This window comes from Melozone crissalis, unplaced genomic scaffold, assembly GCF_028551555.1.
Source record: "Melozone crissalis strain CALT ecotype California unplaced genomic scaffold, PUWL_Pcris_2 ptg000027l_1, whole genome shotgun sequence".
In the NCBI taxonomy this organism is placed as follows: domain Eukaryota; kingdom Metazoa; phylum Chordata; class Aves; order Passeriformes; family Passerellidae; genus Melozone; species Melozone crissalis.
The window spans coordinates 43,639,376-43,783,554 of record NW_026535805.1 but is presented as its reverse complement, the minus strand read 5'-3'; the positions used below and the strand labels follow the sequence as shown (position 1 = coordinate 43,783,554).

Here is a 144,179-nt window from a genome sequence, read left to right as displayed (position 1 = left end):
TGGCTTAAAATGCCATGGACTGCTATTGGCCTGTCAGAAGTTGTTTCTCCAGAGCAACTGGGAGACAGTTTCCTCAGGTCACTTGCTATACTCGCATCTGTCCACACATTCAGCCTCCAGAGACTGTATCAAGACAGCAGTGTACAGACTGCAAATTTAAATTCCTCCTGTGAACCACAAATATCTTGAGAATAATATTTTATCATAAGTAACATTTTATTTCCAAATCTGCAGAGCTCAGAAAATAAAAGCAAATGTCAATACTTGTATTTTGTTTCTTGTTCATAATAGAATTTTAATGGTCTCCTGTGACTCCAAAGGTAAATCCCCCCTTTTTACAAGAGCCTCAAATCTGAGTGTTGTTCTGCTGGGCATCATTAATAGATTCATGTTTTACATCTCTCCTTATTTCAAATGTCAATGAAACAGGGTATTAATGATAAAAAAAAATATTAAAATGGCAGGGAACAGAATTCCCTCAACCCAGCTTGACATTCCCACTTGCTCTGATACTCGTGGATCAAAAGGGAAGTGTCTGTACCTGTCTGCTGCCCAAGAAAGCAAACGCAATTGATTGGCACCTCAAAGAAAGGGACATGCAGATGTGGTGCTCAGTGGTGCACCTGGCAGTGTTAGGCTGACTGCTGAACTTGGTCTCAAAGGTCTTTTCCAGCCTTAATGTTTCTGTGATTCTGTGATAAGTAGTTTGAAGGTCACTGCCCAATGGTAAAATTAGAGGACACTCTAAGCAGCTAAGAAAGGAATTGTTTCCTTCAATGGCAGGAAGGACAAGGTTCATCTGTTCACATCATGACAATATCTTATGTGGCCTGCTCTTCAAGTGTCCTACTGTACTCTGGTCTTCTTACTCTTGGCCCTTGCCTGCTTCTCAATTCTTACCTTTACTTTCCACAGATGTAACTTAATGGTCAGAATTTGGTTCAACCAGATATTTTTAAATAACAAAGTTGCATTACCTGTACATTTACCAGATTTGGCCTATTTTGATGTGGGACTGTGCATTCTGTTTCTATACTTTTTACCATTATCATATTTTAAGGTGAAAAGCAAATTGCAACATTGAAGGCAAAAAGAGGGAAATCTGTCTTGGGAAGACATTTCATACAAAAGATTTCATTCACATGAAAAAACCCACCAACATGCATACACAAGGCTTTTGCAATCAAAGGGAGTTGGATAGGCATACCTGAAGACAAAATAAGAGCTCTTCTATTTATTTGCCAAATGTGGCCAAAAAGAGATGCAGGGCTGAGAATTGGGATCAACTGGTAAGTTTACCACTTTTTAAATGGCAGAACAGAGAATTGAGAAAGCAATACTTTTCTAAATGCTTATTTTAAAACCATTCATTTTACAAAGTATTATACACTAAATACACCATTTTCAAATGTGATTGCCTGAAAATATGAAGAATCTAAATGCCAGCTCAGCTGCCTTTTTGATAAAGGTATTTAAGCTTTCAGTGCTTTACAAATTGTATTAATTGAAAATATGCACACACATGATTTAAATGAAAATATAAAGGGCTGCACTTTCTTTGAAATAGACCAAATGCTACTGTAAGAGGTAATAGATAGGCAAAATCTCATCACTCATTGACACATAGATGTTAAAAATGTTTTTTATATTATTATTTCAGACTTCTCAAGTATTGGAGCTACTTTCCCACATATACGGCTGGGACAGGCTAACTTTGTGTTCTTGTACCCCATTCAGTGTTTACTTGTTTGCTCACCAATTAATCCTTGTTTTGGTCACAAGCAATTGGTGGTCTGGAGTCCTGCAGCATCCATGTGCCAGATCTAAAATGTTTTGATATATTCTGGACATTTCAACATTTGAAAAATGACCTTTCACAGTTGTAGCTCTTCCAATACAAGAGGATGAAAATTGATGTAACAAGGGGAATTATTGCCTGTTGAGATTTTATTGCATTGGAAGAGAGTATGGGCGTCCAGTTATCTGTTTCTGTGACTGCTGCATATGGACAGGGTGACAGGAAGAGGAAGTGAGACCTGAGAGATAACATTCTGCCCTTTTGGCCAAAACCATCCCTGGCTCCCACCCACACCAATATGCCAGACTGCAGGTCCTCTCAAGCCAGTCTCCCCAGACACGAGTTCGTACTATATAACAAAAACACTGCAAGTCTCATTTAATACAACATGCTGCCCATGCCTGATCTAGCATGGAGGTAGAATTACCTTATTAATTACCTTAATAATCTCCCAGTTCTGCCGATGGAAAGCCGTCCCATCACTGGTAGGCAGTGGGAAATAGTTTGGCATGCAGCTGCCTGTGCCTTCTCTACTCCAGGGACAGAGAGAGTGCCCCAGACCCTACTGCCTATCCCAGCCCAACATAACAAAAACCATTTGGTTCAATTCCTTGCAGACAAAGTAAGACTGGTTCAAAAGGACTGTGGAGCCCAACACACCTGTTACTGAAACCCTAAGCACCTTGCAGCACCAGGAGCATGTGTGGTGTCTGAGCATCTTCAGGCATGGTGCACTTTCTGGAAAATGGCACTTGCAGCACTCAGAGAGCCAGTAGCAAGCTTGGGGATGCTTTCCCTCTGTAATTTAAACACATTTTATTTCAATGATGAAGAAATTTAAATAGAAGTCTAGCTAAATTTAGAAATGCACACATACATAGACATGGATAGTCAAAACTATAGACTTTCTACTGTTGTTTCTTTTCTCATCTCTTGTCCCCCTGTTTTTTCTAATTGGAAGTGGACCAAATTGTGCTCACATCTGTGTATGGAGATCAATGCATTCAAGTAAGCTAAAACTCCAAAATGAGGCTGAATTTATGTATTAAACTCAAAGGCAGTTCAGAAATTTGGCACATTGCAAATTGTTTTGCCCCAGCCCTGTTTAGCATCAAGTCTAAGGAAAGCCACAGTGACTTTTTCTAAGGTTATACTTCTGCTTAAAGCTAAACAGGGCCTGTGAAGCAAGCTCAGAATCTTTGTGGTTTACTTTCTTTTATATGGTGAAATAACCATGTAATTATATCGTAATTGCATGACAGTAACCTGAAGTTAGAGAAAAAAGTATTGCTGAATGACTGGCTGCAATTATGCAACCTTACAGAGCTAGTAGAATTTGTTAAGATGGTGTGTCAATCCAGGATTGCTCCTCCCTGGTAGCAGTAAAATTTCCCTAAATTAAACTCCAGGCTTGGAGGGCAGATTGATCATGTATTTATGTTGTAACGATTCCTTAATAATTGCTACATTCACATATGGAAGGTACTGTGCAATCAGTCCTGAAGCCTCAGCAGACAAGACTATTTAAGATTGCTCATATAATAATGTTGTCCTGTAACTGAAACCTAGATTCTCTAAGTTTCTCACAGCTTCTAACATCTACTGTGTGCTTGGAAAGAAGGAGCAACTGATTCCTTCTGCATAAGAACATAATCTTGCTGTGCATAATGAATCAGAAAAAGGCTATGTCCTCCAGTTTGTATTACTTTTTACTGCTTCTTTTGTGTTTTAGTCAAAGATAGCTGAGAGAATGCATGAATTGACAAAATTTCCAAAGTCCATGAGTCTTCATAAAGACGTTCAAAAGAGTATTTCTGTACCCAGTATGACAGGGCAAAGTAATTTTCTAATTTTAAGAAATTAGTGCAAGAAATTAGGAATAGAAACCACAGGATGATGACATGGTACCCACCTCTTCACAGGAGCAGCTTCTCCTCCTTGGTCATCTGCCTCCTGGGCTCTGTTCCCTCACCCCTCCTCACTACATTTCTATCACAGTTAGTGCTACATCTCACACCTGTGTGTGAAGCCAGTTTTTCTGGATCACAGTAGCAGCAGAGGTGGTACCAGAAGGCTGATCCCACTGGAGCTACCCCTCCACAGACCAGCCTGATGGATGCTGCTTTCACACAGCTTGCCCTGCAGAGGTACTTGGATGCCCCACACCACAAGCCCTTCTGTGCAACAGGAGCATTTTGGCACTTTCCAGAGAATTTAGCTTCATTGTGTTTGCCATGCAGACAAGAAACACAAGCCAGAATGCTTTTGCATTTTTTTCTATGACTTCTTTTCCTTAATTTGGCATAAAACCACATTTAGTCTCCTCACTTCTACATATCCAGCCTGAAATTATAAAGCCTACCTCTGTGAGGTATAAGATAAGGCTACAGCAGGAATATAACTTTTCAGTTTGGGCACTCTTTCTGCCAAAATGGCAATATTGCTGACTTCCAACCAGAGAGGAAAGACTTCCAACCATTGTCAAAGCCTGAGCCATCCTTTGTCTGTGTGTGTAGGAATTGTATCTAGTCAAAACCTCACCTGTATTAGAAAACTGATGTTGGAATTATGACCACAACTAGTGGAAACAGTCCCAAAAATCACTGTATTTGCCAGCAAGAAAATTTCCACAGAAGATTTGCATACTGAACACTTAAAAGCCAAATTGCAATTCTAAATGATTGTGAAATTCTTCACATAGTGAAAAGTAATCTTTTTCCTTTAGAAACTATTACTTGCCCCAGAACTTGCTGGTAGCTTGAAAGGCCTGTGAATTGCAAAGCACGACCAGGCTATATCAAGGAAAGAGAAGACATCCTATAGTAAGAGCATGAAATGTTAAAACACTTAGGAGAGCTGTAATCTGGAGACCAGGAAGAAAGACACATCAGTTTTAGAGAGAAGAGAAAAAATTGCAAGGTGAATTTAAAATGTGGGGAAAAGGTAAGAAATTTTGTGGGGGAAAGGATCTAAAAGATTTCAGGCATGGATTTTCCTGGCACAAAAGTTTTCAAATTGCCCAATTTCCTTCTCCTCTGGATCTGCCTTTCTGGCTCAGCATAACTCCTGTGTTCTTCATTTGTTTTCCTGAGTTACTGCTCTCTGTAGAGAACTAAAAAACTCCAAGTTTTATTCCCAACATAATTTTTTCTTTTTGTTTTGTGCCATTAATTTTACTTCTATTTCTCTACCCATGAAACTTCACTGAGAATAATTCCCAGCCTCCCAATTATGTTTCACTGACATTTTTCACATCAAGCTATCTCTCAGAAATCTTTTTCTTCAACTATATGAGGTATATATTTGTAAATAAATGACCTCACAATAATTTTCTAATATTTTTTTCCTTTAGTACATGGCAACATATACCATCTGAAATTTAGGCCAGCATTGCTTTAAGTAGTTATAAAACTATATTTAATAACTGGCTTTTCAATAATAAAGGAAAAATTTCTAAGATAACATTTTACCAAAGAAAGAAGGAACCTATTTCAGGTCTTATAAGAACTCCAACACCAACATATATCACACATTTTGAAATGTTTCTTCTGCAAGCTATTAATAAGGGTGAAGAGAGATTATACATCTCTAAGCATTCTAAAGGTGAAAAAGAATTTTTAGAAGTTGAAACATAGCAGCTACACACAACTTATATGATAAATGCATACCTCTACTTCATGTATAATCATATGAAATAACTTGCAATTGTGTTAATGTGCTGGCGTTCCTTTCTTTTAGCAGGACGAATTAGTATGCATTTATTTAACCTGTCATTACATCATACTGAACATCAGTCACTATGCAATTACAAAGGTAATGGTTACCATGTAGTACTGACAAAGCCACTGTTTGGCTCTTGTAATTGGTAGTCACTAAAATGCATTTTCCATATGATGAATGAAGTAGCCAGCAGAGCAGTCAATGCTGCATGAGATTTGCCAGAACAAAGATTAGTTTTAGAGTCCTGCATGAGCTTGAGCATACAATAGTGTGTCTGTTTCTTGTTTGTTCAGTTCTGTTACAAAACTCTATAGAGTGAGTTCAGCAGGGGAGAGCAGTGAAGGAAAAAAGAGCATACTTGGGGGCAGAGAGGGGAGGAAAGGGGAGGAAAGAAACTCAACGGATGAAATTTGCTATGTGTAAAGGTCAGTCCAAGTCTTAAATCACATTATTTTAATTTAAACCCCTTCTCTTTCTGCAGCAACCTCTGCAGTTCCTTGACAGAGGCAGGGATGCTAGGACCAAAGTGAGCCATTAGTAAGCTGCAGCTGATGCTATGTGCAGTCAGGGTATCTTCCCAGAGCTACACTTATCTCTTTTCCAGACAGATGAAGACAGGCTACCTTTAACCGACAGTTAAACTTGGCTGTCTTCCTCCTGTCACTTCTTATGAATTTGCTCCTGCAAACAGATAAGTCCTCTTGGCATCAGTTACTTGAAGCATTTGTGAGGGCCATGTTCATACCTTTCACACATACAAGTTGACTCATTGGGGTAATATTGTGATGCTGCAGTGAGGGATTTGATCCTTTGTCTTGAATCACATTAGCTTAATTAGTGGAAATTATTGATGATGCATGTTTTGAAGAGTCATTTGTGTCAAATTTCAGAAGTCTTAAGAATCTGATTTTTAATTCTAAGTATGCATTGCAAGCCTAGTTGGATAAGTGTTATTTTTACCTAAAATCTATGGGAGTGAGGCACTTTGTGAACAATCTCCTGCTGCTCTGTGCCCCATTGGGCTCAGCAATTTTGTCACCTGGTGTGTCATTAACAGTGAGGAGCTTGGAGACCTTCCGTGGGGTTCCCCTCAGCAGCCCAACAGAGCAGTTTCATCAAGGCATCAGGATGCTGAAAGTTTTAAAATAGGAGCATGCTGGAAGTGTGGAAGCCGGCATGATAACAAGAGTTCTTTCTGCTCCTGTGCTGCAGTGCTGTAAAAGCCTTCACACTCACCTCAGGGAGAAAAAGGCTGGGAAATGTATTGCAGAGTTGCCTGACAGCATCAGTCGCTTCTCACAGAGACGGGCTGTGAGCCATGGAGGCTGCTTTCCTAATCCTCAAACTTTCCACAGCATAGAACAGAGGACCAGTTCTAGTCCTGAAAGGATCAAAGGGGCAAAGATCAACTTTCCTCTTGCAGCAAGTCAAGCCTTCACTGGCTCTGTCCAACTGCAACCTGAGCTCTGTCCTTCAGGCCCCTGGCCACCCATAGCATCACCACAATTAGGACCAAACCAAGCAACTAGGAAAAGAGAAACACCTCTCATATGTCCTCCTCACAGAGCCGGTGGAAGTGCCTGACTCTACAAGTTCTTTTTAATTGGCCTCTGCTTTCATCTCTCACACTTTGCAGAAAAGCAAAGACTATGAGCAGCTTTGGGGAAGGAGGGAGTTTGGAAGATTAAAACTAAGTGTTTGGATTTTGTCTAGAAGTAGTCCATATGGAAAGGGCTTTTTGAATACATATTCAGTGGCATTTCAGTATTATGCATTAAGGATCCATACTTGCATGCACACTGAAAACAGCATGTCTTTAAACAACACCAAACCTAAACTGTAAGCTATTGGCAGTACCTCTTCTGAGCTATTTGCCTGAATTATTTCTGCAGTAAATCTCTAGAAATGTCCACTTAAACAGTAACAGTCATAAATATCTCATGGAAGCCATAAAATACAACAGAATTTTGGAAGTCATAATTTTAATGGATAAAACTGCGCTATAAAAGAAGGTCCTCTGGGACTGAGGCTAAAGTAAAATTTATCTAAGCGAGCTGTGATGCTAATCCGTCTGCAAGTGATAAATTATCCAATGTCCCAGGTGTGACATAATATCCAAAGGGTGCGTAGTGATTAAGGACACAAAGGTATAGATGTGGCAGGGGTCCAAGAAAGCCCCAAGCAATTAGTGGTGACTGGAAATTGTCAACAATTGCTCTGAATGTTTGATAGTTTCCTCTATGCTCAGGTTTGCCAAGGCACACATTCCCCAGCGTCTGAGGCTGGGTTTTGAGGCATGGTGGCAGGACCTGGCTGGGCACTCATGTAGCTCTGAGTAGGGTACTTGCAGTCTTTTCAACAAGGTACTAAGACACCCTTCCCAGGCTCCTGCTGAAGTCAGAGGGTCAGGCCAACACTTAGGGGAAACAAATCAAAACAAAATAAAAAAAGGAGAATGCTTATTTTAAAACACAATAGCTAGAAATATTTCTGTTTGGTCAGAAACAGAAAAAAACCCACCCTTAAAAAAAAGAAAAACCCTTTCTGTTCTAAAGAAAACAAAAGTAATTCTTGGAAATGCTGAATTGCATTGTGGTATCATTATAAACTACTGTGATTCTGAGAGGTCTTTTGGAGAGGCCAGCAGAGTCCCCATAAATTTACAGCACTAAAATGTTTAGACAGAAGGCAATCAGTGCGTGTTGGACTGGATACCCAAATCAGTCCATATTGTTATACAAAGTGATTATTTTTCAAACAGCAAAAATGGCGAGCTGTTAACGGCAGCAAGAGTGTTTACATAACTCGGTGTCACTGGAGAAATCGGAGACAAACTCCTCAGATTCCCTTATTTGAAGGGAAGATGAACAGGATCCAGATGAACAGCTCACCCAGTGAAACCCCGAGCCCATGCACTGCAGGAGCCCCACTGCTCCCAGAGCAGGCTCCTGCCTGGCCAGGCAGCCTGCATGAAAGCTTCATCTGGCTGATGATACACTCATTTCTGAGAGGTTGACTGGATTACTAACATTATCCAATGGGAGAGGGGGAGCATCAGTTTTTGAGATTGCTTTTGGCAGTCAAGAGTGTGTCATGTGAAGAAGGATGATACTCAGTGAATAAGAAGAAGCCTTGGGTTTGAAACAGATGCTCTGCTTCACACCCAAACCCACAGTGCCGTGCACAGCCAGGTCCCACAACAGCTGTGTGGAGCCTTCCCTGTGTACCACAGCCCACAGGAGCCCACTCACGGACACAGACTGGGAGCAGCACTTCGGTGCTCATCCCTGCTTTTCCCTGGAGCCATTGCCTACTTTTCCCCACTAACTATGGCATGGGAGTGGGACAGCTGCAGCACTGCATGTGTGCATTGGCCCTCGCAAAGCACATTGCAAAGGGGACTGCCTACAAATGGTCCTTACCACTTACACTCCCAAATCTACCTCTTGCTAAGATATATAAGAGCTACCAGCTGTTTCTGGAACATACAAAAAAGGAAAGCTTGAAGAACAGCGCACAGACATAGCATATGTCATTATGAACAGCAACAGAAAGAGATAATGCGCGGGGGCGTATGCGGCCCCAAGTCCGGCTAGCTAGAGGGGAAACGGCCAACGCCTCCGCTGCATCTGAGATCAGCCCCCCTTGGCGTGGTGGCCTCGGGCTGGGCTGAATCGCGGACTGGATTATACGCGCTGGACGAGACGAGGAAAGGGAGTGACCACTCCCTAGGGGTTAACGTCGGTTTATTGAAGGATGGCAGGTACCAACGGAGAGAGGGCACCGCCCAGCAAAATGGCCCCGAACACGGGGGGAGACAGAGTTTTAAAGGGAAGGGGTGGAGAAGGGAGGGAAGCCCAGCTAACCAATAGGAAAACATATAGGGAGGTACATAACATAACTGACATATGAACATATCCAATAAACACAAAGAAAGGGAGGGGCCCCGGGACACCAGCCAACCACAACCCCCAGAGAGAAGAATGCTCTCGAAAGCAGGGAGGAGTGGGGGGTGATTGACTGGGCCCAGGGAGGAGGAAAAACTTACTTATAAGGTAGGATAGGGGAGGGCAAGTTACATAACTTAAGAGATTGACAACCGAGGGGGAAGGGGTAACCATAGCAACTAACTGTAAAAAGCTCTGTGGCGGGAAAACTGAGGAGGACAGAACCATTTTACCCAAAATGGGGGTAGCAGATACATAAAATAGGGGAGGAATTAAATGAACTTAATGAACACACTACAACAAGATAACATTGCTTCACTATATTGGCTAGATGGAGAGCTGCCTCCCAATCCAAACTATGTCACTTTTAACCCCTGTGACAAGGTATTTTTCACCCTTGCTAAAGGATTCAGAAATCCCAGCAGACTTAGGATAACACAGTCATACTGAAAGTCTCATTCAGCCTTTGAGAGTTTCCCTCGTGCTGCCCATCAGACAGTCACACCCCACAGTCTAGCCTCTCCTCTCCTAAATCCCTGGGTCTCTTCAGACCCTGCCTTACCCATGTACAGATGTGCTGACAGTCCAGCCAATGCCTGACTTGCTGAAAATCTGGCAGCATCTATTCTTCATATGCTTCTCCTTTTGCTTTTTACCTGAAATAAATTGGTCCCTATTTACACAGCAGGGTACTATATGTCCAATTGGAAGTGTTTGGAGCTGTTTATCTGCCTTCTACACCTTCTCAAACCAGTAAAATGTTACCTATTGCATTGTTCTGCTCTTACACAAATAAAATTACCCAATGACCTAAAACTGTTAAATTACTTAAAGGTAATTCTCACAAAATGGACTTACCTGTCTGTTTCCTGTCCTCCTGGGCTTTGATATCCTAACTGTTGCTGATTTCCAGTAACTTGATGTGGATTAGTTCACCCCTAGAAAAAATACTAGCATTTGAAAAGTTGTTACCCTGGGCTGCATCAAAGGAGTTATGACCAGCAGTTTGAGAAAGGTTATTCTCGCTCTGCTCTTGTGAGATTCCACCTGGAGTGCTGCATCCAGCTCTGGAGATGCAAACATAAGATCGTGGACCTGTTGGAGCACGTCCAGAGCAGGCCCATGAAGATGATCAGAGGGCTGGAGCACCTCTCCTATGCAGAATGGCTGAGGGAGTTGGGGTTCTTCAGCCAGGGGAGAAAGGCTCCAGGGAGGCCTTGCAGCAGGCTCCCAGTACCTTTAGGGGCCTACAAGAGCTGGAGAGAGAGGGCATGCAGTGATAGGACAATGGAGAACGGCTTTAAACTGAAAGAAGATAGGTTTGCTTTGGATATTAGGAAGAAGTTCATCACCATGAGGGTGGTGAGACACTGGAACTGGCTGCGCACAGAGGGTTGAGCCATCCCTAGAAGTGTTCAAGGCCTGGTTGAATGGAGGTCTGAGAAACCAGGTCTTAATGCAAGGTGTCCTTTCCTACAGCAGGGGTGTTGGAACCAGGTGATCTTTAAGGTCCCTTCCAACTCAAACCATTCTATCATTTTATGATTCTTTTTCTATACCATATATTTTAACAAGTTAAACATAATGTTTCATTTATTTCAATCCAGAAGCTGAAAGGCCATATGCAGACCTGATTGAATGCATTTTTGACAAATATAAAATTTATCTGCTTAGTAATGCAACTGTGAACTGATAGACTTGCTCCACTCAAAAAGATGAAGAGAAGATGTAGGCATCTCTAAAATCTAAATGTTTGTTTCAGTAGCAGTAAGAGAAGTTAATTCAATTTGTCTTTTCAGGATACCAATTTAATTATGAAGTTGAGCGACAGTGTTAATTAAAAGAGATAGGAGTTTAATTGCCTTAAAGCAGAGTGGAGTTCTTTCATGTTCCCACAGAATAATCTCTTTGAGTTATTGAGGGGCTGGTTGGCTTTGGCCAGTGACAGTAAACTTGTGCTGTGACTAAAGATCCAAGAAAATGGATTCGCGTTCCCGAGATCCAGTCTCTTCCAGCGACCTACACAAGGACTTCTCCTAGGTTATCTCCTGCAGTTTCTTCTTGCATGGCTGGGCTGAGAGCTCCCTGGAGACAGGCACTGTTGTCAGACACCTACTCGTGCAGCTCCTGGCACGCTGGGGTTTCTGCTCACATACGTGCTGCTGCACTGGTAGCACATTAATAAATGTCTCCCCTCTCATATAAACATTATTATAACTGGTGAGTATTGTAGAAAATCCCACACCTTCCTCTCCCAAGACTTTGAGCAAGAGAAGGGAAATACAAACCAGCTGCAACTAGAAACCACTAAAGGTCTGATCAGAGTTCATCTCTGAGGTAGGAATACCAACCATGCTATTATAACCAACACTTGAACCTACAGTGGTAAACAGAGCTGACATTTTTGCCCAGGACAAGCTACTAACATGTCATGCACACATGAGCCGTGTGGGTGTTCCTTCAGATTCTCACATGTTGGTTACAAAAGGCAAGTATCAAATCCAGGCCAACACCACCTCCCTGCTTTTGTCATGTAGATGTAGCAGGTGGCTGGCGTGGTTGGGTAACATTTGGATGTCTTCAGTCCTCCAAAATTAGCCATGAGGCTTCGCTTAAAAGACTTCCTGAACTGTAACATAAAAATAAAATGTCATGCACATGCTATACAAAAAAGGAAACAAAAGAAAGGCTGTAGTTATAAACGTAATATGAGCTTACTAAGGTCCAGGCTGCCAGGAACATCAGTGCTGTAGGTTTTAATGTGCTTTGAAATAGAAACCATTAGCATCTCAGGTATAACAGTTCTAAATATACGGTGATTTTTAATCTTACCATGGTGCAAACCACTAATGCATTTTAGCAAATTTTAGAGGCAGTGAAAGAAGGAATGCAATGATCCTGCTCTCTGTCAGAATCCCCGCTGGTACCATGATCCCTGTGAACACCATATGACAGAAAGGGACATAAATGGGGCAGAAGAAACCAGTTTTCACTCTCTTTTTTTTTTTTTTTTCTTTTTCCAGCATATGACCCATCTCTCCCCCCAGAACACAAGGACTGGTCAGCAAATGGGGCACAAGTGTTTGAGGGGTCCCTTTCTCCTTGAGACCTCTCCAAGTGCCTTTTGTGTTTCAGCAAGCTGGAATTATGCCATCAGAGGGCTGTGTTTCAGTGCAAACAGTACTCTTGATCCCTGCGGTCCACTTGCTGCTTCTCACAAAAGAGAGAAACAGAACAATCTGTCAGGCAGGTCCAAAAATGTCCCTGGTCTGGTTCAAACTGATATACTCACCACTAAGAGTCAGACTTCAAATCTGGTCCGGAACTGTGGACTGTGAAAAAATGTGGTGTGATGGTTTGGAGAAATGACTGTCCTGAAAACAGAACTCCCATTCAAATCCCACCTAGATGATAAGGTATCCAGACCATGGAACATGCTTTTTATTTGGCTACAAGACCCCAGGCAAACTTGTTAAAAAGCATGGGAAAAAATAACTGGTTGTGAGCTCTGCTGTGCCTATTTATTGAAGCTCAAATTTGGAGCCCTTGTCAGAGAAAGTCCAGTTAGTGTCTGATATTATGTATCCTACATGATGAAAAACAGTGAAAAGAGAAAACTTCAGAGGGCTAGCAGGGAACAACTGCCATAGAAAGAGGAGAGATACTGTTCTAACATATTTTTCCTGTGTTGGAAAATAAGGACATAAGCAGCCTTCCTCACAGGTGGCATTACGTGATGAGGTTTTTCTGAAAAAACTTATTGAGTTTTTGGGTTCAGCTTTTACCATAAACTCTTCCCATTTACTACTTGTGAATCTTTTGTCCACTTCTGTTCATCACCATTCCCCACAGCTCATCACCATGATGCCACTAGGCTGATCTCCATCAAATCTCCCTCCCTTTCCCCAGCACAATTGCAGACCTCATTCCATGGGCTCCTTTCTCATCTCCTCCGAACAGAGATGCCAGTTCCTTTTTTTTCTGTTCTTTCCACCCCTCACACCCACCCTTCAGTTTGTCTCCTCTGCTCTGCTCTGAATTTGAACTCCTTTCAGCTAATGTCTGTAATTCCAAGGTCCTCTCCAAGAAGATTTCAGAGAATGAGCATTGCTTTATGCTGCTCTCTTCTTTGTTTATGTCCGTCAGATACCAGCATCCCTCTTTCATGCCCCTCGGATACCTGCATCTGTATCCCTTTCCCCTCCTGTCCTCAGGACAGCCACAGGGGGCTGTTCTCTCCTGTGTGGGATATGCCCCTGTGCTTTATCCTCCATGCAGCACTGCCTTGGGCTACTCCTTCTCTACAGCTTCCTTCCACCTGCCCTTCTTCCAGATATACACATCTCCCACCTTCCAGCTTCTGGTTCTCTTTCATCCTCTCCAGCCATCCTATTAAAGACACAAATAGGAATCTAGAGAGTAATTTCCTTCTGTGATTTCCTGTAGCTCTCTGGTCCTGGCTTAAGTCCTCTGCTCTGCTGCACTTTATCAACCAGTACACAAACTTGGGTGCCTTTGAACACTGCTAGACTACTACACTGCTGATTTCAAAGAGAAATCACTGCTCACCTCTCCAGTTCAGTGCTGTCTGTCTTGGCATGTGATAGCTGAAGACTACTTGGTACATTGCAACTGGCTTCTATTTGGTTTCATGGCGTTGCAGTCAGTGGTGTCACCTAACCACACAGAGGGAAGCAGTACAGCACACAGTGGGTTTAGCAGTCACACAGGTAAGTTGTGGGCCAGACTGCTACACATTGCATTTACTGTGCCTGTCTGACAACTCTGAACGAGGTGTCAAATAAAAAATATACCCTGACTCTTCCCAGATAAATTATTTCTGTAATTTGTTAAACTGCATGTGCATGTCAGTCTGGAGAAGCAAGAATATCTGAATTTAAAGACTTAAATACAAGATTGCAAGGCAAGAAAAGGTGAAGTTGTCGTGTGTAATGAAGATAAAGCACCTTTGCAATAAATCTAGTTATGCAATAAAGTGCCAGTGTGGTGCGCAAGGAATTTACTCAAGGTTCCCAAGGTAGGCTTTAATTCATTTTATCTTGCATTCTTGAGCATTAGCAGCCAGACTTACAAGACAAAAGATTAAAGTATGTATATTACCTCCCTTCATTATGTGTCTTTTTAAAGTGTACCAGGGACAATATATATGATTTGGTTAAAGTAAACACTTCAAACTGAGAATGCAGAAGCCAAGAAGAATGTATTTAAAGTATTTACTTGGTTTCTGCATAACGTATTCAAATATAAAATTTCAGCTTCTTCAAATAAGAGTATCAGTGGCTGATGCCACTGTTTCCATGCTTTTCCACAAACACATTGACGCATGTGTTTGTACTCTGGTTCAGTAATACAGATGTGGATCTACCAAATAATTTATCTGTGTGGCAAATATGATTGGAAACTTGGTGACAATTGTTTTGCTTCATGTGTATTCTGTCAGCTGCTATGAACAGGGTACTTGGGGAGGGGCCGTGCAGCCTGTACAGAAATGAGATCATAACTGAAATGGATGTGATTTTCCCTATTTGTGTGATTTTTAACCACAAGATATCAATAGGCCTGTATACATTTTTTGGTATGATGACTAACATTTTATGCTGATATGTCAGAGAATCATAGAATTACAGAATAGTTTGGGTTGGCAAGGGCTTTTAAAGGTCATCTAGTCCAACACCCCTGAAACAAGCAGGCTGCTATAAAGTCTCCCTGGAACCTTGTCCTCTCCAGGCTGATCTCCCAGGAAATCCAGCCCACTTTTCCTTAGGAGCACTTGTAAATATTCCCCTGAGAAGACAGAAGTAGTCCCAGTATCTTCCTTGGCCCAGCTCCTTGAGCTGCAGCCCCTTCTGTTGCCTGTTATGCTGGGCACTCCAGAGGGCAATCAGGTGGTCTATGGGTATCCCACATTTTGGCCTGCAAACTGGTGGTGTTCTGCTGTACAATCTTGTGGCTTGCTATATACAGATTTGGGCTTGGCTTGTACTCACTGTGGTCTGAAGTCATGTAGGAAGGATTAGAACTAGAGTCTCGAGTCAGGACTTGGTAAAGAGCCCTGTGGAAGGTTTCTCATGGAAGGGGAGTAAACTGTCCCACACAATCATCTCTAAAGAAGGGATTACCTGTTTTCATTTACCACTGAGACTAATCTGGGCATCTCTGAGATGTTTTTGTGGCTAATGTACAGCTGGTATTGTGCGAAATACTGTAAATTGTGGTTGAATTCTCTTCTCAGTGATGCCCTTGAAAGGCTCAAATGACTGCTTTTTGCTGAAGGGGTAATCAGGTTTTACACTGTGATAACTGAGTGCAGAATTTACCCCAGTGATTGAATGTCTTTGTCACAATGAGGAAACTAAATACAGTCAAAGCAAAACAGCAAATGACTATTCCTCAGAGGTGCACTTATTTTTATTGGTTAAAACCGTCCTTTGTATTCAGCAATAATTTTCGTCCTTATCCTGCACTGGCCTAAGGCAGTAAAGCAGGTAAAACATGCTGATTTTCAAGCTGATACCCCTGAGATTACAATGCTCATAGTGAAGACTTTTAAGGAGCTTCTACCTGTGCTCCAGAGCAACAGAATCCTGGGCTGAGCACTGAGGGTCAAAGGGATTGCATGCCTGTGGGAGGGGAGGCAGCCAGGTCCAAAAGCATGGCAGGATCAAAGGAAGACCGTGGAGACGGCAGGCAGGGCAGCAGCATGGACCTGTTCTGCTTCCTATTTGGGACTGGGAGTGATATGATTGGGTTCATGTTACGTTCAGCTGGCCATTACCACCCCCCTCAGAAAGTCTGTATGTGCTCTGTAGTCTCTTTCCAAGATCCCATCTTCTGGGCACCTGGGAAAGTGCTCGCTGCAAAAACATGGTGAAACCAATGTCTTTTGGTTTTGTGTGGGATGTAGTATTTGACCATAGAGTAAGGAAAACCCTATGACACGTGGGATATTTGGCAATATGAAACTGGCAATATTGATATTGGCAATAGAAAACTTAACTAAACTACACATCCAGGCTCCATGGGCCCATGTTTTGACGCACAGCTGGGACCAGGTTCTCCCGAACCCAAATAAAAAAACAGTTATTCCTCTATGCTTTTATTTTGTTGCACAGAGCAGCAAAAGTTTCTTGCAGAGCGTGACTCACATCATGAGGATCATTCAGTTTTCAGTGTCCAGCCTCTGAAACTCATTGACAAAGACCTGTGAACCATAAATCTCTATATAGTTTGGGAGTTGTGAGTCTTTACAGAGCCCTGGATTGGACTTTTGGATGGCTGTACATCAACAGCTGAGAAAGAGTTTGCAGTCAATAATAGTATGGTTCCTGTGTTCCCTCATCACTAAAAATCGTTAGTGGGAGATGTAACACAGGAGTTATATCTTCCATAGTGGGATATAACTCAGGTATCGTGCAGGCTAGAGATTGCAGTGGGTAGGTTAAACAACTTTCAAGAGTACATAAAAAATGTCTAAAGGCTTACTTATATCAGGAAAAATATTATATGTACAAAAGGCATCCATTCCCCTGTTTTAAGCTCTTCCTGTTCCAGATGTCACATACCTCTGTCTCTTCAGCAGACAACACAGATTTTCAGACAAGTTTAAAGTCTTTTTGCATTCCTGCCTGTTTCCCAAAGGTGGACTTGACCCTTGTGGAGGTGAGGTACACAGCACTATACTGCTTGCTGTGCAGGCATGCTTCCTGTGTAAGCAACATATTTACTTGAGACCATGCATGCATTAAGTTTCATCACAGGACTGCTAAGGTCAGAGATAAAACTTGCACGCCATGCTGTTTGCAAAACATCTCAGGGTGACTAGAAATGTGCTGGAACAACCATATTATGCCCTATGGAGCCACAAAATTTGCTTCTAGGGAGTTAGCTCTGCTTGGAAAAAGAATTTCTATTGACCATTGTGTAGTAAATTACACATTCTTTCCAGCATCAACCTCATACTTTGGTTTTCCCTTGACAGCTCTGGCAATTTCACAGGCCGTGACCTGTTTGTGTATCTCATGGAGAGGACTAGTTTTATTACAGATGTTAAAATGGCATCATACTGACTGGGAAATTTAGACATGCGTTCTGAAATCAGCCTTTACAGCTTGTCTATGTACCTGCTTTTTTCAGTGTGCACATCCTCACTACATAAGGCCAGGGACACTCATGGAACAGCACAGCACAATGCTCAGCAACCAGCCCCAGACAGCCCCTGTTGGGTGTGGAAATCCCACCATTTTGCTAAAGCATCCATTCAAAAACCTTCACACCTGACCCAAAGTCTGCTGGGAATCTCTTCAAGGTTTTGCATCAGAAACCCTCAATCTGATTGTGATTAAATGTGTATAGGTGAGTGTGCAGTGTGCACCTTTGAGAAAAGTCAAGGTGCCATAAAAGAACATTCCTATCTATTAGGTAGTAGGCAAGATCAGTGAACTGACTGAATTCCAAGAAGTTGCAGGAAAGCATGATTATTTTCACAGGCGTGTTTCATGGCTCTGTGTTTCCATACTAGGTTTAAGGAGGAAAAAATGCAGTGCATGAATCCAAACATTTATAATTCAGAGAAATCTCTTTTCAAAATTCCCTGTCAGAAAATTGGCAAGATTCTGCCTGTATAGACTTTTAGTATATAACAAAGTGCAATAACATGAAATGTTGCCTTAGGAGCAGAGAGACAGTTTCCATGAAATCTCTCTGCAGAAATATATGTATTTGCATAGAAATCCATTGAATTGGTCTCTTCGGAGCTTTTGTCTTTTTCTCTTCGTCCTGCTTGACTTGAACACGTACTCTCAGTTGTACAGGGAGTGTTACCATATTGCTTTTGCATTAGTTTGTGTCATTAGTTTGTGAAAGAAAGGAAAATAGTTTTGATTAATTCATAACATATTTTGTGCAGAAAATTTTTCTCCTTCCCTTTCACGTTGAGAGAGTGCCTTGAGTTTTGAAGGAGTTCAAACAGCTTTAATGGACCTGATATTGAGTCAGAATTAGAGTTTATATATAGCAACTTGGAGCAGCTAGGGAAAGCAGCACATGTGCACTAGAGGGACAAGGACAGAGGTACCCAGAAACATCATAAATTAACATAGTGCAATGACATATAAGAAAAAGGCACCGTACTACAGAGCGAAATTGTGAAATTGCTATTGCAATGAATGTTTATTTTTAGAGCTACAAAAGATGTGTTTTAGAGGCTATTAGTAAAAAAAAAAAAGGAAGGGGGGATTTCGTTCAACATCTAGCCACATGCTTTTGCCTGCAATGCAGGAAAACAAGGAGAGCATTGGATTTCACAGATAGCACCACAGACAGCTATAAAGGCCTAATCCAGTGTCACATTTCTGCTTAGTGCTGGCTAACTACCAGCCCAATTTGCTGTCTTCTCTCCCCTTGTGTTTCTTCATTGTTTCAAGCCATGCAGAGACTTATCCTAATAATGGGTCAACCCTCAGCCAAATGTGTTCAATTGAAGGCCACCATGGGAGAATGGCAGGATATTGTCTTTCCAACAGCAAGTGAATTTCAGGCAGCTTAAGGCAGTATCCATTTCACTATAATGCTGGTTTATGTTACAGCCCTTTTCAAAGTTCTAATTGCCCTGTACTGCTGACATTTATAGACATCCCTGACTTTAAATGAAAACACAACACTGAGGTCAAGAGGAGGTTCTGGGACAGCAAAGATCCCAGGTGAGGCCAAAGGAAGAAATTACTTCAAACCTTCCAAATGCCAAACATGTTGTGGTGGGGGGAGGAGAAAAGAGAGAAGAAAACCCAGAGGTGAGGGACACCCTATTGACAGCCTGAAAGGTATGGATGGATGCCTAATAGTGACTCTCGCTTATCCACACATTCAGCTGCCTCAAACACAGCTAATCCTCTCTCTCCTCAGTTTCTCTCCCTTAGGTATAAACATTTTAAAGTATTTATTCATCTGGATGTTTGTGACTCTATTTTGGCTCAGCTCTTCATCTGTGTTACACTGGGTGAGCTCCAGCAAAGTCAGTGACTTTATGCCAGCTGGGAAAATGGTCTCATTTTGGAGAGGGAAAGTGCTCTTCCTATTACAGACACAAAACTCACAGAGCTTCCTTCCTCTGTCCAGGCATCCTCGTCTGATTTAGCAGCAGTGATGGTAGGAAATATTGCTACACAGGCTGGTCCGTCCTTTGCAGTGCACTGCACAACTGGTCAGCCACAATATGAGGTAAAATCTGAGTCATAGGGACAAGGTGAAGAGACAAAGCATGTCTCTCACTCATGCAAGGATCTATCTGTTCAAGTGGGAGACTTTGCTTGCTTTATATTACTCCTGTGGTGTAAATGGCTCCATTTTTTCAGTGTAAAAATATCTTGCAAGAACAAAAGAGAAGGGATTCTACTGTGATTTTGTGGACTATTATTTGTTCCCTTCTTTCTAATACTGTTACACATTTCTAAAGGGCTTGAAGCCTGGCTTGTGCTGCCATATTTTTTGACATCCCTGGGGCCAAGGCAGGCAGGTCAGGGTGGCAGAAATCAGGAACAGTACTCAGGAACACAGTTTCTTCATTCATCCTCTTCAAAAGATGCCTATACCTTCTAGGCATCACCCCATGCTACACAAGGGAAACTTGCATCAGTGAGAAATTGTGAGGAAGAAACTCTACAGAGGTGCAGCCTTGGCAGCCAGTGAGAACATATTAAAACCATGCTTAAAACTTTCAAGTTTGTTAATTGAAATGCAGTCAAGTATATATATAATTCTTTATTTCTGCGATAACAGGCTGGTATTACTAATGGATATTTATAATGCTTTTATATGGCAATAAAACCATCTTCTAAACATAGTCAGCTGTGCACTGATTTCCAGGTCCTGTGGTTTATCCTGTCCATAGATACTCTTCTACACCTTTTCTGGTGTCTGGCAAACTGTCTAGTGGATGTGTGCCAGCCATTGTGCAAGATATTCAGTTGCTCTATGGTGACAGGTTTGAGTAACAAGACCAGTTATTTAGGTTGCTAATGATGATAATGATCCGAATCAATCTCCAGCGCCTTTTAGTAGGAGATGAGTGACAAAACACTTTTGAAAATCCTGTGATAAATGTCTTAATGTGTTTGATTCTGTTGTTCATACACAGATACTCAGTGTCACTCCAGAGACCAGTGTCACACCAGGTGTATGAGAGAGGATATCTGCTACAGAGGACTGGCAGATCTTCTGTAGGATCTTCAAGAGAATCAGACATTTCTGGACCATAGCATGAATACCTTTATGATAAAGGCAGGGGAAAGGGAGGGATGCTCCCATATGTTTAGGAGAATTGAGCCCTGGGTGTCTGACAATGCCTATACATCTGACCTCCCCCACTCATAGCAAGTTTAAATTCAAAATTATCAAACCAAGGGCAATTTCTGATAATGAAATAAGGCCCATAGTGTGCAGGAAGAAGTTCAATTGCTTTTTATTCTTAGTTGAAAAAAAGCATTGCTGCCACATAACCAGGCAGTAAAATTCAGAGATCTAATCACTTCAGTGGGAAGATTTTAATGTGCCACATTTAAGCAAAGGGCATGGCAAAATTCCTCTTCCTGGGATGGTTGTAACTACACAGAATCAAAGAATGGAATATCACTAACTTGTGACAAGAATAGACAATGAGGAGAAACTCAAATTCTTCTGACTTGGTGTTTGTCTCTATTTTTAAAAATGCAGTTCAAGCTTTAAATAACAGCCTGTTAATACAGTGAAGTTTCAGACCTCAGGGAATTTTAGGTCCTTGTAAAGTAGACCTGGACCTAAAGCAGGTATTTCTCCCTAAGTTTGTGTCTGTTTCTATCTCCAGACACTGACATAAGATACTGAAGTTCATGTTTACAGAGAGGACAGTGGAGTCCCATGGAACTGGTGTGCTACTTTGTATGCTGGAATAGAGGTGTGGAAGTGATTTCTGAGCAGAATGATCAGGACAGTCCTCCTTCTCCTTCGCTCCTGCAACTGCTCCTCGCTTACAGAGCTGAGACCTAAAACCTTGCTTTTCTTCCAGCATCCCACTCTCGTGTCAGGGAGAAAAAGGCACCGTACTTCAAGTACGGTGTCATTTAAGTGTCATTCAAGTAACATTTGTGCTGTGTTAAGCTCTTGGTGGCCTTTCTGACACCTCGGGAGGCCTGGGGTGCAGCAACCTTGTCCAGCTTCCCTTTCTGCTTAATCCATCCTTGTCCTACACAGCATGGGAAACTCCAGAGCTGGAGAGAGAAAAAGCAGAGGGAAATCTCTTTCAAGTGTATTCATGCAGCATCCCATCTTTGACTCTTTCCAGAGTTATGACAAACTGAATCTCTACTATCAATAGATCCAGTGACTACAAATAAACACATCTAATTTTTATTTTATTTTTGTGAGAGACTATATTTTAAACAAAAATTGTCCAACTCAAATTTATTACCAGAGTATAAATAACATTTTCTATCTCCTCTTTCTCCACTTAATTTCTACCTAGTGCCAATACTGTTTTAGGAAAAAAAATGTTGTCCTAGTAATGTGATGTGCCAGTTCCCTTAAGCCCTTGTAGATTTCATTTGAGGCTTTTATTCCATTTGGATTTTAGTTGCTCACAAAAAATAGGTCTCTTCAAAAATATGTTTAACTTAAAAATATATACGAATGGGAATCCCATTTCAAACCCAGCTCCTTGTTCTTATACTATAATTTCTGAGCTGAAACTCTGATCTATGTTTCCACTGTTTTCAGATTTCATCTTGTTAAAGGGAGTATTTGGTATCTAGCGCAACGTTCAGCCAACACTTCATTACATTCTGGGATCCAATTACTCATGCAGGGTTTTGGTTTTGTTTTTTGTAACTTGGTGTAAGTTTCCCTTTCCTGATGAGGTTTTATTTTAATTCCCTTCAGTCTGCAATGTCCTGCAAGTATTTAGTGTTATTTTTTAAATTGTGGTGGAAATACGGAATAATTATTTCCTTTTTAACAAATCTGGAAAAGAACCAAATCCGGATGAAATGCATCTCCAAGATTTTTGAGTGAAAGCAACATTAAAGGATATCTAATTAGACCTACAGTAATAACATCACCATCCTTGTTACGGGACATATATGTATATAAAAGCTTGTGATCTGCTGAGTTAGGAAGTTAGCAAGCTGGAGGGTCTACCACAACTTCTGAGTGCCCAATCAGCTACACCACATATTACACACACCATGGAAATTATAACCTACTCTATAGCTTTTGTGTAATCAATTTGGAATGACCAGATTTGGTCTCAAAACAAGACTTCCAGGATGCAAAAACCACAGATCTGAACAAAACCACAATTCCCTATATGCAAACTATTACATTTTTATATAGAACAGTGAATCTAAAGAATTTAAAACAAGATGCAGAAAATGTGAAATGCCAGCAAACTAGTTGTGCTGCTTGCCTATGACAACAGAAAATGTCTCTGAATGTCCTATACAGCCTGTAACTTTTTAAAGGACATCTAATGGGTACGCAGGAGTTGCCATCTACAAATCCCAGCGTATAGCCTCGCCAAAACCTAATGGAGCATCTCTTCTGCTTGTAGTTGCTCAGCTCCTGAATTCCAACACAGTCTTTAAATGATAAACTTCTTTGCTCTTTGAAACATTGATCTGTGCCTGTGAATTTGAAGTAACATCTGTTATTCAGAATTTCAATTATTTTGCTTAGCACTGATGTAAATTGTTGGGGTTTGGTTAAGGAGTTTGTTTTTAGTTTCCCCCCCTCTACTGCATCCATTTGCCATTTTATGCAAGTTTTGATGTTTTTATTAATCTTGGCAAAAGCCAGAAAATGGGATATCTTTAATCAGAAAGTCTAGACATTTTGGAATAACCCAAGGCATGGTGGGCCAGTTCTGTTCAGATAGAGGTACAAAGCAGCATCTTATTTTGTAAAAGCCCCATTTATTTTGCCACTGTTCTGTTGCTTTACCCAGTTTGTCATGAATATGGTGAAATTAATGTAGTTAAAAAGAACACCAGAGGATAAATTTATACCAGTCATTGCAAAGTCTGCTTTTAAAATATATTCTGAACTGTATTTCCATTTAATACACATGTCATTCCAGTGAGGGATGTGGCAATAAGCTATGGTGGGCTTGTTTTAAAATATTGACAGGGCAGCAAATGGATAAATATTCTATATAGTTGAATAAAATTATTTCTGCTCATATCCTGGGTTTTTCAGTCATAAGTAGGAATTTTGTCATTTTCCCCTCTAGCACACATAAAGCATAGACAGATGATGCCTGCTTGTGGATTCTATACTGTAAGGATAGAGACAATGCTTGTTTTGGAAGAGGTGTATTTCTCTACAGCAACTGCCCCCCCCCCCCCCCCCCCCCATTTTTGAGGCCAAATTTTCAATATTGAAAATTATACCAATTCACATCATGCTAACAGTAACCCTGATTTTCAGGCTTGTAGGTGCAGTCATAAATATTCCAAGTTTCTTGAGGTCATGAATCTCTAGTCATTTGACACAGTGTGTATCAATCCCTGAGCTGCCCATTTTTGCTTCCCTTTAGAGCCATTTAGAAAGAAAAGAAAAATGTTAACCATTACTTTTTTTTATGACACTTTTGCCCAAATCGCCCAAATCCCTTCTGCTAGGAGGGACAAGAGAATGTGGAAACTACCTGGAAGTTGTCTTCATTTTATTGTTCAAATCTTACCCACAGCTGGAGTGAGGTCCTGGAGGGGAAATGCTTTTAAGACAGAGGTAGCTGAAGCTCTGATCTGAATGGAGAGGCCCCACAACTGTGTGGCCACAGCTGCTTGACGTAATACAGGGGCACATATTGCCCAGATTGATGGCCCAGAGAACTAAAACTGTCTCCTCTCACCTCTGTGATAAATCCATGCTTGCAAGTTATGGCTGCTTTTGATCAGAGAAATAAAAGATAGGGAGCTACTAGGGTCTGGTTAGAGAAATAGCTGAGTAACCTGGATCAGCTTGCAGCACAGACATGTCTGGTTTGACACACAATATCACAGTATGCATAGTCCTTTTCTAAGCTCCAGGAAAGTGTTCTGCTTTCTGTTGAAGTATTTGAACACCTTACCTGTTATCTCCATCATGCTGTGAATAAAAATGAAGGAGTGAATTATATTAGTCTAGAGTTTTTTAAAAAAATATTTGGGGATGGAGTCAACAAAGAAAGAATTTTACTGCTTTGTAGGAAAACAAGATGAGGGGAATGGCACAAGATTGCCTTTAGTGTGTGATCAATACTGGGCCAAAAAATGTTTAAGCCCAAATCATGTCTTTCTCTATCCTGCAGCTTTTTAATAGAAATCAACACATTTCCTGAGCACTACCAGGAGTTTCTGATGTTCTCAGACAAAAACAATTGCCCAAGGTTGGGAGCCCAGTGGTCCTGTCCTTGGGGCAGAGCTGTCAAGAATTAAGAGAATTTGCAGAACACTTCTTTGTTTTACTGAAAGTGTCTCAAATTCATTGCATTTTCAAGAAAACAAATGCACACATTACACAGAGAGGTTCTGCCATCAGGAAAGTATTGACCGGATGCATTCATGGTAGAGAACAAAAGCATAAATACAAACAAACCCTGACAAAGAAAGATATTTAAACATTCTGAAGAATGTGTTCAGAGAAAAACATCTACATAACCACTTGGTCACAAGTGATTCAAAATACAAAATACAAAACCAATCTCTAGTTTTTCTAGAGGTGAAGTTGAACAACGTGGTTCTGGTTTTCTGATGTGTCCTGTTGTATCAATTACACAGCTCAATACAGTAAAAACCTCTGTCAGATGACAACAGAAATTCCACTCACAGAAATTATCAAATCCAGAATACAGTTTTTGCTTAATATCTATGTACAAACTGATCTATACTTATACATCTAAAGGTGTTTTCATTACTTCCGAAGCTCTTACAAGGCATTAGAAATCAACAGAGTCAAATAGCCCACCACAGCACATTCCCCTATCAAACAGAATGCATTTGTCAGACAGAAACATACTTAAAAACTGCAGTGTAGCTTCACACAGCTTAAACAGATGTATTATTTAGTGATGAATTGCCTGGTGGGCTGTTGGGGACCTAAGAAGTTCCTAAAGTTCCTCTTGTACCAGAAACCTGAGTGGTGTTTCTCAGAGTAGCAGCTATACCAATGACCAGCTTATTTGCTCCCATCCTATCTGTTCCCAGCACTGTCATGTTTCCTCTTTGCCCAGACAATTCCTTCTACCATGCATGAAGACCCCTCGAGTATAATTTTCAGTCTGCAAAAGGAGGTGCTTTAAGGGGATGATCTGCATGTAACCCATAAATTTTGAATTTTTTGCATCTATTCATTGGGGGGTGGGAGAGGGCAGGGCTAAATTGTAGCAGCACAAGCTCAGTTACACTTTATGTGAGCCACCCTTCTATGGAGATATATGTGGAAAGATGTGAAGGCAATACATGCCACTTTGCCTATGGCTGAAAACAGTTGTGCCTTCACTCATCCCCCCTAACTTTAGGCATCTGCCAATGGCAGTGAACTTTTCTCTCTCCACTGACAGAAAAGGAAATTTAGAAAGTCTCTGCCTGTAACTTAAGCATTGCCAATGATCTGAAATACATGGGACGATTCTGACTTTCTGTCGAGTCCTGCCATGGTCCATCTCCCCTTAAATGTCTGGAAGCAGCTTCAGCAAAGAGACATTGTAATCATTGGAATTGCCCTTGCCGAGGCCAAGATTACACACGGCTGTGTGCCCATTTGTTCATGGTGGTTAATGCTGAGAATGAGCCCAGCAGGTAACCCTGCACGGCACTCCATGATCATATACCTTGGACATGTATCCTAGCTTTCACTCTGACACAGTAGCTAATTATAAAAACAAATTGTAAGCCTATCTGTTTGTCCTTGCCTGTTGCCAAGTAATGTTTAGTTTGATGTGGGACAATAGTATCAAAATGCCTGAACCAAGGCTGATATATAATAAGAGAATGATGCTAAGAGAAAACAATTGCAAGAAGCAGCTTTCCCCATAAGGAAAAGAATCAGAAAGCTATAAACAGTTCTACCATTTTACATGCCTTTTTACTTTAGCATTAGCTTGTATGCCAGAGGATAAATTTAATTTCATGTATTAAAGTTAGAACTATCATTTCAGCTTCTTCAATATTTGTTACAAATGAGGAAATATGTAACTCTCTTTATTGACTTACAAAACCCCAAAAATTTCTTGAGGGCTACATGCTCAACCCTGAAATATCAGGTGAACTTTTTTTGTTCATAAAAATCACAAAAAATTAATATGGTATAAACTATCCAAGTGAAGTTTGGATCCACGATTCCAAACCTGTCTGCTTACTTTGTGACTTTGATCCAGCCAATGTCTACAGCTATGCATAATTTTATGTATTCTGACCTTCATGTTGTCAGCAAAAAAGATGCAGCTAATGCATTAACGATTGCAGATTCACATCTTAATCATTATCACAACAGAACAGAGATCCTTTTCACCTTCGTACATCTTTTCAAGTTGTGATAACCTGACTAAAATTAGCACACTTTCTAAGGCACTGGGGAGCAAACATAAATGAAGCCTTGCTCACAATGCATATTTATTTTTTCTCTTTAGGAATTCTGAGTAAAGCTGAATCCACCAACTCCAAAATTTCTGAAACTTTTTCCAGGTTTAGCCAACTTATTTTTACATGTGTTTTGTTCTCATAGGCTTATATATAGATTTAAATTCTATATCCTCAAGTTTTTTAATTGAATCTCTTAGTATGTGGGAGACTTGAGTCAGCATTTCTATTAATGCTGCTCCCCTACTGAAAAGTTCCTAATGTGCAATCTTTTGCTTCTTAGACTCTACTTGGTTCCCAAAACCCAGCTAATTCCAAAAGATTGGAATTAGCTGTCCATAGGTAAAATTCCTAAATTTCAGTTCAGTTGACAATATCATATTCTTTTTGAAGTTCTAAGAATTATAAATCCTTTTTATTTCCCTTGCTCAGTAGACAAAGAAAATCTCTGTGGCTGAGACTCAAGTCACAAGCACCATGGCTTCAAAACACGCAAACAAACAAACAAAAAATGGGAAAGCGGTTAATTTCTTCATTCTCTGAAATTCATAATTGTTCCAACTCTTTATGACTTGGTTTTTCCACCCAACCTTCTGGAGGCATTTTTGTTCCTCATGACCCTTCAGCACTTTCTCTGGATGTCTCTGCCTGTAAAGAAATGAAGGCTTGGCTTTTGATTTATCAGCTAAGTCCCTGATGAAAATTAAAATACTTTTCCCGTTGTGGTGGAGAAAGAGTGCTTGCAATGGCTTGACCTGTCCCAACAGCTCTCTGTGTTTATTAACTTGCTGGAAACTTTTGGTTTGGGATGTCAGCCATTAATCTGTATCAATGTTGAATTTTTTATGGAAGACCTATGGAAAATAGTTTTCCATTAGAGCTACTCTAGTTTATAGCAAAATACTTACCTTTCATCTAGAAAAATCTGAAACAAAATAGTTTATATATGTTAATATTTTGCTAACATTATGTATTATTTGACTTTGTTTAATCACATCTGTAATTTAAATGAAAATCTGGCTCCTCACTGTGACCAGAAGAAAAAATACATTCATCTCCACCGTGTTGTGTCCAAAGGCACAATAGCAGGTTTGGGAGACAGTACAGTCTATTTCTGGATAGCAGATGCCCTGTAGTGTAATCATTATTCATTGGCTGCAAGGATTTTCAGGCAGACTGCCAAACAGCCCATGTGCCTCGCTTATTGCCACATTTCTTAAAGGTAGGTTTTTAATTGGGAAAGGGAGAGATCATGTGTGGTTTGCTATGCAGTTCTTGACAAGTAGTATTTTACATTAAGTGCTATGCCATTTTTTCACAGGCAGGAAGCTTTGGAGAATATGATCTGCCTCTCTAACAAGTACATATTATACAATAAACCTCCACAGAACACAAGTGATCCTAAGAAGAGAGAAAAACTGGGAAATTATTGACACTAGGCTGTAGTTCAGGCCCTTAGATAAGTGTATGCAAAATGCACATATCCACCTTAGAGAGCAAGTGGCATGTTAATGAATTAATTCCTTCTCCAAGGCAAAGTACTCTTACCAGGCACTTTTCATCTCTACCTAGACCTGCATTTTCTCCTGTATTTTGTACAATATACCCCTCTCATATGGCAGTGGATAAAACACAGATTTACAGATGAGTTTAATTCCAGGATTTGATGAGGAAGACGAACATATGGTTTGCATCTTCTAGACCTTATCTATGATTTTACAGATTTTCAGATCACCAGATCCTTAGGTCTTGATCTGTAGATAGGAGATGTAGCCCTATAGGGATAAAACTATAGGACTTTGTCTCAGGAAAACTAAAATACAGTAAAGAGACTAATGCATTTCTTCATGGCAATCTTGAAAGGTGCAATTTTCGCATTTGAATGTCTAGAACAAATAAATAAATTTCTAGCTTTTAGCTCACTTCACGTTTGTAAGACTTTATTTCATCACCTTCAAATGAAAATATCATCTGTATATATAGATTTCTTAGTAGGCATCTAGTTGGGCTTCCTCTTACTTCATAGGTGTGTCAGCAGAGTAGATGTACATCTGAGCTGGTCACCAAACTCTTCTTTCAGGCAGTTAGAGGAAGAGGCTCCTGGAAGGTGCTTATCATATCTTCCTGAAGTAGAATTTTAAAGTAGATCTGTTAACCACACCCAAAAAAAAAAGTCTTTTTGTTTGTTGGTTTGTTGGTTTTTTATTTAATGTGCTGGCAGTAAAAAAGGAAGGAAGGAAGGAAGGAAGGAAGGAAGGAAGGAAGGAAGGAAGGAAGGAAGGAAGGAAGGAAGGAAGGAAGGAAGTGGCGGAAGGAAGTGGCGGAAGGAAGTGGCGGAAGGAAGTGGCGGAAGGAAGGAAGGAAGGAAGGAAGGAAGGAAGGAAGGAAGGAAGGAAGGAAGGAAGGCTGGTTAAACAGCTTTTACCAGCTCTTATGACTTTGTACTTGTGCATTGAAATACCGACTCCACTAGAACTGATGATGAAACTCCCACTGAATTCCAGGAGCTAGGCTTTTATGTGTAGTGTCTAAGGAGAACTTTTTACTAATTTTGAAAGTCCTAAGTGCTATTTGAGGAATTTCCAGCTGCCATAAAAGTTATTGTTGTCTTCCTAGTACTACAAGCACATTTCCATTTCAAAAGAGATCTGTACAAATATAAGTATTTCTGTAAGTCTTCTCTTCTGCTTCTTATTGTCTTTAACAATAGATATTTCCACTGATCAACCTGAGACATAAAAACTCATTATCTTACAGATGGGTAAGTAAACCTTAATGAAATCAAAGACTGGGTCTTCAAGTCTTTTTGGTCTGTACGCTGGCTTGTATGCTCCCAGGCTCCACTGGTCTGTCTCCATGCTAAACTTCCTTCTCAGCACCACTGTGGCACAGGTGTCCTTCTGGGTCTCATATCTTTCCCTACCTGAAATGAAAAAAAAATGACACCACTTCTCTTATGTTCCTACAGTTCTTTGTTGTTGTTGTTGTTGTTTGGTTGGGGTTTTTTTTGGGGGGGGGGGGGGAACTAATGGAATGCATCATTTAGCTGGCAACAGTTTAAGTTTTCAGTCTAGTAATTAAATATTCATGAAGAGCATAAGAAGGAATAAGTGCTCCTCCTACACAGTTTGGGGGTTTTTCTTTGATGATGGAAAGGAGAGTGAGAACCTTCTGGGGCAGGAGAATATTCAATGATGCTCACACTTCTTGAATGCCATCACATATGATACGTTCTCTGGAGAGGCTGAGGAGTATTGGTACCACTTCAAGTTGTAATGAGAGGGAATGGCTAAAGACACTGCTTTGCACAGACCTGGTCCACATAGGCATTTTCTCACCTTTGGATGAAGAAGGCAAAGCAATGTCCAGCCTGTGGATCCCAAAATCTCTTAGATCATGAGTTACTTTGGGCTTTCTGGACTTTCTGACTTACTTAAGATACATACTTTTCTCATGGTGTTTCCATTTTCACACCTGCAGCAGGCACTGGGATATTTCCAGTCCATCCTCTGATGATGGAATGTTCAAATGCCCACTTCTGGAAGGATGCAGATATTGCATGGACCATCATTGGTTCCAAAGGAATGAAAGGCCTATGTTTTCTCACCATGTTTCCTCATCTGTTTCAACTTTCATCCATGCTACCTGGGTAGTCTTGGGCAGACAGTCAAACTCAGATCCCAAGAAGTACCAAATGCCTCAAGCAGATCAAAAAGGTTGGGTGTGCTGAGTCATCCTAGTCTGCAATTAAAGAGAACAAAAAATAAATGTGCAACAAGGGTGACAGGTTGTCACAACACAGGGCAGAATGATTGTGTTTGCTGCTGGCTTCATCTAGAAAACATCATTGGCTGGACTTCTTTGCATATCATCTATATGGCAATGTCACTTGCTGTCCTTTCATCACTATCTGATGTGGTTGATATCTGCACAGTTTCATTCCTACAAAACACTAGTTGCTTTTGCCATTGATTTTTGTGCAAGACATTTTTCCATGTTCTTTCATTTTTAATTCATTCTCTGCTTTGCTTGCCTTGAATGTTCCCATGTGGTTATAATTGCTTTTAGTGAATCTATGCTCCTTAAGAGAAGCATTAAAGTCAGCATGCTGGCACAGCCCACAGCAGATAGATTGTAAAGTTTTGTTCAAGTCTGCTGAGGTTTCTTTCTCTTTTGACAGAAATGGACAAGAAGATCTAAAAAGAGCAAAGCTAACTTCAGATCAGAAAATCCTAGTTCTGTCCTGCAAATATCAACTTATTGTGCCATTTTTATCATCTTATATGTGAAATAGTGAGGGAAAAAAACCCCTAGATTTGATCAAAAGCATGCACACAGCAATATGAACAACAGATTATATGAATGTCATTAATATTCTTTCTATCAAAATGTTGGGAGTTGTTTCCCTTCAGTTTTCCACTTTCTATAAATTATCATTATTGTCTGGGTTCTTTCAGACATTGAGGCCTCCTAAAAAACCTTTAAACAATGCTTGACTCTACCAACCATAAAGCAAAGCATAAATCTTTCAATTTGAGGCAGAAAAACAGTGCTGTGCAGAAAAGAATCTTCTAGAGTAACCAGCCTTCACCTATATTTCCCAAGATAAACAACTGTATGACTATGGGGTTGTGATGCCTCTAAATTTATTCCTGAATCCCTCTTCCTTAAGTATTTAACATGAGATATATGAACAGATTAAAATGATACATACTCACCAACCTTCCCTGTGTTATAAAACAATTAAACTAAAATGCATTAGATTATCACCACACAAATTATCAATAAGTCATTCATTGTCTTCAATGGATTTATACAAATTTGAGTGTGCTGCAAGTCTGGCCAAAGAAGAATAACTTCTCTTCTCTGGAGAAATTCCTTGGCATCAATTCTCCCCATATTCTAAGAATAAGAAATTACTTGTGTGTCTTTAAAAGAGCAAAGACAAAAATTTATGGTAGCAAATAGCTCTTCCCCACAAATGCTTACAGACTGAATATCCTGAGAGAGAGTTTTTGAGATACTAACAGTAAAATTGCATGTGACAGAAGAAATATTTTGTACCAGAAAAATCAGCAAAAAAGAACCAAAATAATGTCTGGAAGCAACCGAAAGCAGAACTGCCAGGGAAGATTTTTGCCATATAACTGATTTCTAGCATGAAAGAAGAGCTAAAGTATTATAGTTTGTGCAAATAAGTCAAGAAAGTAGAAGCTAACAAATTAAATTGCATTAACACAAAATATCAATAAATCCCATGTTTATAATTGGATGCAGAAAAAAGTACTGACACTTAAATGAAAAAGTAAGATTTTTTTCCCCACTGCTCTGAATAGCTCAGTACCTTAGAAAATTGCCTAGAAAACCTTTGAAACAAGACAGTGAACCCTGTCTGTGCTGAATGGACTCATATTTGTTGGAGAGAACTAGGGTCACACTACTAAACAGAATTACATTTTCTATGGTGGGTTTAGTAGCCAAAGAGCAGAGAATACACTGGAAATGTATAGTGTATTTGTCAGCTAGACTGTGGTTTTCTGAATACTTCCAAACTATAGACTTGGAAAAAAGCTTCCAGAAAGTAAAAATCTCACTGTACTTCCCAAAAAAACCCAGACAAAATATGGAGAGCTATTTATGAAAGGCTTAGAGTTCTCTCTTCCGTGTATTAATGTTTGGACTCCGTACATATGAGAAGCCCCAAAGAATGTATATCTTACAAGCTAATGTGCCATCTTTGCTGCATTGAATTATAATGTGGAAAAGTTTTGCCAATCCCTTTGCAGGAAAGTTTCCTGTGATGGAATCAAGATTGTCTGGGAGAGTGTCCCTTTCTTGAGATCCCCTTTTTCACTACAAATTTGTCATATCCTGCAGCAAAGGAACCAGGGATCTCAATGAATAAAAACTTCTGTTCTTATCACATGATTGTGTTTCAATCTCAGCATATGTATGAGGGCCTCTTGATCTGGTCTAGCAAAAAGGAGGGGGAAAGGAAAGAGCTAAAAATGAAACAATTTCATGAAATGAAATGAAGTTAAAGAGAAAGGGTAAATTGGAACATTAGCTGGAATTCCCAGTGTCTTCTTTAAAAAGAAATATATGGAAGAAGGACACTGAGATTAGCTCAGCTGGTTAGAATGTGGTGCTAATAATGACAATGTTTATGGATTCAATGCCCACACTTAAGAATTGAATGTTCTTTGTGGATCCCTTTCAGTTCAGAATATTCTCTGATTCTGTGAAAGCAACCACAAGTCTGTGGAAATGTTGGGGTTTTCTTTCCTTGTTAAGTAATTTTATTTACCTTTTTTTTTTTTTTTTTAAATTGGGCTAACATCAGAATAGCTTGATTTATAGTATGGACTCAGAAGCAGATTTTCATGGCTGACCTGAGAGAGTCATGAGCTTCAGAGCAGGATGACAAGGTGCAGTGAGGCAATGACTGCAGGGAAAGGAAGCAAAGAATGTGTGTCTTTACCATCAAAATTTTTGCTCATGTAATTGTCCTGAAAAAATATGGTATTCTAACTACACATTTTCTAAAAAAGCTGGATTTTGTATTGTTGTTTGCAATTCCATTCTATTGGGCATTTCCAGAGCTACAAGTAAATCCATACACAACCTTCTATAAAACTTGGGACCACCTATTCTAAATTAGTTCATTCTTGCTCTAATGAATAAAGCCAGAAAAAAAAGAATACTTATCCTTTATAATAAATGTAGAATTCATGCTGCTAGATTTAGCTTAAAACTGCAACAAATTTATTTTTTAATTTCCTACAAATTGCAATTTCATAAAATGTCATGATGCTTATTCTGTCAGCATGTCAAAATGTCACATGAGAAGTGCAAAAATTTTTGAAACATTTACTAAAACTTGGGGTTTAGTACATGACAAGCCTCAGTGGCATCCTTAATTCATGCAAGCCTAAGAAATCAGTTGCGCTACACACAACAAATAGGTATTTCATCAACTTCAGTGAGACTTCCTGAGCTACTTCCTTAATTAAAGGAAAGATAGATATTAATTTCTGTTCTCAAATATATTTAAATAAATCAGGAATGATTCCAGTTTAAGCCAATCAAATTAGTTTAGCTTCCTAAAGATGTTGCGCTGTGATGTAATTGATATCCTCAATTTCCACTCAAGAGGAGCACATTAATACTGTCCACAATCTGCAAGCCTCTTTTAAAGAAATTAATTGATACAAATCTATACACAAGTGGAAAAGGTTTTTGAGGTTTGCATGTCATCATTTTGCTCTCAGAATTATGAAGTTTTCCTGCATTGTATCATGGTCATGCTTTGCATACCAAGAGATATTAGTAATGACTATTAAAGTATCCTGCCATTAAAAAAAAAAATTGCAAAACTGACATGACATTTGACAGGATTACTGTTTGCAAGAAGAGAATTACAAAATGCAAGAAGCTGAAAGGATGATCGCTTTCTGTATTTCTTCATATTAGCTTTACTGGATATTAATCTTTCTATGCTGCTTCAACACAGGGAATTATGTGAGAGACACTGTCAAATGTGTTTTCTGTCTGCTCTTAATTGGCTTCCATTGATGCCCATGGATTTAGGCATTCACTTTAAGAGCAGATTTTGCACAACAGTAGGCATGCTTGCAAATTGCTTCTGCAAGTCACTAGTGACTGGGAAAAAATGTTTTCCTCGGGCTGAGTCCTCCTTTGGTTAAGTATTGCCTCAAAATAGATCCCACAGTGGGACAAATGTGTTTGTTGCTTAGATATGGTCTGCCAGATTTTCATGTGGAATATTTCAAGCCGAGAAGGGAGGATGACCTGTACCGTGCAAGTTCTTCATGGGCGTTTAACACCCACAGTTTGAAACCCTATCTCTGTTTATTTTCTCAAATGAAAACTGAGAGCATGTTTCTGGGTCCTAGGTTTGGACCAGACCTCCCTGCCAGTGAGGCCTGGCAGGAATGACTGAATAAGCAGCCGTTTTGGGTCATGCTAAAGTAACCCCGGTCTGCTGGCTGGAAAGAGCAGCCAGAGCTTGCAGTTGCTCCTGGGCTGGCTGACAACTGAAGCCTGTTGTTGCTAGCCCTTCCCCTGACCTTCAGCTTGACTTCTGGCTACTGACTTTGTTTTGGTCCCTGAACCCAGATCCTCATACTAAACACTGATTTGGACTGTGTGTGTCCTATTGCTCAAACAAAGGCCATGTGATGGGCTTTTCAAGTGTGGAGAGTAAATCTTAAGAGCCTCATGTCTTCACAGAGCGTCTCAGGACGGGCCACCCCTAGTGAACTTAGTGCAGGTGTTCCCTGGTATCTGGGTTAGCTGAGTGTGGATTTGAGCAGCTACTGCAGAAAGTCATCCTCTCATTACTGCAACCAGATGTGCACACCTCACATGAGGTGCTAGGACTCAGAAGGATATATCCTGTGACTCACAGTGTGGTATAAAGTGGCACTACCCTGAATAGTTTTCATTATGTGCTGGGAAAGACGCTGTTCCTCTCCAGATGACTATGCTGAAGTGCTCTCAGCCCACCAACTTAGCAACATTTCCTTCCTATTTGTTATGTTCCATATTTCTGTCTAGGATTCTTTTCCTAACAGATGGTAAGACGCAGACTCTACAGACCTGTTCTAACTGTTGACATTAATCCAGCTTTCATTTCTGAGCCTCAGAGCATATTTTGAGATGTGAGGTATACAGTAGAACAACTGGCATCAGAGGAAGGCAGCTTGGCTTTGTTAAGGAGATCACAGAGATTACAAGTGGATACAGCAGGTTTTAATAACTACAGCATTTCCTCATGCTGAATGTCAGTATTGCAGCAGAGTGCCAGGACTGCATTGCCATGCTTTCTGGGGTAGGCTTTAAGCAGTTGCATGATGGGCATGCTCCAACCCAGATAAGGGTTCACAAATCAGAAAAAAAGCATCAAGCCAGAAATGGGTGCTTGTTTTTAAACATCTCCCTATAAACTGACCTTCAGATGGCTAAAGCTTTGTGTTTTATAGCAGTTCAATGCTGCCAGTTGCAAAGGACTGTAGTGACATTGCTGTCGTATTGGTACACGTGGTTTGTTCCATGTGGTTTGTTCACTACTAGTCTATAATGCTGGCAATACTTTGAGTCCGAATTGGCACTAGAAGAGCTGAACTTAGCTCAGAGTAGGCCTTTGATAGGCGCAATCTACCTGTTGGTGGGCCTCTTTTAAGCTTTGGTGACAGAGTGCAATGAAGACTGAGGAAATAGGTGTGTTACCAAAAAAATGCTAGGAGTTCATTCTCCAATACAGCACCTTGAAATTTCTGCTATGAAAAAGATTTTCCAGCACCACTGTTCCAGCAGCCATTGAAATTTGGGCTAATAGGAACAGGATGCTAAGTGGGGTTGCAGGAACACAGTTCATAGCAAGCTGCTGTGAGATCTGTGCACTTTGCAAGTGCTTAGGGCTTAAAGTGATCAGGGTCAGCCAGTAGACTGAAGTTATACACTGGGCTCTCAACCCAAATTTCCTCTGAAATCTCAAGTGTGTTAAAAAACCCAAAAACATATGGATCAATATACCCATAGTAGTATATCCTGCAATTTCACTTGTAAGAATTGCAGGATTTCTATCACTAATGCCTGTATTGTGCACCATTGGATACTGTAAACTATTTTTTATGTATCTGATGATGTGGTTTCTCTACTTAGAGGCTGCCTTGAGTCCCACTTTCTAGGGATCAAAAGTGAAACAAAGAAAATGGAGGTCCTACAGTCAACTAAAGCTTTATGTAGAAAATTTCAGTTTAGCTAAGGGAATATCTTACAGCTGAATAAGTGATTTGTCAGTACCAGGAAAGATCTGGAGCTTAATAATGGTCTCTGGATTGCTGTGTTCAGCTTTTCTCTCTTGGCATCTCCAGTCTGGTCTTCCTTCTTATCCATACAGGGGTCAAAGAATCCCATTTTGGGGTTGTCATGACTGAAACCTGCTTAATTCCCTCTGTACCAATGCTGCTAATTGCCATTCCAGCTCTACTTGTCTTTCTGTTTCTATTTGAGTTTCAGTAGCTTCCATTTTTCAGAAGGGAAATGAACTTTCTTCTTATGGAAATGGTGAAAATTGGTCCAGATCATCATAGCATATACAGGTTATTTAGTGAACTACCAGATCAAAACACTGATTGGGCTTATGGACACCAGGTATATTAGGTGCAACAGATTTGCAGGGACACTCTGGGGCAATTCAAGAGCAAGACAGTGCAGACAGATTATTAAGAGCAGTTCTGAGGAAGTCTTGGATGAAGTTCAAATCACTGAAATGACTAATGCATTTCAGATTTGGCCAGGAAGCAGCAGTGAGCCTTCATTTCCAACAGAAGGACACCAACCATTAAAAAGTGAGGTCTCTTTGACACATCACTTTTTACCAACTTCACTGTTGCAAGAATTTAATCACTGGTTACTTTTACTATCAGGGCAAATGGTTATGTGAGGTTTGGGCACAGATAAGATGATTCCATTCTTATGTCCAAAATATGTTTGCTACAGGCTGGGTTTGCTGCTAAGTAGACAAACCACATCTGAAGCACTAATGGTCTCATAAACTGACTTCTGCTTTCTGATCATTTCTTTTAAACACAGCTTCTATTCAGCATCAAAAAATATCAGCACTTTTCAGAGAAACTAGATCTCTCAGCTTTGACACATGATTTAGCACCCTGATCATTACACAACACATGGTTTCAAAGTGTCTTTTGCAGTTTTAAACGTGTGATGTTACTTCAACCACACTGTCTTTTTCACAGGCTACCCTGGGAATTTCATTGTACATTTAATTTTCAATCAGGTTTCCTGACACTTGAGTATAGTTTTCTCAAATAGTAGGAACCATTGAAACGCTACATGAAACAGCATTATGCAGTGTGGACTAAGCAGGTGCAACTTTCCTGGCCTGCACACAGAAGTGTTGTGAAGCCACAAGTATTTTGAATTGGATCTGTCTTACCCCATTTTTGACATTTGGAGATAATCTGAAAACAAGCTTAACACAAATGCCACAACTGCTAGGGATCAAGAAGTTCCTTTCTGACCTTTTAATTTCCTCCTGAGACATTTATCTTCTCCAACTCTTCACAGAGACAGATTGAGCATTCTGAGGTAGCACTTGCTCATATCAGTATGGAGTTTTCCATGGGCAGAGGAGTGGGTGAGTGACTTTAGTTAGCCATGGGGTGCCTTCTTTGATCCAGCCCACCACAGGCCCACACAAGGGCTAGTGACAGCACTAGGGAGGGCTGTGGCAGTGAAAGGCTGAGCCCACAGGACAGCTTGAGAGCTCCGCTTTCAGCAGCACACTGGATTCCTAGCAGATTCAAATGATCCTGGAGGTATGGCATGAGTAATACTCATGGCTGACAGCCACTGGAAAAGCCAAATCAGCACAGCCTATGCTTATTGCTGAATCAACTCCTTTCCTACAGCTTCAGAAACACAAGGCTCTGCTGCCTGCCAACAATGAGAAAGAGTAAATGCGGATCAGAGACCTCAGCCTGTGAGAGGATGAAGGAACTGAAACTCTCTGGTCTTCCCTGTGTATCACAGGAAGAGAAGGCAAGATATAAGGGTTGGTGTGGCAGAGCCCTTTTGTTGATGGACAAGTGCTGACAAGGATTTCTCCGTGCCAGTATGTTCCTGCCCTGGCTATCTTGATTGTTCACCTGTCCCAGTGACAAGATTTGTAGTTCCACAGCACTGTACAACTTCAAGCACCCTTGAATCCCAGCTTCTGCCAGGGTGGCACTGCCTCATGGCACACACCTACCCCTTGGCAATGGCCTGGCATGAGCAATCTGAAAGCCAACTGCATGCTTCGCAGCTGTGAACTGGGGTTTTCCAGCAAAAGCTGTCTTTCATGAAGCCACTTGTTCATGTCAGCTTTGCTCACTTTGGTCTGACAAAGGAAACGATGAGGCTTCAGGAAAAAAATCCCTGTTCCTGGGAGTGCATTGTTCCCACCAATTTCAGTAACACAGCCTGTGCTAAATAAAAGGCAAAATTTATTCCTACCAATCTTAATTTGGTCAGGTACTATTTCCAAGGCTGTTCCAAAGTAAATAGGTCAGGAGTACCTGCCAAAATATCAACTTCTTTGACCTTGTTATTGCTCCCTGGTGTGCCCTTGTTTCAGGAGGAGTAGGTTAATAAGAGTCCACTGCACGACCTCAACCAGCTGAGGTGGGGATATGGTGCCCTGGGGGCTGGCTCCAGTCATCCAAGCTTTCCTGCAGACATTAACACTAATTGGTCATGAAAATGAAAGACGTAACTACTCTGAAATGCAGCACAGTGAGATGAGCAAACCACCATGGGCTGCTTCAAACCCACTGCTGCAGATGTACAGAATAAAAGCAAACCTCACCTTGTGGGTGAAAGGATATAATGGTATCACTGTTAGTGGTATTTTACTAGACCAAGAGTTCTGTCTTGCAAAGGCTTGGCCAGAAGACATATGCTTGCTTTTTTTGGAGACTAAAAAGATCTGAAGAAGAATCAAAAGCTACACAATGTATTAAATACAAAATTCTGAAACACACAACAAGGCATTGTTAGTTTGCAATAATGTGTATAATACAAAAGTCTAATCTCTGCTGATTTTACTCTTTTTCAAGCAAGACATAGACCATGGATCTGAGACTGTGAAACTTTGACAAAAATTGGGATTTGAGTCATGACACTAAATTCTACCTATCAAAATGAGCTCTGGCACTTTTGAAACATGATTTCCTGACCCTTGGAAATGCACTTTTTTACTCTAAAACTTGCTTTCTGCTCATGCTGTTTCATCCTCTTCTGCTCTTTTCAATAAGGCACTTATCGCTATCACCAGTATGAATCCAGGCTGACCTGGCTGTTTGTTTCTCAGTGGGAGGGCTGTGTCATTGCAGGCAGATGATATAAGATGATTTATGATAATATAAGATGTTATAGGGTTCATAAGATAGCGATCAAATAAATGAAATCATCATCTGGTTAAAGCAGAAAGCAAAACATATGTGAAATAAATTTTAAGCCAGCACAAATAAAATCTGGTGCTGTCATCACCCCACTGCTCTATCACCTGTACAGAAACAGTGCATCTTGCACTGGGTCTTCTTGCCACCCACCTCATAAAATCCTGTGCTTGCTGTCCAGTGCTATCATAAAGCAGAATTTAAACATACTACAGAAGAATGTGCAGAGAGAACAATCAAAGGCTTTAGAAGTTCTTTGGACTGGATTTCGGGGGCAGCAAAAAGCCTTCGTTCATGGGGGAAGTGTTCCTTGATATAAATAGCTTTGTGTCTCTAGAGTTTCCTTCCCTCCTACATAACTATTTCTCTGCTGTTGAAGACTGTTAGTATTCCATGAGGAATCCAAAATCTGGGTAGTGGGTTTTAATTGTGGGAGAACTACCATGTAATACAGTAGCAGCTATTTTTATTATGCTTTTGTGTAATTTTTCTTTTCCCAAGGGATGTCACAGGATGATTTCAAGGCTGGAATTTTCCCAGAAAATGTAAAAGCCCAGACAAAATGAGGCAAAGGATCAGCATAGTGAGAAGCACTGAGACCACAATGTCTGACTGGAATTGGAGCCAGTTCCTGCTCTTCCACTCCCTTCCAAGCTCCTCCTGTGACTGGCTATGGGTCCACAATGACAACACTGGATCTCAGCCCTCCCAATTAATCTAGATATGAATATTTTATCTTGATAAAATGTGTGCAACCCTTCTTCCTACACATGAACACATTATTTGGAGTTTGTTAATGTTATCCTTTCAAGGTGGCAACCACAAGGACAATGTCAGAACTACATGATCCTAATTTATGGGGAGATAAGACAACACAATCATCTCAACAAATTGATCCTAGCAAAATGAGTTTATTCACTAGTAAGGTTACCCACTATTTTGCATTATGTTTTTTCTGGTACATCTTGATCTTGTAGGAAGAGCCCTAAAGGTGGAGTTGATGTATTGGTGAACGCTAAACTCAAGCAAATTACTGCAGTGTTCAAGTCATTAATAAACCCTCTGGACCCCAATATGCCAGGAGCACAGAACAGAGACCTTCATTTTGTCCCTTCAGGGAATCAGAATTAGCTTGTCAAGTTTTATTAGCCTGGATGACATTGAAGAGTGACTGAGTGGTCTTGGAAGCAGCATAGTGACTTACACATCACAAAGCCTGACTTCATGAATACTGCTAGATTAAAAGTAGTGATGCATGGGTCTGCTCTGGGAGTTCTGAACCTATGGTTGGCTAATTGAAACCCTAGATAAATGATGTACAGATAAAGGCTGGTGAGGTCAGAGACACCCACTTCATTTATCTGCAATCTCTACCTTCCTATTAGCCAATTTCTTGATAATCCCCCTCCCTTCTCCAGTACCGCGCATTTCTAGTGCAGGATTGTGGAGCACGGTGAAATGTCTTTGGCATAATGGAGAAAGAGAGGGAAAGGCCAGCCATGCTTCCTGTCCAGACATGTCTTCCTTTTAAAAAAGGAGAGGATTATTTTTGTTTGTGCCATGTTCTATTTGTCTACATTATTCTGGAAGGAGAGATCAAACCTACAGGCCAGATGCTGCCTGCAAGCTTCTAGCATCCCCATTCCATAAGATAGAGCGGAAAGACAAAACTTATTAAGATTTGGGTGTTGAAACAAATCCCTCTGCATCCCACAGTTAAGATTGTTTCGAATCCTGCACTGATTTTTCATTGGCAGCAATGAGGGCTGCTTCCTCTACAGTTCTGCCCTGGAAATGGCAGCTACGATCCAGCCAGACCTTATGTCCTTACATTCCCTCAGAGCACACTCTCAGTGCCTCATGGCACCAGGCAGCACCATGGGTGACAGCCCCAGGAACAGGATAGGCAGCAGAGTGCAGCACTGCACTGAGCCGCTTCCCCCAGGCTCATTTGCTTGGGTCCTGTGCCATACCAATGTGGTGACACTCTTTCTGTTCATAGAGAACCTCATCCAATGCCAGCCCAGACATCTGGCACTGAAGCTCAGATCTGTATGAACTGTGTTATTTATGAATGGTAATTATCTGTCCATATTTCTAATTCCCTTTACTACTTATGTATTGGCTGAAAACCAGGGAGGGTGAGCCATAGATCCTGGTAGAAGGGCTGAAGTTGGACTCACGTCTCTGAATCTGGAGTTTGGTGCACACAGTGAGGTTTCTTGTCTCTTAATTTCTCTCATATTTCTCCTTCACCTCTTCTTTCTTCTTCCAGCATGTGCAGATCTTCTCATATAGGCAGAAAGTCACCTGCAAGAGACACCAATGTCATTTGGTGGAGTTTGGAAGGCAGGCTGTTTGATCTGTTTCTAGACAGAGCCACCAATATGATCACTGAAAACTGGTGCCAGCCTGGTGTATCTTAGCATCTCATATTTCTTAGCAGGGCTTTCACAGCACACATTCATTCTTACCAAGGCTGATTAATTTCTCCACAACTGCTGGAAATGTCCATGCCCAGTGATGCTCAGTGCCATTATACCACTTAGCACGCCTCAAAGTGGGGTTTGGCAGCAGAAAAGGCCTCAAAGCTGGAGGAATATACTTAGAACATCACTTGTGTGAGTGTCTCACTAGTTTACTGCCCCTCTGGGGAAATCAGCGACCACACAACAAGCCCAGACTAAGAAGCAGTCTCGAGGAGGACTCTGTCACCAAAGCTTTCTTTCCCCTGATGACAGTAACATGACTCATGTGCCCTTGAACCTGAGAAAAACCAACCTTGTGAAAACCTCTGAGAAATTCGGAAGTGGTGACAGTGTTTTGCTGCATTGAATGCCAGCACAGCAAACTCATTTCTGTAAAATGTTCCAACTTTGCAATATTTCAGCTACATGATATTAGAAAGCATCAACCATGCATCACCAGGGACAGACTTCCCATTCCTCTGCTGCAAAGGCAAAAGTTGGTAACTTGCATGTGATTTATAGGCAAAACTCATCTAGTTAGAGTGCAACACAAACCCTGTGCCAGCAGCAGTAAATCCAAGCCCTCTGGGCTCTCAAGGGAATGTTTCATGCTGTAGCCTGAAAAACATGTGCAGTGTCTTTGAAAATCCTGTGGTTTAGGGTTGGTAGAAAATTTCTCATCACCATCCTGTATGCCTACCTGCTTGCGTTGAGAGACTACAACAACAGCAACAACTGCAAAAATTCCCTGGAATCAGACTTCATGACAGACTATCCAAATCACTTTTGCATATAGTCAGAAGGTTAAAAAGCTTATCTCTGTATATAAACTCAGCTTTACCAGAGTGGGGGAGAAAAAAGAGGTGGTTATATCTAACGTTGAAAATGACACTTCAATTGCAGGAATTAAATGTTTAAAGTGTCATTCTAGAACTTTGGAAGTGAAATGGGTTTGATGAGCAGGCAAGTGGCTGAAGAAGGCAGTGAAAGGCACTCAGGAAAAGGAGGAATGCAACTGCCTGTCATCAAATTTAAGTTGTGTCCTCTTTTATTTATAGAAATGGGTTTAAAAACTGTAAAGCCCTGAACAGGAAAATGAGCAATCTGAATGGCTCCTTCCATCTAAATAACCCCCACAAAGGGCAGAGGGAAACATGGGAGGCGAATGACATTCCCAAAGTCAAGCTGTGGGGTAGCAGAAGAGCTGAAGGGAAAGCAGATCCCCATGGTGCAGTGCTGAGCATCCTGACCTCCACTGCCTCCAGCAGCCAGGCTGCATCAGGGGTCATGCTCGGGATGAACGGGCAGCAGGGCAGCTGCCTCCCATCCTCCCAGATGGACTGTCTGCCCCTGCTGGGTTCAGAGGCTGCTGCCTTTGCTTCTGGTCCAGCAGTGAGAGTTTGTTTCTCCCTCTGCACAGAACAGATTCTTCCAGGTTTTATCTTCTGGGAAGATAAAACAGACATCACTCTATAAAGTAGTGGCATTTGCCCCAGCCAGGGCAATATAACCACCTCTGCAGAGGGGAAAAATTCAACCCCTCTCAGAAATCTGGGAGATGGCAGGTGTTAGTCTCTTTAATAGGAGTAATAAAAATAATTACTTCTACTAATATCAGGTATCTGATTTCCAGTGTTGAACAGGAAAAGTGCAATACCTACCATTTTAAATTAGTCTGTCATGTTTTCATTCCTTTCTCACCCCTGGGATTTCAAAAATCTTGATGAAATATGTGTTCACTCTTCAAATATTTCCTGAGGCCAGTGAGGTCCATATGTTCTTAGGAACAAGTTTTTCACTCTGTGGGTTGTTCCTCATGACATTTAAATTTTCTGATTTGTGTATATCGGCAGCACAAAGCTAGAAGATCATGGGGTTTTCTCCTCACAAATATAATGCTATATTTATAATGCAGTTTAAAGGCATCAAGGAAGTATTACAATATTTTATAAAGATTAGGCAGAATACTTCAGGGTTTGCATTGTGATTGCAGCCATGGCTCCTAAATTGCAGTGTCATTGTCAAGGTAAGAATGATATTTTATTTAAACCACTGCTGAACATATGGTGTTATTTATGCCCCAGACATCCATAGAAGAAAGAATTTTCTAAGTCTAATTTAAGCTGTTAGCAAGTAGACAGCAAAAAGATGAGACCTCACTGTTTTTACTGGCTAACAGTGCTGGTTTAGATTAAAATAGTTAAGGGATGTATTTTTTTTAAGGAAAAAATTCTGCACGGATTTGTACAGAAACCATGACTAATGAAAGTGTAGATCTGTATCCTTCCTCTGCTGTCAGATCTTGCCCATGACATCATCTCGGGTTGTCCTCAGCTACCATTGTACATCACGTCCCCTGACCTTTCCCTCTGCCAGTATTTTTTGATGAAAGCATGATTTAAAGAGGTTGGGGCAGGTTATGTGTGACAGGGAATGAACATGTCTTTATTCATCTCTGCATGTGCTGAAAATCATTCGCTCTTTTGCTTATATGGAAGATGAAATTGAGCTGAAGAAAAATTCTAGGTTAACTTTACTCCTAAAAAGTGGCAAATGGTACAGGAGGCAGAGCACTCTGGGGATTATTTTAGTTTTTACAAAAAACAGGAATTGGGAGAGTACTTTAGAAAAGAGGCTTATTTTTAAAACAATTTGAACATATTTCATCTCTTAGTCCACTCTTTTCTTTCCTCACCTTTCCAGCACCAAGTTAGGACAGAGAGGAGAAAATGAAAGCCACAGTGCAACTAGAAAGTGATGACCATAACTGAAACTTGGTGGGATGAATCCCATGACTGGAATGCAGCTTTTGATAGCTACAGGCTGTTCAGGAAGGACAGGAGAGAAAGGAGGGGAGAATGGGTTGTCCTCTAGATCCAGAAATGGATAAATTGTGAAGAGCTGCCTCTGAAGAGCAGCAGACTGAAAGTTTATGGGTGAGAGACAGAGATGGAGGCAGCAAAGGAAATCTCATGTCTATCTACTACAGGGCAAGAGTGTAAGAGCTCCCAATCCCCATGCACAAGAAATTGGGCAAGAATGGCAAGGGACTGGCATGGCTGAGTACAGACCTGATGGCCAAAATAAAGGGAAAGAAGCAAATGAGTAGGCAGGGGAAGCAGAGACAGGCGCCCTGGGATAAGAGAGGATTGCTGCTCGGTTGTGCAGGGATGGGGTCAGGGAGGCCAAGGTGCAGCTGGGGTTGAACTTGGAAAGGGATGCAAGGAATAACAAGGGCTGCTACAGATATGTTAACCAGAAAAGGAAGATCAAAGAAAGCACACCCCTTAGATGGACAAGGCTGACAAACTGCTAACAATTGTCAAGGTGAGGTACAAACCAACTTTTTTTCTCCCACGTCCAGTTGCAGATGGTGTCCCTCAGGGACTCATACTGGGACCAGTACTGTTTAATATCTTTATCAATAGCATAGACAATGGGATTGAGTGCACCAAGTTTGAGACTACGCCAAGCTGAGTGATGTGATTGACATATCTGAAGGACAGATGCCATCCAGAGGGACCTGCACAAGCCCAAGGGGTGGGCCCCTGGGAACTCCTTGAGGCCAAGTTCCAGATGCTACACCTGGCTTGAAGCAATCCCAAACAGAAACCCAGATTGGGTATAGAATGAATTGAGATCAACCTTGCTAAGAAAGACTTGGGAATACTGATGAATAAAAAACTGGATGCGACCTGGCAATGAGAGCTTGCAGCACAAAAAGCCAGCTCTATCCTGGGCTGCATCTGAAGCAGTGTGCCCAGCAGGTCAAGGAAGGTGATTCAGCCTCTCTACTCTGCTCTGCTGAGACCCCACCTGGAGTACTTTGTCCAACTTTGGAGCCCTCAGCACAGGAAATATGTGGACCTCTTGGGAAAGATCCAAAGGAGAGCCATGAAGATGATCAGAGGGCTGGAGCCCCTCTCCTATGAAAACTGGCTGATAGAGTTGGGGTTATTCAGCCGGGAGAAAATATGACTTCTGCCTTTCAGTATCTGAAAACAGCTTATAAGAAAGATGGAGACAAACTTCTTAGCAGGGCCTGTTGCAACAGGACAAGAGGTAATGGGTTTAAACTAAAAAAATGGTTATATTTATAGAAGATATAAAGGTGACATTTTCTGTGATGAAAGAGGTGAAGCATTGGCACAGGTTGCCCAGAGGAGAAAAGGAAGTTCAGGTTGCTCAGAAGTCACCAGAGGAAGTTCCAGTTGGATATCAAGAAGAATTTTTTTCACAGAAATGGTTATAAATGGTCGTTAAACATTGGAATGTACTGCCCAAAGAGGTAGTGAAGTCAAAATCTCTGGAGTTGTTCAAGAAATGACTGGACATAGCACTTAGTGCTGTGGCCTAGCTGATGAGGGGGTAATCAGTCAAAGGCTGGGCTTGAGGATCTAGAGGTCTTTTCCAACCTAAATGATTCTGCGGTTCATAGAGGTGGTAGATGCCTCATCCCTGGAAACCTCCAATGCCAGGAATGGGGATGGGACCTTGAGCAAACTTATCTAGTAGCAAGTATCCATGCTAATTGCAGAGGGGTTAGTCTAGATAACCTTTAAAGGTCCTTTCCAAGACAAGTTATTCTGTAATTCTGTGATTCTATGACTTGAGCCTGAGTATTTCATCTTAATGCACTTTTAAGCTCAGCTTTGTAGATGGCCTTTAGAGCTACAAAAGCTCACTTCATTCAAAGCTTGATTCAGCTACTTGCTTCCACCAGAAAGGAGATTTAAATGTTAGCACTTGCTCATATTAGAGAGCTAAGTGGAGATCTGCAATACAACAGACTATGCTAGAGGAAAACTTTATGCAAAATTGTGATATTAATAATTCAAACGGAGATGCTAAAGGTGAGAACAGGTAGGAATGGACAATGGAATTCTTTTGTTCAGACAGAACTTCTAAGGTTTATCTTATTTGCATGTTTCTTAGTTATGTAGAAAATGACATTACACTTGCATATATTGGAAAAAAGTTCTAATTTATGTTTTCCACTATGCTATTCATTTGCGTTATTCAGTGGCCACCCCCTGTAGTAGGTACAGGCACTGTGCTGAGAGGTCTTCACAAAATGACACAACAGGGCAGCTCAGTGTTTCTAAATTCTGTTTTGTCAAGTGAGACTGTTCATAAAAACAGGCGTAGTGTTTCCTCCCGTTGTTTAAAAGAAAACTCACATGTTATTGCAGCTTATTTCAGCTAATCTCTGCAAAGTGCTTAAATTTCATGTTCAAAGACATTAAGCACATATTTATATCCAATTCAACACCATTATTAAGGATTTTCAACAGGATATGAGCAAAGCCAATAAATCTGGAAAGCAGCCATATGACAAGTGCTACGACTGGCAGCAAGGACATCCAGCAGTAGCACAAACAGAGGCTGGGATATTTCCAAAGCACTGTATGGTAACACCAGACTGCCTCAGTAGGTATTATTATTACTCCAACACCATGTGGGCCACTGTTTCTTTCTCACAGTGACTGAAAAAAGGTCTTTTTTCCTCAAATTACTGTTGAATGAAAGCATTTTCATTTTCACTAAATTCTCCAGTTCGCTGTTCAGCAGCTCCATCAAAGGTGGTTTTGCTTTAGGTACCAGAACCAAGAGAAGAGAAATGTGACATCCCATTATCTATGAGAATGACTCCAGACACCATATTCCTGCTGCTGCTCTGCTTTCTTTTTTTTTTTCCTATTTGTTCCCCTGTCCTTGTAAATTTTCTTTGAAGCCTTTAAAAAGGGTCTTTTTATATCTTTAGAGATATTTTGTTTAAAATTCTAATGCACAAGATAGGCTTTTTGAGTTGTTTATCCTCAAATTTTGTTTGTACAGAGCAAGTGTGAGACACAGAGATGTGCCTGCGTCTGAAGCAGATGTACACCTGCAGACTTAGGGAGTCTCCCAGCTGCCATTTCACACAGTGCAGGATGTACACCTGCAGACTTAGGGAGTCTCCCAGCTGCCATTTCACACAGTGCAGGATGTGTGAAATGGTCACATATCAAGAGAATCTGCAGTTTTTTTATGCTAAGTCCACTGTTCTTTAGAAGAAGACTAAAGTGGACTCTTTTGATTATTTTAAACCCTAGCATGTGATTATTTTATTTTTATCTCTTACAGACTGATGGAAAACCCAAATATCTTCACAAATGAGACATTGATGTCCACCTGGGATAGGCCAGATGTGTCTCTGACAAACCACCTTGGCTCTAGAGTCAAGAGAGAGAATAATGGCTCAATTCTGTCATGAGATGGCAGTTCCTCTATTTGTTTCCCTTGCTTTGAGGAGTGGAGGTGAATCTGAGGCTTTGTTCTGACAGTGAAGGGCTGATAGTGTTAAAGCCATTTGCAAAAAGACTCTTGACTTCCAGCCTAAAAAACTCCAGCTATTCTCATCCTAAACTTCTCCCCAGCTGATTCTGCCAATCATGAAAAACTACGTGAAATTTGTGGTGAATTTGTGATGTGCAGAAAAGTCCACTAGGGACTAATTTGACACCATCAGATGCAATTTCCCTTTATTACCCTAAGGCAAGATTTAAACTAGTTTCCAGGGGTGAGAGGTTACTCCATTAATCGAGGGCGCTTGCCCCAGCAGGCTGCCACCTAGACAGTCTGGGGCATCATTAAGTGGATGGATTTCTCCTGTTTTCTTGGTCTTTTCTGGGATTTTCATTTTAGGGTGGCACTTTTATTCTTAGTCTTCAGATAGACGCCTCTTTCCATAGCCAGACCAATCTCTACCAAAGCCTTTCCTGCAGCCTGTTTTTGCAGGGAAAACTAAGATTTAGGTTCAGTCAGCCCAACAAATTTGGTTAACCCTGTGCTGTCTGGAGTAGAGGAAGAGAAAAGCAGGGATCCTCAATGAAGCTCAGATAACACAGGGAGGCAGAGATGAGTGAGAGTGTGAAGAACACAGAGGCAACTCAGGCTCTGTAAGGATGTGCCAGCCATCCCAAAACAGAACCACCTCTGCACATGCTTACCCCATAAGTACCTGGGCATCTGGGAAGAGATGAGAGCTTTAGCACAGGGTGAGACTCAGCTAAGGCTTCATGTGACCTTGTGCCTGAAGCACTGCATCATCTGGTGCCTTGGCTCAGCACAAGGCTCTCCAAGTGGTCTCCCTGCAGGACCAACCCAGGTCTAGCAGAGCTTCCCAGCTCGGGGGTCATCCTCAAGCAAAGCAGCTCCCTGGCTTCTGGATCCCACTGGAAGAAGTACAGCCCTACTCTCATTGCCCCTTTGTCACAGTGTCTCTAACCACGGCACAGCTACCCTGCCAGCCACATAAACTAACTGCACACCACAAAACTAAACTGTGCACATGTTAATGCTGACCAACACCGGGTGGGATTGCAGAACCCTGTCTGACACCCATTTTATACTCATTCTGTACCCAGTTCTACCAAAATGCACCACAAAAAGTTAAAGCCACAAGTAAGAGTGGCATCTACAAGAGTTTAGTCTTTTAAGCCTTTTTTCCCCCTTTTGTTTCTTTAGGGTTTTCCTTCAGCTTAAACTTGAAGAAAGTTGAGTTTAGTTCTGTGTCTTTGTGCCACTCCCTTTCACACAGGCACTGACTGCCAGGGAACATATTGCTCATGTGAGATTTTGCAAAGGACAGGAGAGTTCCTCAGTGTTTTTGGTAATGAGCCAGAAAAGCAAGGACAAAAATCCTGCGAACTTTTCTCTTTAATCCTTGGTAGGAGACAGGACCTTCTTAAGGTTCTGTGTGTAAGTGGTTTAGTTGAACCAGGGAACTTTGGGTGCAGCAGAGACATAACAACCCCGAATCTGTGAATATTGCAGTGTTTGTCTTTGGCAGTAATTTGGAAAAGGCACTGCAGAGGCAGGAACAAGAATCCCCAGGAGGGCAGATGCAACGTAATCTGCCCCAGTACAGCGTTCTCTGTGGTTTTAATAGCTGGCATAAATCCCAACTAGTGAGGTAGTTCCACCTCTTTTAAAATGCCTTTTTAGTTGTCAAGAAGAGCTGTTAAGTGAATTCAAATGAGCTAGTATTAAGAAATGAAATAATATTTATATAGGGCTTGGATGGGTTTGACTTCACCTCTTTAACTAAACTGGGTGAAGGCAAAATGTTGGAAACTGATGATTACTCAAAAATAATCTGGATGATGAATGCTTATTAATTTTAAGTTAATTATCTATCCCTAAAGGGTTTTATATATAGTTTTTTTATATATGTGGAAATTCTTGTCTGGAGGCAGACAGCTCTGCAGTCTGGATCACCTGAGAGTACAAATCTGGGCCACAGTGCTTCTGATGACAGCACTGCATTGCTATCATTAATTAGCATCTCGTGGAGCTAATGCTACTCACTGTCCTTCAAAAACTGCTCAACAGCCCTGATTTTTGCCACATGTTCTCTGTCCTGTCAGCCCTCCAAGGCCCTGAGGGAAGCAGACCCCATTGCCATGTAAGAGTGCTTGCAACACACTCCTCCACAGGAAGAAGAACAGGGTTGGATGCATCTGCTTTCAAGATCAGCAATTTCTTTCAGGGGAAAAAAAAAAAAAAAAAAAAAAAAAAAGAAGGAAAAAAAAAAGAAAAAAAAAAGAAAAACAACCAGGAAAAGCCATTTAAACTGAATTACTGGCACTATTGTTTTCGCCTCTCCACAACCTAACTTCCAGTGCATCCTGAGTTAAGAGTTCATAATTCCAGCTGAACTTAATGGGAGTATTTACACAAGAATTGTGTTGCAATATCTAATAAGCTTGGTTGTGGGCAAATCTCTTTTGCTGTGTCTGTACTGATTTTAGTCCAAAGAACATTCCCACTGCTGCTGTTCCACCAATAGGTAGGGATAATTGTAATACTGCTGTGACTGATCTCTGCTAATCCAGCAACCATATGTATCTTCTATCCATGGCCCAGGGCAGACTGTAATGTCTGCATATTGGTGGCTGCTGCTGCCTTGTCCACACCAGATCCCCCATCATCAGTATCACAACAGAAGTTCTGCTGGGAAGTAACTCATAAGAAAAATGAGATTTTCATCAGATCCTCTCTGTCTCCACTTTCTTTATGGACAAGATAAAAAAATGATATTTCTTGAGGTCACTGTGAAGACTAACGAGTAAACACTTATAAAGGGCTTTGAAGATGAAAAGTGTGAAATATTTCGCTTAGTTATAAAAGCATAGATGAGGCCAAAGCAGCAGCCAGTCATCTAATTTGAATAAAATATCCTTTTATAATGTTCTAGTAACACTGTTTTTTTGAATTTGATGGGCAGCAGTCAATCTCTGCACATAAACAGTGACACCAGAATCTGCACTTCCTCTTTGTAAACTTTGTAAACTTTGGATCCATCTCATTTAATAATGAAAAGAAAAAATAGGGAAGAGAGAGAAAGAAAGATACAGAGAAGAAAAATATGTTCTTCGAGCCAATGTGAGATGTAGGGCAATGTTTCATATTAACCCTGGTTTCCTCTTCATACATCTGATTTCTTTGAAAAACACAGCCAGAGTTCATCCACCAGCCCTATGGCCCACATTGTTCCTAAGGGAGGCTCAATGCTGTGGTTAGAAAGAACTAAAGGAAAAATATTGCTGAGGAATTTAACCAAATTTTTCAATGTAGCAGCTTTGTAGGAAAAGAGGATGCACTGAAGCTAAAGCTTCTTATGAAAATCGTGCTGTGTTCATTGATGCTATCAAGAAAGTTTGAAGTATTTCCAGCCAGGGCCAAACATGAACCATTGGATGGCATTTGGTTGGATTGGGTTAGGTAGGGCAAGGCACCTTCTAGAATATGGAGAACTGAAAATCAAACCCTTGTTCCTCCTCTCTCCAAACACAGATATCAAGGTGGCTCTCCCCGATGTTACCAGAGATTTCTGATCAATTATTTCCTTTTTCCAACATCAGTTTGCACTTTTCCAGCAGAGAGACTGCCACAGAGGAAGGGACATCCTTCAGCCTGCAGTGACAGGGATTCTCAGCTGCTCAGCAGAGAACTGGACAGTGAGAGTGACCTGGGCAATGTGCTACCATGGACCTGGAAAGCTGGGAAGAACATGGACAGTAAGCTGCAGATGATGGGCGGCAGGAAAACCCTCTGCCCATGTGATGCAAACCATTAGGTGAGATGTGCCTTTCAATTTTTTTGCTGCGGAGTCCACAGCAAATGTAATGGCAAAGAGGGACGAGAGCATGGATGTCCCACAGGACAGACAAGCTCTCTCATCACCCTAGGAGACACAGGCACAAGAGGAGGGAGGGAGGCAGTGGTGCTTTCCAGGGGTTTATGCAAAATGCCTCAAGCCTGGGTGAAACAAAGCTAACGAGAATGATTTTGGAAATCAGAAATGTCAATGAGCTTGGGTTTATTTTCTCATACTCTATCAGTTGCCTGACCTTGCCTCTGCGCATTCCTTTGTCTATACACAATAGTGCAGAAGGGGAATTATTTCATCTAACTTTGGGCATTTACATATTTTAAGACGCTATTCGGGTCAGCTCTTTTAGACATCTATCACAAGACAAATAAATCAGTTATAAAATACCTGTGTCTTTCCACTGACTACAAAAGCAGTCGAGAGGACAAGTTCATATGTAAATATGTGGTCAGTTCAATTCTAACTCCATGACTATACCCCCCACATCCTTCTCATTTCCCCCATGAGAAAATACAGATCCCCTCACAGCACAGAGCTCAGCACAAGCAGGGCTCTGCTTGCCGAATTACACCAGGTTGTGCTCATTGATGAGTGAAACCAGGTTGAAATTCAACTGCTAGCTGTAGCCTCCCACTCATTGTCTCTGCTGAGTGTTTAGATCTCAGGGAATTTGTGGAGTTTCTGGGTTTCCAGATACCAGATAGTCTTCTCTGTGAGGCAGTGGGCATCATTCCTTCAGTGATTGTGGAGGAATCTCTAGAGGGGAACCTCATGAGCGTTGCTTGCTCTCTCCTCTAAGGGAAGAAATTGAACTCATGGTTTTCTGACAAATGCTTGTTTTCTGCTGTTGTCAGAAAGCCAGGAGACATTTAGCAGCTGTAACAGTGGAAGCTAAACAAAAGCAGAAAATTTCCCATCTGCTGCTACAGTGGATAAGTATGCAAAGTGAGGTTAAAGAGAGGTAGATCTGCTCCTCTAGACACTGTCACTCAAAATAACTTTTGAAGGGGCACAGTCTTCCCTCCCCTCGCCCTTTGATATAGGTTTAATTCCACAAAACACAGTCCAGTGATCACTGTAAACTAAGGATAGTTGCATATTCAAACTACATATTGATGTTAAAAGTGAACTTATTTTTTAAATAGAATATTGCCTTCCTCCAAAACATTAGTGTGCAATTGATGGGATATCTGTTTCAGAGTTATGTTTCTACAATGAAGTTCTCATGTTATAAACCTGGTGTCAACAGACACTGAAGTCATACAAATTCTGGTAGGAAAATTGACTTTGATACAAGCAATACCTCAATTTCTTTGGAATATGAAACTCTCGCTTTCTTTTCTACTTTTGTCTCTGAGGGCCCTGCTTCCTTCAAAGATAAAACTGACTGCTGCTTTCAAGGGCTATTTATTGCCATGACAGTGATATATCACTCTGAATAGTGCCTCTTAAAGTACTATTAGCACCTACCTGATCTGAAAAAGTACAAACATTCAACCAAAATTGCTGTATTAATAGACAAGTCTAAAATAAATAAACAGGAAACAAACAGAACCTTTTAAAAGAAGTAACTGCAATTGAAATACTTTAAAGATAAATAAACTTTTAGATTTGACTCCCTCTAGAGTATATTTAAGGAAAAGCTTGAATCAGGAGATTCCTTTTTTGTTGCAGAAATTCCCTGTAGTCCCACCGAAGTTCTCTCCAAGTGCAAGAATCCCTCTGTGCCCAGCAGCCTCTCTTCAATAGAGTTCTCTTCCAGTTGGAGCTAAGCCCCTGCAGCGCTCAGAACAGAGCACCTTAGTGCCTCACGGGCACCAGAAAACAAAGGTATATCTTCTTTTTCAGTAAGAGGTGATAGAGCTGGAATTGTGCATGCCTACGTTTTCCAAAAAGGAGACCAAAGCCTTCCTGTCTTCACCAGCCACATGCAGTAAGAGGGCTTTCATTTGGGCTGCAGTGCCGAGTCAGAGTAGACCCACATCTCTGGGGACCTGTTGTACAACAGGACCTTCATTCACTATGGCCCCCGGGGATTCAAACAAACCCAACACAGTGTTGCAACATCTGAAGCTCCCAAAAATGCCTTTTTAAAATTTTTTCTAGAATGAGGATCAGTTACCCATTTCAAAATGAGCAGGGCCAGTGGAGTCACTTTGGTCATTAGAAGCCTTTTGGAGAAACTCCTCAGTCCTGTTGCGCAGGACAGGAGACACCAATGGATCCTCTCTCAGTACCTGTTAGTGCCCCCACTGCCTCTCCAGGCAGCTGCACAGGCTTGTTTACAGGTGGTAATGAGATATTGGACAGAAGAAAAGGTAGCACAGAATAAACAACTGAATTTTCAAGAAAGAACCCAGTGGAAACAAGGCACAGAGCATAGCATTTATGTCTATGTTTCTAATGAAAAACAAGCAGAACATCAAATACATTCCGTAAGTTTCATATGTAATAATGAAGAGGCAATACAGGACAGGCACAATTTTCCTCCTCTCTTTGCCAGAAAGAAAGATGAAAAAATACAATACTTAGGTAAGGAAAAAAAAAAAAAAAGAGTGTGAACTTGCTGAGCTGCCTGGATGTGAAAATAGAGAAACTATTTCTTACTAACTAGGTCCATTACTTTCCAGCATGTGATGAATTCTCAGTTGCTAGGTTTTTAAAGCCACCAAAGAAAGGAAAGAACAAACCCAAAGTTTTCTATCTCTTACTGCATCAATATATAGATAAATTCAGTCTGACTACAACACATGTATTGCACGGCAGTACCTCCAGGAATGAATTTGGATCACTATGCCATAGACTCCAGAGAGTCAACATGACATATTGCATCATATCCCCCCACACAAAAAGAATTCACAACAATCACTTCCAAAAGTGCTCCTTTATTCCACTTTTACATTATAGTTTATTATGAAATATCTCAGTGGATGACTTTGGTGCTTTGCCACATTTCTCTCAATCTATTTATAAATGTTTGGTTGGAAAGAGAGTAAACATTGCAAGAAAAATACTTTATAAACCTTTACTATTTTCGTATAATACTTGAACTGGAATTAGTTTTGCTTAAAATAAATAATAATCCTGGAGTGCCCTGCAGAATGACACAAAATCTCTCAAGCTTGTTAAAATACAAATTTAAAAAAAAAAAACACACATAAAAAAAGAAGGTATAAACCAAGTGGTTTATATCTCATCTGAGAACACAGAAAATTATGTTTGTTGTGAGGGGGGAAAAACCAAAAAGCAGCCTGCCAGGTAGACTTCATCCAGCACAGTATGTCGCTGGTAACAGCCTTCAGGGCAATTACTGCTCTTTGATTAGAAATGGAATTGACTAACATGCCGCCAGAAAAGTGGCAGCATCGATGAGTGTGTGATTCCCCCGCGCCCCAATAATGGATTAAACAAATGTTTCACACCTAAAGACTCTGGCTGCATTTGGAAAAGCACAACTGGTTTCTCACAGGCAAAAATTGCTGGCTGACAGAGCATGTTGCTGCTGCCTGCTGCTCCCTTCCCACCTCACACACCCAGCGACTTGCTGCTTGTTTATTTAAATGACACTGTTGTTTGAAATGATGGGGGCTTCTTATCCTCTTGAGTCATGCATTCTCTGTCTGCGATCCCCTGTTTAGGCACTTTTAGCACCTCATTAATTACTAACTGCAACAAAGTCATGCTGTTTTGCAACTCTATTGCCTTTGTTAAGAAATCTCAATCCTGTGTTAGAATGTGAAAGGGGACTGTTATCTACCCTATGCCCTGCTTGACTCCATGGTACAAAATTAGCTTTCTAGTTCCTGAAAAACATATACTTGTGCTCCTTGAATGCATACCCCATGGCTAAACAGCCTGGCTTCCGATAAATGGCCTGCCAGTCCCAATTGTAGAAGGTATTGCTGCAGATAAAACCCCTTCTTAACTCCACACGACATAAATAAATATTTTATCCAGGAATACGCCATTTCTTAACAATGTCCTTAAAAAGTCTTAGTAAGGTCCTTAATAAGCCCTGCTGCAAAGTGCTACCCTAGAAGCCTTTCCATGAGTCTGTGGTTACTAAAACCCTCTCAAACAGTTAACTATTAAAGATAAGTAACTAACAGATTAGGCAGTTGGAGATATTATTTCACTCTTAGATGGAAGGTCGGTGGGACAACATAATGTAAGGACAATGAAAGTCTTCCTTGTGATGCTCTGAATGTTATCAGTGCATGTAAACTCTGCAGGCACATTAAGGTAGATTGGTACAAGAGGTTTGCTCCAAAAGGGATTTTGATAGCTGTGCAGAAAGCTGTGATTTAAGAATCATCTTCAGCAGCAGCTGAGGCTGGAAGAACCTAATTAAATTCACAATGTCCTTCCTTGTTTGGGGTGAATGCTCCTCGGAGCACAGCTCCTGCAGAGACTCAGAGCCAGCACAGGCAGGACTCTTGCGTGAGCAGATTGTGGGCCAAACAGAGCTAAATTCACTGAGGATCTAGACCCAGCCACCAGTGGAAGCAGGCCCATCCCATCAAGCAGTGTGTAAAAGCTTGTTTACAAAACAGGGACAGAAAAATACAAATGGTAACAATAGCGATTTTTCTTAGTGGTTAGGGTATATGCAGCCAGAAGACACCAGTTTCTGCTAATAAATTTCCACATAATGTGAAATGTGCAAGCATACTTTCAAAAAAGAGACAGAAAATAAGATTTCCCTTCATGGGCCTTAAAATAATTTCCTTCTTATCATCTGACACCAAGAATGTTTATGGTGGCACAGATGCAGTAAAGCAGCCTGTGAAGCAACCTCAGCCAAAGAATCACACAACCGAGAGCTCAGGGTGTGGGGTGCAATTGCACCCGGAATCACACTCCCATGGAAGGTACTCATGCAGCATGGGTCCACATAGTAGCTAAGTTTTATTGCAGTTGGGCTAAAGGGAACTCTAGAAAAAGACACAACTGACTTTTTTTTAAAAGAAAGGATCTTAATTCCCCGCCTCCCCAATGGAGGAGGCTGTCTGGCTCAGGAATAAATGGATATTTAGCTGTTCAGAAAATCCTAGCTGGTCTGAGTGTTTCCTTATTACTAGCTCCTGCTTGCTCTCAATTCAGGATGAACGTTGATTCTGGTAGCAGGTTGGAAGGAACACCTATTGCCACTGTTTATTTGGAGAGTTTAGACATCTAAATACTGAATGTTGGATGTCACTTGCAAAGTCATATTCTCACCAGGCAGAATTTGCTCCTCCTAAATTGAAAATGTTTTCCTATTTCATGAGATCTTAGTTTTCAAGTTGTAGCTGTCTGATGGCTGATTTGCAATTTGTTCAATGTAGTAGATGTAGATATTAGCTTAGCAGAAGATCCACATCACTAAATCCTTGTTATTCTAGGACCAGTCATCAGCCTCATGCAAGAAGAGAACTAAGTTCAGAAGTAAAACACGATGTGATTCTTTCCATTTGTGAACAGCGGTCAGAAATATGCTGGAAGGTACACAAAAAGGGTAAGGCTCTCACTAGGGAACGTCTGTACTTCTCTTCAGAGAAGCACAAGGGCTTTTTTCAGCTCTGATGAACTGAATGCAAAATATGAACTGATGCAACATATTCAATTGCCTCAAACTCTCAAGACGTAGTGATGGATATCAACTTGAGCTTAAAAGTCCTTCTGAAGAGCCCCATGTCACCAGTGCACCAGAGTCAACAAGAGAATAAATATTCTTCAGGACTACCATTTTGCCATTTTCCAGAGTTTCACTTTACTTATTTCACTTGAAATAAGCAACAAGAGCATTTGGGTACAGAAGTGTTCCAGACTGCTCAGCACTATCTGCCTAGTATTAAACACCCCACAGAATAAGTATCAGTGAGATATTTACTGATGTTTAGTGAAGGACAGGGCAGGGTAAGCCACGGTTGTATGCTCTGTTCCTCATGTTGGGACAGTGGCTGCCAGGTTCCTCAGCTACACCTCCTACAGTCCTGTAACACATCTTATGGCTTCAGGCCACTGAAGCTGAGCTGCTTCAGTATATCCTGGCAGTGGATTGTTGAGGACAGCTGGAACTGCAGCACACGCGCTCTATCAACACTGTGCACCATCATCCTTCTTCCTCATGCCCACCTGTTCCTCTGAGTGAACACCAGGCAACCTGCCCATCACCCACGCTGTGCGCTGAGTGAGCACACACACAGAGAAATGGGCTTGTTCCCTTGTCCCTGCCTTTCCGAGGAACCTGACATCTGTAATCTCACCTACGGTGATGAGATTGCTTCACTGACCTATTTGAGACACTCCCTGCCCTTACTGTTTTACACATCATGTTTTTTAATTTCCTTATGGTGTACCAGACCAGGAAACCGAATATGCTGAAAAAAACCTTTTTTGTGTTTCATTTTTCAGCCGGATATTTCCCAAACCCTTGGACCAACAGAGCCCAGGAAGTGGGAATGAGCAAGTCACTTGGGTAAGTGTGGAATCTACTTAGATGGACATTAACACCAAAGAAATTCACAGGAAACACTGCCAAAGTGAGAAAACAGCTCCTCCCAAATACTGAAATCATAGAGAAATCAATGCCTAGACAAATGGATGTGTCAGACGGCAGTGAACCTTTGTTGCCAGTTACTCACATCCTCCAGATTTACCCAGTGATAGTTCCACCCTATGGGCTGTCACCACAGGAGAAGCAGACTTGGGCAAACTGATGCATGAATTTAAGCCAATACAGTTATTCTACTATTGCCTTCTGGGTGGTTAAAGCCTACATCAAAAGTTTTGGGGTTTCTTTCAATTTTACATACATTAGAAAAACATTTCTGTTACTTGCTTCTGTTCTATAATGAGTATTTGCACCCAAAATACACAGATACTTCCATGGTAATGCTGAGACTTTTTCTTGCAGACACAGTTGCTCTAGGCACAGATTCTGCAAACACAGAACAAAAAGTTGGTCTGCATCCCAAGAGTTTTACAATTGGATCGCAAGTCCAAGAGAAGACCAACTGATAGATGAATACAGGGAAACAATGACTTAGCACGGTTTGATCATCCTCGTATTAACTGCTAAAACTTCCTCTATGCCAAAAACTTCTCATTTTGAGGCCTTCCTGTTGGGCTTTCTTAACTGAACTGCATCTGGAAGGTTTGTGCTGCAAAATTTATTTGTGTGTTTTTCCCACAAATACGCCTTTTTTTTTTCCCCTGCATACAATAAAACAACAATTCATCCCTCCTCCAGTGTGATCCCGAAGACCAGATCAAACCTCTCTCAGACTGATAAAAGGTCAAGCTGACAGCAGCAGGCTTTGGACCTGACCCAGACAGAGGGGTAGTCCAGATCGACATGCTAATTTAGGACCTGATCCTGTAAACTTTGATTACACTGGGATTTTATTACAATGACAGAATTGCACAAGTCGGAGATGGGAAAAATCAATTAGGTCATCCAGTCTATTTGTTGCCAGTGTAGGATTGTTCTCTGCTGCACATGTTGTCAGTTTTCTGCCATTAGATATTTTAAATATCTGAAACATAAAGACATTATTAAGAATATTGGGACTGGATCTTTCAAAATCAGTTTATTTTTTCAAAAGTATACTTAAGTTCAACTTGTGAGTAAAGCATTTTCCATCACTCACGTTTTTCAGTATACTTAGACTATTCAAGTACAATCTTCTGTTTGTGATATTAACAGCTTTTGAGAATACTCATGATGTTAAGGGAGATTAACCTCCTAAATTGAACATGACTAAATAACAAATGGGTTATGTTAGGAAACATAGAGAAAAGTAACAACTGTCAGATTGGGAAATACGGAAAAGAGACACACACAGAAACACAAATACTTACATCTATGTGTCTGTGTCTGTGTGGGTGTGGGTTCTGGGTAATTTCTTATATATTGGTGTCTTTTTGTGTGCTTTGCCAAGTGTGCTTGCCCTTAGTTAGCACAGGAAAAGAGAAATCTGGAGCAAAGACTGTCATGATTTGGGGTCCTGTGCAGTGCCAAGAATATTGTGGGTGTTTAACAAATAGTAGATGCATTGAGTTGTGCAACTGTTACTCAGGACTCCTGCTCCAGTCCTCCAACCCTTCTCCCTTCTCAGACATTACTGACCCAGATCTGTGGGGAAGCTGCTACCAGGAATGACTCCTTGGTGGTGGAGTCTGGCCTATGCCATCTACACCCTGATCAGTACCTGAAAAATAAGAATATGTATCAGACACAGTATGCTTCAAGATATATATCAGAAGCAATCCTTTATTCCTTTACTGTGTTTCCCAAGTTGAAAAGGCAAATTAGTGACTCTTTTGTTCACTTACACAAACTATTTCCAGTCTAGAGAAGAATGACAAAGGGTGAACATTCAGCTGTCCTGTTCACATGGCTAGTTTTTATGACTAGAGTGCCATTTTAAGCAAACACAATATCAGCTATTAATTGAATATTAATATTTTATTTGCAAATAATCTGAGGATCCTGAGGCCACCTTTTTCTCCAATACAATGTATTAGCTATTTGGAAAACTGAAATCAAGATTTTCTAGCTATGGGATTTTGCACGGGATGGGCATATGATAGTGAAAACACCACACACCATTACTCTTTGATGAAAGGATACAATCCTTAAAAAAAAAAAAAAAATCCAAACTACAGCAGAACAATACCTAGCTGATTTTACAGACTCCTGCTGCTGGCTTCATTGCAGCTCAGTAAAACAGACGTATTTGACTTTCCGGCAGCACACAGACCATCAGCCATTCTGTCCCTCCCCACCCTCTTTATTAAACCCGAAAACAGCGCTGCATTGAACCACCCTGGGAACTGTTTCCGATTCATCTGTTTCACTTGCAAGGAAACACTGCATCCAGCTCCCTCCCAGTGTGTACTACTGCTGCTCCTCACATCTCCCAGCCTGGTGAAGGGAGGCTTCTTGCGTGCTGGATCTCCCCAAAACTGATGGTCCACCTAGCTCGGGCCCAGGCACAGCTGTGCAGCCCTTGCAGCCCAGCCCGCTCGCTGGCTCTGCCTCCCCAGGGCTGATGTCAGCCTGAACTTTGCCGCTGATATCTCATCCATCGGGATGAGCGACATAAACAGAGAATTGCACGCCAGAGTTTTGCTCTGGAACAAGCTCCTTCCACACATTTCAACAATATAAATCTTCCCCTTTTATCACAGGACGGCAGTAACTGTTTATGGGTTCAGTTTGTTATTGTTGTTGGGTGGTTTTCTTCCCCCCTAACGGGGCTGGTTTGTGGAGGCAACCAGGCTCCTGGCGTCCTCTCACCCTGCCGCTTTTTGGATCCTGTCTTGAGTCAAGGCACAGCTTTTGTTTTCTTCTCGGTCTATGTCTCTGCCCCTCTTCCACAGCCAATAAACCACCTCTCCCCCCCGCTGCTGGTCACTCATGCATGCCCTGCCCTACTGCTTGGCCCTGGCTTGGTGCTTGCTCCACAAGTCGGTTCTGCTGAGGCTCTTGGGTGACCCAAGCAGTCCCCGGGGCTCTCTCCCAACACATCTGTCCCACGCATCTCTGCTGGAGCGAGGACACAGCGAAAGGAAGAGGCTAGAGAGACAGTGAGCAGAGTTTCTCAGTCGTGCTTTGTCAGAGCAAGGAGAGGGAGTTGCACTCCCCATTTGTTTAATGTTTTCCTTATGTTTCTCGCGGAGCGTTTTTTTTTTGACATGCTTTCTCTGCCCACTGGTGCTAATGCTGCTCGAGTGAGTTGGCTGGCTAGCTGCAGGTTAGCTCACATACATGTCCCATCCTTTCTCCACTGCCTTGTTTATTTATGCCACTCGCCTGGCTTGCTCAGCTATTTATGCGTACACACTAGCACACAAGAAGTTTCAACCTCCAACGAGACGAAACATCGAGACAAATGCACTTTCTACATGTCAGGGTAGCCCCTAGTTTCGTCTGCTGAATGATTTTTATTTTATGCCTCTCTGGCAATCCCACCCCATCCGGCTCAAGTATCCTGGATTAGAAAGACTTTCCCCAGAGTCCTTTTCAAAGGGAGCCTCCCACAGACCTTTAAATCCCCCACATTTTATGGAGTCGATATTTAACAGCTCTGAGAGGGACAGCGGGGGGAGAGAGCGGGGAAAACAGTTACAAATAAGAGTGGCCGCTCCACACCATTGAGGTTCTTGATGCGATCAGCGCCGCTTCACACGGCTCACTCTCTCATCCCAGCGATAGGCACCCGAGATAAGAAGGCAAGCGAGAGAGGGCTCAGTGAAGTCTCCAGTTTTACCTTGAATCAACCTCACCACCCCCTTTGTAGCCTTCCCCTTCACCCCAAAAGGAAACCCTTGCGGGAGAAAAGAAACGCGATACCCTTCTGTCAAACGGGCCGCCTCGCTTCGCCGAGGTGCAGCCGAGCTGTGCCCTTGCTGCCGGCGCTCTGCCGGGGCTCCCGGCGCTCCCGGGCCGAGAGGCTGCTGTGCTCACCCCGGGCTCAGGGCTCCGCTCGACCCCGCTGGCCCGGGGCCAGCCCCGTGTGTCGCCTGCAGCCCGCCGGCCGTGGGGACGGTCCCCGACCCCGGCAGGACACGCGGGTTTGCTTTGCTCCTTCCCACCGGAGAAGCCACCCCGGAACACCCCTGCCCGGTGGGGAAAGGCCACAACGGAGAAAAAAAGTCCCGAGAGGCAGGAGACCCCCCAGCGCCCCACTCCCATCTCCCCACCTCCGCTGCGAGCCGGGACGTAAGGGGCAAATTCGGGGACGAGAGGGTGCGCGCCGTGCGCCCCTCGGCAGGGAAGGGCTGAGCACCCCGGCCCGTCCCCCGGCGAGTGGGGGCGCCCCTCCCCACGGCGGGGCAGGGGCGCGGGGGGCAGCGGCATCTCCGCCGTGACCCCGGCCGGGCCGGCGGCGGAGGGGAGGCGAGCGAGACCGGCGGCAGGGAGGGGGCCGCCGGCGAGGCTGCAGAGCCCCGCTGCCGGAGGATGCTCGGGCGCCGCTGCCCCGAGGGGCTCTGCCGGGAGCGGGGAGCCTCCTCCCGCCGTGCCGGGGCGCTGGGCTCGCCTCCTCCCGGCGCGGCGCGCCCCGCCCCGGGGCCTCTCCCCCGGGGCCCCGCCGAGGAGCAGCTCCCGCATGAAGCCCGGGGGCTCCTGGTCGGCGGGCGGGAGAGCCGGGGGGGCCCGGCCCACCTGCGCCCGGCGGCTGGCGGTGCCCGCGGCGCAGAGCGCGGCTGCTCCGGATCGGCGGCGGCGGGGCTGGGTCCTCCCTCTGCCCCCCCGCCGCTCCCGCCCTCGCACACTCCTCTCCCACCGCCATCCATCCATCCGTCCTGTCGGCACCTCGCCCGCCCGGCTCACACACGGGCGCGCACAGCCGCACGCACCCCGGCACCCGCACAACATGCTGCCGGCCGCCGGCCCGGCATGGACCCCGGCGGCGGCTGCTCGGCTCCTCTCCGCTGCTGACTGCCCTCTGAGGTTCGCGGCAGGTAGCGGGGCAGACTGCTGGAAAGTGCAATAGGAAGAGCGAAGAGGAAGGGAAAGGAAAAAAAAAAAAAAAAAAAGGAAGAAAAAAAAAAAAAAGAGAAAAAAAAAAGGCAAAAGACATCAAGCCGGCCAAGCCCAGTTTTGGATCTCAGTGCAGGTATTTCTGCTGCTGTGTTCATCCCTTGCCGCCTACCACCCCGGTTTATTATTTCTTTTTTTAAGGAAAGAAAAAAAGGACGAAAAGGAGAAGTCGAACTCCCAAAGGGTTACTATGCAATTGCGACTGATTTCTTGGTTTTTTATCACTTTGAACTTTATGGAATACATTGGCAGCCAGCACGCCTCCAGGGTACGGCGACAGGGAAGAAGTAAGTGCGAAGAGATTTATACTTTGATAACTTCTGGTTCCTCTCGTTGTGCTGTTCACCTGTCCGGGGGGTTCCGTGCCCCCGGTGCCCGGGCGAGTGCGCTGGGAACTAAATCCCGCGTCAGCGGCGCGGCCGAGCGGATTTGCAGGCAGTTTCATTCAACTGGAGGGATGAAAGCGATTTTTAACCTCTCTCTGCTCTTCTTTCTCACCTCACCGGGATGAGCAGCGCGGGCTCTGGGAAGACCTGCGTCTGGTGCTTTACATTTTAATTTCTGGTGAAAGGGAACGTCCTTTCTTAGGTCTTTCCTCTTTCTGAAGGGAAAGGGCGATGACACGACAGGTAACTTTTTGCCAGTATGCCCTAAGCACCCTTCTCCATCCCGGTCAGGAAGCCCCCTTCCCAAGAGCGGGCAGTACGGATTATCGCTATAGGCTAATGCTGAGGGGAGCCGGGGGTGTCCCGGCTCTGTCCGGCCCGTTGGCTTTCAGCCTCCGCTGGCCACCAGTCACCCACTGCCACCGTCCTGGGACCGTGGCCCCTGAATTTTTTAAATTTTTAAGATTTTTTAGATTTTAATCCCATGGGATGACGCGAGTCCGTCCCTTCTGATTTAACCGGCCCCGGTCCATCTCGGCCCGGGTCCGGGGCAGAGGCAGGCGGGGGCCGGGGGGAAGAGATGCAGTGCCCAGGGTCCTGGCAGAAGCTGCCTGCCCCCCGTGAGTGTTAGAAAGGAGAGCCCCCCGTCATCGGGGCAGAGAGGACAGGGAGGCAGCAGCGAGTCGCCCCCTTGGGAAGTCGCTGTCCAGGTCGCGGGGCGCTCCACGCTCAGGCGGTCTCTGGCTCTGGCCTGGGGGTGCGGTGTGAGCTCGGATCCGCGGTGACACCTCCGGCAGCGCCGCCGGCCGGAGCCCTGCCGTGACCCTGCCGCAAGGAGCCGTGGATGAGCGGGATGCGGCGGCAGAGGCCGGCGGGACGTGCCCCCGACCCGGCCTCGCCACCCCGCCTGAATGGGACCCGCCGCTGCTTCGGGAGAGGAGGCGTTTTCTGAGGGGCTGCTCACGCCTGTGCGCTCCCCCTGACAGCTGCAGACACCGAGGAAATGTCATAAAACACAGCCCCCTGCATTTCATCAGCAAGAAGTAACTGAGTTACTTCCTCGGGGAGGGGAGGTACTGTTATTTTAATTTTCTCCTGCTCAGCCTTCGCTCCCTTGCCCTGCTTGGCACGGCTGGCCCTTGAAAGCCTCCTTTGTATGGTTTGCCTCCTGCAAACAAGTTTTGATTCACCTAAAGTGCCCCTAAAGCGGAGCTGCGGACGAGAGAGAGCGGGGCTCCAGCCCTCCGATCCCCACGGCCTCACAGCGAGGGACCACTAAGGGCTAAGTAAAACATGTCAGGGCATCCGGTTTATTATCCTTGGCAAGGGAGGGCTCCGCAGCCTCCATCACCTCCCACCCACTCCTTTAACCCCTGGCGACCGCGGGCCCGCAAGCTGCGGGGGCCACGGAGGGGTACCCCGCGGGCTCGGCGGAGGCTCGGCCCGGGCTGGGGGCACGGCGGGGCTCGGGGGGCAGCGCGGCGGGGCTGGGGGGCAGCGCGGGGCCCCCTCCTCCCGCACTCGCTCCGGCGGCACCTGGAGCGCGGCGCGCCGGGCCAGCGCCGGGCCGGCGGCGACCTCTGCTGTCCCGTGCCGCGGCGGGCAGCCCGCGCCTGCAGGTGCTCGGCTCCCGCACGGCTCGGCACGGCTCGGCACGGCTCGGCACGGCTCGGAGCTGCCCCGCTCTCTCGGCGGGAGAAGGCAGGTCTGCCTCCTGCCCCGAGCGGCGGGGCAGACGCGCCGTGCTCCTCCCGGAGAGCGCCGTCCCACCTCGCTCGTCCTCAGGCAACCTGCACAGCGGGGCAGCTTTCGGGAAATAGGGCGGAAGGGTTGGCCGCGAATGTTGAGCTGGTTGGTACACCGTGGGGAAGGTACCGAGCACTTGCTCAAAGTTTTTATGGCAATGTTTTATGGTTGAAGTGCAGGAGTTAGGATAAATTCAGAGCAGAACAAGTGGCTGGAAAATCACAGCTAGAGGGTCAGAATGGGAATCTGGCTTGTTTTGGCAGCAAAGGCAAAAAGCCTTTCAGAACACCTCACCTGGATATGCTATACATCATCCGCTGGCCGAGGTCTTCAAATCCAGCTGGTTGCAAAACACGATTTGGTATAAATAGTGGTTACTTAGCTTGAAGCAAAGAATTAGAGAGTGAGTGTTTATGAAAGATTATAAAAGTGGTTATGATCTCTTGCACTAATCACTTTGGCTTAAAAAATCTATGAATTGCTGTTAGTAATAGTGCAACTTTATTATAATTATAGTGTGCAGATAAAGACGACACCTGCCAAATTAATCTACTGTGTGGAAGACTTTCCCGGGATTTTGCTGAGACAGTCTCCTTTAGTCACAAATCATAAGCACATTTCTAGGGAAATATTTTAAAATTTCTCTTTAACCTGCTTATTTTTAAATATAGTACAAATAAGTTCCCATCAAGCAGTCAGTGAGCCCATGTTACTTTGTTTTGGTTATTATCAGAGTCCTCCACTCCATGTATTATATTGTAGACTTACATAATTTAAAGTAATTATAAAATCTGAACTGGCTAATTCAGAATACACCATGCCAGAGTCCCAGCTGGTATAAATAGAAGTTCATTTGTTAAATTATCCCATCAGAAGGATCTGGTCCTGAAGCATTACTTATTTTGTACCTATTGCCAAAGTAATCCTTCCTATGAGAAATGTCTAGTTCGCAATCCTTTTGCTATCCAAACTCCTACTGAATTTTCTAGCTGGGGAGTCCTGAATTTCTGTCCTGTGATCAGTAATAAAGATATAGTCGGCTGTGGAGAGATAAAACTCCTCTGAAGTCAACAACAAAGTGCAGAAAGATGATTGGGTCCAGAATTAGACATAGAACACAATCAATAAAAGTTAAAAGCAAACATACCACTAGCAGAGAAATTTGTGGTTTTATTCTGATAAGAGCAATCAAGATTAACAAAGTTGCAGGTTTGAGTCTTACAAGACAGAGTAATATGCAGCTGAGTATAGACTAGTGTACCAATAAATAAGAATTTCTATGTATTGGCCAGTGATTGCAGTTTGCTTAGAAAAAAAAGGACGATCAAGTCAATAAGTCCAAAATATTTTGGCTCTGCAGAGTACTACCAGTCCCCAAAACTTACTACTGACAGTTATGTACATCTCTCACTGACCCTCAAGTAGACAGAAATGAAGTATTATTTGCTGCGGGTCTGTGAGTGACCGGCAGACCATTTGCCATGACCTGTGGACTAGCAGTGAGCCGTGGACTAAATTTGGAAATCCAGAATAAGTAAACTGATAGAAAATTCTGTATTTCTACTACACTCTTACATTTGTGGCTAAAATAACATGTATGACTCTATGGAAATGCAGTTTGGAGGTAGAGCTCCTGTGATTATTGGTAGCCCGTCAAATTGTCTCCTGCCTTTCACCATAACAGCACATCCAGGATACCCAGGGCTTCTTCCTTCCTGCCTTCCTGCCCTCCTGCCTTCCTGCCTTCCCTCCTGCCTTCCTGCCTTCCCTCCTGCCTGCCTTCCATTGCTCCTCTGTCCATTCCTCTGTCCATTCCTCTGCGGGACTGCAGGTCTTCCAGCACCTGCTTCTGGTCACAATTGCAAGTGGAGGGCTCCAGCCTGCAAACACTCTGCATCTCTGGCTTGGTTTGCATACAGCTACTTACAAACCCAAAATGAGGGAGGTGTTTAACAGCCCATTTGTACAGATAACTATATAAATTACAACAAACTGGGAAAATATTGACAAAACAACTGGTGAAATTATTTCTTCAGTCTTTTTATCCTCTTGAGGAGGGTGTAATTCACATGGAGGTAGAATGTCAGCAAGAAAAAAGGAGTTAAATTACTAATTAAAATAACACTTCATTGTAGAAACAATTCTTTTAATAGTTCACCACCTATATATATTATATATATCTACATGTATGTTCAGGGTTTGCACGTCACAGATGGCACTACTACAGAGTTCATATGTAATCTAGATATTGTTACTAATTTTTAAAAATAGAAATTATTTTGTATCTTGGTGCAACAGTTTTAAGCAGAAGTTAGCCAGGCAAGCGGCCATCAAGCAGCACCCCTTGGGCAGGATTGAATTACTGTTAGTTCTCTTTCAAAGTGTTTGTATGCTGCTGATAATTTTTCTCTAATCTCTTCATATTAGCACTGTGAGGGTAAATACTCTGATGGCAACAAGTGTGTCCTTTTCTTTTTTGCAATGAAACAATATTTCTCATTTTTTGGATGAGAATCTGCCCATTTAAAATTCCCATTGCAGTCATTGGAAACAGAAGCTGTTCCATCGTGTTATTGTAAACTGTGAATATATCTCATTGTAGAGATATCTTAAAAAATTAAATATCAGAAAATCACTATCGATCGCTGAAAGCTTTTGAAGCATGATAAGGATGGACTGCTTGTGTTATTTAAAAAAAAAATAACTCAGTATGTATGTAAAATCTGTGCCTGATCATACCAGCACATGTGGAACGATAAGTGTTGTTATCCCCAGAGACTAAAGGACGTTGCTGAGCAGTTCCCATTTCATACCTGATATCTGAAAGGGTGATAATTTTAATTTTTTTTCTATAACTTGCTGAAGACATTTCTTATACTATATAAAATTCGTGTTAGACTTTAAATATATGTTACTACAACTTCTCAAAGATAGTGATATAGGATGGTATACCTGAAAATACATGAAAAGTTCTATTTCTCTCTGTAGAGAGAATAAAATATTGCTATTATTAGTAAGAAGGTTTTAGAGCTTGAACATGCCTTCTTTACTTTCAGTGGAGAAAGTCCTACGGACTATGCTGGAGCTGGAGTGAGCTTTTTTTTGCAGGACCTCAGGATACATTTTGAATTTGGAAGAAATCCCATACTAAAATACTTGCAAAATTGCATGATTCCAATATGTAAAGCCCCTAAAGAGGACAAAACAATGCCTCTTACCTTTCAAAACTGTCATACTTAAGTTGCTTGGGAGGCAGTCTCTTTCTTAATCATATGAAAAGTATCACTATTTTACTACTTCCACCAACTGAGCCAACTGAAGCCAAACAAGTTAACTGAGACTAATTTCTTCTTTTGAGCTTTGCCCTTAACATACCAAGACTTTGCCAATCCCCATTCTGCTGTTTCTCCTTGCTATAAATTTTTCACTGGAGACTAAGGAAGTTACACCTGATAAAATCTGAACTAGAACTCAAAATCAGACTTAGTCATTTTCTCTTGCTTAGCATGCTCATTTTGCTCTCTGGTTTGCAGAGCAAGTGTGCTGGCTGCACCACTGCGCTTTATCGCTAGCATTCACAAGCTGTCTGTCATTTCATACTCAATCATTTATAGACAGTGACCACTAGCAACACTCCTCCATTAAAACTATGGATGTTCTCAAGAATGAATTTTCCCCTGCAGTGAATTGTCCCTTTCGCTCGAAATTAAAGTAGAAGTTGCGAAAGCTTGGTGGAGGAGATATAAAAGATAATAAAAAAATATTTTTGTCTGACTTCTAATTTTGGAGTCTGAACGACTCAAAATCACTTTGCCAATTTTTTTACCAAAATAATTCTGAACAAAGCAATCTTATCAGATGAGAAAAGGCAGCTGAAACCATGTGCATTTTTATACAAAACTCTGTGTGTCTGCTATTACCACAAACAATGCTTCAGAAGAAAGTACTCAGAGAACATTTATTCATGCAAACGTGCTATGGCTCTCAAAAAAAAAAAAAGAGAGCTCCAACTGTTTTATAAATAGTTGAATAACTGAGGTTTTGGTGACAGCAGAATCATTAAAATTAGGTGTTTTGTCATAATAAAATCCAACAGATTTTATTAATGAGTACTTTAACCTTATTTTTGTTGCTAGAACAGAGCAGTGCGATGAGCAATGCTACTTAAGGAACGATTGTACTACGGTTGTCCGACAGCTGACTAATAAACATTTCTGTGTGTTTCAGTTTCCAGATCATGAGCTATCGACCTTGCATTTTAAAATGTTAGTGTTACTTACTCCTGTAAACAAACATAACAGCCACTGAAGTAAAGGAGCCACAAAACACATCTCTCTCCAGTGCTCCTAGGCAAGAACTCACCTATGGGGAGTCAGAGCTGAACTGGGAGAGCTCCTGCCAGCTTCAAGCAGCACCCCAGCCTTGCACTGATATTTTGGCTCCAAACAAGGGGAAGGAAGAGCATAAAGGAATGCTTGTAGTAGTACTTTTAAATAAAAGTAAAACTCCAAACCACAGGTTTACACCAAGTTCTCGTAGTGCTGATATAAACTTTATCCTTTCAAGCTTCTTAATGTGTGTCAGTATAACATCCTGATAGGTTTTGTGTTTAAAACTGCAAGGTCCTAGATGGGATTTCAGACATTTAATATATTCTGCAGAGTAAAGAAGATTTTGGGGCGCTGTAAAATGAAACAGGAGGTCATTGATAGATGTTGGGATAGTAACGATGTGTGATTCCTGTGGCTTCCTGTAAAGGGCAAAGGCAAACACAGAAGGGCTCATATCCAAGAACTGGACATGAGGTGCCTAAGGTGTGTCTGGGACAGGATTTAAATATTAGTCACTCACTTTCAAATAATGCGTAATTTCCACCTCACCCCCAACACATGGACATTACTCAGATGCTCTGTAATTTCTAACGTGATGTTTCATCTTACTGGCACTGAACATCTGTCCGTGCTCAGATCCTTGCATGCAGCGACTTTGAAATTTTCTCTTAAAGAAATCCTGCGTTAAAAAAACGCAATGAATTAATAGCAACAAATAATAAATATATCAATGTCAAGTTCCTCCACACGGAGCACACAATATTGCAGATCACTGCTTACTGACATTGGAATAAAGCCACATGCATTCCTGCTCCATACCCAGCCCTCACGTCCTGGTCTTTCCTGTGCAAACTAAAATTGGTGTGGGCGGCGACCTGAGATTACACGCAAACCCAGGTGAAAAACATCACTTTATTAGAACATATCAATACAGATAGTCCAGAGTCATGTTAAAGGGAAGAATTAAGCTTAGGTTTTCTATTCCTGGCCAAATGTTTTAGCAGCTAAGCTTTTGGATGCGTTAAGGGGCAGCAGGGCTGCTGCTCCGTTCTTGGTCTGTTTCAGAAGAAAAGAGTGAATTCTCCTTTCTTTTGTTAAAGAATGTACTGGTTTGCAGTGCAGTGTAGTAGTGCCAGGGCACCTCAATTCCCTGGACATCCAGGATTTCATACAGTTTCTGACCTCATCTTTTCAGACCAGGTTAAGGCTCCTTTCTTCAGCGTGCTGGATTTTTCCCCTTTTGTAGGCACCCAACTCTTCTCACCTACTAAAAGGCAGCCGAAATATCTTCCTCAGAGCTCCCAGCTGTACTTTGATGCAGGTGTCAATGGAGTTCATCATGACACAAAGCAGGGATTTTTGGAACAGCACAAATCTACCAAGCATCAGCTTATCTACCCCACTTCTCCCCAGGTAACTTCCTGGGTACCCAGCTTCACTGGTGATAGTGTTTTCATGGAAACTCACAGCAGAGGTAGGGCTTAGGTATTTTAATGAAGCTTCCCTACATGGTGAGTTTGTGTTTCAAGGGGAAGGAAGACAAGGTCCTCATGTAAACCAGAATCATAGGAGCAACCAGCTGGTGGAACAAGATTTCCATTGCATTCCTTGAAAAACTTTTACGAACATCCACATGAACCAGAGCTACTAAAACCCGACACTTTAATATGTTTACAAAGTTTATGTATGTTATCGGCACATGCAATACTCCCATAAGGATTTATTACAGGTTTCTTTAGCAACAACATTTTTTATCATAACAGCTCAACTGGTCAGAGAGAGGAAAACAGCCAGTTTCTCCAGAATGAGCCTCCCACACACACTTGCCCAGCATTATTGAGTTGCTTATTCATGAAGATTACACAAACCAGTGTCGGCAAGTGTTTCATAACTTTGTTTCCTTTTCCTAGAATGTTCATTATTAATTTCACTTTTTCTATGCCACTGAATAATGAGTTGCTGGTGTTATATTACTTGATGTTACTGCCGAGGGAAGAGCTAGCCCTCCCAAATAGAAAAGTGGGAGCAAAGGCTATTTATTCAACATGGGAGTCAGAAGATGTTAAGTGCAAGTATTTCGCAAACACATGGGGATGGATGAAGATTCCAGAAGTTTTAGTATAACACAGAACTAAAAATAATCAGCTAAATGAGACCTTCTTCTGCTGGGCATGCTGGCCACAGATGTTTAATAGCAAGATCCTGAAGGCCTGGAAGGCAAATAAATGACATGATTTTGTGTTTTGCAAAAGAAAAAAAAGAAACCCCACAACAGTTTCTGTTTTGCAGTCCAAAATGAAATCACACATTTGTCTCTTGTGTTTATGTTTTATGAAGAGTTGGGCAATTGACAAGTTTTAGAGTTGAGGGTGTATTAAAAGGGAAAGTAGAATTCTGTATGAGTGTAGAATTTATAACTTGTGCTATGTCCTAGACAAGTATTTTTAAGATCAAGGCCCCAACTTTAGGAATAAAATTATTTAAATGTGCTTTTTAAGCTACCAGTTGAGGAGAAGTTTCAGAGGTGTAAAAATCTGTCTGTAGGATTCAGCTTCAAGTGAATGTCAGCAAAAGGGCATCCTCATTGCTGCTTAGGTCATACATTATTTCTGAAAAATAATTACTTCTGAAAGTAATTTTGAGGAACAGATAAACATAAAAAATTAGTTCCCCTAGACAGATTGTGGACAAAAATATTGCATTTTATCTCCACTGGCATAATTTATTTCTGCTACAAATCTACAAAATCAATATGATTTGAAAGTGCTTATTCTTTTCAATGATGGGGTACCATGTTCATTCATCTGAGTAATTAACTAAGATACTGCTTTAAAGCCCCAGCTTCCTTCAAACATAGAGCAAATAAGCTGCCACATTACTGAGTTCAGTACATCTAACAAGCAGTGACATACATTATGGTTGTATTGTCTCAATCACTCTATGAACGTAAAAATTATGGAGGAAATTTCAAACAGGCTTTCATTTATGAGGTATCTACATATTGTACCTGGATACTCTGCCAAACACGAGGCTTCCCAAGCTTTATGGAGGTTAGAAGCACCGAGTGGGGAGTGATCAGAGTGGGGGCATCTTACTACTCTGCCAGGATCTGGCTGGCCACAGAGGAAACTCTGAACTGTACCATTTCAAGATGAGGACAGGCTGCTATTCACCTCTTTCTGAAATCACATCATTTCCAGCTACCCAGTGAGCAGAGAAGTTCATTTCTCCCTCAGGATAAATCACACCTGAGTCCAGATAAAATAGATTAATCAAAAGAGTAGCCTTCTCTTGAATTTCCACAGTTTCAGTGAGAGAGGAGGATTCTAACCATAGCTACCACTAAAAGACCACCAAGCATTATGAAAGCCAATCCATAATCCTTTTTGAAGCCTTGCATAATTTCTTGAGAAGTAAGTTATTCATCTATGATACTTGCTGGTCGAGCCTTCTAGTCTGGTTCCATGACTGGCTGCGGTTAATTCTGGGAACAGGAAAAAGGGCCTGTGTTTTTCATCTGGAAGTATGCAGAGACCTTGGGCACATCTTGCTCAAAAGAGATCAGTCACAGAAATTGCAGTACTCCATATAAGAGAGTTCATTCAGAAGTAGAATCTTCCATCTCATCTTCCTTAATTGCTACAGAAACATCTCTGGCTTATATAGGTAATTCCCTGGAACCCCCTGACCCCACAGCTGTTGTCCTAGAATTGGAAAAACTTATGTTTATGCATTGTCATCTCTCCCTTCTCCTCTACACATTAATGTCTATGTATCTATCTGTATATTTTCATTCCCATATATACACAAAAGTTCACATCAGCACAAGCAAGAATTAAAGTATTTTCACTTTAAGATTGTCTTAAAATATAGGTGAAATTCATGCTGATATCCTCAGGTAGAAGTTTTTGACTCCATGTGAAGTTCTTTGGTTTGTCTGAAAACTCCATCTCTTCTCCCACCGTTCTTATCATCTGTTTGGTCATGGAAAGCAAAATTACTAGTTTTATGTAGGTTAAACCAAATGGTAAATTAAAGAACAGCAAAAAAATTGCCTGGGAAGCTTGGTAGGGAACCCTCTTTTCTTTCTGATTATCTTGTCATGTTTAAAACTGTACTAGAGAGTTATATGGACCCTTCCCTTTTAGGTTATGAAACCTTCCTTGCTTTTCAAATGACCTGCATCACTAGGCTGGAAATTTTACTTAACCACTTGGAAGGAAGATGATGCTCCAGAGATTATGCTCTGGGCAGGGAAAATTGGTGATTCCAGTGAGAAGGGTCTTTCCTTGCCACTGTGACCATGCAGCAGCACTGCTGCTGATGTTCCTGGGGTTGGCCATGCGTATGGGTACACTTCTGTAACTGCATCTGTGCACATGCAAGGAAAGACAATATTCCTCTCTTTTATCAGCAAACAGAAGTGTCACAATCATAAGGCACATGCCATACTAACCCGAGGTTTTCAATTAGAGCCTCTGCATTGTTTTTAATGGGAGATGGTTTAGGCAGAATAAACATGTCACAAAGGTTAAGGGACTGATTCTGCTTCTAGCTACAACTCATGTCAGGCAAGCAAGTATCTCACAGAGCCCTGCCAGCATAAAATTTGCATGTGCACTGAATCCAGCCTAAATGTTTATAAAGGCTACTAAAAAAACATGATAAGTTGGAGGTTTTTGTTGCCAATCACCAAGAAAAGGAGCAGAAATGTAGTCTGTAATTTGCTTTGTGAGTTGCTGGTACAGAACATGAGGGTATTCCACTGTCTTTTGTCAGAGAACCAATGCAATTTGCCACTTTAAAGTGTAGGAGAAATATTTTATGGCTTTCTCCATGGTTTACTTATTCACCCTGTCCAGCACTGTGTATTCCTGAGTATTTTCCTTCTTTGCCTTCCCTCTGTTCCTACAGATATTGAACCTGAGCACTATCTCTCAAAGTAGTGCCTGAAGTAATTCACAAAATGAGAACATTCACTAGAACAGACTAGCTAAATAAGTGAGCATAGTAACGGACACAAAATGTTGCATTTTCTGAAATGGCAAGTGGTAGAGGAAGTAATAAGTCTAGATCAGCTCCATTAGCCTGCCAGATTTAATACATGCATGATCCATGTCCTTCTCATAATCCACTCAACACATGAACCCAGCCCAAGCCTGCTGGAAATGAGAACTAGCAGGTGAATGCATTGAACCAGAACAGACACCAGAATTCACATGCAATCATACATACAACATACAGGATGTACAATAATGTTGTCTTTTGTCAAATCAATTTTTAAAATATTTATTTTCTTACGGTCTTAGAAACTTCTATTTTTCCTGAGTGTCACCCCAAAGAAACATGTTTTTAGTGTTCTCTTATCCTCATCCCCCTGTTTGTCTCTGCAAGCAAGTTTCTTCCTCAAGTTTTCCCTTTCAATTACAAATTATTGAAACTTGTGTTGTTGAGACCAGGGTTTTGGGGAGTAATGGTGGAAAGAGAAAGGATGCCCTTGAGCTGTGGTGTAATGAGTTGATGATAGCAGTGAGTTTCTTGGTAAGAGACAAGAAGCAGTGAAAAACTTTGATTTACAGAGACAGGTTGTAAAAACAAGCCATGAATATCTGCATATACAGAAAGATGTGAATCCTTGGAGCCTATGTCAGATAAAAGGAAGGATGGGAAGGTTTGCATAGAGTAACAGAGAATTTAGTCCTGAGGTCTATCAAATGCAAGAATAGGAAGTGTGAAGTTTGTAAAGTGGTGAACTATTCTGAATGTGTCAGCTGACATCAAACATGTCCATGGATGTTTGACCAAGCACAGATACCAAACTATCCATCTAGTTTGTCTGCTGCTCTCCCCTTCAGGGACCAGCAGAAAAAATGCCCTGTTTGCAAAAATACTGAGGAGGGAGGAAAGCCCCCTCCATAATGTCGTGCTTTTCCCCACCACTCTGTCAGGGATGGTCAAGATGTGTGGCAGGGCAGTTGGCCTCAACTCAGTACAACTTACAAATAGGAGTTTGTTCAGAAGTAGAATCCTCCTTCTCAGCTGCATTGATGCAGAAAGGATGGGCAGCAGAATTCCTCAGCTGAACTGCAATGTGCAGCTCTGCTCACTGCATTTTTCAAGCAATTCCCAGCTCTTGTAATGCCTGATGGTCCCAACTTTCCCTATGCCAAGCCCTTTCTCCAACACATTTAATTCCTCAAAGCTCTGCACATCTCTGTTCTCTCTTGTGACAGGAGTTAAATAATGTCCACAAATGGAAATATCTACTTCTCCTCTTGGCTTGCTGTGGAGCCATAATCCCCCTCCCCCAAAATAATATTCAGTCTAAGTGGATTTACAGAGTTAGTCTGAAAGTTTCTGAATTAGAAACCCTCTGGTTCAGAGGGCAGTGTGAGCACTGCTGTCTCCACAGGCAGGCCAGTGCTCCTTGCTTCTCTTTAAGATGGACTCGCTCCGATGACGCCGGGGCAGAGGAGGTACCACACCCTGTCCAGCCGGCAGCCTCGTGCTCAGACAGCTCTCTCAGCTGCCAGTTCTTCTTTAAGGTTTTACAATGAACAAGTTTCAAACAAACATCAGATGAAAGCAATTTTGAGCCTAAACCAAGCATGGCCAGGTTTGCATTGGTGATTTATTGGTGCAAGTCATCAGCTCCTATTACCTTTTTCTTGAGCCATGCAATTCTCTGGCTTCCAGACATTTCTAGGGCCTGATTCTTTTCCTATTGAAGTTAATGGGAGGTTTTGCCACTGATTTCAATAGGAGGCCTCTAACTTTCCAACCTTTCCAACCTGCCTATAGAGTCTTGAAGTACTTCCAGGTTTCCATCATAGTCTGCGGTTCCCCTCTTTAAGTCAATCGGACATTAACAGATTGCCTGGGTCCACACCTTTGGATAGAGAAAAGCTCCAGGTCTGATTCAGCGCTCACTCACACACCAGCTTCATACCCCAGTGGAGTTTCTCCTGATTTATATTGGCAGGAGAGCGAGGTCCAATGTTACTTATGCCTGGGTCATTGCCAGCAGAACACGGAGAGAATTCAAGTCACTTGTTATCCCCTTCCCCACACCTCTCAATCACACGTAAATGTATGTACATATATGTGGATATATTGGAATCATCTGGACTCTTTTAAGTTATTTGCCATTGAAATTGACTTCAAATTCAAGTTTTAAAGTTGAAATAACAAAGGAAAAAAGAGTCAGAAGGGAGCCAGCTGCAAGGGTACTCACAATTTTCATCAGTCTACAGGACACTCCTAATAACATATTTTACTACTTTGTAGTGAACTTTCTTTGCTTCTGCCATAAATATATTCCCTATGCTGTAAATGAATAGCTTGCAAGCTCAGTAAAGTTAATATAGAAGAATAAATCTTAACTACCTAATGTCAGGTCAGAAATATAAATCTTATCTAATATGCCAGGTCAGAAGGAAAGAATACTTTTTGCTGAAAATAGCAAATACTTTCCAGTGCAGAGTCGGAACTTATTTTTCTCTTTAAAAAAATGTGCTGCCCCTAATAAGATGGGTTGAACAGTCTCTTTTTAGAATCTCCAAAAGAAAAATAAACACACAGAGCAGAGTTAATTTATAAAATGCTCCAAAGTTTATCTTGGCAGAACAGTTGTAGGCAGTGAGAGTTCTCTCCCTCTCATACATGCATTCATACACACACACACACACAGAGACACACACGTATCTCAAAATTAGGACAGGCCTTTACAATAGCAAATGCTACATAAAACTTATATATCTGGATAAATTCATAGATTCTTATTCATGCAAGGCTCTCATTTTCAAGTCAATGGAAATTTTTCCAAAGAAAGATAACAATCCTTGGTGCCTTTTTGTGTAAGTACAGACGTGCTGGGTCACAGTGGGGGAGAGCAAGACACACAAGTACCTCGTGTCTCAGGCCCCCCTCCCGAGTACCAGCACTTCTGCCAGCTGTAAAGCAGTGGTGCAGCCACCGTCCCCTCCTCCTGCCTGCCCAAGACCCCACTTGTTAGACACAGCTGGACAGCCTGGGGGGTGATCTGCTGGCGCAGAGGTCCTTCCCAGTAGCCACAGGCTCCTACTGCTGCCCATCCTCTTGTTAGTCCTCCACACCTGCTTCACACCACACACCCTGGTCTCACCAGAGCCAAGGTAACTTCAGAGTCTGAGGAGATGAGGCCCACCAAGGGCTTTCTTTCAGCCTCAGAGTATTAACTTTATTTATTTTAAAGTCCATATCAACCTGTGTCAGGAAGCCACAACAACAGGGAAATATTGCAAGTTCCAGATCTACCAGCCAAGAGAACAGCAGGTGCTATGGTGCTATGCTGACAACCTCAAACAATTTGGAGCTCCTCCACCTCTTCTAGCAGCCACTGGCCTTTCACACAGTTTATTTACTTCAGTGTCTGCAAAGAAAACAGTCAAACAGTAATTTTCCCCAAGATAAACAAGAATACAGGCAGTTTTACATGACTGAACCACAACTTGATGCTGGGGTTTGCACAATCCTCTGGACCATTTTGCTCAGTGCCACCAAGCTACTCAATGCAGAACCTGTCTCACTAAAGCCCCACAGAAGAATGCAACAAGTAGATTCTCTTCTCTTCTCTTCTCTTCTCTTCTCTTCTCTTCTCTTCTCTTCTCTTCTCTTCTCTTCTCTTCTCTTCTCTTCTCTTCTCTTCTCTTCTCTTCTCTTCTCTTCTCTTCTCTCCTCTCCTCTCCTCTCCTCTCCTCTCCTCTCCTCTCCTCTCCTCTCCTCTCTTCTCACTTCCCTCTTCCCTCTTCTCTTTCCTTTTTGACTGCTGGGAATTTGCCAGTAATGTCCAGCATTTGGTCTGACAACTGTTCTACTGTAAATATTTAGAAGAATCCATTAGAGATTAAACAAAGTGTAAGTAACTGCTCCTAAGTGATAGCTCTTATTAATGTTTGCAGCTACAGACTCCTTACAAATGCATATGAAAGTCCTACCTCTAGGCTGCTTGTAAGAAAGGGCAAGACAGAAGGCAGCAACCAGAGCACAGTGTAATTTGAGTGTCAGTGTGTTATCATTACAAATATCAGCACAGAGACAGCATTCTGTAGAGTGTGTACCATGCTTGCAAATCTTCCAGACAGCAACGGGCAGAGTGTGTTACCCTGACCAATGCATTTTAAATGATCCGTATAAAGCCACAAGAGCACTCAGAGTCTCTGTTAAGACATCTTTGCTATTGTTTGGTCTGCCCCAAAAATATAACCTCCCCCCTGCCCCCCCCCCCCCGCCAAAAGAAACAAAAAGCCACCCCCCAAAAAAACCCCACCAAAAATAAAAAATCAAAACAAAAATCTAAAAAAACCCCAAACCACCAAGTCCCCTTCCACCTCAAAGTGTATCAAGAATTGTCATGTGTTACAGGGGAAAAGACAAGCACTCGTCTGGTGGATTTTTTTTTTAATCCCTATTGTATTCCAAAATTATCCTGTTTATACAGTATCTTAGATGTTCCTTGTGCAGTAGGATATTAGTGGCAGAGAAGGAATAAACACTAACACTGTTCTGGAGCTTATTATGAAATACCTAAGAAATTATTCTAGCAGAAGTCTCTTTCCCATGGACATAATTTTGAGAATAAAAATTGCTGCTTTTGCAACCAACTGAGATGAATGAAGATGTATAAACACACCTACATGTTAGCCAATTTGTTTGCTTGAAAAATAAATGGTGCTCTAGGGACGCAGTCAACAGCAGGTATATGTCTATGCATGGGCACACCATAGCAGAGTTTTCTATCGTAACAGAGGTCGGTGATACAGATTTTTAAAATTTTAATTACTCTATTTATTTTCAGTGATCACTGAGTAGAATGTGCTAGTTCCAATAGAGAAGGGGGTAAAAATTGGATACAAAATTTGACTCCAGTGTCCACCTTGAACTGGTTAAGTCCTGCAAGACAAAGGCCTGGAGCTTATCCAGACTGCTTATGATACTTCCCCACGGTGGAAATGTCTGGTACTTACAATAATGCATGCAAGGCAGACCTCTTAGCATCATGTCTAGTTTTTGAAGCTACCAGTCTCCTTCCCATTCCTAATCCCCTTACCTTAAATAAAATGCCTGGATAATCAGCCTATACATCAATCTGTGCTCATTCTTTCAACTCAGTTTCATAGTCATATCCAACCTTTCAGAATTTGTCAACATTTTCTATAAGTGACTTTAGCTCCTAGGGAGGAATCAATAAAAGCAACCTGGACAACTGGGAGGGTTGGGCATGAGCTACTGGGCAGGAATGTGCTGACTTGGTGGGTACTCCCATCTCTGATCATGGTGACTTACAGAGTTGGTGGCTTCTGTGTCACAGCAGGGATGAAGGTAGCATGTAAGGCAATTTATCTTCTTCTGTACCTCTGTGTGTGCACATTTTAGGAGTTTCAGAAGGCCAAGCAGAAGAGGTAATCATGCTCTAGAAATGCTGTAGTGGTCTCTTCAAGAAACAGGAACATTAGAAAGCTAGTGGATTAGACAAGTGGCTAAGACACAACAAGAGAAAATTATGTTAAAACAAAAGGATACTTTCTTGATATTCTCCCATTCTCCATCCTGCACAAATATATAATGGTAACATCAACAAGTCTCCTACCATCTGTCTGCTTACACTGATGCCTCATTCAGCAGATATGCTACATAGAAACCTTACTAGACATAAAATTCCAGTTTTTGTAATAAGGCAACAATGTGGAGTTTGTTATAAGGAAATTGAAGTTTATTTAATTTCTGAAATCTCCTGTGAAACAACTAGTGCTCAAATCACAAAGAAAATATTGGATCATCACCTTATATTGGAAATATGGCACATTTATTTGCTTTATCTACTATTATTCATTCTCTTTAAAAAAAATTAGAATTAGATTAATAAGCATAACAAAACCCACTGTGAGTAAGAAAACTGTGATACAGATGATACCATCAAAATGCAAAATGCTAGCAAAAGGCTATCTTGCCAGCACATTCCCCTAGAGAGGGGCACAGCAGCAAGGGATGTCAGAAGGTGCTCGGCATAAACTCTTGGATCCACTCGATTCCTTTCCCAGGCACAATAATTTATGGCTAAGCTACAGAATGCTTTTTAAAAGATATGTCACCTCTGATTTGAAACATACCTGTGACTGAGATTATACTGCCTCCCTGAGACTGCTGCAATGATTTTATCTACCAAGGCTTTCTGAATTTTATCTTAATGAATGTAGTCTCACTGATGCCTATTTCCAACCATTGATTGGTTATATCCTTACTTCCAGTATTATTATAGCACAGATATTTTAGGGGCAATGCTTTGTTACAGACTGCCTTAATTTTTTAACTGCCCAGACAAAGAACTGCTGTTGTGAAGTGTGCTCAAACAAGGCTTGTTTTTGAGAAAACTGTCCCCTAAGCTAGTTGCAGATTTTACTATGCTTTTTTATCTCTAAGAGCAGGCTTGACTGAGGTCTCAGCATGCCTGAGCTCAGCCCTGTTCTATGCCAGTGAAACCCTTTTGGTGATAAATATTCATGTACTTGTTCATTGCTTACGAAATTGTTATGGGGGAATTGAGGCAGGGTCTAATAGAGAGCTGTCCCTATGTTGTGACCAAGAAACTGTGTTCTTGCTGGAAGTGAAGCCATGAGGACATCCCAATTTCCCTCATTGCCGGGCCCTGCCTGCCACCAGCAGCTCTCAAGGGTTATGAAGCAACAAGATCCTTCAAAGCTTAGAGATCTTCACAGGTGGAAAAGTAGCAGTGAGGGGATGCACTGTCCCTTCTGACTCTCTGGTACTGAATTATTGCTTTGGCACGGGTTTTGGGAGGGCTGTGCCTCCTCCTTGCAATACAAAGCTGAGTAAAACCAATAGCAACCCATCTGGATTTGCTGGCAAGAGTCACAGCTTCAACCCGAGGGGTTCCCCAAATGTCTCAGCTCAGAGTGGTTATAGCAGCCAACAGACAGGCACTGCATTTCCCATTCTTCTCCAAAAATGTGTTGGTAAAGGTGACATGGCCCCTAAAGCATTTACTTACATCATGGAGCTGCATCTCATTCGATTGCTGTAAAGTGCTTTGAGGACCACAGGGTGGAAAGTCCTACAGAACTGCACATATATTTGGAGTATTACTGATGCTGTTGCTATGTGATTATATGATTTTCTCAGGGGTTTTAAGGATAGTTGAAATCAAGATAGTTTGCATTAATTATACTTATTCTCTTTTTCCCATGCATGTGATAAACTTTGTAAATGTCTTCCCTGGTCATTTGGCCTCCTTTTTATTTAGCTTGCCTTTGAACACCTCTTTCTAATTTTCTGTGAGAACACCTTTGTGGTACTGGCTTTTTTCCATATGGCGTGTTACATATGATGTTGGTATGGAAAGTATTATAAGGCAAACAGGAGATTTAAGCTGAAAAAGATACTTTAGAGATTAATGAACAGGCTTTGAGTCTCTCCTTTTATAGGACACTGGTTTGAGTCTTACTGAAATCAAAGCAATCTGTTTGCTTTCCTGTGAGGATATAGCTTAGTAGCCCCTTATAAAACTACTTAATAATCTAAAAGTCAAACACTTTTATATTAAAAAAGCACTGAAATTATTATCTTTGTTGAGTCCCTTGCTGACACACAAAGGAACAGGGCTGCTGACTCCAAGCACTGTAGGAATCTTACTCCCAAGTATAATGGCAGGGATTTAAAATGCATGAACATTAATTTTAAAAAGTTAATAAAGTAGTGCTAGAAGCCTTACATAAGTCTTTTGAATTCACACAGCTATGCTTTTCTCTGCAGTATTAGGGAAGAGATTTTTTTCCCAATCTTTAAAAAAAAAAGGAGAAAAGAATAATGGTTTTACTCTCTGAGACACCATCAAAACATGGTTATTATGTCGAAAAGATTAGATTTTTTTTTTTTGCCAATACAAAATTCCCCAAAACTATTGGGTAAGGAGCTAAGAAATAGAAATGTTTAACTTTGAATTAGTTAATGACTGAGAAGTTCAAGGTGTTATTTTCAAAGTTAGTATGTTGGGAGTTAGGCTTTTGCCTGCTTCAGGAAGATAAGTGTCTGCTCAAAGCACAAGAGTTTCCATTCAAGAATGAGTCCTTAATTTTAATCAGGTATTCAAGTCTAATTGAAGTCAAGGGGTCTGTAACATGTGTGCAGGTAACCATATGCTGATGTGTTTTTTGGAATGGAGAGGAATTTAATCATGGGCTTACATGGCAATTGAATGGGGTTTTTTCCCAGTTTGGTCTGGGTAAGCAGAAAGTGGCCTAAAAAGGGATCAAGAAACGTTAAGGCTTGTTAAGTTAGTGCTCAGTGTAGAGGAGAAAAAGAACCTTTTATTTCCCTGAAATTTCTGACCTTTTTTGTTATTTTTCTTCTCCCTGTTGCTCTTTGCTCACCAACCACAGCTCTCATTTGCTGTGGACAATTCCCAAAGGGAACATTCCTCAGTGGAGTAATTTACCCAGCTCTTTTCCTTAATTTACAGTGAGCACAGCACCCCTTGCAGAATCCATAGCAGGCCCTTTGGCTGCAAGCCAGTGCTAATAGCATGTTTTCCAATAATCTAATCTCTTCAGTCACAGAGCAGAAATCAGAAAGTTAAAAGAACTGGCTTCTCAACTTGTCTCAGTCTGCCTTTGAAATCTGTTCATGGAAATGTTGTGTGAATAACTACAATAAATTGTTACCACACTTGCACCCATGACTCAATAGTTGTGCCCATAACAATCTGATGTATATGAGAGAACCCTCTACAAAGCAAGGTTTAATGTGGTGCCAGAAACAGACTGTCTCCTGATGGCTTTCTTGTGCAAAAAAGCCAGAAATTTCAGCCAAAGCTGAGGACATATTGTAAATATCCATGAATTAAACACCTCACAATCCTAAGAGATAAATATCATTTCTCCTTGGCAGATGAAGAAAATTGAAGCCCAAAGATGATAAAATTTTTAAGTTTGGCTCTAGAAGTGAAATAGCAATTCTTTGATTGGACTCCTGAATAAATAGCTTTAATTTCAGACCTCTGACCACCTGCATCTTCTGAAAATGAGGGTTTATACACAGGAATGAAGCAGGAGATTAGTTGTCTCCCTGGAGGCCCTAGATTTGAAAATACAGATTCTAGTACTTTACAATGGTAGAAAGGGACTTTAACCAGCCAACTTTATCAACCTTCAAACCCAAGAACCCCTAACTTTCTTCAAAGGCACGTAACTCAGTGGTATTGTTAGTGAAAGACAAAGTAACTAGATGCTGAAAGTTAACCTGTACCTTTTACCTTTTCCTACATGGGTTCTTTTTCATGCGTGCTGGCCGTATATATTTTTGCTTTGGAGTTGTGGAACTGACACCATCATAATATTTTTTGCTGATTTTGAACATCATGCGGAGCTCTGGTGGTGTACTGATTACAAGCTGATAACTGGGTCCATCATTCTACCTCAGGCCTGGATCCCTTCATGGATGATTTTGATTGCAGTCACCAGGAGCCATATGATTTTTGGGTACTTAGGGTAGCAGTTTGCTACCTCTGTGAGACAAACAGCTTGACTTTCTTCGTGCAAGTCCAGGAGGTCAAGAAGCCAGTCAAGTAGGATATTTTCATTCTAGGGCACAGTTCAGTCTTTCCTTTCACTTATTCCACTTTAGCATCTGCTTGTGACATTTTTTAGCACAATTTTTCTGCAGCAGCCCAGCATTTTGAGTGGTGTTGTTGCGGTCATCTCACATCCGAGCCCTGTCTCATGGCAGCCCAACGTGGTAGCAAGCCACTAGCCGCCAGCTGAGCTGCCAAATATTCATCACGTTGGATACTTTAAAATAACTGCTGTGATTTCATGTTTTTCTAATATCTAGGGGATGTTGGGTTTTCACTGAAGCCTAACTAATTGTTGGTGTAACTTATATTAGGCCGTTCTATTTGCAATAAGGGGTTCTATTTCTATCATTCTGCATCAGCTTAATTAAGTTACAGCATGACAGAACAGAACAGAATAGAACAGAACAGAACAGTCCTTTCTTCCTCATTACTGGAGTTATTAGAAAAGTGTTCTTCAACAGAGCATGTTGCAAAGTACTAAAGATATTTTATAAGCTGGTTAAGGCATCTGGCGCCTGAAAAAGCAGACCATGAAATAGTAAATGGTTCATTTTCTGGTGTAAGGAGCTTGGTTAGGAAGATGTGTCTTAGAAATTTGTACTTGAATGTGCAGAGCAAGGTTAAACATGCCCCCAGGATTCTGCCCTGAACCAGCCTAAATGATGTGAGTCCTACCATTTTTCCCAATGAAATACTTCAACAAAAGTATGTTTTTACGACCACTTCTTCAATTGTGCATAAAAAATGTCAGATGTCACTTTTGATGTGCATCAGTGATATTACACAATATATTAGACAAATAAAGAAGTCATCATTAAAATTTATAGTTCATAGTTTGCCCATTAATCTTTCCAAATATGAGGGGCTTTTTTCTGTTTAGGCTACAGACAAATTTTAAATACAAATTAGACTTTTTTCATATTTTTTGCTATTGTACAGAAACATTAAAATGGCTTCAAAACTATTGACTTTTCAGGTCTTACTGTAAAATGTTTAATAAGACTCATAACACTAACCCAAAGTTTCCTAGATATTTAATTCTTGATTTTATATATAATTATTGAGCTATGAAGTTTTGTTTTTCTTTACCTAATATTGTCAATAGGTGGCCTCAGTTTATTTTTTTTTTACTGTAGAATTTCTTTTTGCTTTTAAATTGAAATTCTGTATCTTACAATTCTTTATCACCTTTAAAATGTTGCCATTGCTATTTTAAATTCAAGCCGCTCAGACAATTATTAATGGAATAAAATTCCATTAGAACATGACACTCTTCAAAAATAGAAATATTTTGTCAAATATTTTGACAAAGTTTGATGTGCTGGCGTTATAATGTTAATTGGATTTGGGATAACAAACATGCTATTACAGATGTTACATAAATTAAAAAAAAACAACCACCAAAACCAAAAACCAAACAGAAGTTTTAATTAATTTTAATTCATTTTTCTCTTCCAATCAACTGACCTGATTGGTGTGCACGTCCTCTGGGAATTGGTGGCATACCACCACAAAGAAAATGAACTGTTTCTCTGCTTTAGCACAAAATGGACAACAGCCTTGATTTCGTCACCAGCACCCCAAAAGCTCAGCCCAAACACTTTGTAGCACAGCGGTAGCTGCACGGTGACCTGCCTGCTGTGTGTCACTGCAGTGATGTCAGATGCATCACGGTTTGGGGAGGTGAGCGATGCTTGGTGAGAGTGCTGACTTGCTTTCATGTGGGTCAGTGTGTGCCTGCTCGGGAGGGAAAGGCTCAGACTTCAAAGGGAGGGCAGCACGCAGAAGGGGTGATAAAGCAAGCCCTGACTACGTGCCATTCATAGTTACTTCACTAGGAAATCCAGGCACACAGAGCTGTTGAACTGAGTCAGTTTCTCGGGATTTGAATGCCTACTTAAATCTCACCCATCCTATTACTTAATCCCAATTTAAACAGGCCATCCAATCACACTGCCCTCTAAAAATCAGTTAGCTACGCTCCAAACCATGGACTATGCTAATGCTGATTTACAAATTATGCTCACCCCGTTTTTTCCACAGGAGTTTTACCATTGACTTTAGGGGCCCAGGACTTATGTCAATGAGTCCAAGCTGACTGGTGATGATGACTCTTGTCTATTTTCCACCAGAGTTTAATCTGATTTCACATCATACTGTTCATGTTTTGCAGTCAGAAACTTTTGACTTCTTTCTCTTTTAAACTAGCATGAGTCCCAGTGGCATGAGGGAAAGGTGAAAACAGTTGGATTATCATTTGCTGAGTGTCACTACAAGCACTATTTTAATAATTAATTTCAACTTGGAATTCTGGACAGTATTTTGTGTCACTAGCAGATGGAAGGTCCAGTCAGCCTGGAGAAGCTAGCCTTTTTCCTTCATGAAAATGTGAGATCAGAGCTTTTCCTTGTTACAAGTTGAAGATCACAATTTTTAGAGATTTTCTAGCACTGTGATACTCCTTAATACCTATACTATGATTTGAAATCTTGATGTGTCTTGAATTTAAAGAGAACATGCTCCATTTCAATGTTTGCAGGCATCAGTCCAGAACAGTTCCACTGCAAGCAACACATTTGGAGCTTCCAGTTAGCTTCAGTATGGTATGAATTTAATCATTACACAGAAAGAAATAATTTCATTCAGTACAAACTTTTGATCAGTTCCACTTAGGAAAATATATTAAATCGAGAGGATATTAAGTAATTGACCAAAGGCACATCTGAGCACCGCCAAGGCAGCGGGCTGGCTTGCTGTCTGGCTTATTAATTTTTTAATGCTGTAAACATGGTAGTAGAAAATCATAGTTTCGACATGGGATTACAGGCTTTTGCTGTCTAAACCCTTCTCCCTAGTCCCCGGCATGGAAAGTAAAATCTGTTACATCCTGCTGTTCTTTCTGTGGTTTCTGAAACAAAACTTTGAGAGAAAAACTCTGGTCTCAAAAGACCCTGTGGGAAATGAGAAACTTGCAAATGCTACTGTAGTTGTGTAATGTTGACAGTATGAGCTGAGTGATCCTTATACAGATTGGAAGTACACGAGCATCTGCGTAATATGCAACAACCAAAGTCTCCAGTATGTTAAGAGAACAAAACAGGAGAAGCAAATGGGGTGTGGGGGGTACAGGCTCTGCTGCCACCAGGATAGCCTGAGCATTCACAACGTTTGTTAGAAACACAAAAATGGGAGATGGAAAGTTACCAGCAAACAGAAAGACCACACATTTCAAAGAATGAGCCTCTACACTATACATTTTTCCTTCTTTACTCAGTAGAAGCATGCATCACTTGTAGGGGAGAGACTGGAGAATCAAGGGAGTCACAGTGATGTTGACAACTTTGTTTCTAGAGCTCTGTGTCCATATGAACCCTATAAAATCAGCTGGGGATCTTCATGACAGCAACTTGAAGGACTAGATTATTAAAATACTGTCTATATGTGCATCAAATATAATGTCTTTCCAAAAGTCACACCTCCTTTTTTATCTGAGCACAGATGCTTTATTTGCAAGTAGTTGAATCTGACAACTGTCATAACACAGCTGGTTATAGAATTATTAGGTCACTACAATTACTGGGTTACTACTTATAATAGATCACAAAGTTACCCTTCTATGACAGCTTTTTTTAATCTAGACAATAAGATAGAGATTATGTAATTGAGTTTACATTTTAGAAAAAAATCATAATGTATAGTCTTGAAGGCTGGGTATTTGGAAGCAACTACAGCTGACTCTAAAAGTAATATCTGTAGTTGCTTACAGGATTTAGAACTTGATGTGAGAAAGTATTGCCTTCACCATCACTATCAGGTTGTTTAAGGCAATTTTCTCAGGGATCCTCTTTGGTTCCTATACTGGTTAAACTTCCTGGATGCCTGAACGTTGTTGGTGCTCCATAGTATGTGGAAAAAAAAAAGTCAATTTCCCTTCTCTCTCCATGAAAAGAATTTTTCAGTTTATTTACAAAACTCTCTGGAATGACAAGGAGCCATTTGTGGTTGTTGTGGCTGATTTCTGTTGTGCTGAAGATGCTAGGAGACTGCATAAAATTCTGCACCCCTGGTGAGATTTTTCAGCCTGTTGATGATCTTTCTAACCGAATTCAGGGGAAATGCATTCTGGCTGCCAGTATACTTAATTTTCAGGATCACTCTGCCTGACATGTGTTTAATAATGATGAGGCAATCCCCAGTGAGGTCTTGGCCATTTGGGCAAAGGGCCTCCTTGCTCATAGACGCCACTACAAAACAGTTATGGATACTCCCTGAGACTGTGGAACAGTCCCATACTCACATTTCTGTTGCTTTTTAGAACTCTTGACATTTGGTGAGTAAAATAAGTTGGTTTCTTTTCCCTCAGACATGAAGTGTCTCTTGAAGAGAAAAATATTGTCAAGCCAGGCAGATGTTTGAGGAATTTTTTTTTGTTTTGTATAAGATCTTTTCCCTTCAAAACATAGGAAGACATTTGAGAATCCTCTTTGTTATATGTTTTGTATCAGATGGCAGCAATACTCTGAAATAAAATAGAAGTCAGGCAAATCTCTGGAGGAGATACCACCTTCTCAGAAAGAAATCCTAAAATATTTGTGAAGATCAAATCACAAAGAGAAGCAGAAGACATTAAGCCTTTAACAGTTGACTTTTAGACTGATTTTCCCTCTTTGCCTCTTTTGCGGGTGCCTCAGATTCCTGCAGACCCAGAGGAGATTGAACAGAGAGTCCACATTCCTCAGCTATCACCACTAATTCAGTTACATCCCAGAAAACTTATTGCCAATCCAGCGTAGGAATTGCCATGTACAGGTTTATCTTCCCCAGCTGCTCCCCCATGGCAGCACATCCAGTCTCTTGCTCCCTGCAGGTGATTTAAGGCCTAGTGATCCTGTTGCCTGCAGGACAGTTCAGCTTTCTTCCCCACCATTGTGTGTCCCACCTCTAGTGCTTTTCCACACAAAGAAACACTGTCCAAGAAAGAGTCTGAGGAAATACGCTGTGGTTTGCAAACTGAATTCCTTAATGACTTTTTCATTAGAAGAGCTGACTGCCAAATGCTGTTTGCGCTTGCCTAAAGGACGGTCTGCATGATTGAGAGTAGCTCTGCTTTACATGAAGTATTGTTTTCAGGCCACCACCACAGGCAGCTGCTTCTCACCAGGCAAGGGAAAGAGCAAGGAACGTGAGTGAGCACACAGAGCAATTGAATGACACCAGAACCCATGGGATTTCCCATCCCAAATCCACACTGCCACAAGGGCTCATGTCCATGTGGGCGCTGTGTGGTGGTAAAAGCTGAGGTGGGGTCTGGCTCTCCTGGCAAGGGGTAGTCCAGCTGGGAAGGTCGAATTCCAGAGCAGCTCTGCTATGAAAATATTTCCTGTGAGAACACGCAAGCCTGAGAAACCAGAAGCAGCAGCAGGGATGGATTCCATTTGCCTAGCACATCCATTTCAAGAGCAAACCTCTGAAGGGATATCTTGTTGTTGGAGTGGTGATGAGACAGTGCACCTCAGCTGCAGCAAATGGGCAAAGAATTTTCTCCTACCCCATGCTTTTCCCCAGGTGTCAGAACGTATGCCCAGCTGGATTTCTCCTGCATTTTCTTATTTCCATGGTTTTTTGATCCCCTAAATTCTAATCTATACATGGAGTAAAATTGATTGAAAAATATCATCTCAAAGGTTTAGAATTCATTTGCTGTACTCGGTCAAAATCTAGCTTCTTGTCCACAAAAGTTCAGATTCAAACTCAGCTCCTTATCCTTAACTTTCTACTTTTAACAGAGACTATAACTCATTGTTTCCAGAGTAGGGCTTTGGAAAATATTCTGAGATTTCATTTGCTAATGAGACTTAACTAATATCTGGTCAAATGGCTTGCACAAAAAGAGGCCTCTGGGAAAAAAAGAGCTTAAAGTCGGACAGGGGAAGGGAACAGTTCAACATCCATTTAGGGTCTTCTCTAATCTCCAGTATTTAGGTTTTACCAAAAAAAAAAAAAGGGAAGAAGGGATAAATTTTGGACCTATAGCCAGTCATGAGTCTGTAAATGAGTAGTTTGTATCACTTCTGGCTGATGTTTGTGTAAGAGCTGAGAAAGAACTTGTGTGTGGATCCCTGCGCTCCCACCATTTGCTTTGTCCACTGCTATGCTGCATTTTCCATCCCTGAGAGTCTCTGATTTCACTGTGCTCAAAAAGTGTTTGGATACAAGAGGGTGGAGCACTCAATGGTTAGCAGGGTCATGCATAGAATGTTTCATCCCCACTGACTCAGTTCTGAAAGCTGGTGAGAATTTTTTACATTTCATTTTTTTTTTGTCTTTGTAATGGAGCGGGCTGCACCAAAGACCAAGTGATTTCATGAAAGTGTACTTATCAAGGGTGTGTCTTGAACATATTTGCTACTGTTCAAGACAGTAGCTATGCCACTCCATACCTCCTGGTTCTGCAGCCAGTGTCTAACCCACAGGGCCACGGTGCCCAACCCTCTGCCAAGGCACTGAAACTCTCTTCATCCCTCTTACCACATCTATAATTTGTGGCTAACAGGAGTGGTCTGTGCTCTCCTAGTGCTTTATCACCTGCTTTTTCACTTCAAAGTGTTTCTCAATGTGGATATACATTACTTACCCATTTCTACTGTTTACCTTAGTATAGAAATTTGAAGCAATGCTTACACTTGGTGTACTGTGACTGGATTTCACTAGGTGGGGTTTATGTTTACAGCTTCCTGTGGCACACCACTTAAACTCTGAGCTCTGTGTCTGATACTGGTTAAAAAAAGAGGTAAAACTACTGGTTGCTTCTTTGGGGTTGTGGTTGGAGCTGGTGAAGCACTTGAGATCGGCAGGTACTAACAATTTGCTGCAATGAGAGAGGAAGAGTAAGGGCCAGTTCTTTACCCAGAAGATTAAATGGATTCTAGAATCCCCTCAATCCCACTCAGCTTTTGCAGTAGGGGAAGGACAGGCCCAGACATTGCAAGGATATGGCAAGCATCTGGATCTGAACCAGAGAGGGAGGAGGCTGAGAGGTAACAAGAGTGAGATTTTCATCTGGAGCTTGGAGATGCCTAATTTCAAACACGTTATCTCGTCCTCTGGGCACAAATATTTTGGCTCCACATTTTTTTTTCTTCCAGGTTCAATGACAAAGCCCAGTGCTTTCAAAGAATGCCAGTTTCCGGAGCATGTGGCTTGTCCCTCCCTGCTTTGATTCTTGCCTAGAATAAGGTTCTACCCTTATTGCAAGACAAATGAGAAACTATTTTATTACACAGGTACAAGACTCAAAGAAATGCCAGATGCAGTAAGAGACAATGAAAAAAGTGCATCTCTTTAATAGTTTTTAAGAGAAAAAACCCATGTTTTATGTAAAATGTTGATTTTGACTTTTCAGTGATATTTTTCTTTAAGAATTTCCAAGAACTGGAACTCATTGTGCTTCATACATTTAGTTATAACATGACATGAAATCAGTGGGGCTTGACTTGCATATTTTATCCTATTCTTTACTCCATAACACTAGCAATAACATTCTCCATTTGGAACTATGCTTTCCTTTTTTGCTGTGTTATTTGTATGAGATGTATCTGGAATCCAGGAGAAGAGGCAAAAATTGTGAAAATGGCTAGGAGTACATTTTATTTTATACTTAGTACTTCTGGACTTAAAGGGGAGATGGAAATTGGCCATGTTATGGATCTTAGCTATAGAGAATTATCATATTTCAATAGTAAAGGATTGCCTGTCTTGGCTCACACACACATCTTGACCTCAGAGCAGTTGCACATAATGTTTTCTCTGTCAAGAGAATCTATTCATAATGATGTGTCACAGGTGCTCACACATAATATGTTTCCCGTCAAAAGTGATCATCCATATTTTATACAGCAACTTTGATGACAAATATTTTGTACTTCAGCTGCTTTTTCATCCAACTGTCAGACTTAATGAAGGAAAGTCACAGATAGTTTTTAAATAATGTCAGCTTCTTAGATCACATTACTGTGTCTGCCTTTTAAAGCTGTTTCATACAAGGGCCACAAGACAGAGGAGAGAGAGATAAGGATGTTTTCATTTACTTAACTTTAGAAAGAAAAAAAATTTTCCAGGCTCTTAAGTTCAAAATCAATAAGTTCTGTGCCTTTGGAATATTTTCAGAAAAAAAAAAGTGTTCTATTTATTAAGTATTCAGTATTTTGAGAGTCTAGTGAAAGCAAGTATGATAACTGAATTGGGGTTGCAGCTTCTCGCTGCTGAATGTCATTTATTCTCATGTACTCATTGTAAACACACTTTCCTCTAGGTTATGCTCCAAAATGAATGTCTCAGTATACACACAGAGAATTGAGTTCTTGTATCCTTACTGAAATTGTTTGTGCACAGCAAGGCCAAAGTTTGTACATTTCATGTGTGCCCAGCCCTACTGAGAGAAATAACCCTCATTCCTCATTTTATTAATCAAAGAGGAAGAATGAACTTGAATTCCCTTTGAGGTTCTTCAGGTCACAGGGCATGTCATTGAAACCTCAGAGCCCAGCAAAGTGCTTTTCCCATTCATGGGACATGTCATTTCTGCAGAGAGTGTAGGTGAGCAAAGCACAGAGGTGCTGCTGAACTTCCCTGCCAGGCAAGCCTGCCCTGAGCAGCAGGCCGTGCTGCCTCCCAACATGCCAGCCATGAATTCATATGGACTCCTGGTCTGCCTCCAAGGGCTCCACAGAAAGGAGTTGAAAAAAACAAGTTAATTGTGTGTGCAAGCTAGTTAGCAGTGTCTGCAGATCAAAATAAAATCAAAGCACTAAAATAGGCAGTCACACCGTGCATGTGCACATTTATAAAATTATCAATGGCCTGAGGAGAAGGCAGAACAGGAAGCCAATAGTATTTAGAAATACAAGTTACAAATGTAAATGAGGACTATATTTTTTGTATATATGAAATATAACCAGGTGTGTTAGGCTGAGAGATGAAAGCTTGCACTTTAAAAAATTACCATTTTTCATGCAAGGCAAGGCCAAAACAAGAGGGCACACAAGGTCTGGCGTTAGTTGATGCTCCATTATTTTTTAGTTTCAGTTTATTTAAGAAAGCAAGCAAGAAGGAATTAAAAGTAGGTAAGGTAACAACTTCTCAAATACAGGAGGATGCAAAACTTTATTCTCTATGACTGAGAAGTAATACACGTCATTGTATCACACAGCAGATTAATGTCTGCTACTGAAAAGATAGTCTGCAACAGCATCCTCTTTCCTGCTATCCCCAAGCCCCTAAAGAAGTTAGGCAGTGTGTGTAATAAATTTCGCTTTCCTTGTCTGAAGAATTAGAACAATTCAATTGAAAGGCAAATATAATCCTACCTATGCTACATGCTGAGACTGTAGCAGGGTAAATGCCACAGTTAAGTCTAAACATCAGGTTGTAATTGTTAGAGATTAAAAACATGCCAGAGAGAACATTCCAGGGAAAGAAGGAGGGTGAGAAGGATGGCTCTCCTGTGTCTTTTTTTTAAGGCAAAGTATCATCAGATCTTACAAGGGCATACTCCTGCACAGCAGAACTCAAATTAAATGGCATTTAGTCATCAAAGGAAGCTATACACTAGATCTATTTTTTATCATCCAACTAGGAAAAGAAAGAATAAGGGAATATGAATTTATCTGCTGAGCCAAGTGCACACAAGGCAGAAAAGCCCCTGAAAATAAGGAAGAGAAAAATGAATGTTCTCTAGAATGCTGCTGTTCCATATCATCTATTTCAAAGATCATTTGCTGTTGATTATATCTGCAAGATGCAAAGATGTCAGCTGAGCTTCTCATTTTTATGTAGATGAAATAATTTCTAAAATGACAAGTCAGGTCATAAGAGACACAAGAAAAAATGAAGCAAACTTTAAAAGCTGTCAGAGAGATGGATGGTCCACCCTTCCAAGTGCAGAGGAACCATTATGTCATGGTCTTGTTTAATGTATTGTTTTCTCACACTTTGTTTTTTTGTTTTTTTAATTCTTTTCTTCTCAGTGCATCCTAACGTGAGCCAGGGTTGCCAAGGAGGGTGTGCTACATGCTCTGACTACAATGGATGCCTGTCATGTAAGCCCAGGCTCTTCTTCGTTCTGGAGAGGATTGGCATGAAACAGATCGGAGTGTGTCTTTCCTCGTGTCCAAGCGGATACTATGGGACACGGTATCCCGACATTAATAAGTGTGCAAGTAAGTGCTGGGGAAAGGGGAAGCACGTGGGTTTGTTTGTACTCTCTTGAATTCTGTGTCTCCTTAGGAGTCAAGTCAACAGAGAAGGAGATGGACAGGCTCTGTCCTTATTTGCTCAGTTCTTTGTAGTAGTGCAGTAAATATTAACCCAAGCAAGAAGTTAAAGACCAGAAAAATGGCCTAAAGCTCAGGGATCCTGGCTTTGCATGAATGACCTGCCTAGAACCCAGGTGATGGCCTCCTCCTCCACATCCCCATATGAAGGGGAAGCCCTGGTGGGCACCAGTGCCCTCCAGAAGCAAGAGAATGCCGGCAGCTCTGAAGAGAGAGAGGGGACTGAGGAATGCTGAATCTTGGTACTGGAGCTGTCTAACCCACTGCCCTTACTCACCTGAGCTCTGCAGCAAGGAAATAGAGTGGCAGGTGGCATGCTTTGGAGATGTGTTTTGCCCTGGTCTCTTTATAGCTTGTCTCAAGCTCACTGTAGTCCTCTAAATGCCTGTAGAAGCTGGCCAGGTTTCAGCTGGCCAGGTTTCAGCCTGATTTGGGGGAATTTACTGGTTTGTGTTGTTTCCAGGCTGGGGGACAGAGAAGCCAACTCTCAGAGAAGGCAACATTTTGACCCCACTATGGATTTTTGAACCATAAATGAACTGGAAAGGATCACAATGTCCTCCCCACTCCTCTTTCTGTTGTTGAATTCACTGTTTTTAATCCCACAGGTGATATAAAAACATAAGAGTGATGGCCAAGAAACTCTCCCAGTTTTTACCTGGTAATAAAAGTTATTTAATGAATGGACCCCAGAGTAAACTCTTACAGAGTAACTTGACACTGCAAAGTATTTGCTCACTTTTTAGCAGTGTGTGGCCTTGCATATCAAACATGAGCTGTGCCATACATAAGGTTTTATGCATTTCTCTTAAAAATTTCTTAGAACTGGGAAATGTATCAGCAATGCCAATTTGGGTAGTCATATAGACAATACATTAAATACTACAGAACGTCTGCTTGAATATCAGGGAATCATTTAAAGAAAAAAAAAGATATGTTGATCAAAACCACTCCTAAGCAGATTCTAAATTCTGGCATATTTTTTTTTCTCCTGCATGAACATTTTTATCTCCTGGAGACAGGAGATAGGAGTGTGGAGCTGACCTAGCCCTTGTGTCCCATGGGGTTAATTAGTACCTATGTGGTGCCAGGACAGGGCAGAAGCACTACAGCGCTATTCTCACGTGCCCTGCTCTGCCTGCCATTTGCACAGGTCTCCAAGAAGATTAGCAGTGTGAGGCTGTTCAGCATCAGGCCATCCTTTCTAAATTCTCACCCATGCCAGGGTCACCTGTGGCTGGCTTCACCATGTGTACTGGCCAGGAAGAAGACCTAACATAACTTGTTTCCTTTGAGGATTGTCTGACATTGCTAGAATTGTGTGATTCTGGTATATGTGAGAGAGCCCATGGCAGTTCATGGCACAGAGCAACAAAGCTGTTGTTTACTGTTTGCGTTTCAGAATGTAAAGCTGACTGTGACACCTGCTTCACCAGAAACTTCTGCACAAAGTGTAAAAGTGGGTTTTACTTATACAGTGGAAAGTGCCTTGAAAAGTGCCCTGATGGGCTGGAAGCCAACAACCACACGATGGAGTGCACCAGCATCGGTGAGTCTGCTCCCCATGTTCTGCCTCGTTTTCTCAGAGGGGCTGTGGGACCTAAGGAAGGCATGATCAGTTACTACACCAGGGAAATGAAAATGTTCTTCATAACAAGATATACTCCCCAGCACAAAACACTCAAGGTATTTCCCAAGTCTGCCACTTCACAAGAGGCACAAACCTGGTTGTGTCCTGCAAAAACAGCCTTGATGCTAAGGGCAATTCTGCTAGAGGAAGGACAGCCAGTTTGGTCTGCCCTGAGGTAGCAAGACATCCATCTCTTGCTTGGTTCCTTTGCTATGCAGCAGCACTAACAGCAGAGTTTCAAAAACCCTAAGTCAGATCCCACACGTAGTTTAAAAAAGATTAAAATACTAATGGCTTTACTTTGGCTCCCTTGTACCACCTGAGCCTTCAAAGCATGTATGCAACAACATTTTGAAGCTTACCTTTTCAAAGGTGAAGGCTAAAAGCTAATATATTAAGGAAACATCCCCCCAAAAAACCTCCAATCTCCAAAATGGTGCGATAATCACCAGACTTCAGAAAATGAGGATTACAAATAGGGTGTCACTGACACTGAAGGAGTGAGATTGATGTCATTGTGACTCACTGGCTGTGGAGAAGAGACTGGCTTTTGTATCTTGAGCCTCTGACTCAAAAGCTCCAATTATTCACACAAGGGCAATTTCAGAGGTCACCACACCTAACTGTCTGCTCCATCCCTCAGCCATCCCTCCAAATGAGAGAAGAACAAGAGATATGTTTGCCTGCGAACAGCTGCAGTTAGCATCCCCCACCATTCAGGGCACACTGAAGCTGTGGCAGGGCTCAGCTTATTTTAGTACATTGGCTGTGAATTGTGAAGGCTGAGGGCTGTGAGCTGCAGTGCAAGCCATAACCTCTTCAGCCACCAGCAACCAGAGAGAGAGCACTTAGGCACAGTCTGGGCGTGATGGAAATCTTCTCCACAGTGTCATGCACATAGCTCTCTCTGGCATCAAGCGTTTTGGAGGGGAAGTAGTGCAGGAATAAAACTAACGTGCAGTAGTTAGGCATTTTCCTTCTCAAATATATATTAGTTCAGGTGGTAGTGTAGGCTTTTATGGTTTTATTTTCAGGACTTTCATCTTTGAAAGAAATTCAGGGGATCATTTTTGTTTCTTGATGGCTGTTTCCAACTGCTGTAGACTCAGCTGCTTTGACAATGAGTCAGTCTCAAAGAGGAAAAGCCATTTAAAGCTATGGAGTAAAACCAGAACCTTTTTGTGCATGTGAAAGCCAATTATTTTAGCAGAAGAGCCCCAGTGTAACATGAAAAAAATTACCTATATGACAACTCACTGGAGGAAGGTCCAGAGATTGCCTAAAGTCTGTTATATTTCTAGGTTTCAGAAAATTTAGAAGCAAATTCTGGATCTGGAAAAATGTTGACTTGCTAATTTGTCTTTACAGAGGAGCAGGAAGTCTCTCCTTCAGTGCTAACTTATAATCTTAAGCATGCAGTTGGACTTAAAGTAAATACATACATTTACTATTTTTTTCAAGAGAAAGACAGCAAGATGGCATAAGAGAAGGATTGCTATTAAAAGCATATTGTTAGCCTTCCAAGTTTATTCCCATGTTTTGTTTACACTCTTTGGATAAGCGTGAAATGTCACATCTTCTGACCTCCAAACAGCACAGGATGCACATTCACATCACTGGTTTAGAAAGGGTAATATGCACCATTCTGAAAAGCTTGAAGCCTCACACTGACCCAAATTCTCCTCTGCTTTGCCTGTTTCTAACTTCTGTATGCTACAGATGATGGGTCTTTAGGTAGCCAAAGACACTTGACTTCCAGTGTAACTTCTTTTGATATCACTTGGTCCTTTATAACTATCAATTTCCCAATTTCTACCTTTGAGACGAGCTGCAGCAGCTTGACCCAATGGCTTCACTCACCTTTCACACAGGCATGACCAAAGTTTATTTCACCGAAGCTAAAAGGGTTTACAACTCATCAAACCAAAGAAAAGTCAGAACAAACGCCAGTAATTGATTCCACTGAGACCAGTAGTGCTGTTATTGCCTTGCTTCAGGAATGTAATTACAAAACAATGAGTAGAAAATAGTAACTGTTATAATTATTTGACATTTTTTTGTGCTGCATATCCTTAACAATCCAATTTCTGTCAATTCATTGCTGCAACTCAGAATTGATTATTCCATTAGCTTTTGCCACCTTTTGGCTGATGCAGAATGAAAATAATGTACCATATGCATTCTGTATACAAAAACATATTGGTCAGTCTAAGTTTATTTTATGTTTATTGCAGTGCACTGTGAAACCAGTGAGTGGAGTCCATGGAGCCCTTGCATGAAGAAAGGAAAAACTTGTGGTTTCAAAAGAGGAAATGAAGTGAGGGTCAAAGAGATCATACAGCATCCATCAGCAAGGGGAAATCCTTGCCCAGCTACAACCGAGAGCAGAAAATGTATTGTACAAAGAAAGAGATGTCAGAAGGAAGGAAAAGGTACCAAGTTATCATCATCATAATATGAGATTGATATTGTGTTGTTTTAATAATTCACACTGGAATTCTTAGGCCTCAATTTCAGGCTTTATCAAAGCTGCCGTTGATGTGGTGGTTTTTGGGGTGGAGAGAATTGTGCCTTTGCCTGCAGTAAATAAAATCCTAACACTGCTCAAAAAATGTGCTTTGTGTGATCTAGAGAGGACAGGGTGGGCCGGAAGGGAAGGCACTTTGTCTCCCAATTCTGTCTGCTGAAAGAGTTGCCAAGATGAAAAGCTGCATTGTAGCGCTCAGAACAAACAGATCCATCATAAAACATGTCAGGGTGGGTGTTGTCTGTTGGGTATCAGGCAGCCAAGTTTCGTGCTTCAACAGAGGGATTCCTCCAAACCAATTCCTATTTCATGCTTCCCCACAAGATTTTAACTCTTGTAAATGCAGTGCTGTGGCCTCTCTCCCAGCCTGAACTCTTTACTAGCTCTGGCTGAACAATATAACCTGACCCTGACATCTGCATCTGGGTCATCGAGTCCCAGCATGGCAGAAAGATCACAGCATTGTATGGCAGACAAGTGAAACTCCACTTGGTTTCACCCAAGAAGCAAGGCTGCCCGCAGAACTGTCCCTCCATGCAAGGCATGGACTTACTCCCCAGCATGGCAGTGAGGGAATGGCATCACATGTGTTAAGACTGGGAGATGCTTAAAAAGTTTATGAAATATTAATTTACATAAATTCCACTCAGTAGATACTGTTGTTTGATTATTCTCCCCTTCTTGCAGAGGGGAAGTTACTTGATCTGTCCTCAGTGAAGTTACTCTGGTTGACACAGGAGGAACTATAGACTATTTCCTTTTCTCCATTCCTTCCATTTCCCCATCTCATCTATTTCTCTCTTTCCTCCCGCCCCTTCTGAGGGTGAGTGGAAGAGGTGGAGCAGCTGGCCCTCCATGTGAACATCTGTGAGGCAGCAGTAGCTGCTGGTACCAAGTAACAACCCCCTGTTCCACTGTCAAATGATGGCCAGGCTTGCTGCAGATGACTTAGGGAAATGCTCAAGGGGCTTGGATCTTCTACCCCTTTGGAGGTTAGCTCATTCTCTGGGGATGCACCTCATGAGAAGGGCAATAATGTTATTAGAGAGGGTCCAAATAAGGGCCACAAAGATGTTGAAGGGCCTTGAGGGGAAGCCATATGGGGAGCAGCTGAGGTCACTTGGTCTGTTCAGCCTGAAGAGGAGGAGATTGAGGGGAGATCCCCTTGCTGTCTACAGCTTCCTTGTGAAGGGAAGAGAAGATGCAGACACTGATCTCTTCTCTGTGCTGACCAGTGACAGGACCAAAGGGAATGACCTGAAGTTATGTCAGGAAAGGTTTAGGTTGGCTATCAGGAAAAGAATCTTCAGCCAGAGAGTGACTGGACACTGGAACAGGCTCCCTAGAGAAGTGGTCACAGCACCAAGCCTAACAGAGTTCAAGAAGCATTTGGACAATGCTCTCAAGCACATGGTGTGGCTGTTGTGGCATCCTGCTCAAGGCCAGGAGTTGGACTTGATGATCCTTGAGGGTCCCTTCCAATTCAGCATATTATCTGATTCTGTGATTCTATAGAGGGAGGATCTTATGGACCAGATAGCTACAGGTGACTCTTCCTCACCCAAGAGCTGGGTATATCCACTGATCTATAGGGCATAGATGTCACCTCCTGCTCCTTGGGTCAGGCAGTGTCCTGAAGAGGTAGAGAAATGTACCTGTGTCAAAAACACAGGTACATAAACCTTGACTGTGTCAAGGTCACAGTCAAGACAACCTATTTACTGATTCCCTGTAGAAATTCTATGGATTTCTATGTTCAAAATGTCCATGCTTGGTTCTGTTTCTACACAGTGGCACAACTTGAAACAGCCTCTGATTAGCCCACTGTAACTGGGGAAATAGTCCATTTTTTTTCCCTACCAAAGCCTGATCTTGACAGAGATGAAAATATAGGACTGAACTGTAATTTTTGGACTATGAAACTGGGTTTTTTTTGAGGCGATGATATTATGTGTTTGCTTATAGCAATTTGGCAAACACTTCAGATTGGACAAGACATTTCTCTTTGAGAAATGCCTGCTGTTCCTGTGTAATAAGAACTTTAGAAGAAACTATTCACGTATTTTGCTATCCATTCTTATTTTATGGGATTTGAGCCAAACCATACTTGAAAAATACTGTGCACCACAAGAATTTGTTCACAATCATGAATCTTTTTCTTCCCTTCTCTTCTGCAATATGCATAAAGGTAGGCTTTTTCCTTCTTTTGAGCAAGTCACAGTCTACATTCTAGCCTGTCTTTTGCTCAGTAGATAATTCCTTCAAATGAGGAACCTGTGTTCCCACTCTGTCTCTGCCTTTGGGATTTGTATGCCTGTGTCTGAGACCTCCTTTTTTTTTTTGTTCTGACATTTATGTTCTCAGTATTCACAGAAGTCTTTCCCCTTCACATTCATTACTTCAGGGAGATGAACTTTTTTTTTTTTTAAGACAGATAATTCTTAACAAAACTGAGGAATATCACACATGAAACATTAGGTTAAAAGAGCATAATTCAGAGATGAATTATGGTGATAGGCTAGGAAGGTAAGAATTAAGCTATAAGTTGTCGTTCTATTCCTGCTGAAATGGGGAAACAAAGCTTTCCAACTTAATCTCCAGGCAACATATCTTCCCTACTGCTACTGTCCCTTATTACACAAAAAGAAATTTCTATTCCCCTTTGAACAATAGAATAATTGCCCAAGAAAGCAAGCCAGGCTCTGTTCTTAAGGCTAGCTGTGCCCTGTCAGTGAGTGCAGAAGGAGGTGACAACAGAAACACTTGAAAGGAAAGGGAAAGTCAATAAGTTTGTATTTACTGTTGAGAAATATTGAAAAGGCTGTTTTGTATTGTACAACTCCCCGTGGCCACTCAGCATTGCTTCAGAGTTGAACTTCCATGGCATTGGCGTTTGAAGCGTAGCAGAGCCGGCAGTGACTAGCAGTGCTGCTAATCTTTTCTCCATGACCATGGAGAGACGGTCAGCTCGGTCACTCTTGGCTGTTTCCATGTTGGATGGATGTCTGTGGCTGAGGGATTTAGGTCAAAGACCACATGATGACGGGATGTGCTCGTCACAGAGGCCTCAGTGACTTTGCTGGAGACGTTGAGGTCAGCGACAGGATGTTACTCAAGGAAGGCGCTGCTATCGCAGAGCAGCAAGGACACGTCTCTGGAACAACCACGCAAAACGAGATAAAGCAGATGAAGGGAGCTTTTTTTCTTTGTTTCCATCTGCTGGTGTGTCACTGGAGCTGATCAGATGTCTTGCAACCCTTCACTTCCCCTTCATTGGCTATGCAATGATGTTTTACTTTGAGAAGATGATAATATTTTCAGAATGGATGCAAACAAATGGGAATAATGAGGATACAAATAGCTCAATTAGCCTAAAAGATTTTTTAACTTATTTTAGCACTAAATTAGTTGATCCCAGTGTGATCTGACATGGCAATTCCCATTTGTTTTGCATACAGGCTCATTTTGTAGGTCAATCTCATCCAAACCTCACAGTAATTTATTTCATCATTCTCCTCTTTTAATCCCATGATGTTGTGTTCTTTTTAGTCTGCATGACTATATAATATTAAGTTCCAGTTTTTTCTTCTTCCTTTCTTTTCCTCACACTTTTTGTTTTGTTCACCCAGTGCAGTGTACTGTAAGTCTTACCTTCCCACACGTAACATGTTCTTGGCTCCTACCCTCCATTGACAGATAAAAATTGAGACACGTGCTTCCCGTATCCATGTCAGTTAATGGCAAATAGATGTCCTGGAAAAGCAAAAGAGCTTTCAGAGCTCCTCAAACACTGCAAATTATCCACCAATATTATTTCTTTGCCTTAATAAATGTGCTCTAGCCTAACACAAGTCCCTCTGGAGTACTGTCTGCAAATGAGATTGACTTTATTGGATGAAAGACAAATATTCTGAAATTCCTATATTCTGCATACAAAAGTATTTGTAGGGAAAGAATTGTATGCTTTCATGACTAATTCTGCCAAGAAGAGAATATTCACCATATGACTTTCTGTCGAGTCCCAACTAAACTTCCCCATCGATCAGAGAATTTCAAGCACTTTCAGAGAATATGTTTTGATCAGTTTGAAGATAATAAAAGAACTCATCAAAATTATGAACAAGAAAGACACCTTAGAAATCTGGGTATTATTACGCAGCTGCATTATTGTAAGCAAATAAATACATTTCAGTTGTTTCTTGTTCTTATGTCGAATTTTTGCACGCTGGTGGTGTTTCAATGTTCAGAAGACAGAAGCAGTATTAACTTAACTGTGTCCCATTCTGTGCCAATACAAACCAAACAAAGTTCCTATTCCTGACAGGCAAAATTTCAAGCATTACACATGAAGACATGGGAGGGTGAATGTAGAATAGCATGTTTCTTTTTCACTGTGGAATGTAGCAGTTGTCACCTTGTACAGTCTGAAAGCAGGATACAGTTATGAGAGGAAGAGGGATAACTTTAGTCAAAATTTAAAAGACTACAACCTCCTGGAGGTAAGGTAGCGTGTCAGCTAATGGTTTAAGCTCTAAGAAGAATAGAGACACTATGCTATGATTCTTTTTAAGTTAACAGCAGGAATAAGAGAGAGAGAAATGCCTTTGAGGTAAGGAGCTGAATTCTAGACAGAGACTGGTGAACAGAAGGGAACTAAGGGAACAAGATTTGTTGCTAAGGAATTTTAATGAGGAAGTGCATAAATTTTGGGTACATAAATTAAAATAATAACTTCTATACTGTGTGACATACAGGTGAGTATAAAACTGCAGGTTCCATTAAATAGCCTAGAGAACTGAGACTCAGCTCATTTCTGTTGTTTGTACTAGTTCTTCCACCTCTTATATGTCCACATAATGCTTCCAAACACATTAATCAGATAATGTCTGAAGAGGCCTTCAATTGGCTGTGGTGTGAGGAGGGACTCCAAGCAGGATGAGTGCATTTCAGGGGAGCCACAGGTCAGCCACAGTAAAACAAAAACTGGATTTGAAAAATACTCATGTTCAATACTAATTTTACCAAGTCTCAGCAAAATCGGGTCAGAGCAGTGTTTTGTTGTGTTGATAAAAGTGTAGTAATGGCTGTACATCTACTTATTCAAATGAATAGGCTACCCCTATACACTCCATACTCCAAAGATAAATTCTCTTCCCTCTTCCCAAGGCAATGGAGGTGCACACCACTTCAGTAATTCCTCAGAGTACTATTTTTAAGCAAATATTTTTCTGATTAAAAAAAAAAAAAACCTACAATTTTAAATATTTTTGGTATTGACTACTTTTACTTAATCAAATTTAAGTCCTAAGCATGGCTATGTGGGAAAGTAAGATATTCCTATCACAGTCCATTCCACAAGTCACATCCTCTCACTCATATAAAGCTCAGTGGCATTTAAAACAAGAGGGCTGGAGCATGCAAGCCAGGGAGACGTCCCAGTACACAGTTCACTCGTGTAACTGTGAGGGATGGGGTGTCCTGTGTGAAGGTCACTAGTGTGGTTATGGTTAATGACCTTACTCCATGGCAGGTCACAGGACTTCTGAAACCTCAAAATGAGCACGGAGCTAATTACTGCATCCCTGTGTTTACATACTGCATATGCCAATGGGCCCTAGCTCTGGCCTTTGCGAGCCTGAGTTACTATAATTGAGGAATCTGTCTTGTGAAGAGTTTGGTTGTTTATTTTCCATTTGTTGCTGCCAAGAGGGCTTCTCATTTCCTTTCCTTGCAAGGGTTTTGACTCTTTAACTTTAACATATTTCCAGCCTCCAATAGTAGGGCTGCTGAGACCGGGAATCCACTAGCTGCAGCACGAAGGGAAATGGCATCCTGGGGATACCCCAGGCGAGGCAGAGCACGGTCAGCACCCAGCTGCCACTGCCACTGGCCAGAAAACATGGGCACAACCTGGAAAAGAGATCTGGAGAGCAGGCTTCAGAGGGAAAAATAAGGCCAAAATGAGTCAAAATGATTTGTGAATCCAAAATTAGCTAATAGAATAGTAGAGGATATACTGACTAGAAATCAAGGGCTGAAAAGGCTGGAAAAAACTATTTGTAACATTGCAGCATTTTCAAGATTTGATCATAAGCAGTTTTGAAAGTTTTGCCAAGTTACTACCTGCAAACAGAGACATTGAAATCTGAACTAATTAGTAGTAATTTTTAATTTCAGACAAGTTATTTTGTTTGTGCTACTGTAAACATTAAGTTCTCATCAAACCTCCCAGTTGTGACAGACACACATGAACCACACAGGTAGTACACCCATGCTGTGTGCCCCTGTATTTATGGTACTACACATGAATGCACACCCTCTGTACATGTGCACCATGCCAAGGTTGTGATCTCTGAACAACATGCATCCTGATGTACAGTCAGGTGAAAATGGTTGTGCCCTCAGATATCAAAATTAGTTTAAGCCCCGCAGGGTGCTGGGCTGACACTGTCTCTGTGCTCCTTGGAAGATGTTCTTCTTTCATGCTACTAGCTCCTCTCTTGCTACCTTCTGCTTCCTCCCTGTCCTGGGGACCCTGGGAGCACTGGGGAGGTGACTCAGATGCCCTGAGGTCCTCTGGAGCATGCTATAAAAAATGTGCTGGACATGCTGTTGATAAAAAGCATCAACCTCATATTAACAGGAATAGTGTCAAAGCTGAGACAGAACTATGTGGTCAATTGTTCTTGTAAGGGAACTGAATCAGAAAAAAGTTGATTGCATTCTTTTATTAAAATGTGAACAATGTGAGAGCTGTCCTCCTCAGATCACTAAACCAAATAAGGGATAGAAATCAGCTCTTTTTCTCTTCTAATCTTCCCTTTTGGTGCCTCCTTGTGCTCCAGAATTGGCTAGCTAACTATATTTTAGATGCCTGAGCTTTGTAGGAAAATCTGAAGGGAATACAAGCCCCTTAAGAACCCATCCTCCTCTCCTTTGCAAAGTATCCATCAGGTATTCATTCAGCACTAAATTTCTAGCACCTACCTAAACTCTTCCCTCTTGAATAAAAATGTTTGGGATTGAAAGCTCCAGCTTCAGAAAGTGAAACCCACAACTGTGTCTATTCCATGAAAGAAAAGAAGGCAGAGGTCTGCTCCGTGCCCACAAAAAGTCCAGGTCCACCTTCTGGCTCGCCACCAGACCAGCTGGGGCTATTCCCTCCACAGCAGATATGACAGGGGAAGAGGGCAGGTCAAACAGAGTCCTTAAACAAACTCCCAGTTATGTTATGCAGGAGTCTGCCTAGTCTCTGATCTTCCTCCCTGGCACAGCTGGGAGCAAATGTGGGACAACTTATTCATGGCACCTTCACCTTCAGTGGCTTCCCATCGTTTCAGGGAGAGGCACACAGGAAACTGGGAGCACTCTCCCCTCTCTGCAGGGCTGCAGGGCAGAGGCAATGTGCAAAAGAGCAGCATGCCATTCTCTCCTATGCCTCATCCCTTCCTTCCTCTGCCAGAGCATCCTCGCATACCCTGCTGGCCTTCTATTACAGCTCGCAGTTAGTGCTGCTGAAGTCCTTCCCCTAACTCCTAGTGATGCAAGGAGCACTTTCTGAGGAAGGGACACGTTTGTCACTGCTGGAAAAGGAAATGAGGCTCTTCTAGGATGTGTGCCACAGTGGGACACCATCACAACTTCCTTCTGTTGATGCAGAGCCCACATCAAGCTGTTTTCTCACTTTTGGACAATCTTGCTACAAAGTAAATGTGAAGGGACGTGGCTGCTGGGAGCAGGCTGTCACCGCCTGGAGACCTAAACCTTTCACTGTTTTGACCTGAGTGTCCTGGAAAGAGGAACAAATGCAAGAGAGAAGTTTGATAGGGCATCTATCAAATTTAGTCCAAGAATGCAAAACATTTGGGGTATGTGAGCTACAGAGTAAATCAGGCTGTGGATGTTTCAAGTCTAATGGCGACACATCCAGCACTGTTTAATCAGCTAAATCCTGGGCTATGGAACACTTCCATGTATAGCAATGCTGTTATAACACTGCAGTCATGGGCAGCATGGCACTCGTTCATTATTGTGTTACAGCTGCCCTCATTTTAAAGGGCCTGATCCAAGACCCACTGAAATCCCATTGACTTCAGAGTACTGTGAATCTAGCCATAAAGCAGGGATTTTCAGCATTCCTCTGTAACAAAGTGAAAACAAAGGAGCACTTTTTTGGCCGCTGCTTCTCCTCATCTCTCTGGATATTTGCCTTTTCTTCCCCACCCAGGCAGCTCTGTTTGTTTTTCCCCACCCAGATCTCTGCATCTCCAGCCTCATTGTCTCTTCTCAGCTCCCTCTCCCAGCCAGCTCTGACACCTGATGTAGCCTTTGGTCTGCTCAGGCTGCCACCTCCCAGCTCTCTTTCACCTTCATAACTTTGAAAAGGGTACGAAGTTAAACACTTGCTGCCATAACCTTGTGTTACAAAGGTCCAAGGAAGCTTCAGAACATCCCCAATTACTACATGGTAACAGCCAGTGTTATTCTCAGAGATCCTAAAGATTGGGAGAGAGGTTGTGGGAATCTCTATGGAAGATTTTTAAGGAGGTTAGACAAACAATCATCGGAGCCAGCCTAAGTATAGCAGCTCAGATTCATAGACTGGTAAGGGACTAGATAATTCTTTGATAAGCATTTATAAAATGGCAACAAAATTTCCACAAAATTTTTTTCTTGCCTGTTGCTTTCTGCAAAACTCCCACAAAAAGGCAGCACACTGCCTATTTACAGAGCACAAATCCAAGTATCCCTGTCCACTGACATCAGTATGAGGCCTCCTGCTGTCATTTACCAAGGTCAGACTTTTAGTTGGGCCTGACTCAAAGAACTGAAATCAACTTTTCATCATTTTTGTCCAGTTTAGTCATTTGCATTGCAGAGATATCTGTTCATGTTTCTCTTTGCATTCACCAGCTTTGAATAATTGTTACAGGAAGAGTAGAGGGCTGGATTTTCTTGCTAATTTATGAGAGATATAAGGTAGCAACTCTCTGCCAATGAAAATGTGTCATTTTTAAGAGCAGATGAAGATATGGTCCATGAGGGGCATATTGCTGTATGATTAGGCCTGAAAAAAAATGACAGATGCAAACAAAAATTCTTTCCCAGTAATTTTTGTTGAAGCAATTCTGCAGTGACAAATTATTGGAAGAAAAAACCCAACGTTCTTAATTTAAAAATGTGGTGGCTGTGCAAGATTCAGAAAAAGCATTTTCTAAATCTTCTGTTCTTAGTTTCTTGAAATTCAAAATGGTAGCAAAAAAATTAACTGGTGTTTCATGACAGAAACATATACAGCTAACATTAAGGTCAGAATTTGACAATTAACTGTGGGGATTTTCTATTGTTGTTTTGTTTTACAAGCAAAATGACCCAGTAATGAAATTTCTCAATTCTAATCTAATCCTCCCCAATATCTACAGCAAACAGTAGCCCCAGTGTAAAGATTTACAGCTACAGTTATGTCTCTGCTTTGTTCTTCAGCATGTATTTACTTCTGCCCATTTGCTTTCTGAAATTCTCTCTCATTTGTCATCTGAAGAACTCCATTTAAAAGGAAAACAGGCTTCAGACATGAAACACAGCTACATTCCTGAAACATGAGATGAACAACCTTTAATTCATGCAACCTTTCATTTACAGTAATGTTTAATGGATGGGCTGGTTTCATTATGGACAATGCCTCTCCCTGTCATTAGCCTGCAGAAAGGGCTAAAACTCTTAAGCATTTAAAGGAGCTCCATTTCAGGCTCAGTATTCCCTCCTCCCCTCCCTCCCCCACTCCCCATCACCCCTTGTGACTGCCCTTTTTCTAAGTGCATAATCTAAATGCTACACTCTGCAAATTGCACTTATTGCTGGCTTCGAGCGTCGAAGAACCCTTCTGAGCACTTTTTATACAAACCCTCACAAGGTCAGAGTTGGAAAAATCTCAGCTGGTGGACTTGGATCCCATGAGCTAGTGACCATTTATAATTAATATTAATGAATGGCAGACGACAGATGTTTATTGCCTAAGCAGAAACGTGCATTGCTAAACCAGAAGTATTTAGTTTAAATCCAGAGGAACTGACTTTATTTCTTGTATGGATGTGGGCTGGTGGTGGAGAAGTCCAGTGAGTGATCCAGCCCTTGCTACCTTTAAGCATGAGCATGGAAACAATAATTCTTTAAAAAAGAATCCTGAGCCCTCTATTTGAAGTACGACATTTGGTCCTTCAGTAAGAACTCTCTGTGCACTTTGGCAGCTCTGATTTGCAGCAGTAGTGGTTTTTATCCATAGAGTCTAAAGCACCAAAATTAAGGAACTCTTACCTCTGCTTTACACTGGTGGAACCTGAGAAAGTAATTTAAATATAGTATTATAAAGAAAAAAAAAAATCTTTGTCACTGAGAAAAAGGATTGCATTCCCAGACACAGCATATTTTTTGTTGCTGGATTTTTTTTTCCATAGTAGTCTTAAATTAAACTAAAGCTATGATGCATAAATCTTTCAAGTTTAAATGTGACACAATGGAAGATGTAACATGGAGATGGAAGAGTCTTGTCTCTGTGAATACTTAAGGCTGATGGAATCTCTGGTTTTGATCTGAAAGAAACTCTTACAACACATAAATTAACTTCCTGGACATAGAGACATCTTGGGTAACATTTTCAAAAAGTAAACCAGCAATTTCAAGTAACTTCTTAGAGTTTCTGGTTGAGGTTGGAGTAAGAGTCTATTTGTTCTGAATCCCTTGGACAAAGCATCCTGCTCCTTATAGTATCTTGCTACAGTATGTGTGCACCAATATTTGCTGTTTTCTTGATCCTGAGATTTTTACACTATCTGTAAGCTGTTTCTGAGTATGCCATTCCAGACCCTTGCAAACTATTATTTGGTTTGGTGGCTGCAGGTTGGTCTCAGGTCTTATAAAAGAGTGCCAAATGAGTTGCTAACAAAAGCAGGTAGTGCTTAAATCTGTAGAAATAGTGAGCAATTTCTGCTTTTGGCTGAAGCAGAATTTCTTGGAGTAGGCAAGAAAATGATTAGTTACTCAGTTTGAAAGAGAAGCATGAACATATTTGGTGACTACTGTACAGTGGGCTTCCTCACCTGGAGGCAGGAAGCCACTGGAGAGAGAGGCTGCTGATCCCCACAGTCCCAATTTTCCCCAGAGAGGCTAGAGAGGATCCTGACTTTGTGCAATACATCGTTGTACCGAAAATATCACTTGCTGAACTTTTGCATCAGGCTCCTTAGAATCTTTCTTGCATTCCAGCAGTTCAGCTCCCGTAGCCAGCCCTGCTGTACCGGCTACACACACAGCACAGGAACACCGAGGGGTGTTACCATTTTACCAGCACTGCTGTAACACTCCCAAGGCACCTGCCAAGCTGAAAAATAAAACATGCAAGTTGTGCTGAATGGCCATTGTGCACTGCTGGCAGGATCTGTGTGAGACAGGACACGGGGCAGATCTCCTTGGGGAGCTGGATCAGGGGTTCCAGACCTTCCTTAGCACCTGGGCGTGCTCTGTCATGAGAGGCTGCATTTCCTCCAGTCTTTGGGCCACAGGGACTTGCCTGCATCCATCTCAAGAGCATGGCAGTCAGTTTGTGAAGTATCCTAAGTGAAATGGGCTCCAGTGATGCACTGTCACATGGCAAAATCATTCTTCACATTCCACTTCCAGCTACTCATAAAGCTGGCTGCTCACTTCAGTGTGCAAAGCTGTGTTACTACAAAAAGCCCTAAATGCAAAGTTCATCCTCAGAGGAATTTAAAAAGAATAAACTTATCACATTCTTGGGGAAGGAAAAAAAAATAAAAGAAGGCAAGACAGCCTGGATAAAATTCACACGGACAACTCGTATCTGTGATTCATGTTAAATTGAAGAATTACGAGCAACGTTAAAATATTTGCATTCAAGTTCCTTTTGTGCATATCCATCACAAACCCCACTTAGAAATACTTTTTTAATACTTTATAGGCGTTGATTTTCCAAAGAAATGGAAAATACCAGATTACCAGAGTCATCACATTTCCCAGAAACTTGCTGATTTCAATGAAGTCCCAGTTGAAAGTAGGCAGGTTTTTGAAACAACCTTGCCTTTGTGTTAGGTTTCTGCCTAGTATCCTTTCAGCTTGTCCATTGGGTTAGCCTCTGGCAGCCCACCTGGCACGCTGACAAAGACTCAACAGCCTGAAAACCTGAGATCCCTTTGGCAACTTAGTCCAAGATTCCTAGGCTTCATTGGGCTAAACTCTGAATCCTTCCGGCATATAAATTCCCTGAGCCTTTTTCAGAGGCAGCCCAGGAGTCTTGGTGATCCCAACGTCCTTTTCCATAAGCTTGTCTCCACCTGGTAAACTGCCAGGTGTTCTCTCAATAGGTAAGAAAAATCCTTCAGAAACACATGGAGATGGCCAAAGTTAAATCTCATGTCACCCTTTTAGACAGGGAACTTTTGGAGTCTCGGATCCACATGAAATTTAGAAGCCTGACCTGTCACTTTAATCAATGTGAAAATGTATTTGGAAATATTGGCACTACTTAGAGAGGGGAGGATCAATGCTTTGGCCAGCTGAAACAGTACACACACACTGGAGACACAAAACAGAAAGAGGCAGTCAATTTTCAACACCTTGACTTGAAAAGTATCCTTGGAAACAAATTCTCCCTTCAGTTACACCAAACACCAACCTTGGTGACCTCTGTGTGTTTGAGCAAGTACAACACAGAGGTCAGAATCGGGCCTCTGGTGAATTTTGATAAAAACAGCCTGCTTCTGTGCTGATGGATTTGCTGAGAGGAGGATCCATCAGGAGCTGCTGACCCCCTGCATGTTACCTGCTGCTGACAGGCTGATCCAGCTGTTCAGCTGGACTGGAGTGCACAGGGACTCCTGTCAGCACAGGTGTCACCCCAGGTAGAAATGCAAACAAATAATGCTCAGAGTGCAGGGGACAAGTGAACCGTGCCAAGAGAGGCCAGAGGGCATCCTGTTGACTCCTCATCTTCCTTTACCTTCCTGGCACATCAGAAAACTTTAGAAAATGTAAGGAGAGGACTCCAGGAGGAGGGTATAGGTGCACCTATACCAGCAAATGAAATGGTGGAAGATGCCCAGGCTCCCTGGTTCTGGTGTACAGTACCAGGGCAGGAACTGCTGGCTTGATTCAAGTGTTGGAGTCAGCACTTGCAAAATGCCTCCAGGATCTGTACCCAATCACCAGTATAGCCCAGCTCTGAGTCATGGCTGATAATGGAAAAAGGCATTTCTTCGGATGCACTCAGATATTGGGTTCATATAAGCATCATCTGAATTACCGGGCTCCATTGAGGCAATCAGTTTAAGTAAAGCCAAGGAAAACATCTTTTCTCACTCATCCCTCCCTTCAGAGCACACTGAGCACAAATTTGAGAACTAAAGAAATAAGTTTCTTTAGTTTTCTTCTTTTCTTCTCCATTTTTCTATTGTACTAGAAAGAGTTTAAATGCCTGCTGAGGCACTAGCATCTGTCTCTTATCATGTATAACTTTTCTTGATTATTTCTAGAGCAGCAGACTAAACATGCAACTCTGACATAATGCAGCATCACATTTTTATTTCTGGTTTGTTCAAAAGACTGCACTAGCTGAAATAAGTCTCTAAAAAAGACTGTATTTATGACCTCAATCCAAGCTAATGGGAGGGCTTGGATTATTGGTGACTAAAAGGAAAACAGGCTATTAGAGATTTTTCTCAATATCCTGATGCTCTAACAACAGGGTAAGGGTTTTTACTACCAATGACTATTATTCCCAAAATTTGTTCTAGTTCCTGATTCTCCAAGTCTTCAAAGAGGCCCATCAAGTGGATTTGGACACTCATGGGTCTTTTTCCCTCTTTTAGGAGAACTGTGAAAACCCAATTCCATTCAGAAGTCACCATTAAATGTCTCAAAAGAAGAAAATGCCATTTTCCTTAATACCGGCATGGTCTAGGTAATTTCCTGTCCTAAGGAATAGAGAGTGATTTTCTGCTCTGCTAAATTGCCATTACTTCCCTGTCTTTGGAAGCTGTGTTCAGACTTTATAAGCTGCGGGTTCTTATAAAATGAAAACTGTTACGAAATTACAAAATTGGTGTTGTTAGCATGTTAATCCTGATTAAAACAAGGCTGCTAGCAAATTCCCTTAGTCCCAACAGACAAGCATGAAGGGAATAAATCCCCACAAGCATTTGTTTGAAAAGGCGGCAGTAAATGTCTCCACAAACAGCAAACAGAACTCATTATAGGAATCCTCCTGCTCTGGCTGCTTCTTTGACTGGAGGATATTCTATTTTCAGGTACTGGCAATATCTTTTCTATGGTACTGGAAGGGCACATCCAACCAGTTTCTATTGCAAGAGGTCATCACAAGCCAGGGGCTTTCCATAAACCTTGCTTATGAGCTCATGAGTGTAGAAGTGTCATTTCCTAACCATCCACAGAAATTATATCTCCTGACTTCCAATACACCTAACAGGATACAACCTTCTCCTTATCTCCTACAGCAGTGAAAAACCCGACATCTCCTGTCTTGGTGTAAATAACTGGGTCAGCCTCCTCCCATTCCTCTCTCCCTGCTTCATGCCAATGGCTGTGGTGCAGGCCCCAGCTATTTCTGTATTTGGAAACAACATTCTCATTCCTGCTAATGTGCCTCCTTCAGCACTGTTCTTGCAAGGACAAGCTAGCACACACAATGTAAATAAGAACATTTTTCAAGTGAATGCAATCTAGTAGCCCAGATCCTATTTTCAGAGGCAAACAAACCTTAAGGATCCTCATACAAAGACATCTAAAGTCTACATCTAGAGAAGTATTTCCACTCTTCAGAGGAGATAGGACACATAAAAACAAGTTAGTCACCAAGTCCCATAATACAGTTGTTCAACCATAAGTATCAATAGCTTTTGAGTTATAGCATCATCATAGAATCACAGGATGGTTTGGACTAGAATGGGCCTTAAAGATAATCTAATTCCAATCCCTTGCCATAGGCAGGGACACTTTCCACTAAACCAAGCTCTATCCAACCTGGTCTTGAACATTTCCAGGAATGGGGCAGCTACAGCTTCTCTGGGCAACCAGTTCTAGAATATCTTCCTCAGATTTAATGAAAACCTATTGTTTTTCATTTTAAAGACATTCTTCCTTCTCCTGTCACTACCTGACTTTGTCAAGCCCCTTTCCATTTTTCTTCTAGGCTCTCTTTAGGTAGTAGAAGGTCACAATTAGGTCACACCAAAGCCATCTCTTTTCCAGGCTGAACAATCCCAATTTTCTCAGTCTTTCCTCATAGGAGAGGGGCTTCATTCCTCTAATCATCCTGGTGTCCCTCCCCTGGACTTGCTCTAAAAAGTCAGTGTCCTTCCTGTGCCTGGGACCCCAGGGCTGGATGCAGTGTTCCAGGCGGGGTCTTACAAGAGAGGAGGGGCAGAATCCCCTCCCTCACCCTGCTGGCCACGTTGCTTTGGATGCAATCCAGCATACCATTGGCCTTCTGAGCTGCAGGAGCACATTGCTGGGTTATGCCCAGCCTCATCCATCAGCATTCCCAAGTCCTTCTCAGCAGGGCTGCTCTCCATCTGTTCACTGCCCAGCTTGTACTGGCACTGCGAGTTGTGCCAACACAGGTGCAGCACCATGAACTTGGTCTTGTTAAACCTCATGAGATTCCCAAGGGCTTTTGAGCTTGTCCAGTCATCTTGGATTATCAAAGATCACTACGTAGAACTATGGATATGACACATGCCTTAAGCTCTGTATCCATCTAGACTGGTATGGAAACCAGGTAGGCTACCATCATGCATCTCAACAGCAGGAGAACCAAGGTTTGGCCAAGTTACTTGCTCCTTGAATGTTTTTGTAGATCTTAGCACTGTTAAATTTTTTACCTCTATTCTCTTCAGCATTTGGAACAACTGCAGCAGTAAAGCAGGCCAGGAAATGCACTAAGTCAGGTAGCATCTAGATTGTTCTGAAGTTGTTGACCCTCACACTCTGGTTACCCAGAAATCTAGTGATTATAAAATAGGGCCACAATAGGTAAGGAAAAAAAGAAAAGAAAAAAAAAGACTGCTGTGAAAAAAGTTATGCAGTTATGCTGTTTAAACTTCAAAAAGACATACCAGATGAATCAGCCACTTGTGGCTTGGGAATGAAAGGAGAAAGTCCATTGCATCACTGGGCAGCCGGGGGTTTGGAGGGATGTTATCTTGGCAAGTAGTGTGAGTACAGGCTATGTTCCAGAAAAAAAATGTGTCACTTTTCTTGAAAATGAGAATGATCTGCTCATTTGCATAATATGGCATGACTGTATTGTTGACAGAGCTAGAATAAGGGAGTTCAGAGCCTGGGGCTTGCTTCTCCTCCTGGCTTCTTTGCTCAGCATGGTTTCTTTGCGTCATGCTGTTGTTGTCCAGGCCACATGATGAGGAAAGCATGACAGACTTTTAGTCTAAAAATGCCTCTGAGAAGGGTGTGGACAGGTGGGAAGGAGAGCAATACAGTGTAGTGGCACTTAACCTTTAGATTTTGTCCCTGTGCCTCATGGGGTACAGAGGGATTGGGGCACTGGTACTGCAGCACCAGTGCTGACAGCGCTCTGGTAGCCAGGAAGCAGCAAGAGGTCAGACAAGGCTGTGAGGGGTGTGAAAGAACACTGTGGCATGTTACAGCAGTGGCTTGTGGTCTTTAATTGCAGCTTTTCAGCTTATTACAGTGTAGTGGGGAGGATTTGTGGTCCCTGGTGACAGTCACAGTAGAAGCAGTGGGACCCTTCCAAAGAGGGGCCTGTTACATCAGTGCCTGTAATCCCAACAGGAGCAGTGCCATGACCTTCTTGCTCCTTTTGCTCTCCCATAGTAAATGTCATCATGGGAGTGATGAAAGAAATACAATCATCACAAATGTCTGAGGCCAGATTCTCATCCCTCTGGGATTTCCATGAAGCCTACCCTGTAATACTTCCCCCCCATCAAAGCGAAGCAGTTTGCACAATCACATTTTGTGTCTTCCTATGGTGGGAATTGGGATTTCAGCACCCAAGTCCCCTGTAATAATTTCAGCTGAAAATAATAGGTGGAACTAAGTGACAATGCTTAAAGCATAAGAAATCTGTCACCTGTGGTAGTTAATCCATGTCAGCCATGATGTCATACTGTGCTTTTGAGCACCAACGCCTCCCAAGTCAGGGTCAACGCATCATCCCACTAATCCATAAAATACTGCTACAGATCTAGTGGAAATACCACATCTGAGGAGATAATGCACAGGCTTCTCTGAAATACCCTGGCTTGTTTAAATAGATGTATTCAGGCATGGATTGCGTAAATACAGACTCAGGAATTTCTTTGACCCGGGGCTATAAAATATATTACCAAGAACTCAGCACCTTGAATCTGATTAGACATGTAATTATATTGTTATCCAAACTAATTTCATGTCTGCATTTAATTTGAACTACTGCACTTCTCAAAATTATAGCAAGTCACTAGATTTTCATCAAGATATGAATTTGCTATTATTAGAAGTACCAGAAAACTCACAGTGCCTGCAGATCAATTCTTCCAGTACAGTTGTCTGTACAAAGCTTTAGTTCCAACATAAAAGCTACTTTAACACCAATTAATTACTATATTGTAATATATATTGCAAGTATTATACATTCGTAATACAATAGTTATTAATGTATTCCATTCGTAATACAATAGTGCAATAATATCAGAGATGTATTAGATTCTCACGAATACTTCTCTGATATTATATATATTCTCTTCATAAGCAAAACACTCTATTGGAAAATATTTCATCTCCTGTCTAAAAATACTTCGCCTATTTTGTTTTTTTATTTTTAATTTTGAAGGGTTGTGTTGAATCTATAAGAAGAAATAAACGTTAGCAACGTTAGTGCATCATAGCATTAATTCCGTGACTCATCGGGAAAGTTCACCCGCAGGCAAAATAAAGACAAGACAGGCGGTAGAGCGGCAGGAAGGGCACGGGCGAGAGCTTTGGGACACGACCGGAGGGGACAGGGAAGGAGGGGACAGGGAAAGAGGGGACAAGGAAGGAAGGAACAGGGAAGGAGGGAACCGGGAAGGAGGGAACAGGGAAGGGAACCTGCGGGAGCCGCCCCCGCCCCGCCTGGCGCGGAGCCGCGGCGCCCCCGCGTGGGCAGCACGGGCACTGCAGCACTGCCCGGGGAACCGGCAGCGACCGCACCGAGAGAGAAAGCGAGAGAGGGAAACTCGTGTGCGTAAAGTGTAACAGGCTGCAGCCCGGGAGAACGTTCTAACAAGAACATTCTTCGTAAATGGAATTGAAATTCAAGGAGAATCTATTCCTCCAGGTCGTGTTGTTGCATCGTTTACTTCTTCACTGAGTTCCAACATAGTTTTAATAATGGCCTTGCCATCTTCTTCAAAGGCAAAGTAGGTCATGGAAATATAGAATGGTTTGGGTTGGAAGGGGCCTTAGTCATTAGTTCCAGCACCCCTGCCCTGGGCAGGAACACCTTCCACAAGACCAGTTTGCTCCAAGCCACAAACGCTTCCAGGGATGGTGCAGCCACAGCTTATCTGAACAACATGTTTCAGTGTCTCACCACCCTCACAATAAAGAACTTCCTCCTAACATCTAATCTAAAAATCTTCTCTTTTAGTTTAAAACCTCTCCCCCTTGTCCTATCACTATCTGTCCATACAAAGAATCATTCTCCATCTTTTTTTTATACTCTCTCTTTAGGTACTGAAAGGCCAACTCGTATTCAGAGATGAACTTGTAAACATAATGGCCCATGTAATTTTTGCACTTTTCATTTCACAGATAGACAAATGCCCAAATTTTCAATGAATTTCCATGATATCTGGTACCCAGTTCAATGTGCTGCTAAGAAGAGAGTTTCAGCAAGTAGAAGAAAGCAGAAAAAATATTCAGGAACAAATCTCTGGGAAGAAGAGAGAAGGGATATGAGCAGGGAGGGTGATGTACACAAAAATATATCCCAATGCTAGCAGAGAACTGCTGGTAGAATCTTCTCTTGGGTCTCAACTGAAACACAAACTGACTAGGAGTAACATTACACTGTCACATAAAAATTTTCATTTTTAAAAATAGTAGTGAAAGGAACAAAAGAACGAGCAAAGATGACCCTTCTACGCTATATTGCTTTACCATAACAGTATAGGTCTAGAGGGCAGATCTTTTCACAAATGGCAGCAGAATGGAGGTGGTAACATTAAACCATGTACAAACTGCACAGAGGACTCCAAACTAGCTATCCTTAGAGTAGAAGAGAATTATGACTTGGTTTTAAGTATTTTCCAGAGATCAGTTTTCCTTGTCATTTGTTAAGATACCAGCTTGATTAAAACAGAAACAGTAAAGCTGTGCCTAGATAAGTCTCTAGTTAGACAAAGATATCTTATTCTTAGTATATCCACACACATGTAAATACATATATCCTGGTCCATGACTGAATGGGAAACCATTACATGTCATTCCAACACACTTAAAGAACTGTGGCTGGGAAGTCACAGCTGAATGATTTTGGCTAATCACCAAGTGAGTAATGTCAAACACTGAATGTCTTGACAGTTTCCATTCAAACAACATTTCATCTTGGGCCAATAGTATTTACAAACCACTGGAATGAAATCCCATACTGTCATTTATCCATTAGTAAGAGACAGCATTACAGCTGGGTAAAATGCAGACTTACCTCTGCATGGAAGTCTCCCAGTTCTCCCAGTGGTGGTAGCTCTTTCTGAGCCTTCCACACCAGTTCTGCAGGTCTCCCCTGCTCACCTCTGGGCATCTTAGAGGGCATTTACAAATTCAGAGAGGGATTCAGCGGGTATGTGGGTGTATATTCAGGTAATCTCTAACTGGTTCCCTGAAGTTTAAGGCGTCCTTTTACATTTAAAGTTTTACTGTTCCAGTAACAACAAATGATAAAGTCAGATATTGGTCACTATTTAACGTGTGTATCCAAACTTTCCCCTTCTCTCCAGTCCTAGGCAGTGGTGGTAAAGAATGGAGAAGGTGTAAAATATTCCCATAGAGCTACACAACAAGAAGAGCATATTTTCACATCTTGATCTTGCTCCTGTCTTTCTGCATTCTCTTCACCTCCTCTGAATCTCTATTCCTTTATCTGACCTGCACCCTGAACCTCCTTGGATGGTTATCTGTTCTCAGAACAAAGCCACTTCCCCTGCAGCTACTCCCTTATTGTGACATACTCCTACAGAGCTCAGTGAGGCATCAAAAACCACTGACTTTGAGGCAGGAATGGGCAAAATTGATAAAAATTTAGCACCCTCAACAGCAAGAGCTACTGCCAGGTTTGTGGAACTCCCCCCACACTGGTGTAGGAAAGCCTGGATTATCTCTGCTAAAGTTTAAAAAAAAAAAATATTCTCTCTGTAACAAAGAAGGCCAGATTACTAGTATCATTATTGAGATACCATGAAAGAGAGTTTAGCCAAGATGTTTTTCAATACTTGTCCAGAAATTTCTCCATGTAAGAAGGCATAGGGGTCAGTATGACATTCTATCAGGAAAGTCTCCAGAGAAGTTGCCTTTGAAGATATCATTGAGATCCATCTAACTGCAGGTGAATTTCAGCTGCATAGCTCAGTAGTTCCACACAGACAAAAATCTAATCTGCTTTAGGCTCGTGTGGACTTACAAGTTCAAGCCAATGTGATTCCTGCACTGGTTTGTAAAGAATCATAGAATCACAGAAATGTTTTGGTTGGAAGGGATCTTTGAAGATCACCTCTGCCATGGGTATTGGCATCTTTCACTAGATCAGGTTGCTCAGAGCCCAATCCAGCCTGACCTTGAACAGATCCAGTGATGAGGCATCCACAGCTTCTGTGGGCAGCCTGTTCCAGTGCTGCACCACACTCAGCATAAAAAATTTCTTCCTCACGTGCAACCATAAATGTACTCTATTATATCATCTCCACAGCCAATATACAAAGTTTTAATGTTCCTAAGGGGACAGGATCCTTTATGGGAGAGGTCTGTAGCAGCAACAAATTCCTCAACATCTCAACCTGATTTAAAGCAATAAAGTATTTGAATACCTAATTATGTGACAATGGTCTAGAGTTTGAATTGAGACACATTTTAGCCTGAAGACCATCACACACCTGTGCTGGAGCAGACACTCTGCAATGGGATTCATGTTGCTATACCAAGAATCCCCTGGGATGTGGGTGTGGTGATCAGACATTTCCAAATACTAGTGTCCAGCTCCTAATGGGAGCTGCTAAACCAGGGCCGGTTTCATGGGTCATGGCAAAGTGACGGACTCAGAAATTTCAATAGTCTGAGCAAATCTTCTAATGGGCCATATTTTCTTTTCAGGGAAAAAAAATAAGGAGGAAAAAAGGAAAAAATCCAACAAAGATGAAAGCAAGGAGACAAGACAGGAAGGCAAAGGGCGAGCAGCCCGAAGACAAAACCGAGAACAGAGGGAAAGCAACAACAAAACGCAGCCGAAGAAAAGGAAAGCCCCAAGCAAAGAACAGGACCTGGCACCAGCTGACACTGCACATTAATGGTCCTCCATGATTGTTTAAGTCTTATGATGCTGCTATCTCTTCCAGATCGCCCTGACAGGTGTTCCAACCATTCAGGCCGCAAATGGACAATGCTACCAGTTATTATTAAACTTTAAACAACATTCCAAATACTTCCTATATTCTCCAAGCAACCATAGTTTATTAAAGAGATTGACATGAGCCAAGGAAAAAAAAATCTAAAGATGGGATCCTTTAAAACTTGTTATATTATATGCTTCCATGCATCTGTAAAAGGCAATTAAGAAATTTTGTATATAATAATAATAGGGTATAAAATATAGCAATATAATAATGAATGACTTTCAGATGAACAATGTTCTTTTTCTTTGTAAAATATTTTTCAAGTTATTGTTTAAGTATGAGGCAAGAGATATGTCTAAATCAAAGATGAAAATCGTATCCCTTCATATATTGTACATAATTAAGAGAAGGAGGAAAACATTTCTGAAGAGCCAGTAGGAGCCCAAGGTTTTACAACCTCTGGTGGAGCAGGATGGGATTGCCCTGTTTTCCTGGTCCATGCTCCAGACATGGGTGAGAAACATCAGGAGAAAGCCAGCAGGGCTTCAGCTGCTGAGGGATAAGAAGCAGAAGCATCTGCAGCTTTGAAGACTGAATCCCTGAGGCAGAAGGAAACTGAGCTGAGCTTGAATAACGCTCTTATCTGTGGACAACACAATGTTTTCTGGTCTAAACAGTGGTACCGTGTGCTGTTTTATGCTTTTTATACCTATGTGTAACTTAAGTCTACATTTCAAATCTTCTGGTGAATGACAAATCGTATTTGTAGGAGACAACGTTGAGTTAATAAAACCCAGAAAAGTAGATCATGTAAGTATGTGTTTTTCACAGTGTTGGTGTCTTTTTCTGCTGGGGAAGGGAATAATTTCATAGCTTCACAGACTGAAGAGGACACAACTTACACCCACACTGTGCATCTAGCAAAAGAGTATCCACGAAAATAAATTTACCAACGTATACAAATTACAAACTTCTGTCCAATTTTACTTAAATTCCTATTCTTGTTCTTCTCTCTGACACAGCAGAAGTGAAAGTCTCCATTGCTCAGTGGACAAACCAAATCCTGTGGTACCATTCAGGTTTGTTAGAGGCTAGAGCAGCCCACCAGTGAAACACAGGTTATGCTACACACTGATTGCTGCCCAGAAATGGACTTACCCTTTCCAGAAACATGTTGAGGAACCAACATACCTCACAATTTGTGTTCTGTTGCCATGTTTTGCCCAATGACAGCTGTCACGGGGATAGCAGCCCACCCACTGTGGAGTGTGGACTAGAACAGGTGGCAGGAGTCAGTTCCCCTCCCTGTTCATTATTTCTGTTTCTCACAGTGAGTTTGACTTTAAAAAATACTCTGTCCAACACTGAAGCCTGTCTCTCAGGCTGAGGACACCTGAGTGACAGGTGCCAGTGACTTTCCAAGTAATATCCTAATCATCCAGACAGCAATGTGGGATGGTCTCCTACAGTTTGCTTTGTAAGAGCTTTGTCTCTAATGATACATGTAGATGCAGTAGTCTAACCACATGGTGTTTAAGGCTTCCACAGTTTGCCTCCTACATTAATGAAAATTAATTAAAACTTTCTGTAACTAGTCCCTGATTTTATGCATTTATTGTATTTTTTCAGTCTTTCAGAAGACTGAAGGGCTGAATTTTACAGAGATGAGTATCATGTAACACTCCTCACACAATGGAGTCTGAATGGGTAAGAGAGCAAAGCAGGGTGTGCTGAATGCTTGTGAGGGGCACCTAGCAGAGGGAGGCTGGAGCAGGGGTGACAATTTGTGAGCTCCTAGGTCCATTGCATAACTTGTTTATACCCTCCTCCAGAGTGGTCTGGTCTCAGTCTCCCACTACTGACCCAAGAAGCAGCAGTCAAATCCCTCCACCAACATCTTCCCACCTTGTTGGCAGCAGCAGCTGAGGAGGAGCTGGTCTTAGAGTAGTGGAAGGTGCAGAACCTGTGTGCACCACTGAGGCTCTGGGTGATGCTGAAGGAGAGAGAGGAAAGGAGAAATCCTCATGCTGCCAGACTCAGAAGCTGGCACCAGAGGAGGTGCAAGTAGCAGTTCTGGGCTTAGGGGTATTGGTATCACGATAGAAAGGGGAACCCAGTGCTTCAGACTCTCTCCTACCGCTGCAGTCATTCATCTGTCTGCAGTGCTGGTGGGCAAACAGGGATGTTCAGCTGCTCGGAAAGAATTTACTGTTCAATTTACTTCCTCCAAAGACAGGTTTTTGGCCAGATGAAGCATCCCTACTTGGATTCAGCAAACTAGGTCAGCAGCTGGACCACATGAATAGTTGTACTCAGGGAAGATTTGTCTGCAACTCTTAAAACTTACGAGTAGGATTGTTTTATCCCTGCCTTGATTAAATATAGGAGCTAAATGGCAAGGGTGTTTGGTATGGAAGAATTGCTTTTGATAGAAGCACAAACCAAATCTATAAAAATGAACAAGAGTGTTCAGAGAGCAATTAAGAAAAAAAAGGAAAAAGCAAAACTAGATACTATACCCAAAATGTCCCTGATCTCAGTTATTCTCTACTACAACACTTGGAGGAGTCAAAGGAATGCCATTTATCTGGCAAAGATAAACAGAAGACTGGAAAAGCAGTATCAAGTAGTTCAAGAATTACAGACTGAGGGAAAAGAAAGAGGGAGAAAGGAAAATAAAGTAATTTAGGATACAAATGTGAGCTCTGTTATACACTGTCACAAAAACCTTTATTATAAATCCTCTGCTTACACAAGAGGCAGTGACAAGTCTGTTTTACCAAAAGCAGAACTTGGAATGCTGTTACCTTTCAGCAAGAAATAAAAATGTAAACAGAATTTGGCACCTGCCAGTAATAATTTATAGCATTAGTACCTGAAAAAACATGCTACCTCTTTCCTGGAAATGAACAAGGAAGTTGCTGTCATGTTGCTTCCTCCCACACAGAAAAATGTTTGATAATATTGCCTATAGCCATGGTGAAGCACTAAGAAGTATATCCAAGTCACTTGGGCAATTAAAATTTTCTCAAGCCCTTGCACAGAATGTAGACCACCCTGCTGGTAGGTGAACTACTCAATTGGGACTCCCAAGAAACTGAAGGAGAATATGGACCTTTGTAGGCCAAGTGTATTGCAATAACACCTTTTGCCCATCCAGTAATAAATGTGTAAAATCAGGAGTCAATGATCTTACATGCTAGGAAGAGCTAGTAAGAACCCCTAGGACCTTACTGGAGAAGATTTGATTAGGTTATAGGAGTAGCTGTGACTCAATTGGTGCAGAACTTCTTCCCTGACGATTGCTTTCCAGTTAAAAATTACCTCAAAATCTTCAGAGTCAATTTGAAGTGAATCCCAGAGAATTGTGAACAGCTTTTCTTAAAATGGAACCTAAATTGAATGGACATTAATTAGAAGCCAAATTCATAGTGTGCTAATTATTAAAGAATATATCTGAAATAAAATACTAAATATCAGTTAAGGCCAGTAGATAAACACACATTGAGTGCTATTTCCGACAGTTAAGCTGCTCAAGGAATTGTCATCAGTAACAAAGAGGCAGAAAACCTAACAGTTGTTATGTCCCAGGCTTCAGACCTGTCTGACCAAGCTGTATCTTGTTCTCTCACCTGAAGATCCAAATAAAAGAATCCAATGTTAAAGAGTTTAAGTGCTGAACTCCTGAACCCCTCACTGCATTTGTCCCAGCCGCTTTATTCTGAGCCACCACAGCAGAGTTGTCAGGCTGACCAATGCACTAAATAAATGAGAGGTTTTGCTGTACCCTGTAGCAAAGTGGCAGCAGAAGAACCCATCAGCAGAATGGGACCATCATCATCACCATCGTCGCCCACAACGAAGGTCTTGCGTCGCTACCAACAGCCTCTGTGTGCTTGTGGTTGATGTGCTGACGGGAAAGCAGCACATGAATATTGTTATTAATTCAGAAGAATTCCTCTACAGTCCTCATGAGTCACTATAATTATTTTTTTGTTTCTGTGGTTTTAGGCTCTGCAACTTATTGAAGGCTGAGCTTTCTGATGCAGCACGAATTTACCATGACACTTGTACTTACTTGCTATGCATTGTTATTTGCAGAGACAGCACTGGGTTTAGTTTACATGGTTCACATGAAGTTGCACAAATTCAAACAAAAACCTCTGCACAGGATGACATAACAGCTGATCATGGGAGCTGCTCTTCAAAGTGACATTCTGCAAGCATCAGCTGCAGCTTCAGTCTTTCCTGAGTCCATCAGCAAGGGCTTGGTCACATTTGCAGGCTCAGATCTGCTACTCCACTGCTGTTATTTAGTACAAAACTTACTCATCAAAGACCTTGCACTCTTACAAGCAAGCATACTCTGTTGTTACACATTCACAAATAATTTTCTCATGTGCCCTTTTCTTAATAGGGGTTTGGATTTTTCCCAGTGTTTTGCAATAATTTGGCATAATTTAAAGAGAAGTGAAGTCAGCATGTTTGTTCACCATTTTAATAATGCATCTGCCCATTACATCTTCCTCTCCTAACTTCACTGTGATACTCCTAGTGGGTTAGGCCTGCCCTTTCAGATCTGGAATGCTAATTGCATTTAAAAAGTAGGAGTACCCATTGATTGGTTTGACACAGAGATTTCTGTGTTTTCATGTGCAAATTCTTGTTGATAGTGTTCTATACAGTGTTTCAGAGTGCTAACAGTGTCCATATAAAGTAAAGTGAAACCAGTCTTACTAGCAGACTCACCTGTAATCATGGAATCTCAGCCAGGGGAAAGAAGGGTAGGGTAGGCAGGCTCTCTTGGATAAAATTGGCAGCACAGCTTCTTCTGTAATCACTACTGTGGAAGCAGAACAAATCCTGCAGGTGCCACCAAAATATGAGGCCATATAGCAAAGACAGGAGAGAAAAAAGTTGGTCTGCCACCTTTAAAAGGAAGATGTGAACAAAATTAATCTAGTAACAGCAACCACGTTTTATTTTCTAAAGGGAATAAAGAACTAGGATAAATGATCCCAGAATGAAACCAGTGGGATTAAATTAATTTAGTTCTTAATGTGCATATAGAAGGAAACCAGAGATGAGACAAATTAATGTAGAGAAGGGAATAGAGTGCTGGCTAGCTGCAGATAAGCAGGATGTTGTCACTATTATTTAATCTATGCATTAAGTAATCTCTACTCATTTACAGTCTACTTCAGTACTCCTGTGTCTAAACAGGTTATTAAAGTTCTACAGATGTTCATACAGACATTGTCCAGGGGGAAGCAGTACAGGAACTAATACCTTGCTCTAGTAAAACTCCGGTGTTTTCCCAGAACGTGATATTAAGGAACTGCTTTTGTGATTTTGAGGTAATTTTTGTGACTGACAAACAGGAGGGTAGTTCCATTCCTACTTTAGGCTATAGCATGAAATAGCTGGTTTTACAAATTATTCAATCCTTACTATATCATCCATGTACTGTTTAAATACCTAGCAGTTCATAAAGGAAGCTGCCATGAGAAAGGAAAATGTGGGTAATATTTCTTATGGAAATCAGTATAATCTGCTCAGGGCTGTGTTCCTTTTTCATAAGAAATGATTTATTGGTTTAGTCTGCTGTCAAAGTTGAACAATGGTAGAAACTGAAAAACATCTCAGAGCAAAAGCACAATTTCAAATAGTAAAGGAGGTTATTTTTCACAGTGATGCTTTGTTCATAAAGTAAACCTCCAGTGAGTAAATTACAACAGAATCTGGTCCTATAGCTATTCCAATAATTTTGTTCTCTGACAGTTTCACACAGCAGGAGGGAAGTAAAATGAGTAAACTATGTCCAGAAGACTCTGATGGATAACTATGTATTCTTGCTAGTTACTGGAAAAGTAATATCCAAAATAATAAACTCATGGTCATCCTTTTATCAGCCCTTTCACCCCCCATAGCCCCCCTGCCATTACTCCTAAACTAGCTGATAAAAAGAAATCTGGTTTTGCAAGCCAGAGACCAAATAATGAACAAGGAGGTGCCAGCCTGTTTTTAAACCAGGAGATTCTTTGAACAGTGTTTGAAGAGCACAATTCTGTCACGTTTGGTGATAATGTCTCCCATGTCAGAGGTTTATGTCCTGCTGTCACTCTGCTCAGTAATAATACCTGAGATATTACTCTCTCCTAGTGTGTTACTTCCATTAAAGAGTGACTTTGACCATTCACAGAGTGTGAGGAGCTTCTATTTTTTCTACTTCTTTCTAAAACATATCCACCTGCCCCTGCCTTCTGTTCAGTAGATGTGCCTCATGTAGGATAACTAACCCAGTTCTGCTGAAAACAAGACTGAGTGGTTTGGATATCTCATGTGCCTGTCTGTGTGTGTGTGTGACTGGAGTCAGGGACAGAAGGACTGGTGGAGCCTGTGTAGGGGGATAGAATATAAGTAAATAAAGGTAGTATAGAAAGTAATCTTACCCCTAAAGAGTTGCAGCTGGGTTAATTACTAAAGAGTAGGAGCAGGCCTGACTTTAACAGACCACAGCTGTAGCCAATAAGAAGAAGAGTGTTATAAAAGGGTGGATTGGGTGGTTGAGGGGGAACTGGAGTCAGTTGGTTGCTGTGAGGACAAGGAAGAGTCAGTGCCCAGAGGAGCTGCCTACAAGAAACATCAAGGAGGTATAAAACTCTTACAATATGGAGACAACAGTAGGGAACCTTTGCTATTAATGACAACAAATGCTGACCCCGATGTGGTTCGGGCAAAGGACTCAAATACTAAACTATATTAGTTTATAGTTAGACCCTGCAGTGATTGGGAAAAGAACTTAAGTATTGACTAATGTGATCCTGTGGTGATTCAGGAAAGAAGACTTAAACATTAAGCAATGTGATCCCATGCTGATCTGGGTAGAGAACTGAAAGAGGAAAAGCAATAAAACTGAAAGAGGAAGGGGAGAATTTGCTAAAGGAGCTGTAAGAACTGGAAAAAGACTAGTTCTATTATTCAGTACAATGTGTTTATTGATTGGTGAAATATATCAATTGCAGCTATTAATGTTTGTTAAACACGAGTATAAAAGATTTTGAAGATAAGTACTTTGTAAACTGAGAAAAGCTGCAAAACTGAACCAACACTCTGAAATACATATATATTCATACTATAATGTGTTGTCTGAACATTCATATAGCTATTAGTTCTGAATGAAATATATGAATGTGTAACAATGTTAATTTATTTGAACATGTTCATGTTCTTCTAGAAATGCTGCAACTCTGTAATTAAAAGAAAAAGAGGGAATTGTAGGGGGATAGAATATAAGCAAATAAAGGCAATATAGAAAGTAATCTCACCCCTAAAGAGTTGTAGCTGGGCTAATTACTAAAGATTAGGAACAGGCCCGACTTTAACAGGCCACAGCTGTAGCCAATAAGAAGAAGAGTGCTATAAAAGAGTGGATTGGTTGGTTGAGGGAGAAGTGCAGTCAGTTGGCTGCTGTGAGGAGAAGGAACAGTCAGTGCCTGGAGGAGCTGCCTACAAGAAACATCAAGGAGGTATGAAACTCTTGCACTAAGGAGACAACAATATGGAACCTTTACTATATAATGACAACAAGCCTGCACTTTGAATCAAACACCCCTCAAAGAGGGAGAATATTAGATGAGCAAAAATTACACTTTAAAACACCTTGAAAGCCTGCGGGAGACCATTCACACATTTTTGTCTCTTGTAGTCATCTTTGAGATGAGTCCCAAGGGTAGAGCCTGACCTCGTGGGCTACAGCTTTGGCCCATTTCTACACCTTTGGAATATGCTGTGCTATTTCTGTAGTATTCTCCTCACTATGGATGCTCAGCTCACTTCCTAATGGGATTTGTAACAAATGAACAGTCTTCTTCAATGTTAATTAAGTTGTTTACATTATAGTTAATGAATAGTGAGAGCTGAGCCACCTGCTACTCTCCATCCTGACAAATCCTCTTTGGAGTACCTTTTGGCCATAGCTTCCCAGATGGTCTTGAGCAAGAGCATATATTCGACTCCTTATGAATCCTTTTACCTTGCTGGCATTATCTGAGCTCCAGTAGTGCATCAAACGATGTAATTAGCATCCCTCATCTGTGGTTTCTTTTCACAGCCTGTTTCCTACAACCTTACACTTGCTGTGCCAAATGCATTACTGAAGTCTAGACATATTGTACTTGCTGCTTAGAGGAAAAGAAAAAGAAAACAAGTATTCTCATGGCAGTAGAAATCTTCCTTGAGATATCAAATTCTTGTTTTGGTTTGTTTTCCTTTTTTTATACAAGAGAGAAATGCCAACACGAGAAAATTCTTCAAGCACATGCACCCAGAGACATTTTCAAAATTAATCCCAGGGGAAAGAAAAGAATGATAATTAAAAGTAACTATTTGAAAGTCAGCTGGGTACCTTAAGCTGAAATTCTGGTGCACCATTAGGGGGCCATCTCAATATAAGATCTTAAGAATGAAGGTTTTAGAAAGACTTAGGAGTTTTATTCAGCTGAGACAGACTTGCTCAGGGATAAGTAAGAATTCTTTGCAATTTTCTCATGGGTCCTGCAGGATCCTAGGAGCAATTTCTTACATTAGGAAATGCAGGTCCACTGCACTTTAGGGTCTGTCAGTGGGTGGTTAAGAAGCACAATGTGCACATTGTACCTAAGCTGTAATTAAAGAGGTATCAGCTATTTTTCAATATAGAAAGCTTTGTCTTCTGACTACAAGAATAAATAATCCATTGCTCAGGAATGCTGGATAGTCATCATTTCAGGCCTATAAATCATAGTTAATGTGTTTTATAACCAGTTTTACTGAAATGTTATTTCATAAAAAAATCACAGTAGCAGCACCATGCATTGTGTTATTTATTGCTACACAGGGGAGCTGCAGAAGCATCCTCCTCATGGTTCAGCCATCTCCCCCTGTGGGAGAGCAATAACTGCCATGTTTTGAAGAACAGTTGACAGCATCAAAAGGAATTTCTGTATTAATTTGAAAAGTGGACGTTCTGTGCTTGCTATAAGGCAACAGGCGATGCAAAGTGCTCAGAGGATTACTTAAAGCATGCATTGACAGCACTGTGTGTTTTAAACAGTTTTTACCTTGATTTTTTAATACCGTGGCACAGATCTGTAGTCAAGGTGTCTTTGCACGTGATTTTTGCAAGCAGTAACAGTGACTTACAGTTCTGTATAAGGCTGGCTGTACAAACACAAGTTCCCTTGCACAAGCTCTGCTGAAGCTGGTCTGAAGCTCCCACAGTCTCTTTCCTCAGCTAAGCACAAGAACAAATCTCTCAGACGGCTGTGGGCAAAGGCTGAGAAGGTTCCTGTGGGCTTCTGTGAAGCAGCAAGATGAAAATCAAAGGGGAGAATGCAGAGCACCACATGAAGGTAGGAGCATACAAATGCAGAAAGTAAGAAGAAAAGGCCCCTTAGGCAGCAGTGGTAATTCACAGCTGAATGTAAATAGTGTCATATCACAAAGAAAGCAAACATCATACTGGGATACACATGCACAAATATAGCCTGTAATATATATGAAACAATTCTGTTCTACTCAGAAGTATCTGTTGAACTTCAATGTCCCCTTAAGGTACCACAGTTGAAAAAAGAAGTGGTATAACTAGAAATTGTTCAGGCAAAAGCATTTAGAATGATCAAAGCTTCAAAAAAAAAAAGCTTCAGAAAAGTGTTCCCACACCTACTTACCTATGAAGGAGATAATAGCCACACAGCAGCACTGCCAAGGTGAAAGGGATATGGCCACAAATGGGAATCAGCTGAAGGAAACAGAAATAAATAATTCTTTATCTGTACAAATTTCTCCCTTTCTGGATATACTAAACAATATAACTCACTGAGAGCATTTAGCAAAAGAGAAAGCAAAACACAAGATTCCCAGCACTAAAACTAACATATCTCTTCCATCCCATCTGTAGCCAGTATCTAATTTTACCCTTTCTCAGGATGTGCGTGTTTGCATTCCCAGCTCCCTCATTATTCATTATTTTAAAAAAGAGTAATACCTTTCCTACTCTTTTCCAAATAAAATTTACTCTCCTTGTTTCCCAGTGATTCAAAGAAACACTGGAGCCTCCTAATTTGGAAGAAAAATGTAAAACATAAATGTTATCATCTTTCTTAGAGGAAAAAAACTTGTGCTACCATGCTGGAAAACTGGTAGTGAGCTGGCCTAGCAAATTTCCTCCTTGATGGCCAGTTTCACTCTAATTTGGGGAGAAAAAAAATTAAGTGTGTGCAAAGCAAGTGTTCTACAGACAGATCCTGAGCTATGAGTCAGCATGTGCTGACTTCCCAATATCAAAATAGCCCTCCCCCTCCAAATGCATCCTGAAAACAAGGATCCAGGACAGCTTTCATCAGAAAGAAGAGCAAAGAGCTATCTAATGTAGCCCGAATTAAAAAGTGAATTCTTGGATTCCCCAGGTGTGTGCATCAATGTCTATGTCTACCAGCAAGTGATTTATTTCATGCATATACAGTGACCTTCAAGCAAAACAAGCACATGCAAGGGGACAGGGAGAGTCCTAAACTCCAAATACCCAGATCCAGGACAGTGACATTTCACTGGACTAGCAGACAGGTTCCTACTGTATGACTGTTCCAATTCAGGCCATGCAAGCTAAGGCAGCTAGGATCACATGGCCAGGAAGCAAAGCAACATCCACTAAAAGATCTGTTTTGGGATCTCTGACACTGGCCTCAGTGGCTGAGCAGAGTTACATCTGCTCACCAGCAAAACGTGGGTGTGCAGGGCAGAAAGTGATGTGGCTGCTAAACTGATGTGAGCACAAGGAAGGATCTGTTTGAGGAAAGCAGTGGTTTAAGGAGTCCCTCCAAAGGCGCTACAGGAGGCAGAAAACCAGCCGTGTAGAGGAAGAATGAAGCTACGTGAACAACTGATGGGAAAGGAAATCTGACCATAATATTAAGTCAGTAAAACCTATTTTACCTGGAACTTCTTGATTTCTAGCTCTGGATCATGTTTTTTCTCAAAGTTTTCATTAGAAAAAGAAAAGAACTAGTCATCTGGTTTTAGTTTTGATCCTACACATGCAGGGTATTTCAGACTGCACAGCTGGTTGCAGCCTTAAACCTGGAGATAGGATGTGAGTGGGTGAGTCACATTAAAATTGTTCTCTTTCTTTTCTGACTCACTGCAGTTTTGTATTTCAAAATTTGAAGTCACTTTTGCACTGTCAGCCAGTTTAAATAATGTAGCAAATTCTTTAGATGCAATGTTCTCACTCATTTTCCGCAGAAGCTTAGGCGATACTGAAGATCTACCAGGAGACTTTTTTTACTGACTTTTACTATTTGTCACTGTGTTTGGATGACCTGAACAATGTCTTCGTTTTAAATTCAATGACACATTAACAACACATAAGAAACAGAAGACTTATGAAGCTCTTGGCCTTAACATCTGACAGTAATAAGGCTGTGAACAAATACTTACGTACACACACGTCAGTATATTCTCAGCTGCAATTTAGAGAGCTTGTTTTGTGGTAGAAATCTTGAAATGCTACCTTTGTCTTTTTTTTACTCTATTTTCCACAATTCTATTAAGACAGAATGATCAAGACCAAGACTCCCAGCAATACCCAAAGGAAAGTGAAATGCAGGCCTGAAAAAGGGCGTAAGAAGGGATTTCAGCTTATTTTTATTAGCTAAAAAAAATAATTCTGTGACAACTGTTAACCAGTGAGAGGCCTCCTATATAATTTTCTGGTTTCCAGTAACTAACAGAGCCTAAGTTGCTCCCTAAGGTGTTTGAAGTACATCCCTATGAGACTTTGCCTATCTTGGCAATGTCCTGCATAGCAGGTAGGTAATGAGAGAAGCATTTCAGTGACTCAGACCATGGGGCGATGCCTCCATAACCAACAGAGAGTCAGGCACGAAGCAATCTTCATGTGGGAAAAATCTGAACCACTGATTCAGGGGTTGCTAATTGGGGATATGAGACTCAGAGGGGCCTAACACTATCATTTTCTTCATTCTTGTGTTGTGGACTCATAATAATAGGTTAATTATGGTTTTAATTTTGGAAATAGAAATCATTGTTCTTCAACAAACAGGCCAGACATATAATGATTTCTTTGTTGCAAGTCTGGCAGAACACAATGCTTCTTGTTTGTAACAGCAACTGGACAATTTATTTGCATGCAGGAGGTAGTTTGTTCCACTGGATACCCTTTAGCCTTTACTTTTCCATTGTTCAGAAATAACACAGTATACTACAATTACAATTATACTACAATAAGCCTTCAATTATTGGGTAAACAAATTTAATCAACCAAGAGCATGGCTCATACATAGCTGCAATTACCTGCAAAGTTATGGATACTGACAGACAATGGTACTGCCTTTCACTGCATCATGAGAAATTACATAATTTAAATATGCTCAGCTATCAGTGAGACTCTCATTGTTAAAGAATATTATGGCAATTATTCTGTTATAGCATTACTCCATCTTGCTACTCACACATGGACAGTGGAAAGATGAAAACTTTGGTGCCCCTTGAATACATTGTCTCTTTGCTGCCATCACACAGTGGGAATTTCTATGTATATCTCATATTTTAAAAAGAACGCAAGTGCAAGCTCTTGGGATCCAATTCTTCATAATCTGCCATCAGGACACAAAAGCCTTTGCAGCTTTGACCAGTGCAACAGCCTCTCTTTTGCTCACAGCTGCCCTTAAAACCCTTGGCTTCTACCAACACGTGGATGCCTGGGTACAGGCAAGAGCGATCCCCAGCAAGAAAGAGCAGCTTCTGGTGCGGGAGTCAGTGACCTGCTGGAGAACGACTCCTCGGCCAAATCGGCCCCTCTCACCTCTCTGTTTCAGGGCTGAGGCAAAGGACAAGGTTCACACTGAGATTACCATGCTCAATTTTCACTGTTGCCATGGAGGTGTCTGCACAGATAAGATGCCTTATCTGCATCTTATCTGTTTTTGTCAGCATTAAATTGGTGAATAGAGTAGTGGAGGTTGGAGGGTAATGCAGTTGTCCAAAGGTAGGTGCCCAGGCCATTTTACATTCCCTATCAAACCTGTGCTGACTTCCAAACAGAACATCAAAAAGGACACATCTCCTGGCAAAGCTTGTGTCATATCCAAAATAACGCAGAGCCTCAGTGCAGCTTCCTGAATAGCTCATGGATTGCCATCCGAGACGCCCTGGGACAGCCTGCCTGGAGTTCAGACACCACTGCAGACCTGGGTGTCCCACAGGCACTGTGCTACATGTACCAGCCCCCAGTGGGTGTCTCAGAAACTCTACAGCATCTCAAGAGGCCCAAGAAACATGCACATAGACACCTGAAGCCTACCTACATTTCCACAAATTTAAATGGGTGGCACATCTGTAGACACTTAGAGAGGCTGAAGTGTATTTAATACTCATATTGAATCTCCCAGTATGACCCAGATTTGACCTGCTCCTTTTGGTTTAAAAGTTTATGCAAAGACAGTTGCGGGCACTCAACTAAGAGCATCAGCTCTTAAGCTGTTATAACTGGACTGTTTGTCTATTCTAAACAAAGTTAACAATTTTAAATGAGTTTAAAATTTGAGTCCTCCATTCTTTGCCCTTTTCAGTCTACTATCACCCCAGGCGCCTCTCCAATATGGACTTTCATTTTTTCCTGAGAGATCTTGACTGCTACTGCATTTTAGCTGGGTGATCAGTCAAAGAATGTTCCTTTATAAGTTCTTGTTCTGTGTAAAGCTGTAAGTTTTCTCCCAATCTTATTTTAGTTACAAGAACTTTCTATCCCATTGTTGGAGATAATGAAAAAACAATGCCACAGAATCTGGGCTCCTGAAGAAGATTCAGCAGCTCGTCAGCTAACCAAAGAGGAACAATGATAGATACCATGTGCCTCACTGAAGAATGAAGTCTGATAATGTCAGAGACTAGAACTATAGAAGGAGTAATCATACCACTGCTAACCTTTTCAGCAGAAATATCCAGCTTCTGCACATACCCAGCAATTGCTAACTGTCCACCACACCTATCCAGATACCCTGAGTCCTGAATATTCCTCTGCAGATCTTGCAATGCCTTCTGCTTCTCCTGCACAGTTCTGTAATTTATCCCTCCTGCTGTTATTTTACAGCAAACTAGAAACTGAGGTGAGAGTAATGAGGTGTAGTAAGCTAGATGGTGCAAATAATCGCTCCATCAACATAATTAGTTGATAGCACATCAAGCTGAACCAAAAAGCACCAGCAACAATTAACCTGAACCTACACAGAATATCTACTTTGCTGGGCCTAAGCATCACAGAAATTTGCCACACAACACAAAGCACAATATATTGTCAACTGCATATGTGAAGATGTACCCAACTGCACACATTCATTAAAAACACATAGATAGCTTTCACACCATGGAAACTCAAATTGAAGTACAGATTCATTCATCATCTCCACTCAAACCAAGCATTATGCCTCCTGTAAAATGTACGGCCTCATCTTTGAAATCTATAGCCTTGCAAAGTCCTTAATATGAATCACAATTAAGTCAATTAATTAATTAATTCATTCATTCATTCATTCATTCACTCCTTCATACATATCTGGTCTCCTTTTCTAGCCTTACTGCTCACACTTTAAGCCATTACATTATGCTTCAACTTTGTTTCACTATCCAATTGTGTTGGAATCTTGGATGAAATCATACAAGTGAGTCTGTGGATGGTGTAAATCAGTGTCACTTCACTGGAACTCAAGGAGTTAGTTATATCCTCTTATAACAGCAGTGAATTCAATCCAGGATCAGTGGAATAACATAGTTCCAGCGTCCTGGTAAAAATGAATAATGGGGGCAGCCTTGAGGCCCCAGGTAAATAGATGCCATAAATTCAGCCCTCATATAAATCCAGGAATTTATACAATTAAAAGATACAACCTACTCATTTTGCTGATCACATACGTGTGTACTTTAAAAGGTACACATTACTCATTGCTGATGTGAGTAGCTGAAACTTTGCTAACACCACAGAATGGCACTGAGCTCTGCTGGCTGTGAGTTCCTGTGACATTAGGCAATACACAGCTAAAGGCAGTGGTGCTCAGTGGTGCCACAAAATGGAGAAATGCAAAAGTGAGATTTTTCAGAGCTCATTTCAAAATTACTGGAAACAGTGTAGCCATTTCCTTTACCTGAATTTTTAAAAGCCTAACAGAAATTCCCTGGAAAAAGAACAACAGTGAAAGAAGTGATCATCATACAGCTGAATGACTTAATTGAAATCAGTGAAAATAATTCTAGAGTTAAGTGCTACTCAGCAAGAAAAATGGGCAGAATTGAGCCCAAAGTGGCATCCTATCCAAAACCAGAGTGGTGGAACTGAGACTCCTCATCGGTTTCTAATATGAACCCCTCATGGGCTTTTATCAGCACTGCGAGAAGCCAAGAAGCAAGAACATCTTACTCCACTGCTTTTCCCTCCACTGATTCTCAATGCCCTCCATAATTAGAACATTTCTAGAAGTGCAGGTCATGTGAAGACTTCAAATGAAATAACAAAATGCCTGCTCTACTTACCTTAGCCCTTTAACAGAATACATACTCTTGAAAATTAATGATGCATTAATATATCAGAAGCTTTTCAGGATTATAAAACATACCTAACCCACAAACAAACTCCAAGCTAACATTACAGATGTACCAAGAGACCTAATTCACACAACAAGAAGCCCTGGAACAGCACTTTTTAAAATTCCAGTGAGATCAGTAATTATGCACCAGTGCACACAAAGGCTCAAGTGTCATCCCCAGGGTAGCCTCACCACGAGCTGAAGAAATTAGTTTCATCTTGAGATCCTATCAACCAAACTAAAGAGAAGAAAAAATGCATCAAAGAAAACCCAAGCAGATATAAACTCAAGCATACATAATAGATACAATAATTTATCCTATGCACAATAAATTATATGTAACTGCAGATTGAAAACAGCTGCTTTACCCAGAGAGTTGCCTACTGACACTTAGGAACCTGGAGAGGATTTTGGGGTCAGCAGAATACTACTACTTTGTAGTTTCTGTCTTCAAAGGACTGTATCTAATGAATCCTGATAAGATCCCAGTGAAACAGGTCAGTATTGTCGTTCATTTCATAGCTAGTTAAGATGACTACTGATCTGGAAAATTTGGGATCCCAAAAGTACTGTGATCATTTTGTGAACTTTTCTTTCATGCCTTCCATTTTCCTTTGCTTGCTCTCTTCAGTTGGGTCCAGAGGGAAAATATAGTATTGCTGTAGCTATTTTTTGCCATCCTATGAAATCCACAGAACTGATATGAACTCAATCAGCACAGCTAGGACTATTAGAGCTAACCAAATGAGCAGGAAATGGCTGAAGTTAAGGGATTAAGCATACAGAAGGAAAGGGCTTTGCACTCTAGGCTGCAGAAAATGCACCCCTTCTCTTTTGAGATTACAAGTCATTTATCTTCTCTTGGAGCACCTCTTTCTGATAAATGGTGCTATCAGGGCAGCCTGCTCATGCCATTTCTAAACCAGTCTGGCAGCAAATTAAACCAGGATGTAAATTTGTCACTCTCAGCCCCTCAGAGAAGATCTACAGAGGGGTTAATTGCACTATCATGCTTTCAAACTATTCCATTCTACAGGAGAAGGCATAAAACTTTCCACATGCACCCTGGGCCAACCCAAGTGGGTTGCAGGTAGCAGGCAAACACACACTGATATTCACAGACATATGGGCAGTCCATCCTGATAGATCTAATGAAACTGACTTGCAAAATGTAAAGTATATAAGTACTGGCCTGGGGGCTATGTGGGTTATCAGAATAATTAATTTTTGACTGTATTATTTATTTTGCAATCTATGCTGAATGTCCCTTTAACAGCTTATGGACGTTATTTTCCCTTACTGAATTTGTTAATTAAACTCCAAGATATAACAGGCAGTACAGCATTACTGATTAATGTATGCATCAAATCCTCAACGAACTCCTGTCATCTCAAAGTTTCATGCCACTAAGAAATTTCTGTGCAATGCTGTCATACTGTCTCAGAACACTTTATTAGACAGATGCAAAAGCAAGTGATACTGTTTCTTTCATCTGCAGTATTATCTTTGCATTAACTGTCTCACTCTGTGCGGCTCCAAAAGGTGACAGTCATCAAAACTGCAATTAGAATAATTATTTAAGCATTGATTGAAATTACTTTCCTTCCAAGACTTTACCATAACAACTCCATCTTCTTTTTGCTCTTTTTGGAGAAAAGTCTGGTGAAGCCATAGAAAGACACTCTCTCCTCATTCACTGCCTTGGTGCAGCACTGGGGGGTTACACACCACACAACACAGCTCTGTTCCCCATCCCTTCCCTCCCGAGGAACCTGCCACACACTGCACAGAAGACCAAGGGGAGCAAGGGCCCAGCAGGGTCAGGCTGTGAAGAACAGAGCCCCGCACTCTGAGTCCTTCTCCACAGCATTTCCTGCTGCTGGGGAATCTGGTGACACTAAAAGAAACAGTTATGAAAGCTTCAGATGATACTGCCCATCGTAATGGACCTCTCACCCAAAAAACCACAGTGTCTAAGCATACAAGAGACCAAGGGAATGCAAAAGGCACAAGCCACCAAATAGCAAAGCAGCTGGACACCTTTTTCTTCTGAAAACTGGACACATTTTTTTCCTAAAAAGCACTAAGAACTTTTTGGATCCTATGGAATAGGAGAAATACGATTTAACTGTGGAAAAGCATCTAGAAATTTTACTTATGACACCCTTTTCGCACAAGTAAAGCCCAGAGGACAGAGTCATCCAGGAAAGTTTTAATTTTTAACTGATAATTTTCAAAGTACAGTGTCATGGACTACTACAGCAACTACATGGAAACAGCTCCATTTAAGCTGCTGAACTGTTAATCCAAATGGAACAGCATAAAATGTTCTTGGTTCTTGTATAAAATTCTAGCAAACATTTTATACTAGCATATTTTTAAATATACATATAATTACTATAGGAGATGCTGTTTTGATTGTGATAATGTAGCATTCAAAAATATTACCTGAGAAAATGAAAATATGCCCTCTAGTGTAAAAGTAGGTCCTTGCATGGAAACTATATGGTAGCTCATATTGTTATAACTAAAATTACAAATCAAAACTTCCATTGGTTCTGTCTCGGTACGGACTTTTACACCTACTGAGCACTCACCACCAGGTAGCTCAGAGGGTCTGATCCACAATGTTTGAAGACTTTGCTAACTTTCCAATAAAGTGTGGGTGTTTTCAAGCATTTTAATATACAGTTCCTCTTTTCAAAAATGTAATTCTGAGTTTGAGGCCTAAGTACTGTGCAGTGTCCCAGAAAACATTAGCACCGAATCACTCAGTAAGTTTTGTAGTTGCCTGCAACAGAGCCAGGGGTTTGGAACTACAAGGAGCAGTTTTAGGTGTCAGGAACAGCTTTGCAGGCATTCCTTCTGTAAGCAAGGAGTCTGGTCAGTGCAACATCTGGATCAGGAGAGACAGCAGTACCTATACTATATCCATTCTTTTAAGAGCTCAGCTTCCCACAGTTACCACATACCATCTAGTGATACAAAAGGAAATTGCAACTGCTCACTCACTATTTTTTAAAATTGAAGATGAAGATGACAACAACATTTTTTATAGCTTGCTTTCCTTTCACTAAGGTAAAATACAGTATGTGTGCACTATCTTCTCCTTGTGATTAACTTTTTCCATAGATCAAGAATCTTGTGACTCTGGCTAGTTTTCAGGATTTCATTCCTGAAGATGTATGATTCTGCAAGAATTTAAGCTTCAATAAAATTAAAATAAAGCCTGCCTTATAGCTACAGATGGATATTTTATGTGCAGTTATAAGTTACTGCTAAGTCCTACAGATGTAAAACTTGAGGCCAAATTAAAAAAAAAAAAAAAACAAAAACCAAAATCTAACCTTGTAAATTTTGTAAGCATTGTGATTTTGAAGATCCCAAAAAAATTTTTTTAATGAGTTTAGTCACTCCCTGGTTGATAGGAAAAAAGTCAAAGAGAAAGGGATTAAAGTGATGATGAGACTAAGGCACAAGATTTACTTTTGGGAAAAGAAGGCTTTAATCCTGCAAACTCGCTGCCTGGAAAACTAAAAGATTTAAACACACTGTATTGTAATGCAATAACTGTTTTGTGGTGGGATTTTTCTGCTTGTCTGCATCACCATATGGATGACTTCAATTCCACAGCAACATATACTGTGATATGAATTTGACAGCTGGGATAATGGAAAAAGTCAATGTTTACTTATTGGCAGAAGAAAATGTTACCTTGCCTGCCAACTGGGGCAATAAAATAAATTTGTTTTGTATGCTGTGTGGAATTTTTTAATGCCAGTAAATGAAAACAAAAGAATCAGGATCTCTCCTTGGGAGTTCACAGACAGAACGGGTACAGATACAGCAAAAGTAACAGATTGAGAGAACTGAGAAAAAGAACTCACCCTGAGCTCCTCTTCTCCCACTCCTCCTCCTCAGCATCATTCAGCTTCCTGTTTTTAAAGCAAAATGGAATTGTTCTCATGACTAACCAGCACAATCCTTCCAAAACTGTTAAATCACAGCATTTTTGGCAGAAGTTACTACATATCTAGATTATGTAAGCAAAATACAGATATTCCATGAGGTACAGTAGTTGCATTTCCACACACCAATTTGGCCTTTAACTGACACTTCGTTCTGAATCTACAAAGAGCAACTGTAAATCAGTTTAGCTACAGTGCAGCAGGACTGTTAATGCAGATTGCTGAAACAGGCATAAACCTCAGCAGTTTCTAGAGAGTCAAAATGAAAAAAACACTTGCAAACCCAAATGGGCTTTGGATTTCCATCAATCAGCTTGCATTTCATATATCATTGGCACAACTGCAATTGCATTTCAAGAGAGTTCAAGTGAATATCATTTTTTCTCACAGACACCATCTTAAAACACTCATAGCACATGGGATAAGCTTGTGTCTTGGACTATGAAAAACTATAAATATCATTTGTAAAAAGAAGTAATCCTGGAAAATTTGTGTATCTTAGTTTTTGATGACAGTATGACATTTATTACTTCAATGAAAATGGCACTGCAACATGGGGATCGCCTGCTGTAGGACAGCTTAGAGGAAAAGGCATGCAGGGAGTGATAAGCAACAAGGGGTTCAGAAAGGAATGTGCCACTCAAGCAAAATCAAGATTTGTCTTCAGTACTTTTACACATTGTAACTCGAGTCTCAGCCCCTCTCTGGCTCCTTACAAGGAGCACACAAGTGCAGGGCACTGCCAACTTTACACCTTCTCTGGACTTTACAGAGGTTTGCTGAAGGTGCAGGAGCATGGAACTGGCACGATATCACACATCATCCACTCTTTTGCCCATAGTGTTAACTTACAGCAGTTTAGAGGTTCTCCACACCAACTTCCCAAACTGCTTTGATATAAACTGACTCAAAACCACAGCAGAAAGAAACTGCTTATCTTCCCCTCTCATCTCAGCTGCACCAAGTGCAGCAAGGATTGAGCTCTTGAAGAATATAAAACGTTGGCCCATCTGCAAAGGCTAACATAGTATCACATAGATTTTAAGAAGCAGAAAAAATGCTTCACATGAGGATTAATAGTTCTCCACCATCACAGCAAAATATTAATAGTGGGACTGTAGACACTTCGCAGAGAAAGTGGTGTTCTTTAAAAAATAGTCTAACAAATCTTTACTTTTCAAACCACTGTATTAATTAATAATTTAGTGGTGAGCAAAATACATAAATTTCATAGCGATAACATTGTAGACCACAATAAAATACACAAGGAGAAACACAGCAGACAACAGAAGTGTGAAGCAAGTAGATGTAGAAAAGGTACAATTGATGTGGCTTCAATTGTAACAGACAGGTACAAAGTAATAGGCATAAAGAAAGCCATCAGTGGAATGAACAGGTTGTGTCCATGCCAAAAACAGAAACACAAAAAATGATGTTTAAATAATGCCTGTTCTGACTGGAATAGGAGCTGGTAATATGGATTGATAGCCATGCAGGGAACATTTCAGAAGGTATATTACTAGAACTGATCCCCTTATTGTAATCTATTCAACTAGATACCCCTTCATGCTCGTTATTCCCTTAGTCTAGTAAGGAGCAATGCATTTCATTATTTGGTTACTGTCTTTGGCACTGTCTGACATTCCTTTGATTGCCATGCTTACTCCATAACTCATGGACTGTAAAATAAAATCTTTCATTCACAAGCACATTTTCTCAGTCCATCTGCAGCAGCAGTGAAACTCACAAGCCTATCCATACACAGCCACAGACCTCCTTTTTCCTAAGTACAGTCTTCCCAAGGTGTTGCCTTTCTTACAAAGCTGCACACAGTCGAAGTAGCTTTGCGTGAACTCTTTACATCCCATAAGAGCACAAGCCTGCTTTCTTTTTTTAGGTCATGTTCTAACAGAAACTGACAGGAATTTGGCCTCAATAGCTTCCACAGGATCAAGGTCTGGTTCAGTAAAGGATTAAGGCTATTGTTGCTGAGCACACACTGCCAGTAAGAGACCTTTCCTTTCTCTAATCTCTATTCTTTGACTCAGCTTCACACAGAACTATCTAAATAGAACATAGGTCACCAGGTAAATGCTTGTCCTTGGATGCAAACATGTCACATTTGTTAAAACCAGTGCAAATTTTGGGTAGACTTTTCTGAACTTTTAGAAAATAATAGGTGATTTAACAAAAGGCATTTCTTTGTAGGCACACAGTTTGTGCTAATTGGGAGTGGGGCTGCAGCTGAGCATCATCCCCAATGGTCTCCAGCTGTGAAAAGCAGGTGAGCAGCATTGAAAGCAATGGAGTGCCCAGGTGCACTGACCAATCACCAGAGGGAACAGAGGGCACACAGGTGCAATGCATGAACATGAGGGGTATAAAAGGTTGGGCTAAAGAACAAGAAGGGCAGATGCTTGCAGCTTTCTGAGGTGTTATGATGTTATGCTGTATGGGTAGATACCTGAAGCTGTCTGATGTGGTATGGTGTTACTCTGTATAGGTGAATGTTAAAGCATTGTATATTATATGTATTGTGGCTGTCTAGACTGCAACATTTCTTTTGGTATTCCTGATTACACTTATAATATAGTATTTTTAGAGTTGTCTTATGTTTTCTGATGCTTGTGATTTCCATGGGTTTAAAAATAAAAAAAAAGCAGCCAAACAGTAGTTTTAGTTTTAACAAGCCCTTGGGTAGACAGTCTGCACCTTGAAGCATTTAGTTTTCCATTTAGGTGCAATGAGTACCTGCACACACAGTACTTTCCCCATCTAAATAGCATTCCAGCCTAAATGATGTGTGGATTATTGTTTCCCATCCTGCTTTATTAAAATATTTATACAGCAGGCTTCTCAATTGACAACAGCAGGCAGCACACATCTCCTCCCTGCACCTCACCTACAGGAGCAGCTCAGCTTTGGGGTAGTCTGACCCCCCAAAATTATGCCTGGGTCTTGCTGATGTCCCTCCCCACATCTGGGTGACTGCTAAAACAGCCAAACCTCTGCAGCCACCCAAGCATGGCTGGGCAATACACAGACGCATGAGGCATATACTTGACTACCAAGCCACCTAAATTTTCAGGCAAAAAATAAGCTGCAGTTTCTCTGAGCTGCAGAATATGCTCCTGGAAAGGC

The 144,179-nt window shown here is 41.5% G+C and overlaps 1 protein-coding gene across 1 annotated transcript; it reads left to right on the top strand.

The window, feature by feature from the left end:
* Window positions 1-64,361: 64,361 nt before the first annotated feature.
* RSPO3 (R-spondin 3) lies at window positions 64,362-122,388 on the top strand. The gene is made up of 5 exons (XM_054279822.1): window positions 64,362-64,507; window positions 95,335-95,526; window positions 97,043-97,189; window positions 99,505-99,702; window positions 121,194-122,388. Exons 1-5 carry the CDS (start codon window positions 64,411-64,413, stop codon window positions 121,385-121,387), a joined length of 828 nt encoding a protein of 275 aa, XP_054135797.1. The 5' UTR covers window positions 64,362-64,410; the 3' UTR covers window positions 121,388-122,388.
* The last annotated feature ends 21,791 nt before the right edge of the window (window positions 122,389-144,179 follow it).

Bases quoted from the DNA above. Each gene is read 5' to 3' on its own strand.
- RSPO3 (XM_054279822.1), top strand. From the start codon at position 64,411: ATGCAATTGCGACTGATTTCTTGGTTTTTTATCACTTTGAACTTTATG. The intron at 64,508-95,334 runs GTAAGTGCGAAG...TTTTCTTCTCAG, and splicing joins GGTACGGCGACAGGGAAGAA to TGCATCCTAACGTGAGCCAG. The intron at 99,703-121,193 runs GTACCAAGTTAT...TTTTCTTTTCAG, and splicing joins ATGTCAGAAGGAAGGAAAAG to GGAAAAAAAATAAGGAGGAA.